Source organism: Seriola dumerili, unplaced genomic scaffold (assembly GCF_002260705.1).
Source record: "Seriola dumerili isolate Sdu_G_001 unplaced genomic scaffold, Sdu_1.0 BDQW01000425.1, whole genome shotgun sequence".
Lineage (NCBI taxonomy): Eukaryota > Metazoa > Chordata > Actinopteri > Carangiformes > Carangidae > Seriola > Seriola dumerili.
Window position 1 is genome coordinate 196,497 of NW_019174680.1, and position 140,162 is coordinate 336,658.

Sequence of the window (140,162 nt, forward strand, 5' to 3'; positions counted from 1 at the left end):
GTGACATGCGTTGTGGATAAATAGGGTCCAGTGTCACCATCAGGCTGAACATTTTATTTTTTGGCGTCATCACTGGAAAGTCTTGGGAACAGCCGAATTTCACAGTGTTATTTTTCATCAGTTTCCCATTATTGGGTGTTCATGATCATGTTCATGATGAGGAATGCTAATGCGTAAAACTGTTTTTGGTTTCATCAAAAAGTATTAAAAGAAACACAGCTGCAGCCGCAAACAGTAATCTGTTAGCTAGTCTCTGAGTTAAACAAAAAATGTGTAAATTTAACCCTTTAGTCAGAATTCAATATCATCAAATAAATGGTAAATTAGGTCACTGTCTTATCTAATTTTTCCACTGCCAGATGTCTCAAATGTTACCGTAAGAAAATGTTGAACGTTACACAAACTCGTCCGTCTCGCAGCTTTTCTATAAATGTGTTGTGTCAGGCCAGCGAGGGTCTGGATTTTGCAGACACGTTTGTCGGTGTTCATCATCACGGCCTTCCCTTCCCTCCAAGACTGGATTCTGCACCAAAACAAAGAACAGAGAAACTCAGATAACAACACACACTTGGGGGGGGTGTGACTTTGTTCTCTGCTCAGGACGCCATTACTCCACTATATATTTGTTTGCTGCTGTTGTTTAAAATCTCATTCACAGAGCCGTTAAAAGTCTCGTGGTATTTCATGAGCTGCACATGGTGTGAGTTGGTGACATTTTCTCTAAAGACTTGTCAGTGTGAAAGCAACAACTGATCTTTTCTCCTTGTTTTAGGTTATTGACGGATATTACAACAAAGTCAATGATCCAGCATCTAAAGGGGGAACCTTCTTTGCAGTGTGTCGAGGGAAGGTGAGGTGACCGTGTGTCCATGTAGTCTAGAGAAACTGTTTGTGCTTTGTTTACGTTGACAGCTCAGTCTGATGAAACAGAGGAATGGAGCATATCGCTGTGACATGCGTTGTGGATAAATAGAGTCCAGTGTCACCATCAGGCTGAACATTTATTTTTTGGCGTCATCACTGGAAAGTCTTGGAACAGCCGAATTTCACAGTGTTATTTTTCATCAGTTTCCCATTATTGGGTGTCATGATCATGTCATGATGAGGAATGCTAATGCGTAAAACTGTTTTTGGTTTCATCAAAAAGTATTAAAAGAAACACAGCTGCAGCCGCAAACAGTAATCTGTTAGCTAGTCTCTGAGTTAAACAAAAAATGTGTAAATTTAACCCTTTAGTCAGAATTCAATATCATCAAATAAATGGTAAATTAGGTCACTGTCTTATCTAATTTTTCCACTGCCAGATGTCTCAAATGTTACCGTAAGAAAATGTTGAACGTTACACAAACTCGTCCGTCTCGCAGCTTTTCTATAAATGTGTTTCTGTGTCAGGCCAGCGAGGGTCTGGATTTTGCAGACACGTTTGGTCGGGGTGTCATCATCACCGGCCTTCCCTTCCCTCCAAGGATGGACCCTCGAGTCATCCTGAAGATGCAGTTCTTGGATGAGATGAGCCGGAGGAAAGCTCCAGGGGTGAAGGTGAGGAGACCTGCTCACTGAGTTTTACTGAAAAGGCATGATGATGTTTTAGTGGTTCAGTCTTTTCATGTGTGTGTGTGTGTGTGTGTGTGTGTGTGTGTGGACAGTACCTGTCTGGGCAGGAGTGGTACAGACAGCAGGCGTTCAGAGCTGTGAACCAGGCCATCGGTAGAGTCATTCGCCATAAGGAGGACTACGGAGCCATCTTCCTGTGTGATCAAAGGTCAGACATGGAGCTGTTACTGATTCTGAGCCGCTTGTAGAAATATATTTGTCCTTAAGTAGAACATACAGGTGATTTTAAGAGAAGTAGAGCTGAACAGTCTTTTTGGACTGTTGGTCAGACAGTTCTGTTCCTTACATTATCTAATCTAATTTAGAATAGAGTTAGAGCTTTTGTACAAATCCTGTACAGATGGTTTGTCGTTCTCAGAATAGAATAAAAAACATATATTTAATTTAATAACTTAATCTGAATGAGTTTAAATAGCTTGTGTTACAGAAACCAGCTAAAATAAACAGCTTTATTGGGAATTCAGCTGTATTCAGATACTGTTTATGTGAGCATGTGTAAAATTTGTTAAGTGCCCCGTTAATAATTAAACTCTTAGCCTCCCTAACATCATTCAGAAAGAATGGATCTGTTTAACAATGACGAAGGCGACTGAAATAAAATGACGTGTTTCCCGGCAGGTTTAAGAACGCTAATGCCCAGGCTCAGCTTCCATCGTGGGTCAGGCCGTATGTTCGGCGGTATGATGGCTTCGGGAACGTGGTCCGTGACGTCTCTCAGTTCTTCAGGGTGGCACAGAAGATGGTGGGTCCTCTCACACACACTTCATAAAGATATATATATATATATCACAGCACTGGGGAAAGTATTAACTGAATTAACTGACATAACTTTGACAGTTCCCAGCCCTAGAGGAACTGCATGATGTTTACGGTGCATTTATTGTTTGGCTTTGTTGCAGGTGTTAATGTAAAATAAACGGTTTGTGCAAGAAGCCTCCATGGTTTGTACATATTGATCTATTGTTATAATAAACGTGAGCACAAAGCCTCAGTACATCTGAGCTGATGGCGTGTTGGCGCTGGTTAATTTGTCGGCTAGTACTGACTGTTTGTGGTTGTTTGACTGAACCAGAGGCCTGTGGTAGAGAAGAAGACTGCTGCAGAGAGCAGTGGGGCGACGACTTTACCAGACTCTCAGTCCTCAAGCTTCACTTCCTGCTCAACCTCCCAAAGATCCTCCACCCAGAAGGCCAAGGTGTTGGACGCCCACCTTCCCAGCCTGAAGAGGAGGAGGCTCAGTGAGTATGAATACAAAGGGAGGGTTTTCCACGACTCCTTAAAATCCTGATGTTTTTTTTTTTTTACCTGTTGTCTGGTCTGTGTTGTCAGATGAGCACACTGGAGCCGGCGGGATGGCCAGGATCTGTATCGAGTATGAGTGCGAGGTGCAGGAGAGTCAGAGGAGGCCGGCCAACCTGTTGGATGCTCTGGAACGAGACGACCATCACGGAGGAGAGGACGGTGATGCTGTTGTGGGAGAGGAGAAGGTAGTGTGTTTTCTGTGAGACGCCTGGGTGTGTCCTACAAGTCCAGAGCAGGTCTCTGTTTGACAAGACATTTACTGTCACATGTGCTGTGGTAGTTTGGTCAGTACATCTGATGTATGTCACATCGTGAAACAACACTGGTAAAGTCAAATTATTAGTGATTTTATTCCCAAGAGGACTTAATTTTTATTTGTTCAATTGTCTATTTTCTTTTGAAGGCAAACCGTTTGTCCACGCTGTCTCTTCAGTATGACAAGAGGATGGATAATGAACTGCGAGGAGGAAAGCGTAAAATCAAGTTGGTCCAAGAGCAGGTACGTGTCACTCTGAACAACACCAGGTTTGTTTGGTTAGATTCTCTTTATTTTAGATGCTGTACATCACCAGAAGCTGCAGCTGCTGCAGTCACTGTGAGCCCCAAGTCCAACACACAGCCATATGTTAATTTGACGTGACAGATGTTTGAGTTGATTTGTAAATATAATAATTTGACATCATAAATTGTAAGTTGGTTTCAGTGTATTTAGTTTTACAGATGATTGTATTCAGGATGTTTCAGTGGCTGTTAGTTTAAAAGACGAGACTATAACTACTGTTACCGTTCAGATGCATGTTAGCTGTTGAAATCATGATGGTGCTGATCAAGTCACTTTCACCAAATATTCTGTGGTTAATTCATATTCATGGCTGCTGTATATGTTTTGATTGATTTCTGTATCTGCGTATTTTTCTCCCTCGTGGCTGAAGAAAACCAGCGTGTCAGACGATGTGTCTGAGGAGGGTAAAGCCAGCAGGGCGAAGACGTTCCTGGCAGAGATGAAGAAGTCACTGAGCCAGGTCAACTTTCAGAGCATCATCCAGGCTCTGCAGACCTACAAGAGGACTGACGACCTGGACCTCCTGCTGACTGAGACAGCTGTCTTAGTTGAGGACACTAACAATCACAGTCTGCTCCGCGGTGAGTCCTCCGCTCTAAAGAAACCCACACATTTACTCTGTGATTTAAAAACACCTTGTTTCTGTCGGCTCAGTCAGCACAACCACAAACACTGTCAGTGTGAAGTGAATTCAAGTCTGAAAACCATTTTGTTTCTCACAAATAATGAAGATATAAAATTGAGCCAAATAAGTGATATGTAAAGTATTCTTGTTTTTGCCTGAGACGACACAGTGTGCGTGTTTTGTTTTTTCATGTTGAGTTTCTCGCTGTGTTGAAGGCTTCTACCAGTTTGTTCGTCCACATCACAAGAAGAGGTTTGACGAGAGATGCCAGGAGCTGACCGGGCAGGGCTGTGGATACAAACCTGATCACTCTCTGTCAAAGGACGAGAAGAAAACGCTGATGCTGCAGACTGGTATGACACACTCATCCTAACCCAACACTGCACTCTTCTTTGATTATTGGACATGTGACTGACGGGACCGGGGAGAATGTGGAAGGTCTTTTTTTTAATTATGCGATTATTTTTTCAATGGAAAGACAGAATCTGTAACTGTTGAGTTTTGTTTTCTTAAAGCTACAGAAGGACGGCCCGCTACGGGTCTGACCTCCTCCAGTCGGACGTCTACCTGCAGTCAGCTGAATACACAGCAGCTCAACAAAGGAGGACACCATCTAAACCAGCAGGGACTGAGAAAACCTCAGACTGGTAGGACATAACTTCATTTTACCTTTACTGCATACGCTGAAATGATTCTTATAGTTTAGATTCAGCTCTTACCTCTTCCACAAAAGTCTTTCCTCTTACAAAGTTAGTAACAGTTTATAAGAGCACGAGTAGAAACACAAGCCTGTACAAGGTGGACTGGTGAGGAGATTAGTTTCTGTGTTCGGCGTGATGTCGTTTAACGTCCCCGACAACCTCTGTAGTCTCACTCAGCCATTTGTTAGCAAGCTTAAAGAAGTCACGACTGGGACATTGACTGTGATTATGACTACAGATACAGACTGCCGTCTGGATGAAGGGGTCATTCAGTATGAAGTAAACTCCAGTACTCTCTTCCCGTGTGAATCAGGTTCTGCTCCAAAAACCGAGGTCCACGCCGCTTTCCTGTGTGACGTGAAAAAAGCTCTTGGAGCAGAAAAGTCAGCTCAGCTCTTTCAGACCGTTCACAGCTACAAGAAGACAGACAACTATGAAAACCTGGTGACCACAGTGGTGAGCTTGTTTACTGAGAGAGATGAGGACTTCAACCTTCTAGTCAGTAAGTTCTTTCAAATCACTGCACAAATGTTCATTCTTGTACTTTTTTGTTTCTGTGGTTTTCTCACTGTTCACTCCGTCTTTTTCTTTTCTTCAGGATTTGGCATGTTTATTCGCCCTCAGCATAAGAAGCAGTACAAAGAGATGTTGGATTCACTGATAGGTCAGTCGGTGTCTTCTGCTGCTGATGATGATGATGCTGCTGCTGCTGCTGCTGATGATGATGATGCTGCTGATGATGATGATGCTGCTGATGTTGATGTTGCTCCTGTAAGTGAAGACCAGCAAAGCAAAGGTGAAGGACAACCCAGTGGATCATAATATAACAGAGCCACGTGTTTTTTAATTTCTTATGTCTGACTTATATTTTTTCCCTGTAGTATTGAAGAAGATTTTAGAGGACAAAATCATTAGAAATCATGGAGACCATTAATCTGTAACGTACGCTCTGGCAGTGTAGCTAGGAGATGTAAGTGGTTGATAGTTATTGGTGGTTGCATTGCACTGCAAAGCTGTTTGAGCCGCTCAGTCTGAAGTGACCACTAATCAAATTTTAGAAATACAAATACTATAACTACTGTTACCGGACATTTTCAGCATGTGGAAAAAAAAACAAACATTGCAGATATTTCTGTTTTCAGAAACAACACAACAGTGTAACAGTCTATCATATGAAGCCTTACAACTTCCTTTTATATGTTTTTTTTTTTTTTTCAGATTCATTGTCACCTCCTCTGAGGACACAAAGCAAGATTTCCAGTTTTTTCTCAAGCAGCCAAAGAAAGTAGAGCCTGAGAAGACGGATCAAGCCACTTCGAACAGCTCATGACTGTTACTGCTGATAAAGCCATGAAGAGGCGGGAGTCTGCCTGTGTAGGTGTCTGAACCTAGAAGATGGATTTGTTGTGGTTGCAGACTGGATTGATGAAGCAGAATTACTGTTGGACTCAAAGCTAATGAAACTGACATCTGTCACTACTGACAATAATTAACACTACAACAGTATCCACAACATGTCCTGTGTTTTTCTCCTTTGACTCAGTGAAGCAGAGTAGATCACAGATTTAACCTGATGTGCTTCAGGACAAGGGCTGTCAGGGATTCATAATGTTACTGTAAGTAAAGCACGGTGCCTGGTCTGTCTCACATCGATGTCATGACAAGTTAAATGTAATATTGAGAAATAAAACATTTTTATTCATTTTTTAAAAATATTTTGTATTTAATTAAATTCCTGAACCCTACTCTACTGGCTCAAGTTTCTTCTGTAAGATCCAGCAGCTGCTATGCCTCCATAATGTGTCTAAGGTCATACTCTATCTTCTTCACCTTTTCACCTGACAAACTGCTGTTTGTACATCTCACCTTCAGACAAGGTGACACTATATTTTTCATGCGTTTAGGTTCGATCACTAAAATTCCTGTTTCACCCACTCAGGAATGGATTAACCCACAAGGCCCGGTCTCAAAAGCAATATATGTGGATGTATTGAATTTACTTAACATTTACTTATGTTTATTTATGTATGCATGCTTATATTGTAGACATATATTACAAAAGTATATATCCATCCCAAGGCCTGCCATGTAAGTATATGTTAATATTGTATACAGCAAGGTCTAAAAGTCTGAGACCACTTTCCCAGAATGGGAAGATAGACATATTTGAAATTAATGAGAAAAACATATATAAGGGCACAGAATGTTTGTATGTATGTTCTTTTAATAAACTTGTATATATAAATTAATATCGTGAACATATATGGTCATATATGGTATATATGGTTATGGTATGTTGAACCACATAAAAAGTCATAGATATTAACATGTACATTTCATTATGGTTATTTCATATATGTAATAAACGTATATCTTCATACATCCAGAGGATTTATGTATGTAATAATATATCCTCTTATAAATGTGGGCTATTCCAAAATCGTCCATACAAACCCAATGCATCATTTCACCCTGTTACTGGTAAGATGTGACAGCTAGAAATGAACATCACGCGGTTGCCATTTGGGTCTCGCGATAGTTCCTTCAGCACAGGACTTCCAACATGGCAGGCAGTAAGTTGGTGCTAGAAGGACGAGTAAGTGTAAAAGGCTTTATTTTAGGGCTCAGCGTGGTTGTAATCCCATTGATCAGAACCTGGTTTGGACACCTTGACTGGGTATTCGATTATCTAACGGAAACATCCGGGAAAATAGCGATTTGCATCCACATTGCTGTTGTCAACGGCCTCTTGCTAATCATATACAGGGGACCTCTGTACAAGGTAAGCACTGGCGTTAGGTAGCCAACTTCCTGTGTTCATTCTGACTTTATCTCGTTTTGAGTAAAGCTCACATGTGTTTTAATGCTGTCCAGCAGTGAAGTATTTAACCTATTCCTCTGACATAACTTACTTAATTTAATTTGAATGTTGCACTGTTCAGTTGGCTAGGTTAACTAAATCATATAGCAAGCTAACATTAGCTACCTATGTAGTTAATCTGATTAGCTAAAGAGGAACGAGACAGCTGGAGCTGATGAGATAAAGATAGAAGCCTAAGCCAGACAAAGCTGCGAAGCCTTACTCACTACTAACCTCTTGCTACGTTTCATTTCATTTGAAAAGAAGAAAACAGCCCTAACATGTTGTTTATGTGCCGCGGAAACAAAGTGACACAGAACTCAGTTCAGAAATCTTCCAGTATACTGTTCTGTTGGTTTGGGTCGAGTTTAATTTGCTTCTGTAAGATGACCTTATGTGTTTCATGAATAACCAGGCTCCTGGTCCTAATTCGGCGTGATCCATTCAACAGTAATTGGTGTATATTATATATGTACCTATCATGCGTAATAGGATGCCAGATGCTGGGAGTCCGCAGTGTTGCCCACTGAAACCTGCTGATAATCTGCCCAACTGCTTGTGTAACATTGTTGTTGTTGTTGACCTGAGGCTTTGACTTATTCCAGGTTGCTGTGAGAGCCTGCTTTCTGGGAGTTACTTTTGGCTGTGGCTTAATTATAAGCTTCTCTGAAACCACCTGGACACATTTTGGCTGGTATGTACATATGTTGAAATGTCACTGGTCACTCAGGTCAGTCACAAAGCTGCTGTGCACAACTTCATAGTTCATTGAGTACCCACCCCACAGTGTCCCCCAGACAGATTTTCTATTGTCTTACACTATTGAATCACAATGAATTAAATTTGACTGAAAACCGCAATTGTTATAATTCCCGGATTAATAACATGGTGAACCAGGACATGTAGCATGTCTAGACAGCAGGATGTTTATTTTGTAATGCATGCATGTAGTAGTTGAACATGTGTAGTAATGGTGCCTCTCTGCAGGTACATGTGCTCGCTGTCATTCTTCCATTACTCTGAGTACCTGGTGACGGCCATCATCAACCCTCGCAGCCTGTCTCTGGACTCCTTCCTGCTCAACCACAGTGTGGAGTACACCCTGGCTGCTATCTCATCCTGGGTGGAGTTCACTGTGGAGAAGATGACAGTTCCAGGTTGGTCCGTCATCAGTCTCATTGTCCCTGCACTCGGTCCACTCAGAACTATCATGTATTTTGTTTATTGCACACAAAAGATGTGTCTGTCAGTATATCAGTAAATCGGTGTAACCTCTGCTGAAGTAATGTTTAGCTCATGGCTTGTACAGATTGGACATACAGATGAGTTAATAGTTTAAAGGTTAAGTCACATGGTGAGTCTTTGTGAAGTTCCTGAACATGCCCCAGTGGCTAACAAAGCCAGTAGGTTCTTGAAAACCTGCTGTTCCCCACGTTGAGCAGATCCTGTCATCTTGCACATTGTGTCCTCCAGTGTTTTATCAGTGTTTCCTCTCTATCAGAACTGAAGCAGCTGAGCTGGTTAAGCTTTGTGGGTCTGCTCATGGTGCTGTGTGGTGAGGGCCTGCGTAAGGCGGCCATGTTGACTGCGGGCTCCAACTTCAACCATATCGTCCAGAATGAGAAGGCCCAGAGCCACGTGCTGGTCACAGGTGGGGTCTACTCCTACTTCAGACACCCCTCCTACGTGGGCTGGTTCTACTGGAGCATAGGAACACAGGTGAGCGACAGCAGCACTGCTCAGCCTCACGCTCGCTTCATCCTCTGTCATCATAATGATATTAATCAATCCTTCAAATACAACCTCATCATTCAGTACAAGCTTTACTGCTTTATTTTCTTTTTTTCAGTCAAATTTGAGTTTAGTTCACTTTGTAAAGTTTACTGTCATTTTTTCCATAATCTGCTGTCACTGTTCCAGCTGTTGGTGCTTGGGCCTCAATAACTGACAGATGAAATGATAAAATGACTGATCCTGTGGCTGTGAGAGATGTTTCCAACATGTTCTGTTTTGCTGCTCGTTGCAGGTCATGCTGTGTAACCCGGTGTGTATACTGGGCTACACGATAGCCAGCTGGCGGTTCTTCCGAGAGCGGATTGAGGAGGAGGAGCTCTCTCTCATCCATTTCTTTGCTGAGGACTATGTGGAGTACAAGAAGAAGGTTCCCACCGGGCTGCCCTTCATCTCAGGCATCCGTGTCAACTAGTCTCGGAGCTGGATGCTGGACATAACAGACTTACAGTACTAAAGCAGGTCAGACCTGGTGGGTGTGTGGCGTCAGCCATGACGGCTGCCCTCCAGAGGGAAACCCTGCAGCTGGCTGAGAGCCTGTAGCTCACAGACAGAGACTGTGACAGCTGGGATGGCGACGGGCAGCTGGGCTGCTGTTTTTCTACCAACCTCCAAAATCCAGTTAAAGACCAGACAACCTCCACTCTGCTACATGTATTCCAGTAACACCCACCCCATCTGTTTCTGTTTTGTTTCTGTTTGCATGCTTTGACCATGCCGAGTTTCAGTGATGACCTGCTGTGTTGGCGAGTGATGTGAGCACTGGGCCCGTTGGTATCACGTAGTCCATCAGTGAGATGACTTTGCTCAAGGTTAAATGGCAAATGTTTGGAGATGTTTGACTTTCACAGGAAATGTGATGCACTGTCTCTAATTTAGTCTAAATTCACTGTCCCTAAATTTAACCATTTTTAAACCAAACAAATACTTAAAGGAATACTCCACAGCCCCACTGTGTAGAGCTCCTCACTGGTCTTAGTCTCAGTATCCTGATATCCAAGACTTCTCCCTGGATATGACGTGAGTCAGGTCAAAATGGTGTTCAGCCTGATCAGGTGTGGTAGGGTGCCGTTGCATTGCTGCAGATTTGTGTGTCTCAACATCATGAAGCTTAAGGAAACTGAACTAAGTAGGATAAACATTGTGTTTTGCTTTTTCAAACAAGTGTTTTCCTTCTGGTCTCTTTCTGTATTTGCTTGTTAATGCAGACCTCTACGCTCGCTTGAAAGGCGTATATACAGAAAGTTTGCTTCTTTACAGGTGGTAGCTGTAGTCTAAATCAAATCAAAATATCCACAGACACTTCTCAAACCGCTTCTACACCATGACCTCCCCTCTGCACTGCTGATTATATTTGTTCCACACTACATTCATATTCAAGCAAAACTGGTTGACTGAACCCATATTGAATCTGAATCAGGACCTTGTGAACTGGAATTCAGTTGATTCTGGAAATCAGTGGCGACAAACAGCCCTATATTTACAGCGATTAAAGCAACAGCCGAACATACTAACCCAAATATATTCAGTGGGGTATTCCTTTAAGTGTCCACAATAATTCGTACTTTTTCAAGGTGGAAAAGCTTCTCTACCAGAACAGACCGTGGACCGCTAAAACCAAGGGTTTTGGTTCTTCTAGAGTTAGTAGCTCTTTAACACAGGGTGACCAAGTGGCTTCAAACACCAGTAGAGGGAACAATAGGTAACATTACATTTTTTATTTGAGAATTTATCCTCAAAGTCATTGAACTATATAATAGAATGATAAAAATGTTTCTATCAGGTTTTTGATACTGTTTTAAATGTGTTTAGTGATGAAGCTCCATCTGTTACAGGTGTCTTGAGTAGAAGGCCAGCAGTGTCCTGGTTTATGTCCAACCCTGATATCCACCCCTTAATGTGCACTCAGGCTAAAACACTTCAGTCACAGCATCAGTGTGAATGAAACATTGTCAAGTGGTTTTTGAAAGATGTTTATGAAGTGGCCGTTCCTCGTCATGACACTGACATGTTTCTGAACACAGGGGCATGTTGCATGATAGATATAAAGTTTATGATTTATAAAATATATAAGTCACTAGGTTTTTGTTTATTCGTTTTGTTTTGTTTGGTGGTAAATCACCATTTTGAACAGTATTGTGTCCTGTCATCGTCAGCATCAGTTCATCACTGTGTCTCCTGTTGACTTGTCAAACTCGCTTTGTGTTAGAAACCAACCAAATGACTTAGTTGTGTATTAGTGAAGGGGTTGAAAGAGCAGACTCTGTAGCTCTCTCTCTCTCTCTCTCTCTCTTTTTGATCTGACAGAGTGGCCTCACAGTGCTGCTCTCCACTCCCCAGGCGCTTGTGAGACAGTACTGGCGACTGGTGAAGGTAGCTAAGGTTTGCCCAAAAATTTGCTCCATTTGTCGGTAGGTGCTTTTTTGTGGAAAAAGTTGTTTAAGCGAAATCTAGCAACAAAGACAACACAGCTGTTTGGCGCCAAATCATTTTGAAAGAGCAACAACCAATGAGGAAACGCCAACACTGAGTCGGCAGACCAATGTTGTAACTTCATCACTCAGTCACTCAGCGACATTTGCAGCCAAAAATGAAATGTTGCCTGTGGAGTTTTTGACCTCCTGTGGCACTGTGGTGCCATGTTTGGATGAGCACGTCAGAGGGTGGTAATGATGAAGAATTTAACAGGGTAACGTTCAAGAGGTGGAATCTATTTATTCTGAATGTTTAGGAATACACGTTTTTGGAAGATTGTCCCATTGGTCAACTCATGTACAAACAGATGAAAAACATGAACATAATTATTTCCCAGAATAGACCTGTATATTCACAGGTCTGAGCTAACACATGAGGACAAAGTCAAATATAACTGTTCTAAAGCAGTGAGATGATATTCTGTGATAGTTACACAACCAAGCAGGTGCCATGGAGGAAAGAGAAACTAATTTGTGCACACAGTCTTTTGTGTTGTCAAAATAAATCCTGAACAATTTCTACTACTGAAAATTGATCATTCATACACATAGATTAATTAAACAATGCATTAAACGAAGCAAAACATTTGAACATATGTTGAAGCGATTTCCAAGGTAACAGAGTTGGGAGTCCTGGTGGTCGGGGACACTGACCATGTCCCAGCTTTGATTCCTGTTGGAAACCTTTGTTGCATGTCATGTAACAAACATGCTCATTTCTTTGCTTTCTGTCCACACTTGGATTTAATGCAGGATTCGCCTGGTACACAACAATGCACTATCTCTGGTAACCCTCAAATATATAACTATAAATGGAGGAATCTCTGTCTGTCTTTCTGTCTGTATTTATTTCAATTTTCTTGACACTTGCTCATCTTTTCGACTTCAGACTTGGTGGGTGTGTTGCTGAGGACTTGGGGAAGTGCAGTGTTGACTCTGAAGTTGTTTGGATGAGGGGTTCTTGAGAAAATTTAAAATTCAGACATGAAACAACCCATATATAAACCCTACTCAACCATCCAACTGACAGAGGGTTCTATGACATCATAATTGTGCCTGATGTCACAGTTTGACATCCTCGCATAAATTGTGATATCATTAATGTCATGGCAAACCAAGCCATCAGCCCCTTCCAGCAGGCACTAAACTAACTAAATAACTATAAATGGAGGAATCTGTGTATTTCAATTTCAAATAATGATGTCACACAAGCTGAGATGTCACCGGTGATGTTACAGAATGTTTCTTTGTGAGTTTGTAAATAGAAACCATTATTCCCATCAGGCTACCAACAGAGATATTTTGAACTGGCACTGCACTAGTATCTTAAGATATCAATAATAATGTTTAATGCTATGTGTTGTTACTTTGTGCATACTATTGATTCAAGAGCACAAATTATTAACACACGCAGGATTTGCTAATTTTTTTAAACAAATTAGTTTGTGTGCACAAACTAGCCAGATAATGTGTGTTGTATTGAATCAAGTACAGTGTGTGTTCATGGTGATGAAGGAACATGTCACCCAGTGCTACAGCGATTCAGCGAGGTGTTTTAATAGTTTTTAAACAACAAAGGAGCTCTATATATCTTCAATATACACGCAATATATGTTAATGGGAGACATTTATTGTTGGTTTGGCTCTGCACGTGGCAGTTGTTGACAATAAATTAGCGCTCATCCTCTTCAGGATATCACGCTGATTTCAAGTTACTGCCCATAACTGCAGTGTGATGTGTAAAAGCACCTCATCATCTAAACACAAGCACTGTACCTACTACTGTATGCCAAAGTTTTAGCTTGTTACCTTCACTCAAAATGGTGTTTGATCATTTTAGCTTTGTGTCCATGAAGATGCCACTTAAAGATCTGTATGCTGCAGTTGTAGCATGATAACTAACTACTATCACTTCACACTGTGCTGAGGTATAGAGCCTGCTAATTGCTACTAATCCCAACACTCAGGGCTAGCTTGGAAGACACAAGAAATATTCCACTGATTCATTAATTTAGTTTTAATTTTGACCAGTGGCACAATTTACTAAATACTGGATTTTCTTTAATGCAGTCAGAGAATGCATGTGTGTATGAACCTGGTTTTGGGGTGAAGAGTGTTAAAAGTGACTCACTTGTAGCATATCTGTGAAGTGCACTGTATAGGGTTAGATAATGAAACAACTGTATGCAAGGTGTTGAGATAATGAGTTGACTGTTGCAGCATGGCACTTGAGTTGAGTTTTGGATATATTGCACTTTTACTGTATGAGTACCATTTATCGTAGGCCTGTATTAGACAGTTTGTCACTCTGACTGACACTGTTCGCTGATTACAAAGCAGATTTTCTCAACACCACTTGCGTGAAATAAAATCAAGGCAATTATTATTAAGGCTCTGTCTTTATTACTCTCATCATGCACAACATGTTTCATGTTCATGTTCTTGGTGCTATGATCACTGCTCAAGGATCTCCTCCTGTTGCAGGGGTTTGATACATTGAAGGTCATGCTCCTGGCGATACGCTTGCATCTGCAGCGTTACTCAAACACACTACTGTCCACTTACTGAAAACATCACAAAAATGTCATTGTATAGAAAGGCATAAAAACGTCATAGTATAATAAGGCAAAAAAATGTCATACCATAGTAAAGCATAAAAATGTAAAAAAAAAAAAAAAAAAGGCATTAAAATGTGATAGTATAGTAAGGAAAAAAATGTCAAAAAATATCAGTATAGTACGGAATAAAACTAGCTAAAAAAAAGTCATAGCATAGTAAAGCATAAAAAGGTCATAGTATAGTAAGGCATTGAAATATGATAGTATAGTAAGTATAAAAATGTCAAAAATGTCATTGTAAGGAATCAAAGAATGTCATATTATAGTAAGGCATTAGAGTTGCCAACAGACTTAATGTGCATGTTTTTGGACTGTGGGAAGATGCCAGAGTTCCCTGAGAGAACCAATGTATGCACAGGGAGAACATGCAAACTCCAAGCAGAAAGGCCCCACACCGGGCTTGAACCTACAACCCTCTCACTGTGAGGTGACAAAACCAATGTGGTTTGGTTTCCATAGTTTTCGAAACTATAAACTATTTTACTATTTGCCAAATATCTTGTTAATCAATCTCAGATGCATTCAATCGATTGTTCGGCGTTCGATTTGTTCATGTAGCGCATGCGTACGACTGGTTCTTCCTTTCTGTTAGCTTCTCCGCCATGGCGCCTATTGTAAGTAAAATCGCGTGCTAATAAATCCACCAAAATGACCATTTTTCCTGTGTGAAACCCAGAGAAAATGGGCGGGATGAAAAGACAGTTCTCTTATGACAGTCGTGTTGACAGAGCAGGGCTCGGGTTCGGCTTTGAAGTGTTTTAATCAGCTCTTAGGTAGCAGGATTTTTCTGTGGCCTGTAGCTGCCTCTCCGCCTTCGTCAGCTAAGTAGCGTCGTTCCGGACTGAAGCTCACCACGTTGTTAACGCAGCCAGCCTGGATGGCTGCACGATAGCGGTTTGTGTAAAGAGGTGCACCAATGATACAGATGGAGAAGCGATAATCATTTAATGAGATAGACCAGTTATTTTCCCTGTTTGTTAGTCTGTAGCTGTTGCCGTGTAAATCTCTGGGATGTAATAAATGGATCTGATGTTTCCTTTGCTAATTAGCAAAGTCAGCGCCAACCTCAACATGTTTTCATCATCTTTTACTCACTGTCACAAACCAGCTCCAGTTTAAAACACTGCTGAATAAAACGACAGATGTTCAGTGTATTTTTCAAGAGGCAGTCCAACCTAAATGTGTATGTAAATGGCTGGTGTGAACTTTGTGAAGAGTACAGTCCTGTTTTAGCTGAGCCTTTTGGTTTTGTGTTGTGTTAGCAGAAGAAGCAGAACACCGGTAAAGGTGGTAAGAAGAAGAAGCAGGTCCTGAAGTTCACCCTGGACTGCACCCATCCCGTTGAAGATGGCATCATGGACGCTGCTAACTTTGTAAGTCCACCACCAATCAGATGTGTTGGAGTCTATTTGCCACAGATTCAACACAGACAGAAGTTAATGTCACAAAAATGTCCAAATCAATAGATACTTGTGCTTACGTCCCATCACGGTAAACACGGGACATATGTAGATCTCAAAATTGTTGACTTCAGAGTAGTAGTGACATTTCCTCAAACGTGCTGTTTCCAGGAGCAGTTTCTTCAGGAGCGCATTAAGGTGAACGGGAAAGCCGGTAACCTGGGTGGTGGTGTGGTCTCCATCGAGAGGAGCAAGAGCAAGATTACAGTGTCCTCTGAGGTGCCCTTCTCCAAAAGGTAAGAAACAGTCTTATCTGGTACACTGCCTTATGGACTCAGGCTGACAACACTACTCCAGACTGAACTGACGATCCTACAGAGCCCCATTCCCACCTGGTATTAACATGCAGTCCAGGATCTGGATCACACAACGTTAATGCAAGTGGAAATTGAACAAAGACAGTCAGATCAGCATTGTGATCTGATCTGATGTCTGCACAGTCGGGACACATTCTTAAGAAAAGAAATCACCCAACACGTTGAAAGGTGACCTAACTGTTCGTGCTTGTTTAAGCTGCCCAGTATGAAACAGTTTGACATCTTGGGATGAACCGTCATGTGATACCATTCATTTCTGTACTGTAAATGTGAAGCTGTGGAAGTGAAGGCCAGGCTGTTGGGTGTCTCATACATAACCCTGCAGAAGACCACAAAGTGTTGTTTTCACAATGCAGTTGTACTGATTTAAACGAACGATGTTTCACATGTTGATTACTGAGCTTCAGAGATGCTGCAAGCTGATTCTGTTTCGTGTGCACAGATCGGGGTTAGCTGTTTGCCCGTTTCCAATCTTTATGCTAAACTAAGCTAACTGGCTTTATATTTACCATATCATCATGAGAATGGTGTCCTCTTGTGCTGTATTTCCACTACACTGTCACAGTTCTTCTGTGTTACGTGGCCATGTAATATATGAAATAATACACTGATTTATATTAAGTTTAGAGACACATTCAGTTGGTCAGGTGAAGACTGGAATAGAGTTGAAAACAAATATTCAATTAGTCAAAAACCATAAAACTCATCCATCAATCAGAAACTGTTTTCTGTCACAGTGAACTGAATCTGTTGTTCAGATAAATCCAGACAGGACGACGTCTTGTGGGACTCTGGGAAATTGTCATTCTCATTACCTTCAGGCAAAAAACTAAAAAATTTAAATATTCACTTGCCATATGTTGGTGTAAACTGTGCTGCCATGAACCTCCAGTAATTACAGAGCAGCTGACATCGGACATGAAATGGTAAAGACTTTGTTCAACTGTTGAGTAACATGGGATATCAGTATCCCTGTCCCCAGTGTCAGCTCCTCTTACCTGCTCTGACAGCGAGTCAACTCAAAGTGAGGCCACATCCGCACTACTAGGTTTAATTTTAAAACGCATCACTTCTGCTACATTTACTCCTGGTGTCCAGTTTTCAAGTGTCAATGACGTAAACACCCATGGCTGCTCCCTGATTGGGTCTTATCAGCCCCCTAACAGGGGTGAATGCAACATGGATAACAAATGACTGACCTTGTTGAGTAGACAATCTGCTTCCTGTTTACACTGGCACATGCATGCTCAGTGTATGTGAATAGTCATGTGATACGTGTTTTCAGGCATGTTAGTATGAACGGAAATGATTTCTAATACAGAGATAAAACAGTAGTCTGGACAGAGATCGTTTGTTTTAAAATGAAAATGTAGCCCGAATCTGACACGCTGTTCTTGTCGTTTTGCAGATACCTGAAGTATCTGACCAAGAAGTACCTGAAGAAGAACAATCTACGTGACTGGCTGCGCGTTGTGGCCAACACCAAGGAGAGCTACGAGCTCCGCTACTTCCAGATCAACCAGGACGAAGAGGAGGAAGAGGATGAGGATTAAAATGACAATTCATCTGATTTTGTACATTTAAATAAATGTTGTTTACATTACAGAAACTTTTCTCAGGTGTTTTTCTTGTAGACTTTCTGTGAGTGTCACCATGACTCAGATCAGTTGTCGACCCTGATGACAGGCGGAGAACATAAACCTTACAGTGGGTTCAACATGTTGGTGTTACAGTAACGTGGAGAACAAAGCTGTCACGGTTCTCTTCAGATGACAGTACACCTGTGGTAGTCCGTAGAGCCCGAAATATCAAGCACATGGTGTATTAGGTCAGTGTTCACAGTACAAAGCAGCACATGTTGAACAGTGTAAAAATAAAAACAAAACCCAAAAGAGCTTTTGGCAGCAGGTTGTGGGTCAGCTCTGAGCTCAGACTAACATGAGTACAGGTGAAGTGAGTCCCACTAATCTCCTGTTGGCTCACCTTTAATGTAGGTTCCTCTGTGCTCATGTTAAGACTTGACTTTTGTCTCTGTATTACTGTACAAGATGTACACCGTTTTCTAGAAACTACAGGTCTATTATTAAGTTACCTGGTTTGTCCAAGTGACAGAACAACCTCCATGTTGTGAAAGTGTGTAAATAACTTCAGATTGTCTTGTACATTTCACGGATGGATTTTCTGTTTGTTTATTTGATATATACTTTAACGGGTTTATTTGAAGTTTTGATCTGTAAGTAGTTGTGGCTAGTGGTTGGTCTCCTAGCTAAACTACAGACGGGTACATATTGAGCGGGCACTGCACTATGACGAGTATGTTCAAAAATGACCGTGGCTTATTGCGTTTTAAGACTGAGAAAACTAGTACACAGTGGAGAGGAACTCAATTTACATGAATCTTTATTTAACCATTTCAATGAAAAAACAATATAGTCCAGAGAAATTTCACTATAAAAAAGAATGCAGTACAGATAGGAGAAAACACCTCTGCTGTTATTAAAACTAGGACATTTGCCAGCACACCGTGATACACTGAACCATGTCCAGACAGCGTGTTATTGGTTGTAAAGGTTCTGACCTGCTTGTGAAACCTCTTTTAGCACTGGAATAGTTATTACTCAAATTATTAAAGAAAGAGCTAGCAGACACTGTGGTCTTGGAAGGACTGAGGTGTGCATCCTTGATGCAAACACTGAAGACTGAAGAAGACAAAAGGAATGTAACATCGAGTGGAGTGCACCAACTCAGAACATCATGTTCCAAATCCTGATTGTAACCTGTGGCAGCTGCGCACACACCAGCTCATACTGCCATATACATTAAATCAGACTGATCAGCTGATCCTCTGAACAACACAAACAAGACTTCCATATCCTGAACATACATGTAGAAAAAGGCACAGGTATGGAGTGTTGGTCTTTGAAAACCCCTTAGTAGGAAAAGACTGAGGGTTCTGCTGTAGCACCCGTAAATGTGACAAACAACTCTATCATTTCAAATACTGCAACAAAGAAAACAACAACAGAACGAGAAACATGAAGACATCAACGTTTGGCTGTATTACAAAATGGAAAAAAGGGTTTTGGGAAGCACAACTCTGCAAGGTGTGAAGTGCTTGGAGCAAACCGTTGCAGGTTCACTTGAGGTGGGAAGTGAAGGTATCTTGACCGTTCATTGTGAGAGCTGGACCGTCTGGAGGATCGGTCCGCCTCCAGTCCCATTTTCTTATTTCATTATCCAAATTGGTGCAGAACCAGTTTGCTGGTAGTTGAGATGTGTGGATTTCTTTCAGACTTTTGAATGCCTCCCCCCTGAACTCAACCATCCCACTAGCACACCACCATGACCAGCAGTGACTAGACAGGCCAGGTGTTCCTGCTGATCATCGCTGGTCTCTGCTCCAGTGAAAAAGGTTGAGGTGTTGCTGTTGCTGGCCCATCAGATTGTTCGGGGGTTGTACTCAGGCAGCTTCTTCAGTCTCTCCTGTTCCTGCTGAGTTTCCTGTCTGGCAATGACCAGAGAGTGACAGTAGCCCATCACCACCTGCAAGAACAACACATGACAATCAGCCATCTCCTCCACAGCACAAGCACATGTTACCGCTTCAAACCTCGGCTCGGACACAGCAAAGTTTCACACTTTATGTTTTAGATATTCCTTTGTATATATCCTGGTACATCACTGTATGTTTGTGTACAAACTGAACTCAAAGTGAATCTTTGATTTGACAGAAGAGAAAGTTAAAGCAAAGATGTGAGTGGATGTGTACTGTCCTGAGCAAGTGAACTGAGATAAATTCCAGTTGTTAATGTTTCAGTCTGTGTGTTTACATGTGTAATGCCACTATCAGGTCAAAAATGGAACTTGTCCAATTCTCTGGTTTGTGACCAAATACCTGCAAAACTAATGCCATCCCCATCAGCCTGAGCTGTGCGCCATGTTTAGTGCTAAACACTAAAATGTATGCTAACATGCTAATCTAATATGGTGAACATGGTAAACATCACACCTGCTAAACATCAGCATGTTAGCATTGCCACTGTGGGCATGTCAGTAAATCTATGTTAACATTTAGCTCCAGGCATCACTATGTCTACGTACAGCGTCACAGAGCCGCAGCACGGCTGTGGACTCCTCTGGTCTGGATTAGACTAGATTCCAATAAGGAGCTCCACTTCCAGCCCGTGGTGTGGACAGAACACCAAAACAGAGAGAAAACAACTGCCTCTACAAACTTAGACGGCTCAGTGTGGAAATTCTCTAGGTGATCTATGATGCATCAGTAGTTTCTCCATTAGGAGCTGATCAGGTAAATCACTATTTACCTGCTCGATGTAGATGCCATCCAAGGTCTTGACCTCCTGGGCGGTGGTGGAGGATTTAGGTTTGTTGTCTCCATATCCCTGAAGGATAAATGACAAGATACAATCGGTGCTGAGCTCCTGACGATAACAACAGCCAATACTCGCATCAATATTCAGTATCTGCAAACAGTATTCTACCACACCAGTCTGGTCATTGTCACTTATTTTCTTGTCAAGATCAAAAAAGCTTGTGAAACAAATATGGACTGAAGATGATGACCCCGGTATGACTGAGGCCTCAGGTCTTACCAGCTCTCCAAAAGTGGGAGAGGGGCCCCAGCTGATCGTACTCTCATCTGCAGCAATAATGATGCTGCTCTTCCTGTTGGAGACAAACACACAGTCAGACACAGAGAAAAACAACTGCACATCAGTGTAGAGCCGTCATGATACGATATGCTTTGTACTGATCCGGGTACAATCGCATGGTGAATATAATGTATTACAATCATTCCCTTAGAGGGTGTGTGTGTGTGTGTGTGTGTGTGTGTGTGTGTGTCAAACTTAAGCCCGCATTATGCTTCAAACAAACTGCTTGCTGGACTGTCTGATAGTCGAGTACACTGAGGGTCAGAGATTTGACCCTTGGTAAAAAATTTTTTTTTTTTTTTTTAAAAACACTCGGAAAGAGCAAAGAACTCACCCGCATGCCAGACTGCGGATCTTCCATCCACACAGGTCCTGCACACTTTTGGGATACATGGTTGACTCTCTGGAAGTGTTTGTCACCCCCCAGAAAAACAGCCCCCCTGCAAATACAACAGTGATCAGACATCTACAGCCACAACAGCTTCATTTATTATATACATCACTTTAACTTGTCTTTAAATTTGGTATTCACTAAGCCTTTGCTTAAGCATCAGCACAAGTTAATGGTCCCATATTTTACACTTGTTTCATTTGAGGTGTTGATATTCATAAGAAGATATATTTGTGGTTTTAATGTAATATCTGACTGTTTTCTGAGTGACTGAATAGAAATATAGCAAGTCAACACTCAGAGAAACCAAATCCTGCAAAGTTGGATGGTGGGTCTAGGTGGGCGGGGCTTAATGCATGGCTGAGAGTGGTGACTGCTTTGTTGTGACATCACAGTTACAGAAGTCTTGATGCTGGTTGTAAGGCTCAGTTTCTGAATACAGGCTATGTGCATTTCTCTGTGAACTGAGCTCTTCGATAGTTTCACAGTATTAATATAGAACCTAGACCTGCTTTATAATCAAGAAAGACATGGAAATATCACTTTATTTATTATGGGACCTTTAAAGAATCTGTAAATTTGACAATTTTTAAAGTTAGACCAAAAAAAGACTTTTAGAGTGAGACTCCAGAGATCTTCTTGCACCATGATGTTTTCTTACCCATCTCACTGACAGCGAAGGAGCACTGGTAGCCTGTATAGATCTGACTGGCACCACGTCCAGGAAAGTCAAACAGTTTGACCAGGCGGGGAACCATCTCGTCCTTCTGCTCTGTGTGGCCCAGACGCCCGTAACCACCGAAACCCCAGCTGAACACACGCTTCTGAGAGTCCAGCACCAGCTACACACACACACACACACACACACACACACACACACACACACACACACACACACACACACAGGATAATGGCTTTACTTTGTAAGCTTTGTTAGAACCACCACTGGTTAAACTGCTGTTTAATTTGATTCTGTTGTAATAAGACTGATGAGTGTGTTTTTCTTACTGTGTGGTTTCCCCCGCAGGCCACATCTCGGACCACCACGTTAGGCACAGGCATGACCTGACCATCCTTGGATTTCTCAATGAAAATGGCCACACGGCGAGGAATGAGCTCACAGTCAAACTCAATGCGCTGAGCACGAGCGATGAACTTCCCATCACTGTTGTGACCTGCAGTGACATAGATGATGGGTCAGTATTATACAAACATAAAAAAAAGACTGAGTAACTGAGGTCAATACCAATGTTGGTGCTGAGAGTTTAAAGTTCTGATTTATCAGCTGATACTTTTACATAAAATATTCACATTTAAATAGATTTGACAGTGCCCTCTGGTGGACAAACTATAATGGAGACAATTTTTCTAAATGACCTCACACATCCTTGATATATCCTTTGTGACATGCAGGTGCTGAGACCAATATATCTGTGATCAGTTGTCTTTGAAAAACTGGTGTCAACTTCCAACATGGCCTCTATTAGCTGTCAGCAGTACTGCTGACAAATCAGCACCAACATCTCCCTATTGTCTAATTGATTACTAAGTCACTCAAACACACTGAGCAACACACAAACAAAGATGACAGTACATGTGGTTGCATGTTGTGAGCATACCTAGCTGTCCATACTCTGGGCAGCCAAAGGAGTACAGGTTTCCTTTGCAGTCCACCACCATGCTGAATTCAGCACCACAGGCCACCTTCACCAGGGGCTGGCCGTTGTACGAAATCTAGAGGGAGAGAGACGAGGTTCACGATACAGAAGGCACAATAACAAGCTCAGTATGAAACTTCAATTATATTTCAAGTGTAATGTGGTTGTGATATGTAGATCAGCCACTGTGATATTTTAGGTACGTTAAAATAACTGCAGGCTAGTTTGGTTCTCTACAAACTTAGAACTGGATCCTGCTGGGGTTGTGAGTGGAACAGGCTGAGGCCTGGCATGGATGTAGTTTTGGGTGTAGCTATTGTTGTGATTGTGACTACTGTTGTAGGTGTGGTCATGGCTGCTACTGTAGAGGCTGTGACAAGTTAGCGCTACACCTGTAGAAAAGCTAACTACATGCAGGGACTGTGATTGGCTGCGATGGTGTAAGCTAACACGTGTCGTATCTAATTCAAGCATCGTAGGTTCAGTTTCTGGGTTCACTATGCTATCTCGGCCAGTGATACCATGGTAGGTACTATAGGGAGAGGCCATAGTTGTAGCCAAAGAAAAACCATAACTTCCTCAAGGCCCTACAGCCAGACACAACAAAAGCAGCCCCTGCTGATTTGTTGTTGTTAACATTAAGTCTCCAGTGATGAACAGTCTCTCTGCAGCAGTGTTCGTACTGGAGACAGAAAAACACTGTACAGGTGTAGGGCTGTGATTCGAGTTGGTTGAAGCTGTGTAAAGTGCTGCAGTGTGTGTTGGTGGGCTTGGTGCTTCACTAACATAAGTGAGGCTTTGGATGATGAAGTACTGGTAGTACTGGTTTTTCTTGTGAAAGCTAATTATTAAATCATTAAACCCAAACTCCGCCTCTTTTGTAAATGACCTGTTAGAGTAAACCAGTAGCTGCAAGTTTACACCAACCAGGTGCGTCCACGTGGTGGAGTGCCATCTTTTTTGTTCTGTTAATAAGTTTCATTTTCTAGCATTATTACTAGGGCCGAACGACACAATGTTTCACTTATGGTCTGTTGTGACGCAGTTTACCTTTATCAAAAAAACTGCAATTTCAACAATATTTTGATTTATTTTGCATCTATTTTATAGATTTATTTGTATATTTATTTGTGAAATCGATTCAAAAGATAATCACAGTTTTTATATATTGTTTTTTCATCTAGCCCTATGAAATATGGATCTGATGTGTTACAGTGTGAACTTGTAAAAGCATGCGAGCTCCCTGGTTCTACAGTGTGACAGTGATGCTTACCGGTGCTGGGCTGAGGACTGCATCAGTCTGGTTGCCTTGGCCCAGCTGGCCCAGCTTGTTCTCGCCAAAAGAGTACGCAGTGCCGTCCTCTGAGGAGAAACAATGACAACATTTATGCTGCATTTATTCTGTGTACTGTTGTTTACAATGTTGTATACAATTGAACTATTAGGACCCAGGGGTATACTGGTTTTCATTGCAAGTGACCACAACAGATCAACACCGACTAAAGGAAGTAAATCACTGCAGTCAGCTGCTGGAATGAAAACACAGATGCCCCTGATGATAAGCCCACAGATGTGGCTCTACCTGTGAGTGCCAGGGTGTGATTGCGTCCACAGGCTGCGGCAACAATCACATGATCTGCCAGGGCCTCGATTAACTTGGGAGCCTCCAGGCGCTTGGTGTCACCGTGACCCAGCTGACCTTTGTCGTTACGACCTGAGGAAGCCAGAAACCAAAATCAGCGATGGATAACTCCTTCCATTCTGGACCTGCTTACAAATCCACTGACTCAAAGTCAGTAATCAGAGCTGTATTAACTGGGCATAAATCCGTAACCTTTGAGGGTGTGGTTGATACAAAATTTTTTCGAGCATGTTACTTACCCCAGCTCCACAGCTTGCCCTCAGTGGTCAAAAGGAGACTGTGTGCAGCGCAGGGCCCAGACACCACACAGCTAACCTGTATATCATTCAAACACCCGTAGCGGTGAGGACCCCACAGGTTCTGGCCGAGGTTGCGGAAAGCAGCTGGAAACACAGAGGCGACATGATCATAACGTGATGATGTCCATTTCATACACACAACATCTGTCAACACCCTTCACGTTACTCTCTCCCTCCTGTTTTGTTGCCTTAACACTGTACATAGAGAGAAAAGAACATGAACACCTTCAAATGTAATACATCCTGATAAAATCAAACCACAGCCACATCTCCGAATCTCATATTATTTTATTTAAAGATCCCATATTTTACACTCTGTTACTTTCACAGTAGAACCTTGACCTACTTTATAATCAAAGAAACCATGGAAATCTCACTTTATGCAAGATAGGATCTTTAAAGGATGCGTCTGGAGAAATCTTCTCAACAAATCCCTCGAAAAGACTCAAATTAACAATTTATTGACTTACTGAAAAATGAAACCGTATACTGTAATTGTGAGGTATTTTTTGAAGATTTACATCTTCAGTAGGAACCATTGGGCCGAGAGCCACAGACAGGGCAGGGAAGTCGGATGGTAACGTGGGAATTGTTGATGAGATAAATGTAGATGAGCACCAGCCTTATGCTTCTAAAAAAGTGTTTATAGAAAATCATGTTTTTGTTTCTCAAAGGTATTTAAAAAGGACGCACTGTCTAAGATCTACTAAAAACAAACTGCCACACTTCCACAAGAGGTGCTAAAAATACCCAACAGAACCTTTATATATTTAAGAGCACAACAAAAGAATGATCTGAATGTGTTTGTGGTGCTCTGACAGGCACAGCATCTTGCCCATCTAGAGATGGTCTTTGTCTATGCAGCTGCTCCTGCTGACACCCCAACCCCCATTCAGCCTCAACAAAGCTGATTTATCAGTGTGTACCAGAGTAGTGAGACAAGGATGGAACAAGGCAATGCACAGCCTGCCCCAGGCATCAGTGGGCCTGCTGCAGGGGGGGCAGCACACAACATGCATACATATGAATAGATATTACTGTCACAATCAATTAATGGGATTTCACTGGTTTTAACACATATGTTGCCCATGCATCCCAAACAAAGACACACATGTGTACCTAATGTGGACATCCTGAGTCATTTCATTCTCCCCTGCAGACACGATGGACAACCTCATCAATCCTTTATTGATTCTGTTTGGCTCTACAGTTTCCTACATCACATCTACACCACAGTGAGCGGTCATAAAACACAGGTAGAGAATCAGATTTGGTTTATTTACATGCTGGAACCATTTCTTGACAAACAACAGTTAATCCATCTGCCCAGTACCTCTGCACAGCATCACGGCGCAGGTTTACAGATAACAGTCTGGCATACAGGTTTCTGTTTAGGTCCGGACAATGATACCAAACGTGACAACAGTGCTTCAGGAAGTACGCACTCTGCACCGGCTGTTTGTCAAGAAGTTGTTGCAGCATGAAACTCCCCCTAAAAGTTGTTCAAAGACAACAGCTGCAGTCCCTTGAGTCTAGTTTCTAGTCACTAAATTAGGCTGTTTTTTCCCACTGAATAGGCTACAAATGGTTACACCATGCAGTGTCTGCCGACTTCTTCTCTTACGTGACAATGGCAATAAGTTTAAATGACTTATATATGATTGGTATAAATCACAAGTTTATACAGTAATGAAGTAACAAAATCAAAAACTGAGTTTCATCATCAGCAGCATAGAAAAAGGGGAAGTTATCAGCCATAGTCATCCGTCTTCCTCTGGACACACCCTAGTTATTAGACATAAAAATATTCTACCTTGTTGTTTGGGCACCTCCTTTCTTCCAATCAAATCCCAGTTGGTTGCTCCAAAGATGAGCAGCTGACCTTTCACTTTTGGGCAATCAAGTTTCTGCAGAAACAGAACAATGAGGTTAATAACATAAAAAAAAGATGATATGTTGTAACTTGAACACAAACATCTCATTTCAACAGCAGCTGGGTTGCATCATAAAACACAAATACATGTGTAGATAAAAAGAAATCGCTGACTCGCTGGCTGGAGGTAATTGTTATGAGGCACTAGTTCAATATATATATATAATATCTTGACTTCTTATTCACTCAGAATCATGAGATACTTAATGTTTGTCTTTTCTTTTTTTCTCTCATCAACTTCCTGGTGGGAATGGCCACAGTTTAGCAGCTTATGAAAACCAGTTGGTAAGTTTTCAGACAGTGTATCAAACCCACTATTTTCTCTTTGACATCGTCGGCCACAGTGACAGGCTGGAGACCAGACTTTGCGGCAGGCTTGCCAGGTTTCTTGTTGTTCTCCTGCTCGTAGTCAAACTCGTCATCGCTGCTGAAGTCCCTCTCTTTCCTTTTACCACTGGTCCTCTTCTTTTTCACACCACCATTCCCTGAGATGTCTGTCACCTTCTTACGTGGCATTTTTCAATCTGAAGCTGTTTTTGTGAGAAAGAAGCAGTGATCTATTTATACAGAGTGTGACAATAATGTCTAACAATATAGTGATCCAGAGGGATATTATGACATTAACATGTTAAGTTGGAGATATTGTACATAATGTGAACCAAACATAATTCAAGAATAGCTTCAGTAGAAATACATGTATATAGGCATGAAATACTGAATCATTCGTGTATGAATTACAGCACGGTGACACAATGAAGAAAGTCAAAAACACATATATTCCTGAGTAACAGCTACTTAATCCACCAAATTATACAGACACCAGCCAGTACAAGTAATGAGCATCATTAAAACAATAGCTTTCACACGTTCCTTCCAACACACACACACACACACACACACACACACACACACACACACACACACACACACACACACACACACAGCAACCAAGAAGAGTACTGTCTGCATGTGTCTTTAAGAAGTTTACTATACATAAACCCGGTCACCACTGTTGTCAAGTACCGGCCATTAAAACAGAAAACGTGTCTCAGTTTTCTCAAATTGGCTTCGTGAATGGTTGTTTGATCAATAATCAGTGGAAACCGGCGCAAGAAACTAAAAACTAACTGAAAACTAAAACACTTACCGGTGCCAGACTAGAGGCTAACCGCTAGCCTCATTAAGCTAACGAGCTAACCACTGTCGCTCTTTGTTCACATAATGCCGGGGTACCAAGCTAGCTGACGTGCTAACGCACAACACGCGAAGTTAACGTTACACACTTACGCACCCGCTACACAAACGAACTGTGTAAAGTTTGTAAGTTCTTTAAAAAGAGAAACTTCTCCTGACCGCAGACTGAAATTAACATGATTTAGATGTATAAAACAGCGGACCGATGGGTTCATTGTGCTAACGGTGCCTTGCTACTGTAAGCTAACCAGGCACTCTAAATAAAGACATGGGTACTAACGTTACATGAAACGATGCTACAACAAAAACTTTTTCATTATTTTCTCGACGGGACAAGTTTTTTGTTTACCGTACGTACAAATTCTGTGATTTCGAAAAAAAATGTTGTTTGTAATTTCATAAAGGTAAGAATAAATGTTGTACCGGTGATTTCCTGATTCAGCAGCTCTCTGTCCGTCTCCGGTTTGATTGATTTGAACAAAAGAAGCTGCAGTCTGCTTTCACACCACGTGGTTTGCATTTACTATTCATACAGGAAACCAAACACTCACCATCAGAGCACAGGACGGAGGAAACTCGGGGGTTATAATTGCAGCAGCAGGAAGGTTTTAGTCTGAAACCACTAGATAATGCAGAAGACAAACCTCGACTCAAGTGGCTGATAAACGTGGATTACAAGAAGTTGTGCTGCAAATAAGTGAGGTCCTGCTGACAAATACACTGGAATAAAATAGAATCAAAACCTGTAACAACAAATAGTGCAGTTCACGTTTTGGCCACTCACTCATCTTCTATTAACGTTTCTATCAAAACTACTACTAGTAGTAGCATAGTAGCATTGCATTCAAATTTTTATATGAGAAGTCCATGTTTATACAGAATTAATCATCATGCAGATTGTATGAAAGTCATGCTGCTGTTCCCCTCTTCCCTTCAGGACCACAATAGATAAACAACAAAAAATCCATTAATGGGATTGTAGAGTAAGAACACTGTAAGAGCCATTTATTTCTTTATTTATTAGAAATTGAAGTTGCTGAAATATATTGTAAATATTGTAACCTATTTTTTTTACACCACTACATTATCTAACAGCTGTAGTAACTAATTACTACCTAAAAATTAACCTAAAAAACAAACAAACATGACAAACCTAATAAAAAAACAGATGCATTGTTAAAGATTGAACCAGTGGTTCCTTATCTTTTTTGTCTTGTGAGCTTTTGCCTCTAGATTTCTCAGACGGTGGTAAAATGATCTAATATTTCACAAAAGAGAGAAAGAAAGATTCAATCTGACCTGTGTCTTCAAACATAACTACTAGCAGTCTAAACTAGGAGGCATTACGTTTATGCAAACACAGCTAATATGCTTAGGCCCACCTCATATATACAAATATTTATACAGTAATATGTTTCCCTCTTTGGTTTTAAATCTGCTGAAACTAAGATTTTCTCAGGGATTCCACACAAATAAACTCTTTAATCTTTGCTTTTCAAAATTTCTCTGTTTTCTTTAAGAAAAGCCCAGAGGAACCTGTCTCAATGTAAAACCCTGTCTGTCATGGCTGCCATCAGCTTGTGTCAGAGATGATACGCTCTGTCTATTGTTCTGCCCCCAAGCTGTGAGACAGACAGTTGATTTTCGTATTTTTGTGTGGATGCTACTTTTGGCTTTATTTTTTTATACCACAACGAAGACCCGCCCCTACCCTGCCTCTGATTGGCTTATACCCGTTGCCTTTGTTGGTTGGATTGATTACGTTTAGATATTAAGAGTGATGATTGTTTAGGGTCAGGGTAAGAGTATCAGGGTAAGCCAATCAGTGGCATCGTAGGGGCGGGTCTTCGCCTACGTCAGGTAGGAAAAAATAACCTTGCTTTTCTATTTGCCGGAACAGAACACGCTCAGTGTTTCCTCATGAAACAGATAATGACAGTGGTTTGTGTTTAGTGGTAGACCTATGCTTCCCTCTGCTGGACAATACTGAAATACAGTTATTAAAGACAAAAAGTTAAAAAGAAAACTCTTCCCAAATGTTTTCATTTAAATATGACAGTAAATGCATACATACAAAGAACATATATAGGCTATAAAAATGTCCAGCGTATTTCACTGTATTTCTTTGTTTAATTTTGTTTTAGTTTAGGCATTTTAAATCTTTGATAATTCATCAGGGTGCAGGCAAGTGAGCTGATAACATCTGGAGAAAAAATATGTGAGGGAGACGGTTGCAATACGTGAAATAATTTGAATAATAAACTGTCCATAACATAGATAGACACCTGTAATATTATAGCACAGTATATGTAGTGAATAATGGACACTTAAAGAAGTCAATTCACTCTTCCTTACCAAAGGCCTTTATTTATCTAACGAAACAGTTTTAATTCATTTTGCCGCATTAACTGCAATAAGCATTTTCTGGTGTATGTATGTGTTTGGTGGGGGGTCATTTCGGGACAGCAGAAATAAGTGATGGATACAACACTGACATATCACCACCTTTAAAGATGATATGGTGAGCTCATCAGTAAAAAGTTCCTTATTTCCACATCCAGCATTTATGAAGTAGGCTACCATTATCATGAGTGGTGTTTGTGTAAATTCAGTATTCAGTGTCTTTTAACTCTGTTTTTGGTCCTCACCAACTCCTGGGAAAAATATCTATTGCTATTAAAAATATCAGTTAGTCAAAAGTCACAATCTTATAAAGTAAATAAGAGAAGAAAGAAAGTAAGTAAACTTTATTTAAACTTCACATTTCAGACACAGTGCTTCACAAAGACAAAAAGGAAACTGAATACATACATACAAACATATTATATAAACAGCGGGCTCCACAAGTTTGAGACCACTTTTGAAAAGTGGTACAGTACATCAAAATATAGAAACATACATACTGCAGAAAAAAACACTACTACTATCGTAAACATTAAGCTATTATATCAGCTTTAAAACTACAGTATGCAAGTTCTGGATCTCAAATCAGCACTGACCCTCCACCTACATCCTTGTTGTGTGCAGGAACCAGCAGCTGGCTAACCTGTGAGTCTGACAGAGTGATGTCTTCCAGCAGCTAATGCTAGCTTGAAGCCTCGGTGCAAAACAAGTAGTAGACCAGAAGGGCGTTCACGTATTGATTGATAGCTGTGAGATCCCACCCCTGACTTTGGCCTTCTCTGATTGGTTAGCAGGCCAAGGCTCATCAGAAACGTCTCTGCACTGCAGGCTGTTCACAGAAGTCTTTGACAGCACCTCTCCACATTAAGATGTTTTGGAGAATATTTCAACTAAAACATTTTACATAAAAAAAATTCCATACTGTTGCTTTAAGATCAGGTGACTCTTTTAGTTTAAAACAAATATTTCGCAATTACAATTAATACATTTCTTTGGACTATTTCTTAAGGGTGACCAGTTATTGTATTATTCAGCAGTTATTATACTACAGATTACAAACTAAATATCTCTGTCACTCTCCAAGGTTGACTGATGTTTTCATGGTCACTGAAGTCCTGAGCTGGTTACATGGGGTTGGAGCCAGGCAGCAGGTGAGGTTTGTGCCCACTGCTGCTCCTGTGCTGGCTGAGGAGAGGACTCTCATCTCCCTGCAGCCCCCCGATCATGGAGCCCAGGGTACCGTAGCTGCCGCTGTAGGGCTCCCTCTGAGCTGCCACGCTCAGGCCAGGAATGTCTGTCCGAGACCGTGGTGGAGTTTGGTTCAACACTGAGGAGGGAAGGGAGACTGGGGTGGTGGCGTTCTCACTGTGGCTCTGCACTGTCACTGATGACTGGCACAGACGTACAAATGTGAGGCAAATTCATGACATATACATAGATATAGATAACGTTTAATTAAATCTTCCTTCAATTTCATATGACTATCAAAAACACAAAGATTGAAGGCTGTTGGCAAACGTCTTTAGAGGCAGACCAGAAACCTGCTTGGTGTCACGGCAAAGTGGAGTCTTTAGACACTTTAGAAACTAACTTCAGCTTTTGCACAATTTTCTGCTTCATACTTGTAAACAGTGCTGGCTTAGATTGATTGTAGTGATGGGATAGACTTCAGTGTTCATGACGTGGAAACACTCACCTCAGTGGACAAATTAAGACAGTTGTATGATTGCACAGTTTGTATTGTGAAGTTTAGAAATACTTTGCATTAATGATCCATTGTATTTAATTACCTTGAGTGATTGATTTAGCCTGATAGACGCCATATTTCATCATAACATGATCAACAAGTCAACAACAAGCCAGAAACTGGTAATTACAATAACACCCATCAGACAGCAACATGGCATAAAGACTAACTGAGCGTACTGAACAACTCATACAAGTCCAGAACACAAAAATATATATGAAAATGTAAAAAATATTGAATTTACAGAATACATGGACATGGAAATTAACATACGTATACGGTTGAAATAAAACAGAGAAAGGAAACTGGACTAAAGTATTCACAGTAGGAAAAAAAAATAAAATGCAAACCAAAACAAAAATCAATGCATTTATTGCCTTTGTACAAGAAGGGTAAACCCACAACAGGCGGACAGTGTTTGAAGCACAGAAAGCAAATAAAAAGAGGAATTTAAGCCGGACCTGTAAGATATGGAGCACAACAGCTACAGGACAGGGACACACGTTCTGACGGGAAATATGGCTCCTCTAATGGAAAACATTTGGAAAACTGAACCAGTTCAACTCACAGTGCCCACAGAGACCTCGCTGCCTGCCACTGTCTTCTTCTTTCTGGCCATATTGGGATTCCAGTGGCAAACCAGACTGTCATTCTGCACACTGTAGTTCTTATGGCCAATCAGCCAGTATGTGTTCAGTCGTCCTTTACCCTGGCAGGAGAAGGAAAGACACACAGATAGTGAGTGGACAGTATTTGGACTGAGTCAGAAGATATATTTATTGTTGAGATTTGGTTTTGTAAATATAAAGTGACTGCGCTAGGACATGAAGTCACACATGAAAATCGTGACTGAACTTGGTGATTTTACATTTATAATAAATAAATAAATTTTATATTAACCTCATAAAATTACATTAAAAATAATTTGGCTTCCTTGAAGTAACAACAAACCTAAGAAACACAAAAACTTAACTTCACAGCAAAGCTGGGATCTTTTACCTTAACTTCAATCTCTCCACGAAGCTGCAGCTCGTAGGCGTTGTCTTTGATCAGAGCCAAGTAGGTTTCTGAGCTGGTGTGGATTTTCTGAGCTGACATACAATGAGGATGGATGTTAACACTATTCCTGTTTTCCACATTCAAACTGATTTTGTATGAAACAACGGACCAATATCTAGTTAAAGCCCTCATGTGTGACACTTAATTTTCTTTGGATTCTACCACATGGGAGCTGCTGGGAGTCAGATATGTTCAACTCCTATACGAATGCAGACGTAAATACTTAGTTTCCACTATAATTGTGTTCGTGTGAGGTGTGTGGCAATGCAAGCACACAAATGTACATATTTGTGTATTGTGTATCTATGTGCACATACGCAGGCTGGTGGACTCCATTCTAGAGGCTGTGTTGACAGTATCTCCAAACAAACAGTATCTTGGCATCTTGTGGCCCACTATTCCCGCCACACATGGACCTAGAGTGAGGAAACAGAGAGCTGTGCTTCACTTCATGCCTCGACCTGGTGGGCTTGGCTTGGGACATGTCTGCTTTGTTGTGACATCACAAATTTACAGCAGGCCTGACGACCACGGTATCACTGGGCCACTCGCCCTATCAATCCCTGCACATATGATCAAGTTGTGTTGACAGTACAGACCTCACCTGCTTCATCTCACTGTGAGCTCCTCTCACCTGTGTGGATGCCGGCTCGGAGCTGAAGTCTCTGGTTGGGCATGTGAGGGATGGAGACCTGTCTAACGGCTGCTACCAGATCCAGCGCCATCTTGGCAATCTCATCAGCATGTCTGTCCCCGTTTCTCTCAGGTAGACCACTCACTACCATGTATGCATCCCCAATCGTCTCCACCTGGTTTGATAGTTTGGTCAAATTTTGCTCATAGATTAGATAGATGGATAGATAGATTTTGTACTTTTTACTCCACTGCATTTATTTAACAACTTAGCTTTCAAATTAAGATTTAACATTAAAAAAGTTAGCAGAAAATTAAAAAAAAAACTGAAAATATATTGTCATACTTTACTTTACAGTTCACTGATAAGATGAAACAAGCCTACTTAACTAGAAACAAAACTAGAAATAATGTTCTTTATTAGACAGTAAACAAACACAGTTATACCCTAATTAGTCCCAATACACTTAAATTATACTGTAATTACAAACTGCATATCATTTTGTATTAGATCACTGATGCATCAGTATGAAAAATCAAATAACGTCATAGAGAATAATATAATACACAGGGGCTGACTTTTATTTCAGCAAAGCTTTTGAGTGCTTCCTTCACCACTGTTAATGTGTGCTGCAGTTCATCACTGTGGTGGAGAGATGTGCGGTCAGTGCTGGCTGCAGGTGGAGAACGAGGCAGCCTCAGCTGCAGCCTATCAGACTAATTAGCAGTCTGAGAAACAACCATCTGCTCGTTCTCGGCCGCAGGTTTGGAACAAAGTTTAACTGAGGACTGAGCTGCACTTCGTTGATTGCTTGAATAGAGGATGTGTGTGTACTACCCGTCTACTGCCTCTTTATTTGTCCACATGAATCAAAGTGTGTTACATTCAGACAAAACAGAACACAAATAGAACAGAATAGTTCAGCAATTTGGGATATATTCTTGTGTTTCTGAGATGTTCACATGGCTCAGGGAACAGAAAGAAAGGAACTGAGGGCATCTGTAAAATGTTAAAGAAAAGAAGAGCTGAGTGTGAGAGTAAGTGAACAGTGTGTGAACATTTCATTACCTTGTACACATCATAGGATTCGATGCGTGTGTCAAAACACATGTAGAGGTTGTTGAGCATCTCCACCACTTGCAGAGGAGTGCAGGACGCAGAGATGGAGGTGAAGCCCACGATGTCTGAGAAAAAAATGGTCACCTGGAACAACAAGGAGAGAAGTGACTCCATCAGTGTGCGAAGGTACTGGGCAATAACACACTCAGTTTATTTTACTTTCCACCATTGTACAAATATCAACTAATTATCTGGCTTCATTATAGTTCAGTCATATCGTGGTGATTGGTCAGAATGTGTCCAAAAATTGATCTCTTTATCTTTATCAATGATAAGGTAGTTTTAATGATCGTTTGAGGGAAAATATTTTCATATATTCAAATGTCTGTATGAGATTCAATAAATCACATAGAAACAAGTCAAGTTTTCTTTACATGGACTTTTATGTAACATATTAATTATTACAAATTAAATAATGTAATATAATTAATCATTTATCATCATAGCCGTAATATAATATTTATAAGTTGGTTATAAATTATATACATTTATATTTTCATAAATCAGCTTAAATATGACAAAAAATATTTTTTATCCTCTTTCAGTGAAAAGGTTTTGTTTAAACAGTCAGATCAACCACACTGTTCATTCATAAGAACAAAAGACCCTTTTGTTTTTCTTCCACAAACAACAGTTTTAGAGAGTATTATTATTAATACAGGTCAAAGAGTAACACATGCAATAATGCAGTCCAGGTTCATCAGAGCTCTAGGGTTTTTTATGACAGAATCACTGGCGCACCTTCTCATAAATGTGAACATCTGTTCCACCTTTGAGGAATTTAGAGTCGGATATATAATATATGACTGGTTCAGACCAAACACTGAAAAATTGAATTGAAGAATTGATATTTTCACCTTAAATGTAATTTTAAATGATATAATCAGATAGAAATAAATGAGAGTTATCCCGACATAAAGCGGCAGGGTACCCTGGACCTGGCGTCTTTGATAAGGAGGATTTTTACTGATGTGAGTGCTATGTGCCTGTGTCTGTTCAGTAAAGCTCAAAGTCTATGAACACCTCTGACTTCCATGATTGTCAGTCCTAGACGCCAGTATCAGGGAGGCTGTTGGGAGGTCTTAGATTTTCTTTCCAGAATACTCTGCAGCTCCGAATCAGTTTAAAAATGAGCCCACAGTCCTATTCACCAGCAGCCCCCCTCTGTGCAGAGTGCTTTTGGTACAGCTGCTTCAACCCTCTTCAATAAGCCAGACGCAATTTTCACCCGCATAACTTGTTTTATCTTGTGATGAATATGGAACAGGGCAATTATAGGTAATTACGCCAACAATAGCAACAAAGGCAGCAAACACACACATTCATTCAGCATGTTTGCGGATCTTGCAGAGGTAGCCTCTTCGCAGCAGCACCCCACAACCCCATGCAACATTATAAGCTGTGAATTTGTTTGGGTTAATGTTAAAAGTGAATGAGGAGGAGTGTGAAGGGAAAGGCTGTTGTTTTATCTGTCTTCATTACGACCATTTGTCTTTAAGGTTTGAAAGTTTTAACACTGACCAGAAAAAGCAGACCTCTGACTAAAGGTAATAAACTGGTAATATGTATTCTGACTAAAGGTAATAAAAGTCCGCTTCTCACTTTTTACATGTGCACGTCCCTTCAGATGGACATGTGTCAATATCAATGAATATCAGTTTTGAAGACCAATCAGTCCCAAGTCAAGTCCTGAGCCAAGAGCAACAAATCCCAAAGTTATTGTTGAGCTGCTGTAGAAGGAACTTTCCCCTCATGATGAATGATGCCTGGTAACAGACGTTTACTAATCAGCAAACTAGCTTTACTGTCTTTTAAATAACTATTGAATCTAGCAATTAAAGATGCAAGAAATTTGATGTTTCCAAAATAACTTGTACCAACCATTTCATAACTCTCAGCCTCAACATGTTTACGTTGGCGGAGCTGCTTGGCGACTGACTTCGGCAGCATTTGGTGCAGCAGATCTTCCGCCAGCTGCCTCTGGCGCTTCAGGTCCTCAGTCTTCTCCTTCAAGCTCTGAGCGTAGTTCTGTATCCACTCGGTCATCTGCTTGAAAGAGAACATGACCACCGGGTAGATGAGGCAGGCAATGAACAGCAGGCAGATCCTCATACTGAGGCCCGAAGACACAGATCGAGACGCCAACCTGAGAGCTGGCACTGCACTATCAAACAAGCACTTCTGAGTGTTTGTCAGAGCTTGAATTCCAATGTGAGACCCGGACAGAAGCGCTGATCCTGCTCCGGAGATGTACCACAAACTTGTGTCAAGAATATAAGAATGTCTTAAATCCTGGCTGAAGTTCAACTTGAGGTCTATGTTCTCTAACCAGCAGTCGTTCAGTTGATCTGTCATAATCTTGACAAAGCCAAGGTAGCTTAGTATGTAAGTCCACTTGCACTGGAAGTCCGTATGAGTTGCTATGTGGGGGAAGTCCATCAACTGGTGGTTGAGCTCTATGAATGTTACCAGAAGTCTTGCGGACAGAACATCTCTCCAATTAGCATTCTGTTTGACTTTGACAACAGTATCTTCTACCGTACCCCAGATGTCAAGAAGTCTTCCAATGACCAAGGAGAGAGCTGAAGCACTTGTGCTGTTTGTATCCAGGGAAGCATTTAGAAATCCTTGAACGCTTCTCCTCACCTCCTGGCAAAATCCAGTCAACTCAACACTGCAAGGGAGCCCATAGCTGTTACTCTGAGCTGCCATTTCACCACAGAGATGACCAAACACAGGAAACACAACCTCTGAGAAACTAGCTTCCAGTGTCTCGTTGCCTGTGTGTTTGGCAAATAAATGTCTCATCTTCTGAAGCTTACTGACGAGTTGCAGGATAGCGATCGTCCTGCATGAAGTCAGCTCATCATAGGCGGCCTCCGTAGTGTGCAGCAATTCAAAGTTGGAACTGAGGTCAATGGACACAGAGCCGAGCAGGGCCAGGAAAGAGAGGAGGCAGGCGGTCAGGATTCGACGAACAGAGCGACTGCTACCGGTCAGAGAAAATATGGAGCACCTGGAACACAGGAACACAGCTGTGAGTTACTGAAGGGGGGCTACGGGTTCAGTAGGCTCCATACCAACCAATTCATACAAATGTGTCGTCCAAACATGTCTGAAGGCAAAACTGTATCCTTTCTCACCTCCACACCTGGCCTGGTAAACTGCTGTATGAAGTGGACATGTGTGCTGAATTGTTGGTTGTGGAAAGTTACAAAAAAAAATGTCAGATGCAGATCAGAGCCTCTCCTCTGACTGACTGACTGTTTTCTGAGTTATCAAATAAAAATATAGCAGATTTCAGGTAAACACTTAGAGAAACCATATTGTGCAACGTTGGACGGTGGGTGGGGCTTGGGGCATGGTTGAGAGCAGTGACTGCTACCTTGTGACATCACAAAGTTACAGAAGTCCTGACGGCTCATTTTAAGGCTCAGTTTCTGAATACAGGCTGTGAGCATTTCTCTGTGGACTAAGCGCTTTGATACTTTCACAGTATCAATATAGAATCTAGACCTGCTTTATAATAAAAAAAGACATGGAAATCTCACGTTATGGGTCTGAACTGCAATTATTAATTGTTATGCATTTAAAGAAGAATATTTTTTCAGAATCAGTGCATTAGCCTTTTGGAAATAACAAAATAAAAAACGACAAAATAAACACAGTTAACAATTACAATAAATGTGCATTTGACATCAGTGATCATTTGTCAGCCAAATTAAAACACTGGTGTCAGTGGTGGCGGTGTGAAAAGGAGGATGTGATCCTGACATGAGGAGGGTGTCTGTGTCTGTCTAAACCATCCTGGTCTCACTACTGAGACAAATCAAAGCTCAACCAACAGCTGAACCAGTTTCTGAGGTTTAACCCCTTTAATTCAAACTTTGTGGGAGAGTTGTGTGTGTGTTTCACCTGCACAGCTGACAATCGCTGTCCGCATCCTGCTGCCCCCCCGGAGCGACCCTCCTCTTCTTTATGAACCTTCTTTTGAAAGAAGCCGAGGACCGGGTCCCAGATGCGAAACACTCTTTTTTCATCAAGTCCAGCGATGACATGAGACTCGTGCTGCAGTTAGTGGATTACCTCAGACGGTGGCCCCACAGGACAGAGTCACTGCAGCGGCAGGACCGCACTGAACAGATGTCCCGTTTGTGGAAGTAACAAGTCAGCGGCAACGTCCTCTCAACTTCCGGTTAGAAACTTCAAAATAAAACTTTTTTAGTGTCGATTAATTATAATAGGCCAGGAAATCGGCCAATTTGGTGCCTGAAAACACTGATAACACAAATCAGTAACTTTTTATAACTGACTTTCACTTCAACACTGTACACTGTATGGAATAAATCAAATGCAGTTTAAAACCACTGAACAGCATGACATTTGACTCACCTGTAAAGACAGGGCTCCCCAAAATATTTTATACAGTTTTTATTTGGATAAGCAACGTCTATCCTAAAAAGGGCGCATGGTTGGGGGGTGGGGGGCTAACTTGCCTCCAGTGGGACATGCGCCCAGCCAGCAAGCTGGCTGCTGGGACTGAATAAATATATGTTTTTCTTCATGGAAAAATGTAAGAGAGAAAGATATGCATTCGATATTTTGAAATCTTCGGTTTATGATCAGAAATATTAAAACTCTTTTTGTTTTATATTTTTCTTTGAGTGAAGGACATTTTCAGGGATAGGTGATTGGAGCTGAGAGAGTGAAAGAAGAAGAAGAGGGGAAAATGAGAACAGAGTGATCAGGAATAGATCAAATAAAATACTGTTCGATAATATTACAGTACATGTGCATATTGTTTATCCTATGATGCTATTCCTTAAAGAATTTTTTTCGCTCTTGCCACTTTCAACCTGAATGTATGTTAATTTGCGAAATATTCCCCCGAACCACAGATCGTTCAAGTAACATTCCGCCAACCGTATAATTTACCGGAAATAAACGTTCTGGGAATGTTAAGAAAATTATGAACTGAAAATTGTTTGCCCGTGCCCTCAGTTTGGACTTTGTATTTCGCTCCAAAAAACTTCGTCTCCTTATCCCGGGGTACCCAGACATGGAAGTGTGTCCTGTTGTGACTGCTGCGATGTCATCATCTACTATAACTGCTGCTGTTGCTACTAGCCTGGTACAAATGCACTAGTGTAAAGTTAACCAACAGAACTAAGACACTGGCCTTCAGAATAAATACGTGACTTGACGAGAAGGAGCTGGCTGCATGGGTCAGTTTAAGAAGGAAATAAAATTCTCTACACTTCATCTACAGCGAATGGAATTAAAGTGAGAGTTAATTTCTGACATCGAAACAGTAGATTAATTAAAAAGAAGAAAAGCAAAATCTTATTTTCAGCCTTTTCCAAGCTTTCAATCGGATCTCACGGTCGTCATGACAACTGAGCAAATTCCATGCACTATAAGAGCTGCAGTTTAACGCTCCGGAAAAAGTCAAGCAATGGTCTAGCAATGAGTCCGAGGTTAAGAATAACCTGTAATGCTTAACAACCCCAAACTGAAACGTCAACAATATTAACTGTTTCACTATAAAATGCTTTTGCAAACACGTTGCAACAAAGAAACAAACAGTTATAAAGGCTTTAATTTTGAAGGTTCTTTCCGGAAGTACTTCGCATAAATGTCTCTAGCTTGGGCATCAAGTACACACGAACACACACACACACGCACGCAAGCACACACACGCACACGCACACACTAAGGGGACTGTAGGTTATGTAGTTCGAATAAGGAGAAAGCCGAAACATAGTGAGGATATGAATCAGTCTCTAACTTTGCGTGTCCTCGTGTAACGGGGTGGGCCCGCGCCTCGTTTAGCTGCTTAAATATTTGTCTGTGTTACAAGTGGCGGACTGGCTCCTTGCCGTTTTGGCGGAGGGAGTGGAAGCAAATGAAAGCGTTGTTTGGAGCCGTTGAACAAAGAGCTTTTCTTCCCTCTACCATTGTTACCGAGCGGAGCGCCTGTTTTCTAACTGATTCAGAGGTGGTTTCACACTGTAAAAGTAAGCTAACTGCTCTGAAGTTGATCTGTTTTTAAAAAAAGGGGTCGTGAAAACGTTGGTTTTAATGCTGTGTAGTTTAATTCATTCACACAAGCAACTAACAATTCCCTTTAACCACTGGCTAGATTTGATACAAGGCTAACTGTAACTTTACGCAACGTTGATATTGGCAGATGACTATGGTACTGAATGGTGTTGGTGTCCATAACTTCCACTTAAATGTTATTTCAGTTTAATCGGAAACAGGAAAACTGGGAAATTTTATCTAGTTATTAGCGAGTCAGGATTGAACTGGTTTATTAACGCCGTGTAAGTTAGCTAGCTTGTTATAAGTCTGTAAAGCAAGTCAGCTAGTTTGCTAAAAGTCACTACTGCGTGTAGCAAACATTGATTCAACCGTTTCTGCTTCAATAATCATAGCTCAATATGAAGCTGATGGGTCTCCATAACAACAACGTTCGCTCCACTCCACGTTAGCCTCACGCGCTGCTTGTGTGTGTGTAGTGATTGTCATTCTGAATGTGTTGCTTATTGCAACAAAAATACATCACGACATACGAGGGAAAACGGGTTGTGACACATTGGGACCTACTCTTTACATAGGCACTCATTAAAACTCCTTGTCGAACTGACTCTATCTGTATGCAACTCATTGCTAGAAGATTGTCGAAGAAATAAAGTTTAGGAATGACAAAAGTGGACATTTAATCAGTAAAGGGCTGCTTTAATGGATGCCAAATCCAACAGTGAAACCTAAGAAATAAAAATAAAAATTTTCATATGACAAACAAAATGATAGTAACACTGTGCATGTGTACTTTTGCCAAAACACTGAGCAACATTAAGGTGCCATATTTGAATCATTTGACATTGATCAGCAGTTATTAGGGGGCAGGTCCCAGCTCCAGACTTGATGAGTTTGCCATGCTGCTTGTGTTGACAGGTGAGGGGCGGCCTGTGCTCCAGTCATGACCTCTGGGAATGGGAACACTAACAGCAGCCAACACAATGGAGAGAGCAAACCAGCCCAGGCCCTAGTCAAGACCCATATCCTCACCCATCTGATAGAAGGCTTTGTCATTCAGGAAGGTGCTGAGCCTTTTCCTGTGAGTACCACTGTCACACACACACACACACACACACACACACACACACACACACACACACACACAGAATAAAGTCATTGTATGATAGTCAGTAGTCAAAGATCTGGGACTTGACTGTCCAACTCAAAAACAGACGTATTTATTTTACTTATTAACTAACAGAGTGTACCTGTGGATCTTCATATTTACTGTTGTTCAACTCTGATGTAATTGATCTGCAGTATCCCTAAACATTAACTGGCATCATGGGTTGAAAGGACAGAAATAATCTCTGCACTCCTGTTTGATGTTTCGTCTCTGAGCAATTACAAGTCTAACACTGTATATCCACTAGCATCAGCCTGCAGCTCGAAGCGTTGATCACAGAGTGATCTTCAGACCTTCAGACAAGGTTATGTTAGAACTATCCTCCATCTTCCAGTACTTTACATCATATAACATCAAGAGCTCCGACCAGATTCTGGAGCTTCTTGCCAATTCTGCTCTCTGACCTTACCAGGGAGTTTCCTTCTTGGGATAGTGGACATTTCCACCCATGACTTTTGTGATTTGTGCAGTTTAAGACATGAAACAAATTTTCATGTTAACCTACTCTTAAGCTCTCAGTCTTTTTGGTTTGTTCTCTCCCTTCATGTTGCTTGGAAACCTGTCAATAGTTTTTTTTGTATCCGAATAGTTTCAGAAACTATCAAACTAAAGGAACAAAACTTGAGATCTAAATAAGGAATTTAGGCTTTGTGCACACTGATAGGTTTTCATTTTAAAACAAAAACGGTCTCCGCACTCATTTAAACAGGAAGCAGATTCTCCACTCTACAGTTGGTTAGTTGCAGAAAATACTACGAACAGTAAAGACATTTGTGGCATTAAAATTCAGAATTTAATTGCACAACAGCTGCTAGCAAAGACAACAAGGTCAGTAACACTTGTAATTCGTCATCTATGTTGCAATCACCACTGGTAGTCATAACCAGTAAGACCCAATCAGGAGGCAGTCGTGTGTGTCTGCATCATTGTTTCCAAAAGTCTCCATTGCAGGGGCTCAAAAACTCCAGAGTAATGTGGACGCTAGGTGTGAACGTAGCAAAAGAAATGTGTGTTAACACTGAAATGTTGTAGTGTGGATGGAGCCTTAATGTCCCTGTGACACGTTGTTGTCTGTGTTTCCACCTAATGTGAAGAACCATGAAGATCAGGCAAACTGTTTTCCGTCCATTTTCCACATTCGACTGTTCAGTTCAAGCAAGGAGCCGGAGCATACTGGTACACTGTGTTGTAATATCTGCTGTAGTAATGTCTGTATTTTCTGTCTGCAGGTAGAACGTCCATCTTTCTCAATCGAGAGCCTTAGGAGACACACAGTAGACTCAAAGATGGACGGCCTCTCACCAAAGGGTATAGTTCTCAGACCAGTAGCACAGCTTCATGGTTTCTTTCTCAGATTATGGTGCACATGGGGGATCCCAACACGTTCCAAGGCCAGAGAGAATATATCATTCCTGCAGTGTGTTCTGGGTCAAATGACAAATTAAATGTTACTGCTTTTGGTCTTTTAACAATGAGAATCTTTCTTTCTGTCTTTTTGCCCACAGTTTCTCAAACTACGCCTACATTAAAATTTCTTCACTCTGAAACGTCTTGGTCATGATCCAGATAACAGGGTTGGGCAGTAGTACAGTATCCTGGGGTGTTTGAAAATAGCAACGTTGTTTGTTTCATTACCGTCATGAAGAAATTCTGCTGCACAGTGTGTGCATATACAGGCTATAATAAACACATGAAAGGTCCCATATTTTACACTTTTCCTGTGTTTTATTTGAAGTTTTGATCCATAAGAATATATATCACAACCATCCCAATGTAGTTCTACATCTCTTCTCTCAGGCTTCTCTCAGGACAGTTTAGATTGTGGGGGACCACCGTCGAGGTAATTAATGGGAAACACTGAATGAACACAATAACATGTTAAAAACATCAATGTAATGAAAGCTGGAACATCCCAGTTGAAGTGCACTGCAACCATCCTGTGGACGGAAACATTATAGCAGCGATTGGCGGATTTTTAATCAGCTGGTAATACAAATGTAGGGAATTTGGTTTAACGTTATCAAAGGTTTAAGTGTGTCATAAACTGGATACTGGTCTTGGATACAGCCCAAACCCACCACAGAACTGCACTTGTTGCTCAGACGACGGAACCAGATTCATTTTAAGCAGCTTCGATGAAACAGAAAACCCAGACTGTCATGTCTGACTGTCAGTATAATCATTATATTAATTAGAATTATAATCTGGATATCTTGCACAACATATGTTTTCTGTGGATATTGTTGGTGACCTTCACTGTGTCCAGCTGACTGTGTGTTGACTGTGTCCCCTCAGAGTTAAAGGCCCAGCAGGAGCCCATGCTGACCTGTGAGCTGTGTGGCAGGGTGGATTTTGCCTACATCTTCAAAAGGTCTAAGAGGTTCTGTTCTACAGTGTGTGCCAAACGGTAAGGAAAGGCTTCATTAGATTAATTTCCACATTTCACCCTATGGTGGTAATTAGGGCTGTTCCTGGTTCAAAACTATTCAGCTGATCAACTTCTATTATCAATATATTATGAATAAAAGTATGACCACCATCTAATTATTTACAATAATCCAATTATTAATGTTATAAATGTACTAATTCATTGTCAACAACACACCTACATGTATAAAAAACAAAAACAAGAAAACATTTTACACACAAACTAAAATTTTATTGAGCATGAAAATAATGAACATATAAGACATTATCTGTAAGTCTGGATTATTAGCCTGCTCACTACAGAAGTGCACCAAAGTAGACTAAACACAAATGACTCAGTAAACCTCCTTGGTGCGGGTCTCCATTTTCTATTTAGTCAATTTAGATGACAATTAATCAGAACAGGCTCGTGGGATCATTTCAGTATCGGTATTGAGATATTTAGATAGGTATTGCACGAACACTGGCTCCTACACATGTTTCTTCCACATCTGGATAACACAATTTTCACATTCTATGACTTTTCCAGGTTTTTCATGACTGTGCAGACCTGGCCCTTCTGATATAATATAAGAATATGAAAAAATAAATACTAGATCGATAGATAGATAAAACTAGATCTGAATGCAGGCATTAACAGCGCCCAAGCCCCTGTGCAATTCGCCCCAATCATGGCTATGCAAGTCTCAGTTTGAGCGCAGCACAGACAAGCGTTACCCTTTCTAAAGGGGTCCTCCAGAAAGCGTGGTTAACCTAGCCTGGAATTAACTCTGGACTTGGGGTTGAGTGAACCTGTTGCTACCAGACAGAGACCTTTCAGAGGCACAAACCCGTGCAATAATGTGTAAACATGGAGATCGCACTGTTCTGGAGCTGGATGTGAAAATAAACAATAATAAGATTCATTCATCAAGCCAATCTCTTTTAGCTTCACCTCACTCAGTTGACTTGATTTACAGCTACAACGTGGGATGCACCAAGAGAATGGGTCTCTTCCCAAACCGCAAAACCACCCTGGAGAACATGAAGAAACAGAGAGCACTGAACGGAAACCTCAAAAACTCCAGTTTAGAGTCTAAAAAGAAGGTGAGACAATTCATTTATACTGGTTATTTGTGCAAGAATTCCTTATCTTCCTTATCTAGTGAAGAATAACTGGCTTCTTTATGTAACAGACAAACCTGCAGCCTTTTGAAATCAAGTCAATATGTATCTAGTGTGTATTCTCTATCTGACTTATAGCTTTTGCATCATGTCAGAGGCAGATATTGTTAATATCAAGTGTTGTATTTTAACCTCTCTTTGCAGAAGCCTGCTGCTGCTGCTCTGTCCACTGGTCACTCTGTCCACCCTGCACAGGGAGAGTCCAGCCAATGTTCAGACTTGTCCGGCTACAAAAACCCCCCTTCCCCCCTGTCAGCCACCCAGCGGGTCCCTGCGGTGCAAGGCTCTGAGCTGCCCCTGCTGCCCCACAGCTTCCTGCCCAGTGACCCGGGCCAGTGGAACATAGAGGACGTCTACGAGTTCATCTCCTCTCTGCCAGGTGGCCGCCAGCTCAGTCACAGTGTTGTTTGTCCACGTGTTGTGTATATTTTTACTGGCACCTGAGCCTTTCATAGTGACGGTGAAGAGGTGACAGGGAATGGAGGGATGCAACAAAGATCCCTGACTGGACTCAAAGCTGCTGTTACATGATCAGTGTCTGTAAATACCCAGATGACCTGCTGCCCCAGAGTTTCTTACTATAACAAATATGAACTGTTTTGTTTCACATGAGAGATTTCTGGTTCAGTGTTTTTCTCTGCGCTCTTCCCCTTGGTTTGAAGTGGGTGGGATTCACATGGGAAATGGTGATGTCACGTAGTACCACACACCAATCAGGATTCAGCAAAGTTTGAATCAAAATCTTTACAGTGACCATTCACAGTCCAGACATATGCTAGGTTTTGACCTGGAAAGAAAATTCTGTTGAAAAATAATTGTAATTAGCCATGATGGTGATTATCTTGAGGTTTCTCTGCAGAGCTGAATGTTGTCGTGTTGTGACTGCAGGTTGTCTGGAGATCGCTGAGGAGTTCCGCTCTCAGGAGATCGATGGACAGGCCCTGCTGCTGCTGAAGGAGGACCACCTGATGGGAACCATGAACATCAAACTGGGCCCTGCACTCAAGATCTTTGCCCAGATTAGCATGCTCAAAGACTCATAGCCCATCTTAGTCCTCACTCTCACACACACACACACACGCGCGCGCGCACACACACACACACTCACATACACACACACTGCTCTCAAAGGCAGCTCTGGACAAACAGGATGTGCTCAGGATCCCACATGCCGACTGACTCTGAGTTTAGTTCTGGTCCAGTACTTGACACTGGACCAGAGTTGTTTGATGGGTGTTTTTCCTGCTGAACACAAGGACATCAGCCCGGACTGTTTGACTCCCCTGATACTCTGATAACTTCACCCCAGCACCACCTCAACAAAACTTCACCCCATAGTTTGACAGGAGTGGTGTGTTAGGTAGTCTATGATGGAAAAGTGTTTCACTGACAACATGCTTTTGTTTTCATCATGTATAAATGTTCCTTTGGTTCCTGCAGGTTCCCGGTTAGCAGAAGTGTGACTGTTGTCTCTGTGAACTCTGGACATTTCAGTCACTGGTGCTCATCAAGTTAATTACAGGGAAAATACAGAAACTACAAGCTCACTGGATGGTAGGAAACTTTAGCTCCATAAAGGTGGAAAAATGACATCAGGCAGGTTTTTCTTTTTTCAATTTTTACAGGGAATAAGAAAAGTCTCTTTCATTAGACTCAGCACAAACCATGTAAAATCAAACATTTTATATTATTACATTTGATTCATTTTATTAGTGTGTCTTCCAGCCACCAGTGGCAGCTCTGAGGTCACTGCTGCTGAGCTTCAGTTCATGAGTGAAGCACAAACTATCTTTGATCATGATGCGTTTCCGCTTCAGTGGAGGAGACTTTTCTCTGTCATGTATTTATTGTGCATAAAAGTTCATCTTGGCCATGGACGTAGTAGCTCCCACTTAGTAGCCTTTTCCTGAGCTTTTTCCACCAGATCCCAGGGTCTTCATCAGTGGATTTCTGTGACTTTGTGTTTTGTTTGTTTTGATGTGCTCAGTGGCTGAACTGGTAGAGGTCCAGGAGATGGCGATGCAGGACAGGGATGTGTAGTATGACAGTCCTGGGTCATTCAGAGTGTGTTTAGCACAGAGACTGGAAGTAATGAGACTGTCGGCCTGACTCCCATCAGCAGGTAGAAGAATCCAACACCTTAAAAGTCATGTATGTAATGACTCTGACATCTTAGTTTGGAGTCATTATTAACCAACAAGACAGTTTTGTTGAAATTAATGGAACTTTTTCATTTACAGACCAGTTTTTCTCTGCTTCCAGTCTTTGTCCTCAGCTGGACTGAAGACGTCTCTACTGAGACACAGAGACCAGGCCCAGGAGGAAGGTGGTTCCCTTCTGACTCTGACACGGCTCACAACCCTCGATTGACTGGTCAGATACTCTAGTTGTAATCAAGAAATAGCTAAAGGACCATTGGTCTGAAGACAGATGTTGATTATTTTCATTTAGTTTAATTCAGTACAATCACACTGACTCAAAAAACCTCATCAGAAAAATATTTGTTTCCTGGTTGAGGATGGTTTTTACTTCTGTGTCACGGTGTTTCTGTTCAGGGCTAGACACAGGAAACGTAATGTGATCCACTGCAGCTGCTGAGTCATTTCACTCATGTTTGTGTAGTCTGTGTGGACACTGTGCTATAGTTTACTAGAAGCTGATTCGGTGCAGTGACTATGTCCACCCAATATCTTTTTAGGTCTCTTGTATTTTCTCCTCCATGTTTCATTGATTAGCTTGTTTTCATCTCACAAAGCCATGTTGATGCAGACTCTCTGTTCACAGGTGCAGCTCTGTATCAGAAAACAATGGATGCAAACATGACCTGTCGTATGTTCCACAGTGATCAGGTAGCGTCTATGCACACAGGAAACCACTGCCATAAGTGCCTCTGGTGACATGTTGACGCCCAAGTATAATTCAGACATGAAAAACTGACGAAAGAGAAAGCTGTGGATGCTTTACGTCATTTCATAACTTTACCAAAGTCAAGTGAATGTTACTGCTTAAGTGCTGTCACATGCTGAAGCTGAGGTGAGCCACAGTGATGATGGACTAGGTTCTTACTGCAGATGTTTGAGAAGTTGTTTTCCAAAGTATCTTTTTCTGTTTTTGAGAAAAAAAGCTGCAACTCATGAATCAAGATCATAAACACAGAGGCGCCCGTTTCACTACAAATCCCTTCAGAGCTTTGAGTAGTTGTACTGTAAAATTTCCATGATCTGTTTGTGGCAGAGTCGACTGTGATTCACTAGTCAACACTCGGTTCATAATCTGCTCCACAGTCGCACTGTGAGCACAGGTGGTGTTTGTTAAAAGAAATAAAACTGGTTTCTTTAGTGGGAGCTGCAATGCAGTTGTGATTGGCTCATGACTGTGACATCACAAATCTGTACACAAGACACAATCTTAAAACATCTGTGTCCTGGTACTGACAGATGTTTAGTATAGTTAGTGGTAGACACTGTTTTTGTCCTTCAAACTTTTCTTTTTTTCTTTTTACAGAAATTCACATTTTCTAGCTCAAAAATAAACCATTAGATAAATTGAACTGACTTTCAAACTTTGTTCATCCTTGTCTGAATAGTCGCTTTAAATTGATCCATTTTTTAAATGATAAGAATTAAACATTGTAGTCTAGTTTAATTATTCCAGACTTCATACATTTAAATTACATTTCCTCTGACAAAATGTTGCATAAACCCAGACATATATCAGACAACATAATTATGCAGTTTCTCACAATTATTGTGATTTATTTAACATAAGAATTCCACATGATCACCAATCATTCAAGTACAATCCCATCAGATAATGAGCTCAATAAATTAACTTCTTCCATTAATGTCTTCATTAAGGCACCGTCAGTAGTTCACATGAAAAACAGTGACTGAATAAACCCACAGCCAGAACAATCCTCAAATATTCTGAATCTGAGACAACACATAAATCATAAATAGACATGAAAAAGAAAACGTCTCGAACACATAATGTGTACCTTATTAATATTTACTTCTTGTACTATAAAATTAACTTGGTGTGTCAGAATAAGAATATGTTGAACAGCCAGTATGAATTAATAACTGTCATTTACATTATATATACATTTAGATGTAAACGCATTTTATGAAGACAGTTGTGTTTTGAAGGTCACGCAACATTTGCCCCAAATCAAAAAGTGTAACTTTGATCATAACATATGGTGACTTCTGGATTAAAACTTTGAAGTGGGTATTCAGCCCTTGATAGCCTATTGAAAAGACCTGCTGTGACATCCCTGACTGGGGTGTGACCATAAGTGCAACATGCTTGAATCATTATAAGAAAAACGGCCCTTCGTCTCATTATCTACAAACAAAACCTGAACCATCACAACAATCTGAAAAATGTGAAAATCACTTCAAACAATCAGAACAAATCTAAGTTTAGCCAAAACTTAACTAAGCTCAAAAACAATTTGTTCCATTTCACCTGCTGGAAATCTGCAACAGTTCCCACTGCACCGCCCTGCAGGTGACAGTGTGCACAGCTGTGGTGTCTGTTGGCTGTGAGATTAAAACCTCAGGCTGAGAAGCTTTCTGCACACATCTGGGTTATGTTGTAGGTGTTATATCAACAGTGTTTTCACACAGCCATTAACATGGTGGTTTTCAGCCACATTTCCATGGATACCGCTGTCACTCCGTCAGTAAGGCCTCCACTTTGATCCAGACTGAAACTACTACTACAGGGATCATTATATAATGTTATATAGACATTAATAGTGCTAATTATCACACGTTCGCATGCTCAGAGGGTCGGTGTAATAAACATAATTGTGAGCATGTGCTGCTCTACCTGCCTCTGCCTCACAGAGCTGCTGCGCCTGGTCGTATACAACAAAACCCATCGTCATTATTTCAACTTCTTCCATCTTGTCTTTCATTCAATCTGGGGGGTGTTGGGGTTACATCGAGTTAGAGGAGTGCCATGCTGAATAGGTGGAGTACCCTAAAATCTTAGGTAAAGTGACTGTGGTTCCCTCTGTTTATATTTTGTACATGTACAAACTTCAAGATGCAGCCGGTTTAACAGGAAATTCTGCTATGTTGCTTTTGCTTTATTAATTATGTAATTTTTAAACGTTAACTGGTTCCAATTTTTGAAATGTGAATATTTGCTGTTTTTAACCCTATGTGATATTAAACTCAGTATCTCCTGGTTTTAAAGTAACGTAGAGTCCAGACGCAGGTATTTCAACAGTTACACATTGTTCGTCAGCTTCGCTTCAGCACATTCAATGTGAAATGAAATAATGGAGATTACATTAAAGTGCAATGTCACAGCTTTAATTTGAGCAGGATTACATTATAGAAAGAAATGTGTGAGAGAGAACTTTTTAACACATAGTGACCAAAGTTCAGTGGTTTAAAAGTAATTGGACAGATACACAATCAAAACCATCAAATTTAATATTTTGTGATTGCCTGAAGTCTCTTTGGTTTCTTCTGCTGTTTGTTTGAGATCATTGTCCTGCTGAATGGTGAAGTGTGGTCTGATACATTTCTCTGATTGGATCCACAGACTGCTCCTGTAGACCTCTGTCTGCATCCTGCTGCGTCTGTCATCAGTGAAATCATCAGTAAATGACTGGAGTCGTAACAGAACCGCCATGTTTGACAGAAGAGGTGGAGGTGAGCTGTTCTTTTTCCTCCACACTTTCCTCTTTCCTTAATTTTGAATTTGTTTCATCAGTCTATAGACCTTGGTTGCACATCTCTACTGTTCCCGTTTGTGTGGTTTCTATGTTTGTAAATGATTTTCTTTGACCGGCTCATTTCACATTTTCTAGTTCTCCTGAACATTTTCAGGAAGTACGCAAACCTTTGATATCTCTGATAGTTTTGCTTTTGGCTTTACGCCTCATACCGTCAGATCACTGCATCACAATCAGCTCTGAGCCAACAACCAACATGTATTAACCAAGTGTCCTTTACTTTTCAACCCCTACAATTTGGGCACTACGTGTTATTTCAAATTGAACGTGCTGTAGCGCACCTACACAAAATGTAACTGTTGAAATACTTACAGATTAGACTGTGTAGACACACGTGCTTCTCTGTCTTCTCATCAACACATCTTTGAGCTGTGTCGCTCCACAGCAGACGTCATTCCCTCTGAAATCAGTAAGTTATTAAAGCTGAAACGCGTCGAGAGCACAGCACTGCAGTGTTCAAGCAGCAGTCCTGGTGTCGCAGCAGCAATCCTCAGCTTTGCTGGCGACCTGGTGAAGTCAGAGGGGGGGTCAAAACGGACGATTAGCTGGTAAACTGACTAACACTGACCCACAGTGCTTCCCAGGAGAAAACTATAGACGTGATCAGCATGAGAAATGTGTGACAGGTCAGTACTGAAGAGCCAAAGCCAAACCCACAGATTTCTTGTTAATTTAATTGAGTGATTCAATATAAAACATCATCAAAAGGCAGGAAGAAAAAGGAACAGCAGAAAAAGACTCGTGGCAGAGTGAGCACACAGTCCACGCTGATCAGAGACAAACACTTAGCCTGAAGCACAACCTCTGCTAACTGTCCAGCAGGTCAACTTCTGTAAGGAAGTCTGTAAACAAGCGGTCATTTCACGTGACAACGGATGTTATGGACTTTTAGCACCACCAGACTATACTCACTTCTACTTCATGCTTCTGTCATTAGCAGGATAATTTTGCTTTGGATCGATCCATGACAATCATCACTTAAAGGAACAGAAAGATTTATTCCGACTTTTTGGAGCTCTGGACAGATCAGAAAACAGACAGGTTGGAAACAAACCCACAGTTTCTCTGACAGATTATATCAGACTGATAACTGCTAATAAACCCTCATTGCACAGGGAAACTCTCTGTGGGTAATAAACTTAACAATCACCTTTGTTTTTTTCCCCCCCAAATAGCTTTGGCTCACGTGGAGGTTTGTTTAGACTCTGCCTGTTTTTCACAGCATCACTGTGTTCCCAGTCTTCAGCAGTCAACTTAGTGCAGTGTTATCATTATCATATGTACTGATGACCAGCCCTACAGAAACTCAATGCTAGCTGGAGTAAAGTCTTCCTGTAAAATAATCATTTAAATAGGACCATACCAGTGTTACAGCTCATTTACTACAAATCCTGTTCATGTAGTGTAATCATGCTTCTCTAGGTGCTGGAGCATTTGAGATTTAAGGTTACTGACTTGTTGTGTTCTCCTGTCCCTCAGGGAGTCAGTGGTTTCCATTATGTCAGTTCCAGTATAAAAAAGTCAGCTCAGTAGAAACGTCTTTTAGTTCAATTATCCATCACAGTAAAATTTAAAGCTCCCTCTTTTTCTGTCAAAGTTAAAGGCGCTCTTTGTAAGTTTTCTCTGTCAACTAACATGGTTTCTTGCCGGGAGCAGGTGGTGGTGATTGTTGCTTCACAAGAGCTTCAGCCATTGTTGCGTTTACAAGACAAGAGGTTATAATACGTCCCCTGAGCAGCTACGTCTTCTGGGCAGATTGGAGGCTACAATGAGTTGCTATTGGAAAGTGACAAGACTAGCTGGTTAGCATGCTAACTTCAGTAGAACAGAGATCGTGAAAGGGACGAGAGTGAACATCGCTGTTGTTTTCCACCTCTGGAAAAAAGGTCTGTTTACATTTATTTTGTGTGTGTGTGTGTGTGTGTGTGTGTGTGTGTGTGTGTGTGTGTGTGTGTGTGTGTGTGTCCTTGAGGTCCTGCAAACATGCTGAATCCATTTCAAAGCTGTTTTCCTTTAATATATTCAGATTTACATTGTTAACGTCCATGTTTACACTGGCCTGCAGTCTTCCTTTTCACTGTCGGCTCATTAACACCAACAAGCTGTTGCATCACCTGTGTCCTTGTGTGCGCACAAGATGCAAACACCACTGCTAGTGGTCAGAAGCTCCACAGGGTACTGTCTAAGAAGTCCAACAACTTACAAACGTAACTTTAACAAATAAAAGCAGACTTGATGTAATGGATTACATTACTGAAACAAGTCTCTGTGAACTGACTTTTATTCTCTGATTAACATTCCTGGTAAAACAACAAAATTATTACATTTTGGAAAAATTTCCTTCACTAAAGTAAAGAATATGTGATTTGCTGTAAATGCGAAAATACTGGTATGGTCCTTTAAAAAGTCAGAACAATGTGAATGATGTCACACAGTGGCCTTTACCTCAAGGTGAGCAAACAGGAGAAACACAGTAAAACCACAACCTCCTAATTTGAAAGAAAACTCTAAGTCTTGTGCTTGTTTTCTTCCACTGCGATCAACAAATGCTTTACATTCCACAATGGACATGAAGTGCCGCCGAACAGGTGGTGTGCTATAATGACGCCATAGACCAAATGCTTAACTGTAGCTTCTTGAATGAGGGCTACTATTCTACTGGTGCTTTCAGCTAAGATGGAATTCTTCATTGCTCTCAGTCTTTCAGAGGAAACAGCTGCAGTGAAAAATTTTATCAACTCCTTCAACACAGAACAAAAACTGTGGAATCATCTTTTGTGAGAGGGGGAAGGCGAGGTGTGTAAGGCTATTGTATCAACCCACTCCAAACATGTACAACCATGAGACGGGAAAATAAAATTCACTCAGAGAGGGTGAAAGTCAAAACTGAGAAACCAACCCATAGAGAGAGCGCCGATAGAGAGAGAAATCTTTGCCATCACACACAAGTCAAACAAAAAAAAAACCCAGCAGAGCAGATCAGTTTGTAGTTCTGTTTCCAGTTACCACGGTTTATACCTTGCTCCTGAAGAGAGGCTTAGCGCCGGGGCCACAGTACTCGTTGTATATGAGCTTGAAGAGGAAAAGGTGGAATAGAGTTATGAGCGAGGCCACGCTAAACCAGAACAGGAACGGCAGGCCCGGGTACCTGTTGGCCATGTGCTCCTCATGGGCCAGGATAGCCTTAAGGTGCAGGGTGTGTCGGAGGTCCTGCAGGTGGCGCAGGTCTGTGGAGATGTAAAGCAGCGGCGTGATGGGCTGAGTTACCATCACAGGGAAGGTGTGACCTTTGATCTCTGACGTCAGCTCCACAGGCTCGTTGAGGCAGCCGGCCTCGCAGGCGTACAGCTTCACCGGCTTCTCCTGAGGCTTCACCGACACATGGAGGAAAGGCTTCCCCTCCGTGTCCAGCAGAACCGCCAGGTTAATGAGATCCTGGTTGTAGTGGATCCCTCTCAGGGCGTAGCTGTTGTGCAGCACGTCTGGATCGGCCTGAAACTGAAGGTGGTTCTCTGTGAACTGAAGGCCGCCGAAGCTGAGCACCATACCCTGCATGGCTCCGTGGGCTCCTGCCGCCACCAGCACCTTGCAGCCCCTCTTCTGCAGAGTCAGAGTCCACAGTGTGACCAGCTGCAGGATCTGTGCCGCGCTGCTCACACGCTCGGGCCACAGGTTCTCTGCGTGCATGGTGGCGTGGCCGCTGAAGCAGTGGTCTGCGTAGTTCAGGCTGGACTCGAGACGAGCGCGCTCCTCGCCGCTCAGCCTCCGGTCCAGCAGAGGAGCCGTGGAGGAAGAGAGGATATAGTAGAGGGTGGTGTTCACTGTGCGGCTGGACGGTGTGTGGGAGTCAGTGATCTTCCTCATTTCAACACCTGAATAAACAGAACAGAAGCAGGGATTGATTACTCTGAATGACAAAGTTTGGAAACAGTAGTTCAACAAAACCACCCCAGCTTTTCCAGAACTTTTGATCATGATCACTTTACTGCTGTTTTATGTTATATCACAAACTGTTGTTTAGTGAGACTACCACAGTAAGACTCTCTATGTTGTACAAGTAGAGATATATCTACTTTTGCCCTGTTTAGCTCCTAGCTGAGGATATGTGCATTTCCAGACAGCAGGGCATTGAACTGACACACAGACAATGGCATAAAAACCAAACACAGACATCTTTACAGGCTGTGCAATGATTAAAAACAAACTTAACCTCCTGACAGAACACATGAGCAAGCGTGATCCATCATAAAATCCCTTCACTATCTCTCTTTATCACAGCAGTCAGCTGCATTTCACAGAATTGATTCACCACTGCTTTAAGAATCAATTAATCCGTCAGAATCAAAGTGTTTTACAGACCCTTTTTACAGGCATGTTTGCATTATTTTTCTTTGTATGACAATCAGCATGTAGAGACTTACATAGTTGCATGGTAATGCAGTGCAGTACTGTACAGTGTGTGGGGTCTGTAGTATAAGGACTAAAATCTATAAAACTTAACTGTTGCAGCCCGTTGCTGCTTCCACCTGAACTCACCTGAAATGAAGAGGTCCATCCAGGCTTGCTGGTGGTCTACAACCAGCTCATCGACACTGGCCCTAAGCAGCTCCCCCAATTCTTTTTTGGCTCCTTCTCTGAGGGTGCTGAAGGTCTCCTCCAGCTTGGACGGCTCAATGGGCTCTGAGGTCCACACCACTGACAGAATGTGTTCTGTGTGCTCTGATTTAGCAGAGACCTGAATCCTGCTGCTCAGCTTCTTGGTGACCACCACCACCAGAACCATCCGGTTGTTCTCCACAGGCACTCTGCCGGAGGAGAGCACTATCTCTCTGTCCTCCAGTTTCTCCACACTGGTGGAGAACTTGCTACCGAAGGAGGGATTGTCAGAGGAAACGTCCAGGGAGGCGGTCCTGTCAGATGGGTTGTTGATGTGGATTCTCTGGAGATACACGTTAGGTCTGCTCCTGTGCGCGATAAACTCCTCTCTGATGGTGACACAGTCCCGGGCTGACTGCAGAGCAGCTGGTGAAGCACAGCGCACCAACAGCACGGCTCCTTTCCGGAACCACAGCATGCTGGCCTGAGCCTCGGCCCGCTTCCCCTCCAGGTGGACGCCGACTCTCGGCGAATATTCAGTCTGGTGGACCGGAGCCGAGCCGGGCTGTGAAGACGACGCTACCCACAGTTTGTTAGAGTCAATGTCAATCAGAATATGGCCGTTACCTGATACAAAAGGTGTGTCTAGTTGTTCCTGAGGTGTGCTGTATATCCCCTCTCCTCGGTCTACGATAGACTTCCACCTATGGATCTCAGCCAGTAGGCACTGTCCAGCCGCCCCACCGGGCATGGCCGAGCCGCTGAAGAGCCTCCACCTGCGCTCCGCTCCCAGGTACCAGTAGAAGATGAGCAGGAGCAGCAGTCCGATGAGGAGTCTTCTTGCCCAGCTGCTTGATAACAAGCCCGGTAGCCCCTTCAGTCTCTGCTGTAGCCACATCGTGCGTTAAAGTTATGGAAGCCCAGCTACAAGTAAGTGTCTGCAGACTGCACCCAGGTGCGTAGGGTGAAAATTTGAAGATGTCACATGGAATTCAGGTCGCGCTCAAAACATGGTCCCACGATGAAAGCTGACAAACTGGCTTCGCAAGCTTCCGGCTAAGTTAGCTTAGCTAGGTAGCTAGGGCCGTGAACGAAAGCTGTCCAAAATGTGCTGTTGTTTCTCGCATCGTGGTTGTTGTCATATCCTTCGTCGGGTGTGTGTGGCAGTTATCAATGCGTCGTATCTCAGCTTCGTTGTTTTGTTTGTCCTCAGGTTAAATCGATTCACCTGTCTCCCCAAATAACTCTGCAACCAGCGGTTGACACTTCTGGTTTGTCACAACTGTCGTAAAGTAAAACGGCACAGCAGTGACCGGAAATGTCGCAAAACCAGTAACCTTATATACGTATAATTTATTTATTCAAATTGAAACAAATGCCATGTAGGAAAATTTGAAAACATATGTATAAAGGGATAATGTGTTAAAGTACTTTAATTAATTGATTAAATTTATTAATATAAATTATATTGTTGGAAGGGGAAAAATAACAATATCATTTCAAAGACTGACTTTCCCAAAACGGGCTTAAATACATTCAAAGACATTGCTTGGTATCAAAAAATAGTTTCTTACTGTAGGCTACTGAAAAACAGCCTTCTCTGACAAGTGTTTCCCTGCTGAGCTGCAGAGGAGGATCAGTAGCAAAAGGCAAATTTGGTACTAAAAAGGCTGTAACTTTGGCTGAAGCCTCATATTAGCTTCAGATAAACTTTGGAAAGCATTGCATGGTGCACACGTTTGTGCATAACCTCAAACCAACTAAACGCACAAGACAGTGGATGGTAAAGCAGAGGAGATGGGGTACATATACAAAGCAGAAAATTATGTGTGATTGAAATACTTAAAAAAGATATATAATATATGATAATATAAAATGTAAAACCACATATTCAAAAAATAGCAATAAACAAATAAATATAGCATTTGTGGATTTTAGTGAATGTTAATAGAATATGTTTGGACTGAAACTGTTTTGTAACTGTAACACTTTAGAAAATAACGGGACTTAATGCCTACACTGCTCTAGTGTTATAGTTGATGAAGTTTTGGTGCTCTGGTGGAGGGACCACGGGCTACGTGCAAGTGCTCATGTCCACAGAGCAGCTGGCTCATCGCTTTAAAACTGCTTTTTTTCTTCACATTTTGGAGGTGGGCGTTGTTTTAGCACTGGAACTCACTGCAACAGGCAAATGTGAATGATAAAAACCAAAACATAGAAAACTAAAAACTGTTTTACTACTTATTCTTCTATTGCAACTCTGATATTTGGTGGAACAATTCGTTTTACGAGAAAGTGAGAGAGAGAGAGAGTAAGAGAGAGAGAGAGAGGGGGAGAGACATAGACAAATAGTGGGTGAGGTGGGGGGCGGCGCAGCAGAGTTAACACAGTCCTGCAAACTTCTCTTTCTCAGACGGAACCAGCTGGAACATTTTACTCTTAGGCTCACGTCGGGACCTGTGAGAGGACTTCAGCTGTAACTGGAACTAAAAAGATGAGGTTTTCGTCCTTGCTGTTGTTTCCAGGGATTTTTCTCTGTGCACTTTCCCCACTGACAAAGTGTGAAGAGCAGCGACTCCCCGAAGGTAAGACAAGCATGCTAACGACAAGTCTGCACCCAGCCCACACTTTCCAGCCATTAATTCAACACAACACAAGTACAACATGTCTCAGTGCAGTTTTAAGGCTGAGGGTGAGTCCCCGGCTCATGTGGTCCCCACTCTGACTCTGTTATGGCCGAGCCCCTCGACTAAAATGTCCGGGACAACATTCCTCCACAATTCGGTTGAAAAATGATCAATTATCATCATTATTAGTCATTTAGCAGATAGAGCAGTGTGCTCCTGCAGGCCCTCCACTGAGGATTCAGTCATAGCCTCACCACAACACCGGGCAGTTAAAAAAAGCTGAGATTTAGTTGACAGCCGGATACACGCCGAATGGTAATATACCGTTCACAAAAGCTATTAGCTACGTTATCTTGTAAGTTATTTGTTTAATTTTTTTTTCCGACGTAAAAAAATGTTAAGAAAACTGAATGCAGTTTAACATTATGTTCCCTCTTTACGTGGGATAGAAAACTGCACGGAGGAGCTGTGGAGGACCTCCATGCCGCTGACGTGGACGGGCTGTCAGCGCTGCTAACACTATATTAACGTTAACGTTAGCTACATGCTAGGAGGCTACAGTAAAGTGTACTACCATGTTGAATTACGTCCAATATAGTCTGATAAAGAATAAAAATTAGACTTTTGAGACTTTCTTTATGTCTAATTATATATTTCTCCTCACTGCAAAACCCCGGGTATAGTCCGCAGGAAGTGTCCAACCTGATATGGTGAAATAACAGCAGTTATTTCCAGTTCAGTCTCGGTCAGCTTTTTTTAATATAAGGGAATGTCAGTGATATGAAACAGAGAAGAATAAAGAGGAAACAAAACAAGCAGATGATGATGAAAACTTGAGGTAAGAAAATAGTCAAAGTGTCAGATTCATTTCATTGAGATCAGATTTCAGAGCTGAATGAACTGAATTGAATGAATGAAGATACTTTTTCACCTTTCTGTACAAATAATCCTTGAGACAATCTGACCAAAGTGTTATCAGGAGCACATTATATGTGGTTTATGTTGTAAATTTACTGTTTGCCTCAGGAGCAGACCTTCCTGCAACAGACTGGACTGTGGAGAGACACTTAACTGAATCTGATTTTGTCATTTATTGAATTGAAAAATTAGTGAAGAAAATCAGCAGAAATATATATTTTCAACCTCCATCTAAAACCATATCAGAACCAGTGTTTCTTCTCAGATTATATAGTAGGTGACATGTGTCACATGTTATTATCACATTGACCAAATATACTGTACATTATAATCCCCCCTGTTAATAACTGATTATAACCCAGAGAAGACAGAAAATGTGAGAGAGATGGAACAAAGGTTTCTAGGCTGGACTCAAATGCCCACAGCCGGACCCTCAAGTGGAAATGTATGATCTCAACAAACAATTTGAACACATCTGTCATCAGCAAGGTTAAATAAGCATTCAGCAGCTTGCCAATTTACTTTTAGTAGTAGTAGTGTAAATTGTATTAATTGACATGTACAGGTGAACCCTCCATTGTAATTTAAAGGTCCCATATTTTACACTTTTTCTGTGTTTTATTTGAAGTGTTGATCCATAAGAAGATATATTTGTGGTTTTAAGCACCAAAGACCAACTCAGTGTAGTTTTACATCTCCTCTCTGAGGCTTCTCTCTGGAGCTCCAGCAACAACAGGTCGGTGAGCCAATCAGAAGAGAGGCCCTGCTTTATAATAAAAAAAAAGACATGGAAATCTCCCTTTATACAATATGGGACCTTTAATCTTAATGGTGATTAAAGCACCTGTGTTAAAATTTAGTTTTCTGATCATGGCTGATTATACGTGGTAACAGATACAGGGACTTTTCTGATGCTTATGATTTCAAGTTACAACTCATACTTTTTGGTTTGATTTCTGCTTAGTGACTGTATGTCAAGACTCCTGTCATGCACAATCAAGACACATCTCACAGAAACTGTCAGTTGTGGCTGTTCAAGTTTCTTGCTTCAGGCTGAAGACAAGATTTAAAAAAAAAAAAAAAAAGAAGTGTGTGGTGTCATCTTTCTGAATTCCTCTACAATGTTGTGTCTTCCAGAGAAACTTCTGGTCGTTACAGTTGCAACCAAAGAGACAGATGGCTTCAAGCGTTTCTTGAGCTCGGCTAAACACTTTAACTACACTGTCAAGGTAGGAATCCCAACGGGAAGATCTCGGTCAAAGTTCCTTTTCCTGCTGTCTTGCCATGAAAGCCTCTCTATCTGTTCTGTAAAAGAAAACAAATCCCTGCTTTAGCTCGACATAGTTTTTGCCTCAAAGTTTGTTATGTTTGAACCTTTTTTACTGCATCTGAGTCATAAAAATAAGACAGTGTTTTTTTTCCAAAAATAAAGTAAAACTTGGCAAGTAATGTAAGGTATTTTATTTTACTACCAGAAAAGGAGATTATTTGAGGATATTTACATTTTCTTCAAATTTCAGTAAATGCATGTTTGTATGTATATTCTAAGGTTCTTGGTCGGGGTCAGAAATGGAGAGGCGGCGACTACATGTCAGCTCCAGGAGGAGGCCAGAAAGTGCGACTCCTCAAAGGGGCTCTGGAGGAGATGAAGGATAACGACAAAATCATCCTTTTTATTGACAGGTAGAGTTTCAGATTTTACTGTCCCTGTCAGATATGATGTAACACCCTGGTACTTAAAGGTGCTATATGTAAGTTTTCTCTGCTGATAATATGGTTTCTTGAAAAGACCTTCAGCCATCGTTGTGTTTACAGGACAAGAGGTTAGAATATGTCCTCTGAGCAGCTGCTTCAGACTTGACACTACAGTGACTCACTATCAGTATTACAAGACAGGACGTACCAGGGCTACCTGGTTACCATGCTAACTTCAGTAGAACAAAATAATTAATAGAAATAAAAGGATCAGCCTCTGGTGAGGAAGTTAGGTAGCTGTGGCTTCATCCTGGTTGGTGGTGTAGGTGGTGACGGCGTAGAAGGGCGGCGATAATATCTATTCCCCTTGTTGGCTAGCTATCGGCCATGCTGAAAACAAGCCGGTTAATGTTAGCAGTAGTCCACTTGCAGCAGGTTGTCCTGACTGAGAGACAAAGCTTGAGATCCGAGTCTCTGATTATTAAAATCTTTGAAAATATGGGTCAAACAAGCAGGATAAAAAAGTGTTGCTTAAAACTGAATAAAAATGTCAAAACTGTCAATTTTTAGCAGAGCTTTTAGCATAAGTTATGTAGCAATAGCAAAAACCAACATATAGCCCCTTCAAAAGAGTTCTTACAAAACACTGTCCAGATCAGATCAGACGGGTGTAGATTTGTCAGTGTGTTTTTCCTGTCTTTCAGGCATTTTGCATGAACTTGTCAGCTTTTACCGCCGTCAGTGTTGAGGTTGTGTGGTTACACACTTGTATGTACAGGTTGAGTTTTTTTGCATTACCACACAACAATACAGTGACACTCGTGAGGGCAAGAATACTTAAGCAAGTGTTAACTGTATGAATGTGAAATATTTCGTTCTAAATGCAGTTGTTTGCATCACTATGTTGATCAGCTGTTCGTTCTGTAAATCAGACTGTGTGTGTTTGATGGCTGGTTTTGTAAAAATCATCTAAAGGAAAAGTTCAGTGTTTTGTATAATAAGTTTTGAGACTGAGGTCCATCATCTTGTCAGAGGTGGATGTTATAAATCCCCTTACTTCAATCGTTTTTTTTCAGTTCACTTAAAGATTTGTTTTCAATAAATACTTATGTACTTCTTTAAGCTAAACAATTGCACTACCTTCCAAATGCACCTTTGTCCACATATAAGTAAGAAATCTTGTCACAGTGCTGAATGATGTCTGGACTGTTTTCATTTCACTTCTGAGTCCAGTCCTGTTCAGACTGTTAGCTCAGCACAATATAAGCCTTGTTTATCGGAGTGTAACAGCTGTTAGTTAGTGATTGTTGCTGCCTTCAGTCTTTCAGTAAATGTATTACCAGTAAGCAACATACTTAACTGTATGCTGCTCATAGTCACCAGTGTCCACTGCTAAAAGCTGCTGATTCACTGATCAGTGACGATATGATTCAGTTCAGTCAGTTCAGTTTGAAGGTTTTTTGGTTTATGGACTAAACAACTCGACTTCTCATTTCACTCCTCCAAAGAAAACAAAACAAAAAAACAACACTGTTGGGAGAAGTGTTTTTTTCAATGTGCTTTGCTTTCACTTTCCGTCCAGTTCATCTCTAACCAGCTCCATGGGGTTCAGGTCTGGACACTCTGCTGGTCTTCATCATGTTCTGTTCTTCTAATGTTGTAGCTCATTATCTTGCTGTAGGATGAAGCTCTGACCAACCAGTCTGTCTTCCTCTATTACTGATCTGTTTCCCTCTACTCTGACAGCAGTATACAGCCCTGCTTCCTGCAGTACAGTGTCATCCAAATGATGCATTAAAGGATGTTGTAATACAGTTTGTACAGACAAATGGTTTGTCTCTAGGAATTGCTTGCTTTAACTTTCAAGGCTTCATTTACTTCCACTGCTGCAGGAATAATGTCAATAAAAACTGGAAAGCTGCGGGTAATCTAAAACTTTTGACGAGTGTTGCATACACACTGATGTCAGGAGAGAGCGTGATGGCTCCTTTCATGGCAGTAAACACAAACCACTGGCAGCTTAACTCTCCAAATAAAGACTGCTGTCTTCTTATAAAAGAAACCTCTAATTTATTTTAACCATGTCATTGGCTTCACACACAGCTGAGCCACACAGTAAAGTTTTCTATTCTTACTCCCTGTTGTACACAGCTATGACGTGGTCTTCGCCTCGGGTCCCAAAGAACTTCTCAAAAAGTTCAAGCAGGCCAGACACAAGGTGGTCTTCTCCTCCGAGAGCCTGATCTGGCCTGACAGACACCTGGAGGACAAACACCCACACGTCAGGGAGGGCAACCGGTTCCTGGGCTCAGGGGGTAGGTCCATCTGTCCAGTCTGTCACACAGCTGGGCCAGGCCACATGTCTTTGACAATGAAATTCATCATTTTGTACAGTGTTAATTTTTTGAATTGGTCCTGTCAGGAAATTCTTACTCCTAGTTTATTTGAGGTTTCGAGTTTGAGATGACACCAGACACATACATGCACAGACCAAACCTCAGTCCTGGTCCACAGTTTTCTTTAAGAAGTTGAAAAGCTGTTTATTTTTAGACTGAACCTTAAAGTGTAATTATGAGCAGTAGAGTAAGTGTTCACATCAGTTTCCCAGTTGTAATTCTAGGTCTGGGATGTCTGTCATTTCTTTGCATTTACAAAAACACTGATGAAGTTTGAATTAAGTATAAATGACAGACAGTATCATTCATATTTCACTAGTTCATGCCTAAAGTTTAGTGTCTCTGTACCTTATTTTTCACATCTTCACTGACAAGTTACTTCAAAAGGTGACCTTCCAGCTTACACTGTCCTGACGTGTGTCATACACGTCTCTTAAAGGTCCCATATTGTATTAAGTGAGATTTCCATGTCTTTTTTGATTATAGATCAGGTCTATGTTCTTTATTAATACTGTGAAAGTATCAAAGTGCTCAGTCCACAGAGAAATGCACACAGCCTGTATTCAGAAACTGAGCCTTACAACAAGCCATCGGGACTTCTGTAACTTTGTGATGTCACAAGAAAGTAGTCACCGCTCTCAGCCAGGCCCGCCCACCGGCACCCAGCATCCAACCTTGCAGGATTTGGCTTTCTCTTAGTGTTTACCTGAAATCTGTATTTGTATTTGATTACTCAGAAAACAGTCAGCCAATCAGAAGAGAGGATCACATCCTTTCTTCTGATTGGCCACTGACCTGTTGTTGCTAGAGCTCCAGAGAGAAGCCTGAGAGAGGAGATGTAAATCTACACTGACATGATTTTTGGTTCTTAAAAACACAAATATATCTTCTAATGGATATAGATACTTCAAATAAAACACTGGAAAAATGTAAATTTTGGGACCTTTAATACTTTAATGCTCACAAGCCCCAGGTGTGGCTTTTTTCGTTGGAAGGAGTTTGGCAATTTCTTTTTATAGCAGAGAAACAGCAGGTGTGTAGTCAGCAGTCAGTCAGCAGTCTGTCTTTGATGTGGCCATAAAAACAGAACCTTGCTGTAGTTATTAGTCCTCTGAACCACACTTCATTTTTCTCGATGTGTTTGAATGTGGGGACAATATGACAGAGTTCATACATGGTAAATGAAAAGATGTTAGATAGACTTGTGCCATATTCTTTCACCGTCTGTTTGTTTCCTCAGGTTTCATTGGCTACCTTCCCAACATTAAAGAAATGGTTTCTGATTGGTCGGGTGAAGACGATGACAGTGATCAGCTCTTCTTCACCAAGATTTACATTGATCCAGCGAGAAAAGTGAGATCTGTAACACTGCACTGTTCATTTCATGGATCTATACTATATAAAGGCACAATGAATACTAGAACTACTAATATTAACATATCATTTTTAACGTTGTTAGATAACATGTGGTATTTTATTTTGTTCTCAAATCCTTCCAGAGAAAACCAGATCTTTATTTCCCCTGTTTGAGAAACATGTTTGATCATATTTTACTGATTCTAACAAGAATATTGTTTTTATTTTAATTATTTCCTGTCACTTCATGTTGCTGTTTTTTAACCTGCTGTTTTATGTCAGTGAGACTCAGCACTTTGTGCCCAGATGTTCCACATTAAAAACCTTCCAGTAGCTCAGTGGTAATAATCTCTCCTGTTCCTTGTGCTTTTAATTTGTAACACCTGCAGAAAGTGCAGGAGCGTTTTATTGATGGTGATTTAACAGGTAAACAACAAAACAGCAGAGTAGGAGAAACTGTTGAAATAAAGCAGTGTTAGTGTCTTTCAGCGGAGTGTTGAATGTGAGTCTGTTGTACTGATGGAGTTAGTGAATGCACCATCTGATCTAAACATAGGTAAAGTCATCCCTCTGTGCTAGACATTATTATAGTATTATTATTTTAGTTCTGGCCTTCATTGGAGAATTTATGCTGTTTAGATATGACTGTAATATAAAGAGTGAAAACTATGTATTTCCCTGTTTCAGAAATCCATAAATATCACAGTGGACAGCAAATGCAGATTGTTCCAGAACCTCCATGGAGCCCTCGGTGAGTCCAGCCACTCAAGTTTGTTAAGCAGACATGAAGCGTCCTGTAACACAGTGTCTGATGTACTGGAATCAGAGGTCTCTGCTGCTCTGTTAGAAATGTCAACTCATTATTCAGCCATGTTGAAAAGATGAACTGACCGTGAGCTCCGATCAGATCAGAATCACTTTGCTTCACTTGAGGTAACAGCATCTCACAGGGAAGCAGAGGAGCTGATACTAACGACAGAATCCACTCAGTCACAGTATAACCTGATGTACATCACTGATATCAACTACACTACTGTGTTGTTACAGTGACAGTACAGAGCTGATTCTTCCTCAGAAGAATTAAGATGCACATTGTGTTTCTGCTCAGACAACATGAACCACTCCCACGGTCTGTGAACCTGCTACACTGAGACATGAACACCTTGGAGCCCTGATATTGATGTTATCGGTATTAATATTATATTGTAGACAGCCAGTAGCTACACAGTCCTGTACTGAACATTTTCCCTCAACAATGGGAACACTGTGTGCAGCTGCTTATGTAACATTGCTGTGGAAAATGACAATGGGGCATCATCACAGCTGATGTAGTGAAGTGAAGCTCAGGAATTCACAGTTGTACTGATTCAGGCTGAACCCTCAGCAGTGTCTCTGAAGCTGAGGAATCTGTGAGGACTCTGTGAGGTGAACATGCCAAAGCTCACACAGACGCCCTCATGAGTCCAGGGGCATGAATGGAGCGGCCTGCTCCCATAGACCCTCACACTGTGAGCTCTTCTGTTAACGGCTGTTTGCTCTGTCTCTGTTTAAAGTGTAAGAGATGAGACAGCAGCAGTCAGACATTTACATATGCATCAATGTTGACACTTAAAAATCCACAACATGATGTAAAGTAGAAACATCAGGAAATCTAACTCAAACAAGTACTTTTTTAAATTTTTAAATGACCAGTTTTTGTAATACACTGGACTAAATACACAATCATCCACTGCCTCCTTCCCCCCACCCCTGGCAATCCCCTGTTCGGGGGCCCCTTGGGAAAAATGTAGAGGAAAATCCACCAGTGAGTTTGTGTGTCAGGTGTGTATTGTGTGCTTTCTGTAGTGTTGTGTTTCTGTGACACCATTTCCTTTGACTTGCCTCAGGCTCCTGATCACTGCCTCTCTACTCTCCTTGGAACTGGCTCATTCTCTCTAAGCTCCTGGTAGTACTGTGTTTCTGTCCGTTGGGTTCCTGAATATAGATGTAAGCAACAAACCAAATGGACAAAAGGTGGATTTAGGTGTGAGATGTGGTGAGGTGAAGGGAGGCGTCTGATCTGAGTCAATGGAGCTTGTCGATGCCGTGGGGTTTTGCTTGTGCCCTGCCGCAGGATGTAAATTCCTGTGGAAGAGAAACAGGGCGATCTTTTTATCAAATTCCTTCACAGAGCAGATAGGGGCCACAGATAATCCTGTGGAGAGTACTGAGAGCTCTCCTCAGACAGATGTTATCTGCTCTCTGTGTATCATAGTTTCTTTCCTCTCCTTCACATACTCCTCTGCCTCATCCTGGTCCACGTCCCCTGTCCTCTCTCTCATCGTCCTCCGTCTGTACTCTGTCTCTGATTGTGACTAAATACACAATTATCTACCGATGTGTGTGCGTTTGTTTTTCCAGATGAGGTGGTCCTCAAATTTGAAGATGGTCGGGTACGAGCCAGAAACGTGCTGTATGACACCCTGCCTGTCATCATCCATGGGAATGGCCCAACAAAGGTATTGACCTATCAGACCACGCTGACCCATCACATGCTGCAGCAGCCTGAACCGGCCTGAAACAGCTGACCACCAGAGTAACTGCAGGTCAGCAGCTGGCGCAGGCGTCTAAAGAAGTCCAGCTCTTCAATCAGCAAATCTAATTACAACTAATTTGAACCATGCATCTTGTGCTGCACCGCTAAACTAGCCAAAGTGGATTTGGACACGTCCTAAATGCTCCATATGCCTAGATCGTTAAACTAGATCCAAGAACTCTGAGCATGTATAAGTAGTTTTTCTTCATTCTGCTTAGAGATGCATTACCTAGAGTCAACTGATGTGGTTCAGACGGCCACATCAGGCTTCTAGCTCGTGTCTCCTCATTATCTTGAACACGTGCATTAATCTTAGTTTGCTGGATGAACCACTGAACAGGCTTTTACGCCACAGGACTGTCATGTTGTGTCTTGATACTCCTGTCAGCTCAGCTCTAAGTCAAACATGTACTCCTGTTCCCACCCAGAGGGCGTTCCCGATGAATCTTTTTGTCATTCATCATCAGATTTCTTTTTTGTACTGCGAAACCAGAATGAGCTTTGTGATTTCAGACTTTAATGTAGTTTTATTTTAATGTTCCATATTGTATACAGTGAGGTTTCCCTGTGTTTTTTGCTTATAAGGCAGAAACTGAAAAAGAGAGGCTCAGAGTCTCTCTTCTGATTGGCTCACTGACATGTTGTTGCTAGGGCTCCAGAGAGAAGCCTGAGAGAGGAGATGTAAAACCACACTGAGATGGTTTTAGTTTCTTAAAAGCACAAATATGTCTTGAAAGGATCAACACTTCAAAATAAAACACACGAAAAGTGTAAAATATGGGACCTTTAAGTGGCTTAGTAACAAGTTTCCAGTCAGTCAGCCTTGCCAAAGTATTTGCAAATGTTGTTTAAGATATTGAAAATCATTTGATCAGTCATTCTCTTGGTGAAGGACTGGACATTAGATTGAGATGTGATAACCTAGAGGAGCGCGTGTTTGTTTTCCAGCTCCAGATCAACTACCTGGGTAACTACATCCCCAACACATGGACGTTCGAGAGTGGATGCACAGTGTGTCAGGAGGATCTCCGCCCTCTCACAGCTCTTAAGGTCTGTTCACACGCTCTTGGTGATCATGTCCGAACTGGCAAACAGTCTTTGCACAAGATCTCCCACAACATTTAATCAGTAATGAGAATATTTCATCTGCTCAGTGTTTTGTAATAAGACATTTCTCCTGAGACTTGTATGATGCTGGTGTTTTTTCCAACAGGAGAGTGAATACCCACTGGTGGTGATTGGCATCTTCATTCAGCAGCCTACCCCCTTTGTCACAGTGTTTTTTGAACGCCTACTGAAGCTGCAGTACCCCAAGAACAGACTCAAACTCTTCATCTACAACCAGGTAACAGGAGGGCATTTACTGCATTAGCTTTATCATGACAAAAAGAGTTTTTGTTGGAACTGTTGCAGCAAAATAACTGAATAAAGTAATAGGCACCAGTGAATTTAATGAGTCACTGAAATAAAAATGTAGTGATAAGGAAATAAAAACACTGGCCATGAATCAACAGGACACCAAAATACTTTCAGGCTGCAAATGAGCAAAGAAAAAAAAAAGATTTTTAGTTTAATTTTGCTTCACAAATCTCCAAAGAAATGAAAAAAAACATTCACAACCAGTTGAAAGTGACAAGAAAAATAAATTGACCTCTTTGAACCCAGTTGGTGCAACTTTCTTCAAAACTTCAAACTCAGATAATCTGAACACACACATCACACACTCTGCTGGAATCAGTGCAGAAGACCTGTGATTTTATTTCAGTACAAAGAAGACATGCTAAGCTGCTGACAGCTGTCGCACCCATGACATAGAAAAAGCTTGTGGTTGCACAAACATGCACCATGATAATGTGTTATGGTCGTGAAGCCGCCTCAGCAAAAGCCTTGCTAACTGTCATATATGCAGATTTGGTGCTGCTTTCTGTGCGTGTAGGAATTCAGACTCTCTTTCTGTCTGTTTGTTTCTCCTCTTCCTCCAGGAGGCTCATCACGAGCGTCAGGTCAGCTCCTTCCTGCAGGATCATGGAAGCCTATATCAGGATGTAAGGTTCATCGGGCCTGAGGAAGACATAGAGGAAGCTTCCTCCCGCAACCTGGGCTTGTGAGTTCCATGTAACCAGTGGTCGGCTTTGAATCTTCTTGAGTTTCAAATGTATTTAAAGAATTTTATGTCCCACGTTGTATTAAGTGAGATTTCCGTGTCTATTTTGATTATAAAGCAGGTCTAGGTTCTATATTAATACTGTGAAAGTATCAAAGCTGTCAGTCCACAGAGAAATGTGCGCACCCTGAATTCAGAAACTGAGCCTTAAAAAGAGCCGTCGGGACTTCTGTAACTTTGTGATGTCACAACAAATTTGCATGATGTTGACCAGTCGGTGCGTCTCCCTCCCTTTAGTGAAATGTGTCGGAAAGACGAGGACTGTGAGTACTTCTTCAGCGTGGACATTGAAGTGGTCTTAAAGAACGAGAACACACTCAAAATCCTCATTGAACAGAACCTGTGAGTAGATTCATCAATACTGAAATATTCATAATAACCTCGTGTTAGCTGATATCTTGACTGCTGTAGTCACGACCACATGAACTAGATCTTTTCATTACACTCATTTATTTACTCAGTCAATGTGTCCAGATGAAGAAACATGAAAACGCTCCTGTTGTTTAGTCCCATTGTAGCACCGATGATAACTCGGACTGGGCGACTGTGGAGTAACTTCTGGGGAGCCCTGAGTGCAGACAGCTACTACGCCCGGTCTGAGGACTACGTGGACATAGTGCAAGGACGCAGAGTGTAAGTTGCCGAAAGTTCGTTGTTCCTGAAGTCTTATTATTGACGGAGTAGACTGAAAAGCCACTGATACCACAGTCCAGACACTTTATAGTCCCCTGTAGATGTGCACTAAATGTTCCATCAAATCACCAGCTGTGCATCTGACCACAGTGATTGTTTAACCAGTGGCAGGAAATATCCTTCACATTATTGTTTTCAGACTAGGGTTATTACATTTTCACTGGGCGTCAGTGAAAATAAAGAGTAAAAAGACTAAAGTGCATGGCCCAAATGCAATTATCCATATCACTGTTGCTATTTTAACAGTGTAAAAAACGGTCTCTGCTCCAGGCGCATGGTTCAAAAGGGTTGTACTTAGTCTCTTAATTATACTTTGGGGCGATCAGAGTGCCATATCCCATTCCCTTTAAAAGCCAGACGCACTTGCACCTTGGTGGATTGATAATGACACAGTGTTTCACACAGAAATAGATTCTGTTTGAGGTGAGTTGATTACATATTGCAACTGACCAAAGAAGGGCTGAGTGAATCAATGCGCAAAGGCTTATAATATACAGGATCCTGTACCTGTTGTCTTGTTTGACAACAGGAGGCTTCTTATTGAATCATAAGACGATAAGATTCTATATATTAAACTGAGCTGCTTCTCTCTCACTATGTGGGAATTTACAGTGTTTTGTGTCTGTTGATGATATCAGATCCTGGTGTTGGTGTTTAAGTGGTCTAAGACTGTCCTGGTTTTCAGGGGTGTGTGGAACGTCCCGTATGTGTCCAGTGTGTACCTGGTGAAGGCCAGCCTCCTCCGCTCCGAGCTCACCGACCACGACCTGTTTGACTCGCACAACTTAGACCCGGACATGGCGTTCTGCCACCAAGCACGCATCAAGGTGGGTGAGAGGAGGAGGAGCGTCTCCACAGTGACTTAATGGATTTACATTAGTATTAGTGCATGTATGTTCTGTGTAGAAACAATGAACAACATAACTACAGCATGTAAAGGATAGTTTCAGTTTGTTTAATTCCTTCTTTACTTCTCCTGGTATTTTTTGTCATAATTAATGTGTTTGTCTAAGATCTGATTGAAATGAGTGTTTGTAACAGTAAAGATGTTTTTTATATATATATATATATATAATACAATATTTGACCTGTTGTGAATGTTTCTCTCAGGGAATCTTCATGTATGTGACCAACCTGCACAATTTTGGTCGTATCCTGTCAACAGAAAACTACCAGACCGGCCATCTTCACAATGATCTGTGGCAGATCTTTGAAAACCCAGTGGTGAGAAACAATCAGCTGTTCATGATCCCAGCTGTTGTAGTGGTGGTGGGATCAGTGTGGGGTGCCCTCTTGTGTTGGGTGTGGGTTATTGCAGTGGCAGTAATTAGAATCAGGTTTATTGCCAAGTAGGTTTTCAAGGAATTTGCTTTGGTATTTTGGTGCATAACAATAAACATAGTGAGAAGAAACAATATAAAGAAAGATAAAACAAATCAAGTACTGAAAGTTAGATAGCTTAAATATAGATAGATTTTTTTCCAATAATGGATGGATGATAATAAGAATGTGAAAAAGTATATATATATAATACACAATATATAACTAGCCCATGATGGGATGGTTTGTATAAAACCTTTTGAAAACAAGTCATGTGTATGAACAGTGCCCTCTCACCTGCACTGAATCAGCCAATAGCCATTAGAGCTTGTCATGAGATGTCAAGATTACCCATCATGCATTCTGTCCACCATTAAATATACTGACACATAGAAGAAGAAAGCTTGAGTAGAGTTAAGATTATCATCATTAGCAGGTTTAATGTATAATAATTATAATAATTGATTTTGGTAAAAGTGGTTGTACTGGTAGAAGCAGGATAACAAGTGACATCAGACACACTGTAAACCTGCTCTGTGTTTCTTTCAGGACTGGCAGGAGCTCTACATTCATGAGAACTACACTCGCATGATGAAGGACAAGCTGGTTGAAACTGTGAGTTCAACACACAAGTTGTCCTACACACATTACATCATTACAGTGAAACAGAGTAAACAGCAGACTGATGTTCTTCAGTAGCGAGACCAGAACATCTGACCTCCTGTGTCCTTCTGTGACGCAGAGTGAAGACCAGAAACTCACTTGTTGAAACTTCTTTTAAAAAAGAGAGAATGATGCTGAGACTATCAGTGCAGTTGTATGAAATATCTGATGTCCCTCAGTGATGCTGTTGTACTGTGTCCTCTGTCCACCAGCCTTGTCCCGATGTGTACTGGTTCCCAATTTTCTCTGATGTTGCTTGTAACCACCTTATTGAAGAAATGGAGAACTTCGGGAAGTGGTCTGGAGGAGGCTCCGTGGTATGTTATCACATGGGTGTGTTATTGTGTGGGTGGTATTTTTTTCATCTTCTTGCATCAGCGCAGTGACTCTGAAGGTAAACTGTTGGATATGTGACCAGAATGATCTGCCCTGTACAGCTGCTGTAATTTGATTCCTTTGCTTTCAGGACACCAGAATCCAGGGCGGCTACGAGAACGTCCCCACCATCGACATCCACATGAATCAAATTAACTTTGAGAAGGAATGGCATAAGTTCTTACTGGAGTTCATAGCACCGATAACAGAGAAAATGTATCCTGGTTACTACACCAAGGTAAGACTCATCATCGTCATCCTCACACTATTGTCTTCTGAGATGAGAATCAGTGTGAGCGAATTCAAATAATCACCTGAACGTGATCTCGCCTCTGTTGAACAGGGTTAAGAAGAGATGTTGCTTCCTGAAATGATGATGTCTGCGTTAAACTGACTGTCCTCATTAATCCTTCTTTGTTGCAGATTGGACACTGCTGTAGTGCTCGTACTGCATTTCCCAGAGTTCACCTGTCAATCCATTAGAGTAGTAAAGTGGGTGGAGTTATTTCTGGCAATAGTCAATCCTGTTTAATTTCTGCACAGTGTCAGGTATCCTGCAGGTGCTGGCTGGTCATTAAACTCTCAGTTATCAACTCAAACTGAGCCATGTGGTAAATAAAACTCCCAGAAGACCCCAGTCTGCTCTTTTGAGAAATTGAATGAATTTTTTACTCTAAAGATGATTAACTTTGATTAAGTTAACTCCCACTTGATTTGTCTAATTCACCGTATAAGTCCATAAGCCTAAAAGCCATATTAGTAAAACCTTTTTCTGTAACCTGTGGCCGCACCCACTTTGCTGCTCTATAAGGTCAAACTGTGATACGTGCTTTTGTCCTCTCAGCCAGGGTGGCCATCATTATTTAGTGAAACAGCTAGATATTGTAGTTTTTTATCAGACAAACAGGATATAGAGCATTTATTGGGTACTATTTCACATGTAGTGAGTATTTGTAGCAGCAGGGCGGACCACCACCACAATAACATCATATATTGTTTTTAGATTGGATATCGCCCCCCAAGCCTGATCATTGTCATTACCTTTGAATAATGCAGAAGATGATTTGCAGACTAATTGAAAATGAGAGTTTCCGCCCTGTTGTTGGCTCCTGTGCTGCTGCCTGTGTGTTGTGCTGACCAACATGTCTTTTCTCATCAGTGTGCCACTCCCTTGAACTTTGTGGTGAGGTACAAACCTGACGAGCAGCCACTGCTCGTCCCTCACCATGACGCCTCCACATTCACTATTAACATAGCTCTCAACAGCAAAGGCGTTGACTACCAGGTAAATGAGGAGGAGCTGGCAGGTAATAGAAGCTACAGGACATGATGATGCGGGTGATCTGCGGCTCTCTCTCTGCTTCTCTGCTCCATCTCTGGAAGTGAATGCTGGAATAGGAACCAAGCTGACGCTTGAGCAGGAACCAGACGAGTGGCGTACATGTGTACACACACTATGTGTCTCTGGCCAAATGAGCAGTTTCTATGTGAATGCTTGCATGACTCCTCTCTGTCTGTGTGTTTGCAGGCTCAGTTTGACTTGGCCTTTGTAGTTAGATATAAACCAGATGAGCAGCCCTCTTTGAGGCCACACCATGACGCCTCCACATTCACTATAAACATTGCACTCAATCAAGTGGGCCTTGATTACCAGGTGAGTGTGTTTAGAGGTTGGTAGAAATCTGACATTTCCAGCAGTTGTGGTTACTGCATCCTAAAAAAAAGTTGTATCAGTTGGTAGAAACTGGAAATAAGGTACCAGTACTTGTAGTGTAGCTGTGAGCAGGTGACAGTTGGTCATATTGGTGTTAGTGGCTGACAAAACAACTCGAGCCGTTCCAGTCAGAATAGTTGTATCTGAACACAGAGACAGTTATGAATCGTGACTGTGTCCCAGTGAAACTGCAGTGAGAGATTATTCATTTTAATCCACTGTGTAGGTTTTGGACATGTCACTGTGTGGTGGTAGAATAACAAAGGGCCTGTCCGGTCATATGAAGGAGAGACTGGTTCACACCTGCTAATTAAAACTCAAAAATAGTAAAGTAAGTAAATGATACACAAAATTGTGTAGTTAAGTTTATTTTAAGGTGGAATTTTCCCTCGAGCAGACAACATTTCTAACTGTAAATCAGATAACAGGGTGGAGAAATTGTTCTTTTATGGCTCATTAGTTTCCTGATAATTTCCTAGAAAGAACAAAGTCATTTGATTTTGTAGAAGAAAAAAAAACAAGTAGATATTCATTCAGTATTTATTTATTATTCATTTATTAAAGAGTATTTCAACAAACATTTTTAGAGCTGAGGCTAGAACTGATTGTGTGTAGCCAAGTCAACAGCGTTCTGGATACTTTTGTAAAGAAACACAGGTCAGTTAAATTGTATTGATTATCTTAACAACATCTTAGTAACACATACACAATGTAGAGGGAGAAACAGAGGCACTAGGATTATTAATCTGTCCTGTTCAAGTTCGAAAATATCAGCTTTCACATGAACATAGAAGAACTCAAACAACACAAAGGTTTGATAAAGCATGATGCTGAATCAGAATCATATCATTAATTGAATGCCATCATATTTCTGGCATGTAAATCTACATCCCTGGTGTTTCAAACTTTCCATTTGTATCATCTCTGTTTGTGAGTCTGTCTTCTTTGCATGACACATGAAGCTGAAGCGAGGGGCCTTGTTTTTATTGTTGCATCCATGTTGTTTCCCTGCATCTTCAAAAACTTAGTTCACGGTGTTATCGGTTCATACCACATGGATTTGAACTGAGAAGAAACAACTGCTAAATACAGTCACTGTCGTGTGTGAAGCTGTTGTCATGATATATTATGTAGTGTGTCGGAAGACCTACAAGGCTTTCAGGATATCATTTTTGAATATTTACATTTTGAAGTACTATATATGTATGTATGTATATATATATATAAATATAATATTTGATCAGTGATTATTCTAATGACAAAACCAGTGGTTTTGCTTGTTAAAGGTCATTAACTAGAAATCACATGTAACCTGAGCTCTCAAATAAAAGCTGGTATTACTGTCAGGACATGAACTAGAGAGAACATAGATCACACCTGTCAACATGTTGAGGTCCCAACACAGTCCTCAGTTGTTATAAATACATTATTACATGAGTACTCAGTCATCATTCTTATATTGCTACATTATTACAAGTACTCAGTTGTCATTACTATATTATTACTACATTACTACATGAGTACTCAGGAGTCATTACTACATTATTACACAAGTACTCAGGAGTCATTACTATGTTATTAAATGAGTATTAAGTCAGTGTGAGGTTGTAAATGTTCAGCAATGTGAATCACATAATAGATTCTTCCACAGCATTTTTAGTAGTACCAGTGTAAACTGGACAAAACTGAAAAGCAGACAAAACAGAAAATGTAACCACAATATTCACTTTCAACAATATCCACATTTATATAACGATATCATATTGAATAACATTTCATTTAAAATCAGTTGAAATGAACTCATGTAAAAATGGGGAATGATTCAAACATGGCTAAAACAAGCAAGACCACCATATGGACTTTTAGGTGTCTGATCTTAATATGTGTTGTGCTGTGACTGCAGGGTGGTGGATGCAGGTTCCTGCGCTACAACTGCTCCATTCAAGCTCCTCGTAAAGGCTGGGCCCTCATGCATCCCGGCCGCCTCACCCACTACCACGAAGGACTGCCAACCACCGGCGGGGTCCGGTACATTGCAGTGTCCTTTGTGGATCCCTGAACTCCCAAAGATGGCACACCTCACCAGCTAGTCCAGACCAAACAGGACACACGCTGTCCACATCCCTCAGCATCACAGCTGCTCTTTATCCTCTGATCCGGAGTGGTGACCGCTTCTTTTTTCATTATATCACTTCCTGATATTGTTTCTGTGTCACTTACAGAATTATATGCAATTTGTGACTCTGATCAACTGCTATCAGCAGCAGAACTTCAGTGCTCTATGATGTAATGAGACATAAAATCACAGATGCACAGTGGAAGAAGAACATACAAAATGTTATCACCGAGTATCATGTCATTCAAACCTTCACAGATAGAAACACAAGCTCCTGTGACCAGCAGCCTGCATGTGTCTTCTGTCAGATACAGTTGTGTTTTCAGACCCAATAGGCATTAAGGGTTGTAATCTGAATGAGAGCAGAACTAGAGCTCATTGAGCCTTTTTTCTTTTTGAAGAAGTGTTAAATCTCCCTGATGTAATGTAAATATATTGCAACACAAGTATTTCACTTGGATCAATGTCCTTTATGACATTCATTCAGAACATTTTACAGGTCAGAGATTATAGGGCAGTTACTTCCAGTGATGAAAGACAGGCAAGTAACAAAAGAGACTGTGCAGTTGCATTATATGAAGTGTAGGTGTACATGTGTAGGAGCATATAACTCATCGATGGCTAAATATCTCCGTGTTTGTATTATTGGCTCCTCCAGGGCCCCATGAAATCCCCGGTCAGACTGTGTGTGAGCTGGTTCATTCATGCTCCATTAAAGCATATAGACATGACATGATCCTGCTCTGTTGCCTAATCCTAAAGACACTCCTTAAAAAAAAAACAGAGCTTCACTGTCTATGTTCAGTTTTTATTCTTCTTCGTTTCTTAATGTTTTAACTTGAATTGGTACAAATCAGACCTGCACAGAAAACAATGCAGGATTGAACATTTTCTTCAGCAAAATCATGTGACAGTTTCAGTTATCGCCGTCATCACACATGGAGCCGCTCTGGTGCAGCTGTTTGGTTTAAATCTAAAGCTCCTGTTTGGTCTGGAGGGTCTGGTGCGGATCAGAAATGATCCTGTTGTGCCTTTAGCTCTCTCAGGAATAAACAAGCTTCAACGTTTTTTAGATGCTTTTGTAAAAACTTTTACTTCATTAAGTTACACAAACTGTGCCTTTTTTCGGTAACCAAAGCAGTTTTTCTTTTATTCTGTCTTGAACTGAGACACTCCAAAGCCTGTTACAGCTCTTATTTATTTTGTATTGGAATCAGATAATTTTTCATCTATTCACTGCTGTCAGTCAGCTGAGAAACACTCACACACCTTCTTGCTGTTACAAGCCATCTCGCTGTTCTTTGAGCCCCACTCGAATAAAACAGTGAAACCCAACTGAAGTGAGTCTGAACTGTGATTAAACTGTGTGGAGGATTAACAGTAGGGATAAACAAAACTAAAATCAACACAGATTAGGTTATTTTCTGCTCTGTGCACATGATATAAGTAAAGCTCAGTACAGAAACAACAACACTTTTTGGGCGAAAGTATGAGTTAAATTTCTGTCGAAAAATCCAATGAAAATGTCACCATGAATACTATGACGTTTTTATACCTAATACTATGACGTTTTGAAACCTTAATATACAACAGCTAGTTCTGACTAAGTAATTTGATTGGAAGACAGAGTACAGCAGCACCGGGACTTTTAATTACGTGTATCACTCCGCCTTACAGGTGTTCTATTAATCGATACTGAGCGTTACATTAACGGTCGTTATATATCTTAGATTGTAACAAACTTTGCAAAGATTAATATATTTCCAGAAATAACATTTGAATTAAATGATGTGCAGTCGACAGAAGAGGATGATACTTCAGTGCAGACCTGAGGTAACGAATGGACAAAGTTGCAAGCTAGTGTGCACTGTGCAGGTCAGGACAACGTTTATGTGTCGCTGGCAACGGTCCAGTACCAGTCCAGCTGCGGAACTATTTGTGTCGGCGTAGCGTATGATGAAAGAGACAAACATAATTTGTTGTTGCTTATGTAACTAATGTGGCGCTCGTATAACTTTATAACAACAGTTATACTCGAGGTCGAGTGTGCAGGTTGTGATTGAGTCATAGCTATGAGGCCGTGCTGATATTCAGTACATCGCTCCCTCTCGTGTGATATTGCTCGACTATACGATTATTTATTTATTTATGGGGCGGCACGGTGGTGTAGTGGTTATAACTGTCGCCTCACAGTGAGAAGGTTGTGGCTTCGAACCCCTTCTGTGTGGAGTATTCATGTTCTTCCGGTGCCCGTGGGGGTGATCTCCGAGTACTCCGGTTTCCTCCCACAGTATGAAGACATGGTAATTGGTTACAGAGGGTTGGGGTTAAGTGTCCCAGAACAAACATCACATTTCATATCAATAGTGATAGCTTTAAGACTCCATTTCTCCCACTCTGTGCTTAATGTTATGAAGTGTATCAAATGTGGTTAGTAAAGTTCACCATGTGAATGTAATGTGGAGTACATACTAAAGTATTTGGAGCCCCATGGGCAGTTGTCTTTCCCTAAACAAGTTTACAGAATTTCACATTAAAAAAAAAAAAAGGTCCATAATGAACTGATACTTCATAACCTTTATTAAAAGTTAATATAGCAGGAAGAGAAAGATTATTCAGCACAGTTAAAATCTAAAGCTCAACATGAAATAGTAAAAACAGAACTTCAGTCATTTGAAATACACAAGTCTATTTACAACATTAAAGCCAGTGTTCTACTGACAAACACCTCATGATGTCAAAACTCAACCAAACATCTGAAGTAGTAAAAGATGCAGGTATATACACAGGAGCACGAGAGGTTGATCACAGGCGGAATCGATCAGAGAAATTTGGTGAGTGGGGGACGGTGAGGGGAACCTCACTCTTCTTCACTGCTACAGGTTTGTAGTGTCTGATGGGCTGAGCCTTGTGGACCTGCAGAGGAGGCAAAGAAAAGCTGTCAGACTGGCGTACATCAGGCCGTAGCTGCACACACAGGTTAAACTCTGACCATTTACCAGGTGACAATCTATCAGACTTCATTATATACAAGCCTGTGTTTTATGTACGTTTCCTTGTTACAGTGTGACGTTATAAACAAAACGATTAAAGACTATACACAAACATGTTTAAACTGTCAACAGTTACTCGCATGTTGAGTTAATGCACGTTAATTTGTTCATCAATCAGTCCTATTAAGAAGAAAACCCAAGCAGACGAGCTGTGGATTGTCAGCGGGACCAGCAGCTCTTTAACCGAATCTAATTGTTATTATAGATGAAAAGCAGCTACATGACCACATCAACAGTACTGTCACTCAGTGATACGTCATCAACCTCCCCTCCATGTAAACATTGTGTAGCAGTGACCTGTTCTTGCCGCAGCCTTGCGATCTCATCCCTCTGTCTCTGCTCCTCCTCTCGTCTCTGATCCTCCTCCATGAGCGCCCTGAGAGCCTCCTTCTCGCTAGCCACTCGCTCATACTCCTGCCGCTCCCGGGCCCTTCGCTCTGTTGACAGCTCGAAGGCCTCGACAACTGTGGAGGAATTGATGCCTTCTCAAAGTGCAGTGGCAGATGATAGTAAAGGCAACAGGAAAAGTGAGTTACACGACGCTGGAGAATGCCACAGCAGAGAACTGAAGCACTCTTCAGGTTTCAATAAAGTCACTTATTCAATCCTGGTCACTTTAACACGGCACAGGTGAATCATTAACCTCTGAGTTCATTTTTATGTGGCAACAATTCTGCTGTGTTGGTATGGAGATCTGTTACTTCAAAACAAACACTTCCATCTCCCTCAGATGCATCAACAAATGATAAGTGTGTGTTATTGACCTTTTCCTGTGCAGTTGTGTCTGAGGATAAAACAGGATCATTAGCCAATGATCCAATTGTTTTTACTGTCTGCATGAAGACATTTGTGATGGTTAAAGTAAGAGGCCAGGGAATGCATCATATCAATGAGACAAGATGTGTATGTTTATCAAAGCCTGATGCAGCTTGTTCCTCTGAGCCATAGAGCGCCATTGTTTCCAGAAACTTGTGTTCGAGGTATCAGACAGTCAGAATTATGCATTTGTCTCACAGACACTACAGGTCTAGGTCTGGGTGAGGGTCAGTGTTGTGATGCAGCTCTGCATGTTGACAGTCTTACCTATTGCAGACCGGCTCTCCTTCTTGGGTTGGAAAGGCTCTTTGTGAGTGACTGTGTTGGGTCTGGCTTTGAATATTGCTGCTTCCTCCTGTTGTTTCTGCTCTTCTTTCACCTACAAAGCACAGAGCTCAGGTTTGAATTGCATCATTGTAGAGAATAAAAACAGCTTCTATGCGTTCAGTGGCAGATCCCATCATACCATCTGTTCCCAGCGACTGTTCTTCACAGCACCACGTTCATCCAGGAGCATCCTGAAGGGCTCAGGCTTTGTGGGCTCCAGCTTCTTCTTCTCAGGAAGGACCACAGCGTCAAAGTCTGGCAGTGGCTGAGCCTTGAACTGTGGAACCTGGAGAAAGTCAGAGGAAAGTGATTTTAACGGTTGTGTCTTTATTCTGGATGTCTGAGAACACCAGCTGAGGAAGTGTGACTGCACCTCTTCATTTCGCTTGTCCTCCAGCCTCTTCTCTTTCAGTGCCCTCCTCTCTCGCTCCCTCTCTTCAAAGGAGAAGGGACAGACCTCCACGTGGCGGTTCTCTGGGAGCCGGGGCTGGAAGGGGAGGCCGAAGTGAGGCACTGGCGGGGGCTTCACTGGTGATGGCTGTTTTTCCTGACAAGAGACACCAGGTTTTGTCATTTACATGGGAATGGCTGGGGTGTAGGGGTTTGGTTACCATTGGTAGTGCGATTAATGATCACTATTACTGATTAATCTTTGTCTATGAAACATCAAACTTCGTTCAAAATATCTGAGCACAAGGTGAAATTTTATCAGAACATGAAAAAACAGACAAAAAAAACAAAAAACCCCAGAAAAAACAACAACAACAAAAAAAAAACAACTCAATTTTCTGATTTGAGAAGCTGGAGAGAGACTTGACTTGACTTGACTTGAAAAATGACTTAAACTGACAAACTATGAATGAATTCATGACAACCAAACGTGTTCTTACTTCCTCGACCTTGCGATCCACACGAACTCTCTTCTTCAGCGCAAAAGCTGGAGACTCTGGAACAGTTGGATGCAGCACTTTCTTCTCTGGTAATCCCTGTTGACAGGAGCAAATCCTGTTTACTACATTCAGGTATGGGAATAACCTCAGAAGCTTCATGTTTTCTCAGAAGAATTAAAGTGAGTTTATTGTAAACTCCTGTATTTGGCACTGAACTGTTGGCAGCCAGGTTTTAACTCACCACTACTCCTTCCAGGATCTTTTTGGGCAGAGGCTGTGGTTTAAAGATGTGTGGCTTCTCTTCATCCTCCTGAGGCTTCTTGGTAGCCTGCCTTCCCTGGAGCCTCTTTTCAATCTGCAGCTCGAAGCCTTCAGGTACAGTGGGCTCCTTCACTGCTGGCTTCTTCAAGTCCTGGACATTCTCCAGTATTTTCCTGTTCAGCTCCAGGGCCTTGAATTTAAACCTGTGATCAGAATACAACATTAATGGGAAATGAACATGATGCTTGTATTTTTTTTTTTGTGCACATGGTTGATGGCTGCAGAAAGCAGGCTTGTCTGTAGGGGGTTAAGTAAAGGCTCTTACTTGTTCAGTTTGTCCACCTCTTCAGCCTCCAGGTCCGCACTGCTCTTCACAGTGGGTGGCCGGCTCCTCTGGCGGGTCATGAGGTGTGGGGTATGAGGCTGGGTGAGCTTCAGGTGGTCACCCTTCACTGGGGATGGCCCTAACAAAGTCATTTTAAAACATGTTAATCATTTAAATGCTTATATCCCCAGATCACAGAAAAAGACTTTAATTGGCACTGAACACTGACGAAGCAAAGCCAACCTCTCTCCTGGCTCTGGCGGCTTCGCAGATGGTATCGGTCGGGGGTTCGTTTCTGAAACTGCGCTATCTGCTGAGCCATGGGCACGTAGGCGCCCGGCCCCTCCATCTTCCTCTTGTTGCCTGTGGACAGGTTGAAGGGTTTGGGAACTGTGGCACCTTTCTTGGTCTTTGCCTGGAAAAACAAAAACAAGCCAAGTGTAAAAATTAGGTGAACATCATCATCATGTGCATCCATTCAGGTGTATGTACTTTTTCCATGTAGAAGGGTTTACAAATGTGCCACAGTTTTGTTCTGTTTTCTCCATTCTCCAAGTCAATGAAATAAAAGGAACAGAGCATTAAGGTTTCTAGGAAATGACAGTAACAGTCTTGCCTTAACGGGTCCACTGACATGTCTATAGGCTCTAGGTGTATCATTGGTGGTCTGGGTTTCAGGTCTGTCCAAAGCCCTTGGGATGCAGTATAGCTTTAAGGACCTTTAAGGTGTTAGCATATGAAGTACTTACTGGGGAGGAAGGTTTGCGAAGCTGACTAATGAAGTCCACTTCCTTTTGGGATGTACTGGATGAAGTGGTTGCCTTAACACGGGTGTCTGTGTTGAAATGGAACTCTTTAGGCACAGTTGTGGACATGGCCGTCTTCTTCAGTGGTGCATCTGAAATAACAGTGACACAGAAGTAAAGTGAGCCTTCAGATCTTTTGAAAACAGAAACAGACTAATGGCTTCTTATCCTGCACACAAAACAGTACATTCACTAATGGTTGTTGCAGACCCACACAAAGTAAGACAGTTTCATCTACTCACTTCCAGCCAGGGCAGCTTTGTAGCTGGCCTCGTTCTTCTTGCGATGCAGAGCCACTTCCTTCTGGAGGTTCCTGATGCGCTCCAGCTCCTGCTCCTCAGAGCTAACATGCCTGTCATCAGGAAACGGACAGCTTTAACTTGTTTTTTCATCTCAGTCTCATTTAAAGTGTTAAAGTAATCTATTCGAACCATTTAGAGCTTCACTTTAAGTTTATGCCATTAAGATACTTGGGTTCAAAAGCTCTGACTTTTCTACAGACTACTGTTTAAGAAAGAAGAACAATCCTGGTGGGTTTTATATGTAGATGAAGGCAGCTGATGGCGATTGGTCTTGTCAGTGTTACTTTCATATTCTTAGTGAAACAGAAAAGTTCTAAGTTTAGAGTAAAAATACAGTATATGTATATGAACCTACTTCAAACCACAACTTGCATCCAAAGCACCATCTCCAGTGGGCTCTACACTCACTGAAGGTGGCCTGTTTTACCTTCTCACCTGCACACACACTGCACCTTACAGCTGGCTTTTCACTCCACCTTTCAATGTGGCTATTTAGAACGGTTAAACACTTGTTTTCCCGATGTGCTCGGATGCCAAATCATATGAAGTTCTTTTCTAGCATAACCTGACCCTTAGTCAGCAACCAAGGAGCTGCCTGCACTTCAGCAGTTCCATCAGTCCCTTCAGGAAGTTTTATGGAAACAAAACAAATTAATCTGATCAAATAATATAAAGCAAGAACTGGTCATTGTTTTTTGCTCCATCCCCTGCAGGATGAGGCTGAGAAACATGGTTTCACCAGTAGTACTGGCAGTAGTCTTACTCTCTGTTTGCAGTGTTGGAAGCTGCCGCCCGGGCCTTGGGTGTCTTCCTGGAATTCAGCAGCCCACTCCTGCGGAGGACCATCGTGGATTTTCGAGTTGGTCGGGCAACAGGACTCCTAGAACAAACAGCTGCAGTTGAAGTGGCTGCTGCGAAGGCAGGAGAGCATCTTGATGATATGGCTGGACAGTCATGACACTTACATTTTGTGTTTCTTTGATGGTGGTTGAGCTGATGGTTGTTGAATTGAGGTGCTGGGCATCCCTTTACGTTTTGAAACCCTACAATGAAATAAAATCACAATCACACTGGCCATTAGGAGCAGCAGGAGAAGTCCCACACACCGACCCGATCCGGTGAGGGTTAGTATTTGTTTGACAACGTGAGGCAATGGAGCTATGTATAATGTTCAAGTTAATCATTTGTCATGTTTTGGATAACCTTATAATTAGTTTAAATATAGCCATCACTGGAACTGTACCTGCGTGGTTGGACAGGGGGTTGATTCGCAGTCCTCCTCCTTGGTTGGGCATCAGTCTGAGTTTCAGCACCCCAGGATGTGACAATGTTTGGAGGTGGAGATGTGGCTGTACCAGGACCTGGAACATTGATCAGTCCACATGAGTTCACATTATCCAAGTCATGAGGACTTTTTAACTCAAATTACAGAAGACTAGGGGACCACATAGTGGGAACAAGCTGCATTTTCAGAACCACCTTAACGACTACATTAGCATGTTAACAGAAAATAATTATCAGTGCATATGAGTAATTGGCTATAATGCAAAGAAAACTAACCAGCATCCACATCTGTCTTGACTTGAGGAGTTACAATGGCTTTGGGCAGGCTGGGCATGTCGCTTCTCATAAAGGGCTTTCTCAAAGGTGTAGCAAGGTCAGCATCAGCTCCCCCAGCCTGATGTTCTGCATGTGAGACAGTCAACGATAAAGTCAAGAAAGATTCTGAAATGGGCATTTTAAAAAGGCCACTGTGGTACAGGCCATTTTCACAATCAGTTTCAAATTGAAGAGCATTAAGTCTGTAGCAACATGAGAGCAACTGTATTAAGTTTAGCATGTACAGAAACCTTAATCATATTCATATGAGATGCACGACACACCAAAACACAGTATTTCAAACAAAGCCTTATAAAAGTTTGTCACTACCTTGACAGAACTACACTTGTAGAGTGTATTGAAATTGGACCTAGTGCTGGAATTTAAATGCCTTTATCCTAATTGCATGTAACAACTTCAAGATCCAGGGTTACCCAACGAAAAAACATGCGTCAAAACTCACACCCTTCATATAACTCAGAAAAAAAGCAAAGAGCGTCAAAACCTCAAAAAAACAGATCACTTCAAACAATGCGTGTACAACTTCACATTTTTCCAAAGATACAAAGGCTTCACCAAAGCAACAACAACACTAACAAAACATCACTGCTGCAGGGCTCGGTTTGTATAACGTGCTTCTGCTAATGTTTACTCCACCTGCACCAACTTATTTCCAGTGTAACCAGAGATGAGCGGCCGTAATAGCTGCATGAGGAGACATCCCAAACTCATCCTAAACTTTTCAGAGCAGTTTTGCTGCGAGGCAGGATAAACGCACACAGCGAGAAAATGACGTTAACATTAAATTGTAAGAGGATGCTGCGGCTGAAACAAATAATTATCAAGTCTCAAACCCTCAACTTAATACCACTCAGGTTAAAATGTTGAAAAAAACTCACCAAACCACCTATCGTCGCTGTCTGCATTCTCCAATTCTTGGAGGTCGATGACGTGGGAAGGGGCGTCAAACTCGTAGAGTTCAGGGAGACCCTCCGAATCGCTTTGGGCCATAATCTCAGGCTGTGTTATTCCACAACTCGCCTAAACAAGAAACCAGTAGACAGGGCACATCTTGCATTAAAGCTCCCCTTGTTGAATCCGCATTTAGTTATCCAACCTGGCTAGCAATTTATTTGGTCTTAACTAAGGCTAGTTTACATCTGATAACTGTACTTTGATGGAAAGTGATCGCCTGTACTAAGTCGACAAAGGAACTGAACCGGAAAAGTTACACAAAAGAACATGTTTTTGTTGTTTTTTTCTTACCATTAAGCTGTACATTGCTGTGTTAATGTAACATTAAAATATTGATTTGCGTCACGAAGTCTCATTCTAATCGTTTAACTGTAGTTTATGTTAAGGCAACGCCATCAAGGTAGAACAACTGGTTAACGCTACCTAACGTTAAACATTAGCCGTTTAACTGGTAAAACTATCAGGTAATTCTTATTATTAACACATTAAATATCGCAACATCCACGCGGCTGTCCCGTTTAGTAGAGTTGATCTCTAAAATATGAAACTATTTTGCTAAATAAGATTTATTGAAAACCTTACCGACACCGTCTGTTCTCGGGGCGACGCAGATGAATCTGCAAACGCCGCGCGGATGTAACGTTAGCGTTTAAATTGCCTCCGTTTTGAAACAGCCAATGGCTAACGTCATGTCCATTAGCTCGCCGCTTATTGGTTCATACGCGTCAACTTCCTGTGACCTGACCACGTGATCATCACATATTGCAAAATAATGTGGAAATATGTGTGTTTGCAGCCAAAAGAAGAAATATGCCAACAACACATTTTGGGGAGGGAAGGGCACAGACTAAATTGGACAGATAGTAGACGAGTTAATGGAATTAAAATGATTACTTTGTTTAAAAAACTGGCCTGGTTTGTTTTTAGCAGAGGAAGAGAATCAGCTGTAGATCTAATGTTGGTTTCTAGTGACCCATACGCAAATGTTATATGTACATATATTGAATTTCCATGTATGAAATGTATGTACATATGAAATAAAAACATGTCTGTAAAAAATTATATATGAAACCTATTAGAAATTGGAACAATTTCATATATTGACAGATATGTCTATCCCATACAAATATGTGTGTTTATGTTTGTATTCTGTGGACATGTTACATAAACATATATCCATCCCAAAGCCTGTTAATATATGTTGATATTATATACAGTGACAAAAGTCTAAGACCACATTCCCAGAATGGAAAGATAGACATGTTTAAAATGAATGAGAAATTGATAAGAAAAGCAGATATAAATTAAATATATATTCTAAACATATATGCTCACAACATGCTATACCACAGAAAAAACCTAATACATCCGATAATATCCCAATTGAGCTGAACATTTTACAGTTTGAATGGAACTTTTGTTGGAGTTTTATTATGGATTATGGAGTTATTATGGTTTTTAAATGCTATTTTAATGTAATCCGAATGATATATTTTTTAATGCCTTGAACTATGTTGTGTCTGAATGGTGTTATTATAGAAATAAACTTGTCTTGCCTTTATGTTGAAACGTCTAGAAGGAGATACGAATCAAAAAATGGAATAATAAAGAATTTGTGTACCCGAGATGAACATACAGTAGGATTGCGTTTGCAGCAATTGTACCAAACTACTTACATATAAACAAGGAAGAAGATGGAATGCACCTTTGGCGACCTTGTTTTATACATCTTGTAGCAAACAGAGATAAACATCACTGGGAGGCTGGGCTCAGGGGAAACAGTACTTTACTTCTCCCAGGGGTAAAACAAACCTGGGAGACTTTTATTTTATTTTATGTGTTATAATGGTTGGCTCAGTTATGCTTCATCATGATTTCGCCGTGTTCCATTGGCTGGAAGTGCGTCATGTGGGCGGGTGCAATCTTCGTGGCACTGTCGGGGGCGGGGCTCTTACGTCCGACAGGAAAACGAAAGAAAGGCGAGTATCTCTAACAAAACGGTAAAATTACGCTTATGTGACTAGCCAGAATCGGTATCTGCTTCATAGCTTTGTGTGTAAGAGTAGCTGGTAGATTCAGGCGATGTATTGCGGTCTAAAAATGTTCTGTGTCCAGCCTGACCACAGGCCAGCTGTCCCGAAAAACTAAGCAAAGTTAGCAAGCTAACATCTTAGCTTCCTCAGAGGGAATATGACCTGCTGCTAGCTAGAAGTTAGCTGCCACTCCACTGATTCACACAGGCCAAAAGATAATGATGGTTAAAAATAAGGTAACATCGGGACAGCAAGCTACCTGTAACGTGAAGCAGCTCACCAGAAGTAAAGCTGACAGATACAGTAGCTCGTTACATTGGAGGTAAACAGCAGTGAGGAAGTGAATTGATAATGCAACGTAAACTTGCCAAATAGTCTTGATCCGCCTGGCAGCTGTAGCTAACCATTGCAAATTGTGTTACAGTGTGTCATGTTAACTCAGTTCACTCTTTGAAGCGGTCAGTAGACCATATAGATGACTACAGACAGACTGGCTGTATATGATGTAATCTGTGACCCATTCACTATAAATCTATGCCTGGGTTGACGGAGTTTTATTCAGGCACTGTTTTGAATCTTCTTCAAATGGCGACAGCAATATCTTAATTTCATTGGTCCATTTCATTGGTAGATCTTATTTTAGCAACATACGTAAACACCAAATCCAGATCTTATCCAGGATCTCCATGTTGAATTATTATGTCTGAAACAAGGAATAAGAGTCCTGCTGTTGATTGTCATGTTATACTGTAATTTATATTCATGCGTTTTGTTCAGTGAATTGACTAATGGCAACAACCTAAACTAAACAGGATGAAACCCCATCCAACATTTTTGCTTTCAGGCCCACATAGAAGTTGATTTGTTTCGTTGAATGTTTGTTGTTTATAGTGGAACTTTAGTGAGCTCTACAGGAGGGATAATCTTCCAAAAGATAGTAAAATATGACTCATCTGATTAGATCACATTTATCCACGTCTCTGCAGATCAGTGCCTCTGGTTTTGGCACCACTGAACTCTCAAATATGCATTTGTCTCTCAAAGTTTTGTACATCATTTCCTCTTGATACAAAATCAGAATCAGAATTTTTGTACTTGCCACAGAGCATGATGGGAGGTTATTTCCTTAATTGTACCATGCAGTGCACCTGTGTTGAAGCAGCAGCATGTTTTTAAGCTTCTCCACTCATTTATTCAGTTTTTTCCTTTAATCTGTCACCTGTTTGCATGTTGTTTTATGCCAGAATCAAAATTTAAAAAATCTGTGTTGGTTGGTCCACTGCTGTGGCCTAGGGTTAAATATATTGACACATATCTGATGGATTACCCTGAAAGTTTTCTAGGTGGATGACTGCTGATGACTTTGGTGATTGACTGAATTGTCATCTAGTGGCACAAGTGGGTTTCATCAACCTGCAATGACAAATGTGACATTATTATGTGGACTTACAGAGAAAACAATGGATGCAGGTGTTATGTGCACCAGGCTCCAGTGATGTTTCCTGATGTGAGAGCTCTGCTTTTAATTCTAGTCAGCTTCAGCTTCACTTTGAAATTGAGGCGATGTGAAGACTGACAATAGTACAGCATGAAATATGCAGCCTCCTCACTCATGTAAATGAGGCCACTATGTTGACACAGGGAGGGTTACAACACAGAAAAAAACTGCAAGGTTGTTCTGCAAAAAAGTTTAAATTTGCTCAGTTTTAGCTGCAAAGCAATTTGCCATCATCTGACAAAGCATATTTTTACCAGTCAAATACATGCAAGTGAACCTTCCTGACAGACAACAGAGGATAAAGTGATTGGCCACGACAACTTTTATTAAACCTATCCTCATAGTGTTAAAAACCGCTGTTTGTAAAACCAGTGTTTTGGTGTCTGATAAACCTACAAACTCAAACCAGCATGGATCATCTCTTTCATCATCTTGCGGGACTTTTTGGCACCAGTGAAGCTTGTTACTTCACAGGGCTGTTTTTGGTCTGAATGCCCAGAATAAATAACAGAATAAATGTCTTTCTTCATTCTTTCAGATGGCTGCAATCAGGAAGAAACTGGTGATAGTTGGTGATGGAGCCTGTGGTAAAACCTGCCTCCTCATTGTGTTCAGCAAAGATCAGTTCCCCGAGGTTTATGTGCCCACTGTGTTTGAAAACTACGTGGCCGATATTGAGGTGGATGGTAAACAGGTAAGATCTCAATATAATGACTAATGTCACATTTCTATGTTCTTTTCATATTTTCAGTTGTCCATTTATAAAACATGCACTGTGTGGTCTGGGGCTCCGAACCTTATGGGTTGGTTCAAAGTTTAACCTGATACTGATATTGATATTGGAGAGTTAATAAAAATTAATTAAAAATGTTGAGATTTTATATCAGCTGATCTTAATGTTTTCTCTCTCGACATAAACACTAATATCGGCTCATATATTGTCTTGGCCGATTTATGGGTCTAGCCCTGTTTCAAAGCTTCTCTCTCACCTCACATCCACCTATGATCTGTTACCTGGACAACAACCGCTGATTATGAGCCTCAGCATTTAAACCTGGTATTAGAGGAATAAATTTGATATTGTGTTGAACTATGAACACATTTAACAAAGCTCACTAATGATCATGTTTTATCTTGTTTGTTTAATCTGGACAGAAACGCAAATGTAAAATTGAGCGTGAATGGTTACAGGGGGAGTTATGTGCTCTATTTTTTGTTGAACAACAGTCGACCCAGCTTCTTTGCTGGTTGCCTGGCAACCAGATAGTGACGACATTTTGAGAAGCCACTGAGCCACTTTGGAAAGTCTCAGATATTGTAGAACAGTGTCTGCTGTGACATTTGCCATCTCAAACAGTCAAAATCTAGTAAATAAACTTTAAATCTAGTAAATCTAGTAAATAAACCAAAAAATGTAAAAACTGTACAGTCTGTTTCCTCTGAGCCCCGTGTCATTTAATGGTAACAAAGACACAGTGATGTACTGATGTTTCATCTTTGGCTCTTGTAGGTGGAGCTGGCTCTTTGGGATACAGCAGGTCAAGAGGACTACGACCGACTGAGGCCTCTCTCCTACCCAGACACAGACGTCATCCTCATGTGTTTCTCCATCGACAGCCCAGACAGTTTAGGTGAGATTTCTTCTTCTGTTGGTGTTTTTGACAAACATTCTGTTTCCATCTGCTCCATATTCAACATGTACACCTTGTGCCCGATGCAGAGAATATTCCAGAGAAGTGGACTCCTGAGGTCAAGCACTTCTGTCCCAACGTGCCCATTATTCTGGTGGGAAACAAGAAAGACCTGCGAAACGACGAGCACACACGTCGAGAGCTGGCCAAGATGAAACAGGTCAGTGAGGCTGTTAGATGTTCAAACCTGTGGAGTTCTGTTCAGACAGATCCAACCACAGGAGGATTGACTACTCACTGATGTGTCAGACTAAACAATTATAAACAGTCATGATGTCGTTTTTTTAGGTTTCAGGTATCAGAGTCTGATTCCCAGCATTACGCTCTTGTTACAATCATCAGCATTTTATTTTATTGTCAATTTATCTGTTTATAATTGAAAATGTATTATTTATTCATTTAAAAAAAAGAAAAAATCATTTACATTTACTCATTTGACGATTCGGCTTCATCCAAACAGGAACCAGTGAAGTCAGACGAGGCGAGGGACATGGCGAACCGAATCAACGCCTTTGGTTACTTAGAGTGCTCGGCCAAGACGAAGGATGGCGTGAGGGAGGTATTCGAGATGGCCACCAGGGCGGCGCTGCAGGCCAAGAGACGAGGCAAGAAGAGCGGCTGCCTTCTTCTATAGAGTGTGAGGTAACACATGAGCGGGAGGGATGGGGGAAATAAACAAGGCCAAGAAAAACACCCCCACTGTGTCTGCTTCATCACCACGGTGGGCACGGTTGAACGTGGAGTTACAGGGATGAGGGAGAAGAAGTGTAACCGGGCCAAAGGAAAAAAAAAAAACAGGAAGCTCAAATGTAATGGAAAATGGGAAAATATATACATTTAAGTTCAAGGTTATAGCTTTTAGCTTTCAGATAAAAATACTGTAATCTTGTGTTTAGAAACCTTAAATTAAGAGAACATGAAGAGAAGGGAGTATCTCTCTCACTCATACTTTTAAAGGTGAGGTAGGGTTTGTCCTGTAAGGAGGTTTCAGGTCTCTGAATGGAGTACAGTGGTCTCCTCAGTCCCTGAGACCAGCTCCAGATGAGACCAGGGGTCAGACAGACGTATGCCGGTGGCCTGCAGTGTGACTGTGTCTCTCAGTGTTGTCCTCTCATTCTATAGGTTTTCATTCTCCTTTATTTCTAAAGTTTGACCAAATTAACTTTCTATGGAGCGAGCGCTTCTCTTTTTTATCAACCTGTAATATTTGATACCGTTTTCATTCATTTAAAAAGCTGTGTTTTATTATTTACAGTTGAGCATGAATACATGATGTAATGAGACCAACTTATGTGTGTTTTATACAAACTTCATCATTAATACAACACTTAAAAAATGAAGTTGATTGAGATTAACCTTCAAGTCAGAAAACTGTGATTGAATTAAATCAATGTGGACTGTCAAACACACTGTACACAGCTGGGTATGAAAGGGTTAACAAAACTTACTATAAATCAGTAGTGGAGCCTTAATTTAATTAAGCTACAGCTGATTATCCCTGTTTTATACAAATATTTCATCATATATCGGGAAGAATCCTCTGATCAGTTTTAATTTGCTGTTGATGCAAACTGAACACCTCCTCCATGTCCACCTGACTAATTCAGTACAGTGTACATGTCTACAGCACAGTCACGTTTCTCTTTTTAACATAAATACTGTTTTCACTCACTCATTTGTTTCAGCAACTTAAAATCAGTAGTTTTTTTTTTTAAAGATACACTTCCTTGTTAGCAGCAGGCTTTTAATTTGAAACATTTGCAGGAATGTTGGTAACACTTCAGGCTGTGAACGCCCCCTAACAGAAACTGTTTGCACCAAATCATTTTGAAAAAGCAGTGGCCAACTAGGAAACTCCAACTCAGTCATGTGGCATTCAGCTGACTAATGGTGGAACTATGATCAGTCAGTCAGTCAGTAATTATTGGCTGGCCCTGCTGTTCCTGTCCAGCCTAAATAAATGCAGCGTGGAAGTGACTGAAAACAGTATTTCTACTCGGAGGAACAATGTAGTGATTCTGTGTTAATGACATCATAATACAAGTGACTCCTCCCCCTCTCAGTTGTGATTTATTCTGCAAATGTTAAACACTCTCCCATTATTTAAGTAACAGACTTAGTTTGAGAATTCATGATAGACCAGGATATACCTGTATACACCTATATACACCTGCATACCTGCCAGGATGTTACTGTCGAGTTTTGTTTCCTCTCAGTTCACTCATGTCTACAACTGTTCTTCTTTTGCTTTGTACTCTATTCTATGTTATGTTAACTTTGTGATATTCTACTGGCTTACCTTGTATTATTTGCACACAACTAAAAACAAAAGGTCAGTGTGGTAAACACTTATAAAAATTATGATGTCAGATTATGAAATACAAGATGCAAGCGACTCCTTGATGATTGGTTCTTTGTAAGAGGAAGATTCTTTTGTACACAAATGTATCCTCACATTTCTCCACTTGTCTTTTTTAATGTATTCTAAAGGAAATAAACTGTAACAGAACGACCATGTCCTGCCACTGGTGCCTTATTATTTTAATTGGTGAAATAACATGACAAACAAGGAGTGACATGGAAAACACAGTGACTTAGAAAACAAAACATAATAGACAGTTGAAATAACATGGGAGGTTCTGCCATTCTGCCAGTGGTGTCAACGCTCAAAGGCTTTCTTTCTTAAGTCTCTGTATGTTTTAACTCAGCAACTAAACAAAGCACAAAATTAATTCAAATAGTAAAATTCTTAGACTTGAACACTGATTAATTGTGTTCAGGTACTCCTGCAATCCAAACTTGCCTTGAGGGATCTGACTGAATGTCTAAATGTTCAGCAGAGGAGTTTCATTCAGCAGCAAGAGTTTATATGTTCATTTGAGCTGATACTTTATAATTTAAACCATATCTTGTCTTACAGTTACAGGAGTTATTATGACTGACTCTGCACCTGTACACAGGACTAATTCTGTTCATAGTTTAAAATATTTTGACACATCTTCAGAGAGTCGACAACTGGACAGTGTAGACAGTCCAGTGTCTAAACTGTCCAAGCAGAATTTTGCACGACAGCATCCATCACTCAGATCAGCCATCATCATGTGAACCGCTCCCCTCAGGTCCCTGTCTTGTCTTCCAGTTACCAGGTTCAGTCAGCAGCACTAAGGTTGGCTCCTGTGAGGTGATGTGCTGGGAAAAATGTAAACAATATAAAGCAGCACAGGGTGTCAACAGGCTCAGTCCTCAGCTTCACTCTAATGTCTGATGGAGTCCGGCCACAAATTCCTGATAGCATGGCTCTGAAATGAAAAGCACACGATCAACACGAAGAAGAGATCGGAAGTTGTCGCCAGATTTTATAATTGATATAACAGTCTCAAACCTGTGTCAGGCTCAATAAACGAATGTCTAATGAGGAAGTCCAGGACCACCATGGCAGAGTTGGGTTTGAAGTCATCGGTGGACAGCAACTCCTTCACCTGAAACCAGGACAGGAATCAGAAAATACTCCTCGTATCTCTGTGGCATCACAATCTTTGTTCAGTCCAGTTCACTTCAATCAGCTCACAGTGAAGACAACTCCTTCAGAGCCACAACATGAATAGATAACGTTCACACACCACAACAAATCCATGCAGATTAACGGGGGAGTGACATCTGATCCAGCAGGGACAGAACAGCGGTTTGTCGTGGACCATGTGTGTGATGTGATGTGATGTGATATGTGACTGCTGGAGCAGGAAGTGAATGTAGTTTCCTTACAGTTCATCAGGACCTGATGATGTTGGATGACTTATTAACAATGTTATAGAGTTTTCACTGTCGGACCTGCTGCACCAGACTGTTCTGGATGTTCTAAGGATGCTTTCGGTCACTGCTGTGTAGAAGTGGAGCAGGTGGTGATATCTAATCTAAAACTGACCTTATCAATAGGCAGCAGGTAGAAATCCTGCACCTCTCCATCCCCCACTTTGGGCTTGAACTCGAGAGGAAGCTCCAAGTCAAAGACAAACTGACTTTCAGCGAACACCCCCTCCTCATCCTCGTAGGTGTAGCTAGAAAATACATTGAAGTGGTTAGTTATGGAATTTAAAGAGGTTTGCTTTTTACATGTCGGAGGCACTGCACAGACAGAGGTGGTAGTAGATGAAAACTGCTGAGTAATAAGAGTGAGAACAGTGAAGGCGGGTATTTTGACGAGTGTCCTTAACAAGCTGTACCAAGATTCTGGTGTGGCGTGCCATTAAAACAACAGACCTCTCTTAATAGTAACTCACATTTGTCTGACAAAATTTCCAATTTGGAATTTAAACCATTGTCATGTTATTCTGTTTTTTTATTTTCACCAAATCATTTGAATAGACCCAAACCAACAAGGTGTCAGTTCACTTTCTCAGCCTGTTCCTCTGTCTGTGGCTCTGAGCTCATTGGTTCCTACTTTATCTTTAAAAACACCTCACAAATATATATTCTCAGTAACTTCCTTAAACCGTTTCTCAATCAGGAGGAAATAGAGCATTTGTTGGGGACTATTTTCTGCAGCAGATTAATGCACATTTAGTTCCGCAGTGAATATTTTGGGGCAGCAGGACGGCGTGTGTGTGGGAACGAGTCAAAATAAACTACAATGTGTGTGTTCATGGTGATGAAGGAACATGTCAGCCAATGGAGCTCTATGGCTCAGAGGAATAAAACAATAATATGACAATAAAGATCATTCTATTCTATTGTTGGTTTGGGTGTTTTCATCTGATTTATTGACCAAACTTCTGCTCCTCCTCTTTTTTTTTTAGAGGTGTGGTGGCACCAAACTCACCTTACTGTGGTTACAGGATGAGCCTTCTCAGCAATGGCTGCTGGGATACATGCTTCCTCCTGACATTCTTTTACTAGAGTGTGTTTGATGCCAACGCCAGCAGCCAGACCACCTGCTGCCTTCAGAGACACAACACTTTAGCCTCCTTCATTCACTCTTGGAGCTCTGAATTCACATTGATTATCACTGTTCCCTGTCAGGTGTGATTCGTACTCACCACATTGTCCAGTAGTCCGGGGTATGTCTGCTTGTGTGGGGAGCGTCGTGCCAGCCACATGCTGACTTCCCCACTGTCACTGACAGTGTATCCATTGATATGGACTCCGTACCGCTTCACCCCAAACAGACCTGTAGTGCAGCATGACAGTCGGCTCATACAACACTGACACTGAGAGAACATCACATCGCACTGCTATGGTGTGTCAGGACTTACAGGTAGCTGCTCTTTCCATCCACATCAGAGGAGGGTCGGAGAATTTAGGCATCACACTGTACTTCTGAAAGAGGAGAGGCCTTCACATTTACTCTGATAAATGTGACGTTATTGACATGTACATGGACTGTTTTTTTAATTTTGCTTTTCTAATTTTTACGAACCAAGGTCTGATCCAGTGTATCAGATGGGAGAGAGTATCATCACAATCACCAGTGTCAAAAGTCAGTAGTTAAGAAAGAGCACAAGCGTTCATTCTCTTGGGAGCATGAATGTTCACAATGACTCTTAATGGAAATGGAATTTATAGCAACCTCCCATCAGACTGAGTATTTCTCCTGGACAGATGAACGTGTGGCTTTATGAATGAAATGAACAATGTTGGGGAAGCTACTTTAAAAATGTAGCTTTGCAAGCTACCAATTACTTCTCACTGGAAGAAGTTGAACTGCAGCAAAGGTACCCGAGAGAGAAATCTGGTTTAGTTAACTAAAGCTACTTAGAGTTAGTAGTTCAAGCTACTACAATGATCAAATTGACAATGCACATGTGATATGAATTTTTACAGTTCACAGTTTATTGCAAACCTGTCTACTTGTTCACAGGTTATACATAAACCGTAAAAATGTAGTTCACTACTCCCCAACACTGGTAATAAAATCATTAAGTCAAGTCATCCACTGAGGACCCTGAATGTCCCTTTAACTTGATACAGAAATTTGAATTGGCTGGACACAAATCAAATTGAAATTGGCTTTAAATCAAAAGATCAATAACATATGAGCTGGACTGTGAAATGGGCATAGTACCCCTGGGCCCAAAGAGTTCACTGATTTTTTTTAGTAATTTAATGAATTGCACATATGTTAGACATTTTCCACCGCTTTAATAATCAACCACAGTGGGTTCTGCATTATTATTTAATCTTGTGATATAATAATACCTGCATCAGCCGAGCTACCACAGGTGTGTGTCTCACCTCATCTCTCCACCCCCTCAGGCAGGTCAGAGAGCTGTCCTGTCTGAGAGTTTGCAGGACAGCGTCCACAGCCTCAGACCTCTTCCCGTACGAGTCCAGACTGCGACACAGAGACACAGCGCCACCTTGCGGAGGACTGAACACCTCCGGATACCGAGTCAACAGCGAAGCTACGTCAGGAGGAATCCAGCCAACCTGCGCCCCGTCTATCTCGAACCTGTAGCAGGCAGCACGACCGGAGCCTGCGGGGACAAGGTGGAGGTGGTCAGTGGAAACCGTCTACTGACTACATGTTGTACTTTCACACAGTGTCACTGCTCTACCTGGTAAATAAAAGTTGTTCATTCGGCGGAGCAGAGCGAGTATTTTCTCTGACCAGGCAGAGTTCGCCATTTTAAATTACAGTCCGTCAGTAAACCGCCTCCCAAGCACCTGAAGTCAATGTGTTGGAGTCCAGCTAAAATTACTAATATCACACAGTTGAGTATCTTTACTATTATTCAGACTGACTGAACGCCATGAATTCCTGTGTTGATGCGCATGTCCTCCACTTCTTCTTCGTGGCTGCTCAAGCTGCTCCTCAGGGATATTTCTCCCTGAGATTAGTTTGACAGGCAGTGCTGTCGCTAAACTCTTGATTCCTTTTGATGATACAGGAGAAATTGGAGTATTATCAGTAGGGACTCTGGCAACATCATGCTAAAGCTTATTTATGATTAAATATTAATGAGGTAATATTCTTCGGTGTAAATGTTCAATAAAGTCAATCCATTGTACAACTGATAAAGCAATACATTGAAAAAGAAATGAATTAAACATAAACATATTTTCCCTATTTAAGAATCAGTAGATTTGAAGGGTTCAAATTGTACCTCTAACTCTTCATGCCTTAAAAGACAACCATGGTAACTGAGCACTGAACCATTTAGAATAATATTATTATCAAACCAAATGGAAAATCCCAAACACTTTTGTTCCTTGAAATTATGTCTTCCCATATAGAAATGTAGTATATGACATATATGACCCTATATCGATAGTGATGTTGCCATGTATATGTCACCAACAAGGACATATATTATTATCACATATCTACGTCCTGTGGATGCGAGACATTCTCACACTCCAGACCAGTTGGTGGCGATAATGCACTAATTCGTATTTTGCAAACCACAAATAAACCACGAAGAAGAAGAAAGGAGACGACGGAGAAGAAGAAGAAGAGGAGGAGGAGGAAGAAGCAACGATAAAGTACTCCAGTGTTGTGAAGATGAGATTAGATGTTTTCCGTGAACTGTCTCCAAAGTCTTTAAGAGTCACAACTTGGCAGAGATACTGTAATAAAGTTAAGTTATAAAGGAGACACCTGCCAGCTCAATGGATCTACTGCAGCCCCCTGCTTTTAGCTAGCTGGCTGAATAGGTGTAAACAAAGCTAGCTAGCCACCATCCGGTCAGGCTAACGGTCACACAGCCTCACTGTTTCACCACAAGACGAAGCGACATTTATTAAATAACGCCTGGTTTAACGAAGAAGAATTGATAAGGTAAGACTCATTCAACATCTCTATTGCCTCCTGCCTGCTCCTCATCACCACGTCCTGTTCAGTGTTAGCTCAATGAGAGGATAAACCAAACTTCACTCAAAACTCTCACAAGTTTAAATTGCTCTTCATGTAGAACAACATATTTGAAGCTACCGCGATTTTAGTGCTAATGATATATATTAATATAGTACATATAACTAGCGTGGGTATGTTTTAAGTTTAAAATCCATCTCTTTACCAACAGCTGTTATTACTCGTTACTCAAGTATGAATAGGGCGTTTTTTAGACCCCCAGTAGTTTCCATTTGCCTTTTGATTTGTCAATGTTTGCCTGTTTCTGGAAACTTAATGCTGCCATGAAAACCCCTTTCTTGTAGATACGCAACTTTTTTCAGTATAACATAAATATTAATATCTACTGTATATTCTCTGCTGTCAGACTCTAGGTTGTGAAGCTCCACCTGTCCTCCATGGCGTCATCAGAGGTCAGCATGCAGGAGATGAGTGAGGTTGTCATCGTCACCATACCAGAGAGTGTGGGCGAGGACCTGCCCTCTGTGGAGGAGGAGGACAAAACAGTGCTGATGACTGCAGAGCTGACCCCTCAGCCAGGGTAAGGTGTACACACTGCGCACACACACACACAGCTGAGTGGTCATCGGCACACACTCACTGAATTTCTGAGGAGACTGTCCTGTCGTTCAGTTTGCTAAATTGAAACTTAAACACTTTGTGTTATTTTTCCAGGGAGGATGTCCTCACAGTAGCACCAATGGAAGCACAAGCTGAGGCCAGCAGCTCAGATTCACTGTCAAAGGAAGAGGCAGTCATTGGTAATGTGACCTGCAAGACTTTATTAGACGTTGTAAAATGTGGCAGTTAAATAGATTGCATCATCCCCCACCCTCCCCCAGCTCCTCTAGCTCCTCCTGTCCACATGTCAAAGTGTCCTCAGCAAGACACTGAACCTCGAAATCGATGGTAGCTTGCTGCCATCAGTGTGAGTGAGAAGCTGTAAAAGCTGTATGCTTCAGGCAGTGTAGTAAGTGAAGCATTTCTCACAGACATGAGTCACAAAGTGCAAAAACATAGAAAACAAATAACAAAGGAATACAATACAGTATCCAGTACAGCACATAGAACAGACACAGTATGCACAGATTACCCAAAAGCCAGTTTAAACAGATGAGTCTTAAGCTGCTTTATAAATGACTTCTATCTCTGTAGTGAAGTTAACAGAGGAGGTGGACGTGGAGGCTGATGTCCTCTACCCGATCACGTGTGGAGACGCCAAAGCTACACTCGTCTGGAAGAAGTTTGTCTGCCCTGGGATTAATGTGAAGTGTGTCCAGGTATTGACGCAGCACAGCCTGTATAATATCTGATTTCTGAGCACATGAAATGGGATGTAGGTGAAGCTTAGGATGAAGTGGATCATTAATGGCTAACAACTGTTTCTGTTCCTCTCTGATAAGTTCAAAGAGCAGCTGATCAGCCCAAAGGAGTTTGTGTGCTTAGCAGGGAAATCCACTCTGAAGGACTGGAAGAGAGCCATCCGCCTCAACGGCACCATGCTCAGGTCTGGATTAATACACCAACAGTGAATTTTATGTGCGCCGTAAATGTTAAAGATATACACTGACATATATTGTTGTAATTAATTGTAGTAGTATAGTAATAATGTCAGTTACAAATAAACATCTGTCTAAATTTTCAAACATGAGGCTCAAAAAGCAAAAAGTATCTGAGGTTAATGGTTACGATCCACAGGCAATGTGTAACAAAATAGAAATGACTAGTGTGGGCTGTTTAACTGTCTTTTTTTCATTTTTGTCATAGAAATAAAACCCATTTGGTTCATTTAGTGTGTCAGCTGTAACATCCACGTTCATAAAATAAAAACCTCTACTTTGTAAAATACTAGTATATTAGTAATACTAAATATTTAGCCGGATGCTACAGTTATATTTATTCAAAGTGTCTCCGTGCAGCAGCAGAGGAGAGTTGACCAACGATGATGATGGCGGAGGATTTGGTGTCAAAGACAGACAAACATCAACATGGTTGTGTAGATGACTTGTGTGTCAGTAGCTTTCAGTGGCTTTCAGTCTCCTTTCAGTGGCTGATGTGCAGTTGACAGATACACCTCAGGGTGGCACTGTTCTATCACACATGGTTGTCAGTAAAGAGAGGTTGTGTATCCAGATGTTGTGTATCCAGATGTTGTGTATCACGTCTCGTCATATTTCACTTCACAGGAAGATCATGGACTCAGGTGAACTGGACTTCTACCAGCACACAAAGGTCTGCTCCAACACCTGCCGCAGCACTAAGATAGACCTGGTGGGAACTAAAGTGTCCATCAGCAGTGACCAGTCATCTGACCTGGTCCCCGCCACGCCTTCATCAGCTGACTGTAAGTCACGCAGCCTCAGCCATCGCACCAGTTCAGTTGCTTGAATGAGGGTCACACTGGTGCGATTGGTGATATACAGGTGTAGTATTAGAGCCGTCCCCTGAACATTAATGACTCACATCATTAGTTGAGGAGAGGAAACTTAGATTCTCACATTTAAAGGACAAAGCCAAAACATTTAACATTAAATTTGTCATTTAAGAACTAAAGTTTGAATAATTCAACGATTCAATGCAGAACTCAGTTTGCTGAAAGCTTTAACAATGTGGGAGAAAATATCACTACAGCATTACAAATAATACAATATATTGCCCCAGTGCATGCTGGGTGGCATCCTGATACACCTGCATCATGTAACTTAAATCACGTGATCGGCCCTGAGCCAGTCATATGAATGCCCATCTTGGTTTCAACTCTCTACCCATTTAACCTGATAACAACATGTGACTCAGGATTAGTTAAGAACAGGACCAGGCAGAGTGAACCAAGTCTCAGTGTGACCCAGGACAAATACAGGAACTCCTTTGAGTGATGTGGTTCAGTGAGAGTTGCTGTGTTGTTTTCTGTTCGTGTTGCAGTGAACGGAGCCGCAACCTCGTTCCCTGAGGCGATTGAGGAAACTTCAGAGTGGGTCACAGCCATCGGAGGTGATCACCAACCTACACACACACACACACACACACACACACACACACACACACAATGTCATGTGAAATGAACTGAGTAAATGGAAGGTTTTACTCTTTATGATGTGTGTGTGTGTGTGTGTGTGTGTGTGTGTGTGTGTGTGTGTGTGTGTGCGCTCAGAGGACTCGGTGGTGTTCTGGCGTGCAGTGAAGGAGGCGGGGCTGCTGGAGGAGGTGGTGGAGGACTTCCAGAACCAGCTGCAGGAGGTGCTGAAGGGGCTGCAGGAGAGAGTGTGTGACCCTCCTCTACAGGTCAAAGGTTAGAGCCGCACACAGTCGGGCTTGGTGAAGTACAAAAAACACAGACATCATGAACTGCCTTAAAATGCAAGAACACTCTTTGTGGGTTTCTCACCTGCTGCTGCACTGATGAGTTAATAAGATATTCTCCTGTTGAAGTCTTAATTAACGACCAGGAAGGTAGAGGTGTAAATAATAAGATTAACGAGTCCCAGTAGCTGTGTCTTTGAGTGAGCATTAAAATAGCGGAGCCCTTGAACTGGCTGAACTAAATGGAACGCAGCCATCATTGATTAGTAATTGCACCTGTCAACATGTCTGCTGTGAACAGCCTCTGTTTGAAAGTTCCTGTTAGGTCACATGCTGAATGTAATGAGCAGTAGAACTCCCTACACCTGGACACAGGGTTGATGTATAAAACCAGTAGATTTGTTTAACATGTGTGTGTCTGTGTCCCATTGAACATGAAGTGTGGTTTGTTTTTGCAGATGCAGTTTTGCTCAACAATATCGTGCAGAACTTTGGGATGTTGGACCTGGTGAAGAAGGTTCTGGCCAGTCACAAGAGTCAGATGGACCGTTACAGAGAGCAGTACACCCGCAGCCTCGCTGGTCAGTACGACAGTCTTCATCAGAGTTCCCACACTCAGGATAGAATCACATTGAGGCCTGACACCTCTCTGTGTGTGTGTGTGTGTGTGTGTGTGTGTGTGTGTGTTTGTGTGTGTGTGTGTGTGTGCGTGTGTGTGTGTGTGTGTGTGTGTGTGTGTGTGTGTGTGTGTGTGTGTATATATATAAACATCATGGTGTGTGACTGCACTTACTGATGATCTGTTCTTCTGCAGCTCTGGAGCAGCAGTGTGATGAGCACAGGAAGCGAGCCAAAGAGTTGAAGAGCAAATCCCAGCACCTCAACAACGTCCTGATGACCCTGACCCCGGTCCCTGCGCCCCCTGCACCCAAACGGCCCCGGCTGACCCGCACCGTCTCCGGCCCGGCCACGGTCAGCGCTGCTCCCACCCAGATCACTCTGCCTCTCAACCAGCTGACTGGCCTGCCGCTGGGCAAGGTGCTGACCGTGGCAGGAGCCCCGGCCGGCACCAACCTGGGGAGCTACACCCTCCTGACCTCTGCGCTCTCCGGGTCAGAGCTGGTGGCTGACTCCTCTAACCTGACTGTGCTGTCCACAGCAGCAGGTCAGGAGGGCGCGGCCGGTGCTGGCGGCTCCGCGGCCTCCACGGCCTTCGTTAAGGTGGTCGGTTCTCAGTTCCAGCTGGTGACGCTACCTGCAGGGCTGCAGGGCTTGGCTACCACACAGAGCGCCGCCGTCCAACATCAGGTAGGCAGCATCAGCGTGGTGGACGCCACGGCAACCATTGATGATTCACAAGAAAAACACCAGGCTGATGGTGATGATGAAGGTCAGCCAGAGGAGGTTAAAGAGGAAGACGGGGAGCAGTCAGCTGAGCAGCAGTGAGACAAAGGACAGCTGGTCCCTCCCCGTCTCCTGAACGTTTCCTGTGATGGCCGAGGCCTCGTCCACGTTTTGACTCTGCTCATCATTTCATCACGTTTATTTGTCATGTAACACAAGAGCCTTCCTCTTAGATGTCCTCACACTTCGCAGATAGCCACATTTCTATTAGAGTGGTGTCTGGTGTCGGAGTGTGTCTCACTAGTGGTTTTATTGTAAATACGTATTTGTACCTAATATATTTGATACAGTGGTGAAGGTTTGTTCCATGTGGAGCTTTGCTCAGTCTGCAAATAAAAGCTCAGTTTTTGAGAACAAAGAGTGAATGGTTACATGTTGGAGAAAAAGAAAAATCTTAACTCAAGGTCCACTTACTGGAACCTTCAGTTGCACCTCACTATCTTCATCAGATGGAGTTTGCTCAGTTGTCATGGAAGCATGTCGGCTGTCGTCACATGACCGTTAGCAGAATAATGAAGCACTGATTTACACTAAATGTTTTCCCTTCAGAGAGTTGACATTGACCATCAAACAAATGTCGGTGTCAACGTTTCCATGAACAAAGTTTATCAGATAAATCAGTGGAGACGTACTGACGTGTAATTTCAGTTAACACATTGCTTCAGTCCTGTGTATCTTCAAATACCACACAAATTAGCAGTTAATCAAATTAACATTTTCTAATTGCCACACAGTGAAGCTGCGGCCTTCCCCGCCTCTGAGTGTTTGGTCAGTCAAGTGAGTTTTGGACGGAGTAAGAGCAAACGTGACTTTTTTTTTTGGCCACAAGATGGCGCAGTGAGATTAATGTTGAGTGACTCTCATTGGTCAGACTTCATCTGGCCTGTTAGATACTTCAGGTTTGTGTGTCTGTTGTGTTGAACAGGATCTGTCCTTGTGAAAAAGTGTCATTCTTATGAGGACAATGTCAACAACCAAAGATAATATTCCTTTAAATGATTCCGACAGTGAAGGATTAGACTTGTGTTATTTGGTTGATTATTTGCCGGTCCGACCTTTTTGTCATTTTAATATTCTACCTCAAACTCACTTAAGATAAAAAAACAACAACAAATATTTGACAGTTATAGAATAAGAAAAATTCTGGATGAATGTGTCACAGATATAAACCTACGGTGCATCTCATTCTGTCTGAGCTCGCTGCACAGAACCGCTCTGGTCTCAATCTCAGGCTACAATCAGAATCTGAACCAAATAGAATAAAAGAGTAAAATGTATGTGAAGAGCCGTTCAGTGATCACGATGTTTAAATAAATTCAGCACTGTCATGTCAGTCGATGGGAAAGAAAATGTAAGATTGAGTTTGACACGCTGACACTAAAATCAGTCATTTTTCCTCTCAACTTTCGGACAAACAGGAAGTGATTTTATTCATGTTTTTATTAAACAAGCATCCTTTATTGAAAGACAGACGGTGACGCCATCAACACACAGATGAGTCGTTACACAGAAGGCAACTGAGTAGGCTACAAGCAGATCGGCAGGCATATGATACTTTCTGGATAAATGTTGGCATTTCAAGTGAACCAGTTCCCTCTAGTTCCTCTGCCTCGGCAGGGTTCGTCTATAGGCTCAGGTCGTCGTAGGAGTAATACGGCTCCTCCACTGAGCGCACAGAGATTTTGAAGTGGCGGCGCAGAAAGCCTCCGTACCGCTTGTCCCACTTCAGGTTGTTCAACTTTGGTCGGATCCTCCTCATGAAGCCCCCGTAGCGCTTCTGCAGCTCCTCGGGCTCCTGGCTCTCCTGCTCCGCCGAGCTACTCCTCTTTGACTTGGGGCCGAATTTGCGTAAAAAGCCGCCGTAACGTTTAACATAACTGTGGAGCGCCTGATCCTCCGGAGCCTCGTCTGCGTCCTCCGGCGCGTCTGCGTCTCTCTCCTCCAGCCTCTTCAGCAAGTCCTCGTATTTCTTGGGCAGCGCTCCGGCTTTTAGGATGTAATTTTCGCGCCAAGGCGAGGTGAAGATTTTGTTCTTGTTCTTGTCGATCCTCTTGATGAAGCCGCCGTAGCGTTTCACCAGGTCTGCGTGCTGGCTCTCCTCCTCCTCCGAAGCTTCATCCTGGCTGAAGTCCGCCAGCCCCGGAGCCTGGCCGCAGCTCTGCAGTTGCGCCTCACACTCCGCACCGCAGGACTGCAGGACACAGAGAGAGAGAGAGGAGAGTGAGACCAACCGACACCTCAACACAGAGAGGTGGTGCATCAGTCAGCGGTACACTTGCGTTTGTTTAAATTAATTTCTAATGGTTTGACGTCAGTTTGAGCCAATTACACCACTTTTCATTCCGCTTCTCCTTCAGTGGCTTTGAAGTGTCACCATCACACCAGCTGCGTCTCTTCAGCTTTATCGGTCTGTGAGTGAAAGATTCAAACCTATATGTCATGTTTTTACTCATCACATATTCTACATGTAGCCTCTTATACATTTACTCAATATTCAATATGTAGGGGATCAAAGTTTTAATAAAATAAATGAAAAGAAAATGAAAGTTCTTTTGGATTATTGTGATCACCATGTAGGCAGACGTGAGAGGTCATGCCAGGAGTGGACTTGAGCTCCGTGTGAACTTGGTCTTACCAGGCTGCTGAACGCGCCGTCGGAGCTGAGGATTTGCTGCGCACATTTCTGGCACTGTGAAGAGCAATCTGTGTGGATGGAGGGCGGCAAGCTCAGCATCAGCACCAGGACATACCACTCCATTCTTCACCAGATCCCTGACACATACAAAAAACACACACATACGCACATAAACAAAAACAACGCAGACAGAGTCGGTGAGTCTGGATTAGATGAGGGTCAGAGTTGGACCGCTCTGTTTTAAGGATTCACGCTCTAGAGATTCATGGAACAACTCGACCTGCACTAATGTAAATGATTTTAAATGATCATTTAAATCAGACTGCTTTAAAAACAACACACATCTGTTTCCTCGCGTGGACCTGTGCACTGTGCGTAATGACGCATTGGCACCAAGTCTTTCTGTCATCACTTCGTTATTTAAACGGAGCAGAGAAACATCACATGTGGAGTAAGTCAGACTTTCACAAAGACAATGAAGAGACAAGTGTAGAGTCGGTACCTCAGGAGTTTGACAGATACTTCCAGCCGTGTAAAGACTCGCAGAGGCGCATCTACCATCAAATGGAAACTCGCAGTCCGCTCTCCAACACTTTCCCCCTGCGCGGTTCGTCGCTCTTCTTTTATCGCCGCAGACTCGTCTGTGTCACCGCGGCGCATCAGAGCGGCTTCTGTTCACGGACCAATGGGAGGGAAACGTGCTGCGTAAATAACCCTCCCGCTTCAGGGGCTTTAACAACGCCCACACACAGAGGGTGTAGAAGAGGCAGCGCAGCTCATCACCATCACCATCACCATCATCATCACCATCATCACCATCATCACCATCATCATCATCAAAGAAAAATCACTTTGACCGCCTGGATCAAACCCTGCAAATCACACAATGAACAAAGTGTTTTCTTCTACAAGAGAGAAAGAAAAATCACTTTGACCCAAACAAACATGATGCATCACACTTCATCTAAACGTCCAGTCGGTGTGGTGTCTGCAGGGGTGGCCAAAGTATTTTTAGGACCCTCACCTCTCACCTGGAGCAGCCACCCCAGACCAAAACCAGACGCTGCTAAACTGATCCAAATATCAATCTGTCTGTACCATCATTTCTCCCAACACCAGCTTTAGTGTCAGAGTTTTGCTGATTGGATATTTCTTGAGGTTTAGTTGTTTTTGTTTTTGTTTTTTTACCACTTGAGTAGAACAAGCTAATTATCACCTCATCAGTGTTCATGGCTAACGAGTTAGAAAGAATTCAGAGTGAAGCAGAACGGTAAAGTTACGGGCTGCGAAACCAAAATAATGAATCTGCAGGTTGTGGAGCAACATTTGAATCAATTGATTTGATTTTTCAAGAGAAAATAAATGTGAAAACTACAAAAAACAAATGTTTTCAATCAGTCACTGAGAATTTCTTTATATGTCCGCCCCTCCCCCGCCTCGCAGCAGACCTACACCCACCGTCTGTCATCCTTACATTCATGTGGTCCCTGCAGTCGGTGGGCCTACATGCTTCCAGGTTGCTTTATGAGCTAAGACTTGTACAGTGGAAGGACCCGAAGAAATGATCGACACACGATGATTCAGCCTCAGCACATTTCAAGGTTGAAGCCTTAAGAGTCTCATGTTTGGACCAAGGTTGTACTCTGGGTCTTCTTCCGCTTGTTTAGGGGAGGAATGACGAGAAACCTTGGGCGGACTGAAGCAATAACATAGAACACACAGTCTTTACACTCCGGTATGAGTCTTTCACCTGGATGGAATCTGAATTTCTTTTTCCTAAATAACTGACTGAAGTGGACTCTGGGTTTGCTGATGTGGTTTATTATGGGTATCTGATTCTATTTGCACATTTGGTTTCATTTCAGATACGTGTTTTCAGATACGTGTTCACATTCATCACTTAAAGATAAAAACGAATCTATGTAACTACCATGACAACTGTGTCATCACTTACTGTGTCTGTGCTAAGTTCCTCTGTTTGTAGAAGGTGCTGCTCCGCTGTACCCAGAGGGCTGACACCTTCTAAAATTAAAATATATCTTTTCAACACAAACAACTCTCGCTCAGCCCAAATGTGATTTTCACACACTAGTGATGGAGCTTAAACACGAGGGTTTAGTCACAGTCTGTCATTCTGTCCAGCTCCACGGTTACTAGCCAGAAATCAGCTGTGGATGTTCTTGGTCACCAGTAGATCAATCCTAAGGTTTTTCTGATCTTTCCCTCTCCCACCACCACAAGACACATTTCCATTTTTATTAAAGACAAACAAAATATAATAATTGATATATCAAAATATAATAGAAAGATTGTCACCAAAGTTACTGAACTCACACTACACAGAGGATGAACCCTTTCCATTTTACTTCTTCTCTTTCTCTGTTTAGTATGATACTGTTATTGTACCGTGCTGGTGCTGTGTGGTGCTTTCTATCTACAGACGGGAAAATTATGGTTTGTGAAATTTGTTTTACAGGTTTACAGTAGTTGAACTCAGTTTTTAAAACTCCACGCAAATATGTTTTTAAAACTCTTTATTTCTACAGTCTGCAGGTCACTAACAGGCGAACCACGGTCCGGATCCAAACCCAGACACTGTCCTATCTGGACCTGGACCTATAACCCATAGACGCCGTGGGTACTTCCGGGCCCGAGCACCAACGGAAAATGCCGAGCAACCACGTGCGAAAGCGTAAAATAGCGGCCAGATTTATTTGATAACAAACTCCAGGTTGGTGTTAGGTTGCATCGGCAGCAGGGACTAAGCTGCTGTGAGTCGCTGTCAGGCCTCTGCCCCTACCTGTTACCACCAATCACAGAGCCGATTGATCCGATCGATCCAATCTAGCATCGCGTGCACGGCCTAGCGCGGTCAAACGAAGCGCCAACGTAGGACAAAGCTGGCTAAAAAACTTGCTTTGACCAGAGACTTTGCTTCAACAAGATGAACAAACTTGTGATCAGAAATCCAAAAACACCAAGAGAAACTCAGTAACGACAGTAACGAAGATAACGACAACCGCAGCAAAAGAAGGGACGGACTTTTTAAGCTAGCTGGAAGATAACATTTCCTTGGATGGCCTATGACACCACAAAAAACAAGGCATTTCACAGGCAGCACAGCTAAAGAAAATGAATGCCACGCTTCCATCAACACACACAGGGATGTATCAGGAAATAGGAAACCTGGATGTAATCGCAGATTAATACATGAAGCGCGCGGCGGCAAGGAGCAAAACTTTCCTCATGAGAACATAAAATCATTGGTGAGTAAAAACAAATCAAATTTTCATATTTAGTAACCACGTGGGACTGTGTGTTGACGGTGAACTACCTGTACTTTACTGTGTGGGAAGATGTGAGATTGAGTTAACAAAAAAGAAGAAAAAGGGGAAACTCATGCAACAGTTTTTATTCCTGAGGCACATTGGTCCTTCTGGACCAAAGTTTCGTACCGTAGCTTGAGGAGATTTTGTCAGACTTTACACAGCTCCCTCTTATTTTACATATGCAAGAGTACTACTCCAAGACCAGACCCTGAACACACCGAGACCAGACCCTGATCACACCGAGACCAGACCCTGAACACACCGAGACCAGACCCTGATCACACCGAGACCAGACCCTGAACACATTGACAGCAGAGCTCTGTGCAGAACCAGATAACATCTGAGCCCACAGACTAATTCCCATTGATCTGTAATGGAATTATATCATAGACCATAATAGTTACTATGGTTACCATGGCTTACTTTTTCACCTGCATTTGCCCAGCTGTACTTTTTGGGAGTTTTTTCTGGATTTTCTTTCTTTGCCTTTTTTAAACCTGATACAAAGATGTAGCTGTTCTTTTTTTTTTCTACCATCATGTCATCCTGACTGAGAAGTTGTAGCTGAACAGACTGGACTGTAGATTCCTTGTAAATAGTTGTGGTTCGCCCGTGAGGAATAATGGTCATATAGAGCAAAAATGGGAGGTAGAAGAACCCATAGTTAGAAGTACACCAAATTTAAAATGCTGTCTCCACTAGGAGCCACAGCAGGATTAATATGATTAAACAGCAGTGGTCCCTGTTGATCCCATGTTTGTGATCAACTGGTTACACAAAGTTTTATTTAGAAATAAACACCATGTACATTTTGTTATATGCATGAAACCTGAAGCAGGTTCAAGTACAAGAGGTCTGAGCGCTGCCAAAACACAGGTGACCTGTACTCAGTGCTGTGCTGCTACCTCGCTGCTCATGCTGCACCTCCTGTGTTGACATGGAGTCAGCGCTCGCAGCATTTCCAGCAGCAGCAGACAACGCTCTGATAAACCCACTGTCCACCGCCTGCTCAGCACCAAGGGGGCGTTTTATGGCTTGATTATCAAGTCAACAGTAGAGAACTGACAGTAAATGAGGGGAACGAGATGAGGGACGCTATAAAGACAACGGTCCCCAGCCAGACTCGAACCTCTGATGTTACAGTGCAGCAAAAATACAAAGTTAACAAAAGGATAATGCACACAACACAAAACTGTCCTTTAAATATGTATATATATATATATATATATATCAGTCAGACCATCAGTGACATGGGGAAATATTTAAATCACTCCACTTTTTGCAGACTTTATTATTTTGTAGATGTAACTGTAACTTGCTGAAAACACTCTACACTCAATAATCTTTTTAGAAATATTTTGCAAATGTATTAACAACTGAAAACAAATCTCTCATTTGTTCAAGTAATCAGATCCTTAACTCAGGACATTGTAGAAGCCTCTTTAGCAGCAGTTACAGCTTCCAGTCTACAAACTCTGAACAGCTGGATTTGAGCAGTTCATCCCATTCGTCCTGTCAGATCCTCTCAAGCTCCGTCACATTGGATGTGAAGCATCTGTGAACTGCCGTCTCTCCACGAGATGTTCTATTGGGTTTAAGTCTGGGCTTTGGCGGGTCCACAAGGTCAGTTAGAGACTTGCCCTTAAGTGGCCCAGTGTTGCTGTTTGCTTCAGCTCAGTGTCGAGCTTGAAGGGCGAATCGTCACCAAAGTCTCAGGTCACATGAACTCTGGATCCAGTGTTTGGATCAGAGAGTCTTGTTCCTCCTGCTCTCAGAGTCTTTAAATGCTGTTAGTCAAACTCCAGCAGTCTCTTCCTCAGTGTCTTCTGTCTAGTCTCTCTACCAGAAAGACCTGATTGATGGAGAGCAGCTGAGATCGTCCAGCAGGTTCTCATATCTCTGCAGAGGACTTCTGAACCTCTAGAGGAGTTCACGGTCTCCTCCCTGACCGAGGCCCTTCTTGCCTGGTTACTCAGTTTTACTGGACGGCCAACTCTAGGAAGAGTCCTGGTCTGAACCGTCTGTGCTTCCTAACTCTCAAAGCTTTTGGAATGGTTGATTATGATGAAGAGGCTCCGTTGGATGTTATTCATATTTTCTGAGTTCCTCTCTGAGGGTTCAAGTGTCAAGTGTTTGAGTGTCACATTATTCTAACCTTCAAATGATTGATGTATTAGTCAAACTAGACTTCATGCATCGTCTGTCATCTTCACTGCTACTGTTAGCAACACACCCACATGAGTTGTTTTTAAAGGCAGTGCTATTTTTGGCCTAAACATGGCCTAAAACACTGACCTTGATTCACAGTGTGAATCAGGTTCAGGACAAAAGCTGACATTTGTTAACTTTATTGTCTTGTGTGCTGTGAGCTGCCGGAAGATGGGGTGTGAATGTGTCACCTGGAGTGCACTGACAGCTGAAAAAAGCAATGAAAGTATGAAGCCTGGTTGGACTTGTACATTCTGTAGATTCAGGTTTAGCTAGATCCAATCTGAACTGATGCCTTTCAGATTGTGAGTGAGTGTGAAAAATGTATTTTATAGATTTAAAGCTGCACGAATTAATATTTTACTATGAACAACGGATGAACTAACTATGTGTAATGTGAAAAGGGGCTGCTCATAGTGACGAACCCACGGAGAATAATCACCAACTCTGCAGCTGGTTCTGTCGAGCTTTTTCTCTTGAGAACCACTTTAGTTTTCTCTTTACAAATAAAAAAAAAAGAAAATACTACAGCAACCCTAAAGTAATATGTGTAAATAAAAAAAAAAAAAGATTAGTAGGCTATTACATGCAGAATATAAAAATTTTAAATGAAAAAAAATTAAAATTCAGTGGCAGTCAAAAGAAATATTATATGATACTATAATACTATATATAAATATATATATATATGAAATCAAATAAAAAGATATCAAATAAAGAATATGAATTAAAAATTAGATTCAAATTTTATTAAATAATGAATAAAATAAAATCAAGAATGAAATCAAATTCAATTTAAAATTACATTGAATTAATTGTGAAGATTGACAAATAATTCTGCTCTGAAAACATTTTCCAGAGTCACAGAAATGGAAAGTTTTGCAAACCGTCCGCTGTGCTGTTACTACATTGTTCCCATTTGTTGGTGAGCTGACTGGATTTGTAATTACATCATCAAAATATGTCTTTAAACGTTCATTATTGTTGGATTTTTCCAAAACACTCACATGATGAAGTACATTACCTGCAGCAGCTGAACTCGTAGTGCTAAAATGATTTGTGAATTATTCTTAGACCAAACACTTAGGCCACTCAGCCAATTAGGAGCTACTTTTTGGGACTACAAGCTCTGATTCATCACAACACATTCAAATGATTTTTTTAAATGTTTTTATGGTCTGGCTATAATTGATTTTTCAAATTGATTTATGAGTTTTCACTTGTATTTTTAACAGGTTAGAAAAGCCTCTGAAACAGCACGACAGTAACTTGGATTGTATTTTCTTTTTCATCCGATCAATAGTCATAATGGGTTAAGGTTTACTGATAAATTAATGATTATTTTTTTTCCTCTTTACACGCAGTGTAATCAGCCACAGCCAACATTTCCTGTCAGACATCAACATGTGTGGCGAAACAGATTGTCCTTGTAAAAACAGAAATAACTGCACAAACTACTTTACTGTTTCCCTTCTACAAATAACATTCAGCAGAGAAAAATACTTTCCTGTCATCAATCAAAAAAAATCTGCAGGGATGGAGGACGTTTTTCTTAAAGACTACAGTCCTTTAATCACTGAATCAGTCTGTATAAATCTCATTTAAATCACATGCATGCAAACGGCGTCCTCCTCAGAGATACCATTAGAAACACGTGTTTAATGGTATGGTAAGGTACCCGACTGTAATGATGAACGTGGGGATCAGTGACTGTCAGATGAAAACATATGGCTACAGTGGCCTATATACTCTGTTATTAGTCTAAAACAGTGTGTTTTTCTTTGTCTTTTAAATTGTTTCTTAGTTTTTCTTGTTGTAGGGAGGAGATATGACACATGCAGTGACATATGATGAAGATTTCACAGATCATAACTGCGGAAGAGTTGTGGAGTTAACTTGTCAGATTAAAAAATCTTGTTTGAAGAAACTGAAGTGTAAAAAACACAATTTGAGGTTTTAGGAAAAGTTACTTGATTTTAAAAGACCACATGACATTCTGACTGGACATCTGCTGATATTCTACATTTTTCTCATTGTCAACAAATCCCATGTGCATATCCGAACCAACACTGTGTACAGTGTGTGTATCAAAGCCTGATATAACTCGGTCCTCTGCGCCGTAGTTTATGACACAGTGAAGAGGAAGACCTCTGAGCACCAGCCACCTGAAACAGCAGCTTCCGCTCCAGCAAACCAAATAAGACACTGATGTTTCTGCTCACCTCCTGAAGGACAAGGCTGCGTTTGTTTCTGCTGTTTTTTCAATAAATGATTAATCCACTCCTTAGGCTTTTCACATACACTCACACATACACTCTCTCTCACACACACACACACACACACACACACACATACACACACACACACACACACACACACACATACACACACACACACACACACACACACACATACACACACACACACACACACACACACACATACACACACACACACACACACACACACACAGGCTTGACCGATACAGTATTTAAGGCAATGCCAATATTTTTTTATTGACTCTGCCAACTTTTACATATCATTTAAACAGAACTTCCTCTATATCAACAATATGTCATATACCCCACCGAACATTTCAAAAGCCTATTTCTGTCCCCCTCACTAGTTTCCCGTTAATTCTGTCTAAACCATGTCCTCTTACTGTCCAGCCATCATAGTTCAAATGAGAGGTGGATAAAAATGTTGATATTTTCATCTGAGTCCTCGTAAATTATTACAGAGCGATGAGCTTAACGAGCAGCACGAGCGGTGCAGTAAGTTCATTCATTGCAGTTCACTGCAGAACCAGCTCGTGGTGTTTATACCATTGTCCCAAACGGCCACACCCCAAAACACACTCCACGTCTCTCCTGCAGGGAATTTATAGTGGTGAAACCATGAAAAGTGACAAACACAGAGACGGGTACAGAAATGGTAAGAAAAGTCATGGAGGGATGAAACAACAAATCATCCGACTCTTAACACAGGAGACTGCTGTTCACTTCCTGCTCCCTACCAACAGTTGACCGCGACTGCGACCATGTGTCGTTCTCGAGGACGTGGACATTTTGTTATTTAATCTGGAGGACTTGTTGGTAAAGAGATGACAATAAGTGGCTGCAACAAAGATCCTCACCTGGATTCAAACCAGGGGTGTTTTTTCATTTATGGTTGTCACCTGACTCGCAAAGGACGTCTCAGCTTCCTGCTTTTTAAACGTGATTAAAAAGACATGTTTAAGTGTTTCAGTTTAGTACATCTGAGATCGTGTTGTCATAGGTGAGAAACACAAACTGTTAGACTGATTGTAAACAAGAAAACACAACGGAGATGAGGGTTGGCAAACAAAACAACAAACTGTTTCTTGCTTTGACTGCTGTGTTCGTAGTCGTAGTTGTGCGGTGAGGGATTAAGAGCGACATTTTGGTCGATGTTGTTGTCAGCAGTTACTCTGGTGAGTATAATGCTATCATATGGACGAAACTGTGAAAATAAACTGGAATCAGATGGCAGCTTTTCTACTGATGTTACCTTAATGTCTAAACTGCTTGTAGACGAGGCGATGCTTCACTTGTGTTGTCACTTCTGCTCTGAACATTAATAATGCACAGATTTAGAGGTTGGGGTGAGGTTCCTCCACAGAGCAGCCTTCATGTGAGGCTGCAGTGTCGGATCAACAAGGCTACAGAGGTTTCTCTACTTCTCATCTCATTATTTCGGATCATAAGAGGAAGTGTATTTCATGATAATACATCCATGGTGAGAAATAAGCATCTCTCTTTCCTTACCATCTCAGAGAGCAAATCACATTAATTATGTTATGTGTCATCTCCCTATGGGCTCTAATGGCTCCATTAACAAAGACCGCCTGGTAACACTGGCAGGCTCACAGTCGTTAATAAACTAGCTTGGCAAATGTTTAAGCTTCTGTGAAAACCTGGGCGCAGTCCTCTTGCCACAGGAGGAACTCCATCAGAGCGGCTCAAACTAAAGGAATGAGACATATAACATAGTCTACAAGGTTGCACTTTAGCACAGCTCAGAATTTGGACAAATTAAATTTTTGACCTGATGAAAAGTCAGAGGATCACCACAGTCCGTAGTCCCCGTCCTCTGGGGACCTCGAGAGTGAACACAAAATTTCATGGACATCCTCAGCTCTCTCAGCAGCAGCTGTTGATATATTCCAGTCTGGAGACAAGTGGTGATCAGCTCACTGAGAAACACTGACATTCCTCGAGCCGCGCCGCTAATGTGGAAAAATATTTGAGCAGAAAAAAATACGTTTTGGAGTGAGTCTACATAAGTTCGCAACAGGGACAGTCCACTTTAGGAAAATCAATTTTCATGCTCCACCATAAAGTACATGTTTCTGTAGCACTAGTGGGCAAACGTCGCTGTGCATGAATTTTTTGTGATATTAAAATGGGCTATTTGTAAATTTTCTCTGTCACTGAATGTGCTTTGTTGTGGGTGGGTGGTAGTGGTAATAATAGTTCAGCCATTGTTGCGTTCACAAGTCAAGAGGTTAGTGCTGATCAGCGCTACTTCTCCATCCTCTCATGCTGAACTGAGGTCGGACTGGACGCTACCGTGACTCACTAACACAAAGTGGTGTTACGAGACAAAAAAACAAGTGATGGAAATAGAACCAAAACAGGAGTCAACATTGGTTTTGCTTTCTTCCACTGGAGACAGCTCCTGGTGAGCGAAGGAAGGAAGTTTGATGCTGAACTCACAATGTTTCTTCTAGACTGATAAGTAAACAGCTGCTAATGCTAATGTTAGCAATAGCCAAACTTACATACATTTCTGTAGTTTGTGTTTATGCACACACACACACACACACACACACACACACACACACACACACACACACACACACACGGTAATACTAATCAGTAAAGATGCCACCTCCTCTTCCTCTTCCTCCTCTCCTTCCCTCCTTCCCAACAGCCTCCCACCTTTATCCTCCTCCTCTTCCTCCATCTTTGGGACGGCTCAGTGGACAGTTGCCTCAATGACGGGTCCTCTCAGACATCTCTGGATGACCTCTGACCTCCAAAGGCGAGAAGGCAGACCTCAACGTCACCTGTTTCCTGACCTCGGGAATATGTATGTATGTCTCTCTCTCTATACATACATGTATATATTTCTGTTTAGCATCATCTAATGCTCCCCTAGTCCCCAGTATCTGGTTCACACACACACACACACACACACACACACACACACACACACACACACATCCATCAGCATGCACAGTTTTTTGCTGGAACACAGACTCACCAGTTTGAATTCATATCATATTGTTTGTTTTTGTTCCTTTTGTTTTTGTGTTAATTCTCTTCTGGCTGTTTCTGTGTCCCTGTAGCTGCTTTGTAATCACTCTACTGCACAATTAAAAATAAATTAATCAAAATATGTTTCACACTGAGGTCCCTGTCACACCTGTAGTTCAGGTCATTTGGTTTGGATCAAGGTAAAGGATTTTTTTAACACCTTCTGACACATCAGGGAAAACCCTTTTCTCACATGCTGATGTGTTACCATAGTTACCAAATGAAAAATCGTCAAATTATATACATAACTTTTGAAGACTGAGAGGTCTATCATCAGATAGGTTAACAATCAGCAGCTGGATTTAATAATCATTTATAAAATTACACACGTTATATCTGTAACAAAATCCTGTGGTTGGTCTGTTTTACTTTGACGCCACAAACAAACCTCACTTGAAGCGGGACTGAGAATCACCGTTTCAGTCATAGTCCTGTTGTTTGGTCCGAACCTGAATCCAACTGAACCAAACTAACTGGGCAGACGCAGTTTGGTTCAGTATGAAAACACCCTGAGGTGTCCCACAACAGCTTCCGGGCCCCTGCGCTGTCATTCTTCATCCGCCCACTAGATGTCTCTGGACTTTCTTCCCATCCCCGTGTCCGTCTGCTCACCTGTTTTTCATTTGTAATCACCTGAGCTTCCCCGCCCACTGACACACCTGTTCCCAGTTTCCTCATCAGCCCAGTCACTATTTAAACCTGCCGTTGTCACCATCTCCTTTTCATTTCCTCTGTTTTCGTTACCTGTGCCTGCTCGTTTAGCTGCCTGTTGATTCACCTGTAGGCTGGTTTTATTTGATCAAAAGTTAATATAATTTAAAAAATGAATATAACAATATTCTTTAATGCTCCCTCGCTGCATCTTCCTGTCTTGTGAGTCTGTGTTTGGCTCCTCCCTGCCTGTGCTGCTCCCAGCAGCCTTGTCAGTAACGGCTTCTATGAAAAACAAATGGTCTTAACGTGAATAAATCTCAGCACATGGTATTCGTTTCAATGATCAACAGCCCAATAACCCCACAAGGAAGTAAAAATGTACTTCAAAAACATTCCAGCACTGGCCATGTATCGGCAAATGAGATATCGTTCTAACCCTCACACACACACACACCCACACACACACACACACACACTCATACACTCACACACAATACTCAATGATGTGTGTAGCCCCGGGTTTCATAAACGCTCCCCCTTCCTCTGTTTGAGCAGCCTTGTTTGCATTTGCATTCCCCAGTAACCTGGAGACACCTGCATCTCACACAGAACACCAGCTTACTACTCCCACATGCTGTGACACACACACACACACACACACACACACACACACACACTACACACTACACTATACAGCCTGGTGTTATCTTATGTGTCATGATTTACAGCACAATTACACAGATAGTAACCTTGTATTGTTTGTCTTGAGTTCAATGACCATGAAATAATGAACGTCCTCCTTGTTTGTCCATTTCCCCGCTCTCATTCAGACATGCTCCTGTATGCCTGTAAACACACAATCACATCATGACACACTGCTTGATAGGGAAACTGTGACCCCTCCTCAGGCTTTTCCAGGCATCATCATCTTCATAATCATCACAGCTCCCCTCCGTCCCTCCACCCACCGACTCCTCGGTGACGCCTCACACCTCCACCAATGAAAAAGATCTGTCATGAGACAAAAGTGAGCTGAGTGCACAAGCGACAACAACACCGCCAACCTGAGCTCTACACCGTATCTGGTGTGAAGGTAACCATAGCAGCCGTTAAGAAAAGCTGCCATCACCACCATAAATAAACCTTCTTGATCAATTTATACATTTTCACCTCTTTCAATGGAGAGACAAAGTGAATCAGAGGGCGGCGGTGATGCTGTTAGGCCAGGGAAATCTCTAAAATGTTTTAATAAAAGAGCGAGTAACTTTCTCACAGACGTCATCCTCCACTTATACGGCACTAACGACATTATGAAAGCAGAGTTTTTTTAGAGTTGCAGAGGAACAGAACGTTGAAATATCAGAGTTGAATACAATTACAAAATCTTCTGGATTCAGCCTCATCTGCTCCCTTTCCTCACCTGGCACAAGTCTCTCACAGAGGTCATGAAAAGAGGTGCTGCATAGCTATGTAGCGATAGCATGACTTACAGAGAGCTCCTTTAAACTCAGATGGTGAAAACATAGTAAACACACCTGCTCAAAATCAGCATGTCACCTGTCAACATCTCCATGTCAAAAATGTGTTTTTCTTCTGTATTTGTTTTGTTATACTTGAGGACACTAAAACTCTCCACTGAAACACAGGTGAACAGTAATGAAACCCAAACACATAATAAATCCTTATGTTTGATTGGTATCAGTTCAGATTAAGGGCGTTTTGGAGATATAGCAGGCTATCCATTTTACAACATATATGTAATTAATCCCACTGTGGCATGTGTTTTATACATCTTTTATATAATATACATGTGTGATTTTATCGTTGAAGAACACAATCAGCTTCATTTACCCATCAAACTTTTTTTATTGGCTTAAAATGAATTGAAAGAGCTATGTCGTGGAAAAATACTCAAGGACAAATAAAAAGAAGGAATAAAAGTGATATGTCCTTTGTAGAGTGGAGTTAAATGCTCATATAGCATATGAATTATGTCCTGAATATTTAATTTGACTTGATGTAAAAAATCTTGAGATCTGAAGGAGATTTTCTTCATTAAGCACAGGCACACATACATTCAAATCCTTAGTTACCAGGAGACCTCATTCTTTTCAGCTTCTTTGAAACCCAAGGTCATTTTACAGCAGGGTAAACTGTATCATGTGAATGTGAGCCTCCTGAGTCAGACGCTGGAGACAGGAACACAGGATAGAGACATTTCTTTACGATGCTGCAGTAGTACAGTTTCTGTGTTTAGGACTAAATGTTCAGGTAACCTGATGGTCCAGTCCTTTCTCCTCGAAATTCCATTCAAAGTCTTTTCCCAAATATGTTGTGGTGGTTAATTGCTGGCTGGATTGCGTTTTTTTTTTTCTTCTTTTTTTTTTTAATGAATGAATGAATGAATGAATGAAGAGCCACATTTATTAAAGGCAGCAGAGTCATCGGGAGGTGGTTGGTGTATGACGTCACCAGAGACCAGAGTATCCACAGTCCGGTCTGAGGTTTAGGCAACAAAAGCACATTAGTTGTACATAATGCCAAGCAGACAGGGTTCCTCAGAGTGAGCTGTATTAATCCTCCATATATTCTGCTGTACAGTTTATTTCTTTGCTAAATTATAACCCGTTCCCGGCGACGTGTCAGACTGACTTCAGCTTAGTTGGTGAGCTCAGATGTAGTTTTTCTCTCTGTGTCAGCTGTTTGTCAGAACCTCTCCATCACTCACTCACTTCTTTCTGACTTCTGAGCTCCTGAAAAACTCCAGAGCCAGGAAGTGTGTTGTGTTACTATGACAACTGTGAGTTGTCATGTCATCGGGTGCGACATATTAAACAACTACAACGATATATTAAACAGAGTTTAAAGCAGTTTTTAATAAAGTGATGTTGATATTTTTTGCTTTTTTCTTCTGTAACTCAAATGTAGTTAAGTTAAGCGTCGCCATGGTGTTATTCAAAACATCGTCCTTGGCTCTTCCTGAAGGCGCCCCGAGATGACCACTGATTAAAACTGAATGACAAAATAAAGCAGCAGAGGAGGGAAGGTGCTTTTTTGGACGTAGTGATCGTGAGTACAGTGACAGATTTATGATTCAGTGATTATTGATTAAAAGCTAAATTAACAACTTTATAGACTGCTGTTGTTAGCCTGCATGCTAGCTCCCATCTGGGACCATCTATGCTTTTCATGATTTTCCTATAAATAAATGAATAAGATGATATAGTTGCTCGCACATGTTAAACATCATCAAACATCCAAAACCTGAGGAACGAGTCAAAAGCCCAGATCCAAAGTGTTCCTGAAAGACCTGTTCTACATTTCACTTCACTTTTGTTGGTCAGAGCGAAGTAGTCCACTAACATGCCCCTCAGGTACAGGGCTAGCTTAGACAGTGTTGGAAAACAGTCTTAGAGCTAGGCTTAGAGTTAACCTTAAACCTACCCTCCTGCTTGTCTGACCCTAACTGCAGTTTATTTACCATAACTTCAGTCTATACCTAACTTCAACCATACTGTTTACGATCTACACGAATTCTAGAAAATGAGAATTTTTTTAAACGTCAGAAATGGATGTAGAAAAATGAATGCAGTCTTCAATATTTTTCAATATCAGCCTTTATCCTTAATACCAGTTCACATCTTCTTTTATGAAACTCGGACAAACTGCAACGGGACCTCAGTGACATGTTACATCACGGTGTGAAGGATGGTTGATGTGTAAATGCGTTCTTGTTCCTGAGTTTAACAGTCTGGACTGGAGAGTCACCTGAACAGTTGACACCCACAGATTTCTCCCTGTCGCTGCACAGGTTGAACTGATAAGATGATTTGTTGTTAGGGTGACGGGGTTTAACAACCATGAAGCATTGTGGCTGTACCAGCTTGTGTCATGGTCACTAGTGACTTCAGTTTGTCTTTTGTGTCTCCTTCCTCCCCTGTCTGTCTCTCTCTCTCTCTGTGTGTGAATGTGCGTCTGTTCAGTGGGTGTGACGCTCCTCACTCCCTGCTTGCATCAACTCATCAGTCCAGCAGTATATCGTTCCCAGATCTTCATCCACTCTTCTCCAGATCATTGCCTCAGCCTGTTTGGTATCCAGCGCTCTCACTGCTTTTATCCTGTGTGTTTGTTCAGTAATAACCTTTGTTTCCCCGTGATTGTTCCCTCCTCACCTGCTCAACTCTCTGCCTGCCTCACTCGCCGCTCTGCTCACCTCCACTGACCTCCAGCTTCCCCAGGCAACCTGCTTTGCCTCCGGCCATGCTCACCGACAAGCTCACCTTCCCAAGACCTGCTCACCTCCACCACCTTCCTGCTTCTCCCAGTCCCCTGCATCGCCTGCCAGCTCCTCTGCCTTCATTCCCCACTCTGCTCAGCCATGCCATTCGCCCTCTCCCTTTACCCTCTCCCTTTGCCCTCTCCCTTTGCCCTCTCCCTTTGCCCTCTCCCTTTGCCCTCTCCCTTTGCCCTTTCCCTTGCCTGCTGGAACCCTCACTTTCCCATTCACCATCCGTACCTTATCCCTTTGCAATAAATCTTTATATGTTTTATCTTTACTCTGAGTCTGTGTTCTATATTTGCGTTCAGCAGGGTTATGCAACAAGTAGTAAAAGGCCACAACATAACAAGAAAACCAATGGGTGAGGGCGACAAACCAAAATACCTCATCATTCACTTTCCACTATGATCTCAAAACTCTCCTCTTCCTCTTCTCCTCTCCTCAGTGTGACTGACATCACACAGGACACAGGACCCACCTTGCTGTCGCCATCTTGGCAGTGCATGACTCCACCTAACACCTAACTCCAAAATGGGCAAGGAGGTAAGGAAGATAAGTTAAGATAAAATAACGAAAAGATATCCTGGCTATGTTGAACTTGCTTTGGAGTACAGGTGTCAGGACTTAATTTTCAAAACAGTGCACAAGGCTGGAAAAAAAATATCTCCTGGTTAAGTTCAGCGGCTACATTCGTTCTATGTAAGGCTGAGTTGTGTCTTTCAATCCACAAAAAGTAAATACTGGTGACTTAATAATGTGACCACAGAAGCTTTTATGTACAATATTAAAAAACGCTTGATCATGTCAGAGGGCCGATGTATTAGTGATGCCAATCTGTACTATACAGACAATTCACTTTCTAATTCTTCTCCAGCACAATGGCTGACACAAGGTGAAAATCCCCTTTTGGCATCCTCCCCCCCTGTTTGTCCTGCTGTATGTTTGAGAGAGATAACAGTGACTTTCCATTGTTGTGAGAGTCACTAATAAATGATGCATCAGACAGTCACCTGCTTGACTTCCCACGTTTCCTTTGTGTGGCTTTGACACAGCGTGTTGTTCAGACTTCCTGCAAGGCACCTAAAAGCATTTTGCCATTTCCTCTCCTGCTACATGAACCAGTTTCCCCCGCTCCCTCAATCCCAACAAGATCACACAAAATCCCTGCCGGATGCTGAGCAGCAGGACTTCACTTCTGCCGCATGCTATGATGGCTATTTCAGTGTGTGACCCCACCTGACAAAGGCCGCTGTCGAACACATCCTACCATGTTTAAGTGGAAGAAGCAGTCACTGCTTTGGTACTTGCTCTGTTATCTTGAGTTAATGGGATAAAAAAATATTTGCAAGTATGGCCTCTCTTGTTTTCCACAGACATTTCACAGGTTGTAAACAAGCCGACAGTTTAATGATCAATGAGAAAAGGTTCTTTACCTCTGAGAATCTGGTCCTAGCAGGTGTATTGGTCCAGTACTGGACCTTTCTCAAGTGCACGGCTATGGACGGTTTCTATTGTGATCCAAGGAGGAAAAACTATAATAAAGTAATTTAGTAATATAGAATATAGATGTAGGTGGATCAAACACTGCTAATCTTGAACCAGGCTGTGGTTATCTCCTCTGGCGGCCGCCCTTCAGTGAAACCCTTGGTGGGATGGTCCAGAAGAATCTCTACTGAGAGCATCTGATCTCCTGACAACTCTCACACCTCTTCTTTACCTGGAGTCCTTGTACTTTTTAAATAGATGTAGTTCTCAGTACTTACACCAAGATTAAACTTAAACTGCACCGACGCTTTAGTGATGTTCCTTACTTGTAAGGCGCATTGGATTAAAAGCATCTGACAAATGAGTAAATGTAATCTTTAATGTTTAATGAGGCACCCAGTAATTATTAAGTCTTTTCATTAAGAATAAAGTGTATGGGCTGTAATATAATGTGTGGCTGTTCTCTCCTCTTTCCTCTTTAATTATTCAGTAACAAAACAAACAGATACAGATAGTGGCTTTGAGTTACGGCCCAAGTGCACAGAGCTGTAACTAAACCCTTAGTACAGACACACTGCTGTTAATACGTATTATTATTATTACACAGTTCACACACTGCAGTGTGCGGCTGGAGCGCAGCTGTGCAGATTCTTTCAGATAAAGCTTCTTTAACAGTATTTTGGATCAGCTGCTGTTGTTTTAGGCTGTTTGCTAGTTGCTTTATTTCTTAATAGTCTGCATGTCTTGGTTGTTCTGTCCTTCCCCCTCTGCAGTGGCTCGTTCTGTCTGGAGCTCAATGCCACTATGTGTGATCATCATTACCTTCTCAGTGTAAAGAGTCTGTGTTTTGTGTCGCTTCTATGTGGCTTAAAATTTGATATTTAAACCAGCTGCCTGTGGCTTCTCCTCTCTTTTCTTTGTTGAAGACAGTAGCTGATCTACAGTCTGTGTCTGAGTTCTTCCTCACAAACAGCAGGGGGCAGCGGTTGATGACAGGTTGTCTTGCCGGCTGTGCTCAGGGGAAACTCGCTCCTATTACTGGCCTGGTGTCAGTCACCTTTTCTTTATCAGCAGTTGTCATCCTGTTATCCATCATCTCCCTGTCTTGGTGCAGATGTGCTGGTTTCTCACCAGCTGTTGCTGTCTGTTGGTTTGTTGGAGTGAAACCTGTGAAGTCCTGTGTCAGGATTCAACACCTCTGATTTCCTCCTGTATGATTCATGTGGTGTCAGTCACAGAGGAGAGCAGAGTTCCTGCAGCAGGTCCAGACCGAAGCGCACCGGGAGCGGTGGCTGCAGAAAAATACACTTCTTACAATTTCGGCCTTTTAACGATAAATTTATAAATGTATAAATGTATAAATGTATAAATGTACAAAGACCAATTTATGTTGTCATAAGAAGAGAGCACATGATAAAAACAAGATGTCTTATTGAACCATAAGGGACAAATGTTGTTAAAACTGAGATCTAAAAGATTAAAAAATACATATATTTGAAAAGAAATACAACTGAGAGTTTTAATCTCAGTGAGACTCTCTCCTGTTTTCTTTCTGGTCCCTCTCCTGGTTTTCTCAGTACAGCCTCACTAGAATTAAATACCAACAATAAATTAAAGAGGATGTAGCACAGACTTTATAAAGTTCAGATTTATTACTGCACAAATAGCATCTTAAGTTATTTATTTATTTAGATAAATCATATCCTTTGCAGCCTGATAGTAAATATTCTGAGACCCAGTATCAGTTAGTGACCTGGGGGTTGGGAACCTCTGCAGTAAAGAATAAAGACTAAAACTGAAAACTGTGTGTGGTCCCCTTGCAGCCACTCACACGGTGCCAGTGTCACATATTTTGCTGGATTCAGGGCTTTTTTAGCTACAGCTGTATCTCCAGTGTTCATCAAAAAAATAATCTGTCAAATGTTTTTTTCGTGACAACAGAACAATCAATATTTCAAAGAGTTAATTGTTTTAAAAATCAACGAAAAAAAATCCTTAATCATAATTGATTTGTTGCCTGGATGATAGATATACTTGCAGCAGGTAAGAAACTCCTCCTTGGATTAATCAGTAGGACTGTGAGTGTTGTAGTGTTTTTCTCCCTGTGGAGAAATTAAGTGCTATGCATAAGTCGTGAGAATGACTTCATGGAGGTAGGCGCCAACTCTCACTTCATTGCCTCCACCCACTGTCAGCACCCGAGGGTTACATCACATACATGTGATATAAACAACAAAGAGAAGCAGAAGGTCGCATCGCATGTGCCTTATATCTTATTGCAGACAAATTGAGCGCCAGGTCAGGGTGAGGGCGCATGAAGACAAAGAAAAGGAGAACCCTGCAATGATAGAGGAAAACTGTGTTTGCAAGAGCGTCATTCCTGTTGTCAATAGACAGTGTTCACTTATATTTTCTCAGATCATGTAACAGACAGGAGCTTTCATGTCTTGCTGGCAGAGACACACACTTCTTGGAAAAAGTCTGAACAAAATCTGAGGCTTAGCAAGAATTGAGCTCAATGTTATAGAAGTGCATTGCTAAATTGGTGGAATATTTTGGTTTTGTCTCCACGGACGAAAATCCATAAAACAATATATATAAAAATATTATGAAACCTTTTAGAAATTAGAGCAATTTCATATATTGACATGTATATGTCTAGCCCTAACATGTAAGTTTATGTATCTATGCTTATATTATGCATATGTAGACATATGGATAGACATGTTTAAAATTAATGAGAAATTAAAAGAAAAGGAAAAAAAAAAAAATATATATATATAATATATTATATTTACTTATACATATAATTTTGTATGTAGCTTTAATAAACTTACACTTATATCTTCATATGTCCAGAGGATGTATATATGTGTTAATAATATATCCCCTCATAGGTGATATATATAGCAACACTACTCTTGATATACGGACATGTATGTCATACATTACATTACTCAGCCTTGTAGCAGCAGGGAGCTGTTTTAAGTGAAAAAGACACCCACTGCTGGCCTAAATTCATCAGGTGGGCAGGAGCACATATGCATGCTAATGTTTCTTTGTGTCTGATGGATATGTAAATAAGCAGTTTTCTAACACATTTGTCATAAAAACAAGAAGGTGATAATACCTCAATGTTGTGTTTATAGCTTGTTTCGCTGCTGCCAATTGATCCTGCTTTAAATGCACATCGGATACGACCTTTGAGGCCTAAAGGTGCTAAATGAAAGTTTTTCCTGTTGCCACGTGTTAGCACTAACAGCAGTTTACTCACCAGTCTAGCAGAAAGGTTGCAAGTTCAGCATCGAAATTCCTTCCCCTCTGCACCTGCCAGGGCCAGAGGCATTATGATTTCAGGTTGTCTGTCTGTCCGTACATACGTATGTCCGTCCATCCCATTCTTGTAAACGTGATATCTCAGCAAGGGAATTTCTTTAAATTTGGCAGAAACATTTACTTGGACTCAAGGATGAACTGATTAGAGCTTGGTTTTCAAAGGTCAAAGGTCAAGGTCACTGTGAGTGGTCAAATCACTTTTTAGCCATTACTCTGTATGCAGCAATTATGACAAAATTTCACATGAATGGTTAATGTTTTATATGTTTCTGGAAAAACAAGCATGTAACTTGAAACTAGTCTGAGTGGCAGAGGCATAGAACCGCAAGGTGGTATTTCTAGTTCATTTGGTGAAGAACTTTTCTCTCCGTGAAAGGTGCTACACAAATAAGATAATAAGAGTGAGAATGAAACAAAACAGTGACATTGTGTCTCGTAAAACTCAAATAATGAGCTGAAAGATGCTGAAAGTTCATATAAAGCTGAGTGGAACTGCAGCGTGGTGATAATTCTCTGTGGATTATGAGTGACACCATTTGTTCCACTGTTCACTGGAAAACTTTATTCAGTAGCAGCTTTAATAGTTGGAGTGTTGTATATTGTTGCTGGAACAGTTTCCTCCAGAAAAGCTAATACTGTACTATTTGTCTAATATTTGATGTGTTTCTGTCATCTTGTAAAAATCAAATGAGCATAGAGTCGAAAACACGTAACCATATACATGAAAATATAAAGACATACAAAAGATGGAGAGAATCATCTCAACTCAAGTGGACTTCAGTTACTGTCTGTGCTGCTTTCAGGGAACCATATCACCTCCACTTAAAAGGAAACTGAAGACAAAATACACCAACAAACAAGCATCTCCATATCTCCATGTAGTCTCAGCAGTGTCGGCCTTCAGGTTACCGTGGTAACGCCAGGCATTGAGATGTGGTTGTGAGCACGTCTGAGTCAGAAGCTAAAGTGAGTGTCCCTGAAACTTGTGAAAGATAGCCTTTTTATCCAGGAGCAGAGCAGGCAAAATAATAAAGCCAGAACATGGCTCCGAAACAAAACCTCTGCAGGCAAACAGAGGAGCAGAGGGACGGCAAGGTCAGAGCCACACACACACACACACACACACACACACACACACACACGCACACACACACACACACGCATACACGCATACGCACACACACAGCTGTACCACGAGTGTGAATGGAAGATGAATATCCACCTCCACTTGATCACGATGTCTCTCTCTGCACAAACACACACACACACACACACACACACACCTCTTCCTGTGTAAAATCATCGTGTGATTTCACATGGATGTTTGACGTTATAGCAGTGCAGTAAACTGATCTAATCAAAATGTTAAAGTTGAATCATTTTCATGTTTGAAGCATTTTAGAACTTTATCATCAATAGGCCTCACTTTGTTTTGTACATCATCATTCACCTTGCACTTCTTCTTCTTCTGATGCTTTTATCTCAGTGTATCGACTTCATCGAGCAGGTGACACAAATCTCTGACGAGTATATGTGACAGGAGCAGTTTACATCATGTTATTCCAGCTCAGCCACTAGAGGTCAGGAGTGGATGCTTTTCAATAACCCACAGTCACTGTCAGTCTAAGCTCATTACTGTATGATGCATTACATTATGTGTTGTGGTCCAAAAGAGGATTACTGCATCTAAATAGGCTTATTCTATCTTTTTCTATTCTTTCCTTTGTTGTTTCATATTGTTCCATTTCTTTTTTTGTATTTATCTATTTTCGCATTGTCACAAAGTACAATCACTGAAGTGATGCATTTAAGTACAAGTTTAACTTAAGTTGAATATTTCCATTTCATGCTATAACACACTTCAGAGGGAAATATTTCCTTTAATACTTATTCAGCTGTGTTTATTTTACAGTTGTAGTTACTGGTTTATCAGGTTTTATATCTTAAAAAATAGCTCATGGTATCTGATGAACTGTCATTAAATAAGCCAACAGTATATGAAATAGTTAACATTAGCTTCACCTCAACCAGCTTCAGCAGTAAAATGTTACTTACATATTAATGCATCAGTAATAATTATCTAAGAATATGTAGTAACATGTCAAACATAGGGGATATTTTTCTGCTTTGACTATTATTAATTTCCACTTGAAGTATATTCTCCTGATGATATTTCCATATTTTATATTTCTATATTACACATAGCATTTTATCTTTAAAAGACAGAACGTTACCAGACAACAGGAAGAACAAATCACTGAATAGAGGACAAGTACAACAGTTTTGTCTGCGAACAAGGGGGATAGAGGTTGTCTAATGTTGTGTGTTTGTGTATACAAGTGTATAATGTGTGTGTGTGTGTGTGTGTGTGTGTGTGTGTGTGTGTGTGTGTGTGTGTGTGTATCAGGGAAAGAGAAAAAGAGGTCACAAGCTATGGGAAATTATAAAGCACTAAGTTCAGTAACATTTAGTGCATTACTTTAACTAGTCTTCCTCCCACACTGTCTATTATTAATATATTCATTGTTGTTAATTTCACCTTTTAATTGCTACTGGAGATATCAAAGATCTCAGAATATAACGACCTTCAAACACAGAGTCACACAGGCTTCTACAGAATAACAAACTTTATCACTGAGTGTTGCAGCTGTGGGTAGAGTCACTGATTGTCTCTCCCTGCCCTTTAGAAATAACAAAAATCAATGGAAACAACAGCTGAATGTCTCACAGAGAATGTACAAACCACTTCTTGTCTTTTAAAAACATTTTTTCTGAATTATTACACCAACATTATGTGACAACACAGATCTCAAATCACTGTTTCCTATAACGGAACCAGTGATTTCTCATTTCCTCCCTGTAGCCTCTAACCAGCTCATATCAGATAAACCCTGCCATCTTGACAGTCAGTAACCAATCAACAGGACAAATGACAGTTCTGAACCTTGTACAAACCTAATTTGTCAGTATTGGACTTTAGTTTTAGTTTTACCACATAAGTAAATTAAAGTGAGCTAGAGAGGAAACTGCAAGCTGCCTATACAGTAGATGATACAGTATATTAGTCTGCCTCCAGAGGTTTGCATATCATTACTGAATATGTCAGAGCAGAGTGAGGAGGTCAAGGCTGAACTGGTCCTCAGGTCCAACTCTGTTCATCCTGTGGATGATCTGTACCCTGACATGGTTGCATTCTTCACATCATACATCACTGTCCTTCACTGTCTTATTTTAAACAGATTTTTCTTAGATATGAAAAATATAGTTGACAGTCGCCTTTTTCATTCTGGAGCAATGTCTGTAGGTATTCCTTTCAGGCTTCATACAGCCCCAACGATCTCCACCAGTAAGGTATGAAGCCTGTGTGTAGCCTGGGTGTCGAAACTCAGGGAAAAAATGTTGTCAGTTCTCATCACTACTGATCACTGCTTGTTAAGTTTATTGCTCTGAGCACACAGAGGCAACTAGAGGCACCTCAGATGAACTTATTAACATGTTTATCAACTCTCTCCTCACCTGAAATTTGGCATAAGAGAACAACCTTTGGAGAGACTTTTTAAGTTTTCCACCATGTTTTAAATGCTGTAAAATTTCTCTGCTATGATTAATATTTTGTTTAACATGGTTTTCCCACATAAAAAGTGAAGAAATTGGAAAACTGAGGCTGGACGCACATCTATGCTTACTTTCTCATTGAGAAATCTGGATCAGGCGTTGTGCCCCACCCACCCTGCTGCCTGCTCTAGGTTGGCTTGTGAAAGAGCAGAGACTATCAAGATGGTCAGAGGAGGAAACTTCAGAGAGACTCAGGCACATGTTTGAGCCTCAGTAAAACCAGACTCAGATTAGGAGTCTGTTGTGACCAGAATCAGAGACTAGCAGACGTATCAGAATGCTTAGCATTGTTAACATTTTTTTATTTGTTTATGTTGTTTGTTCGCTTGTGGCTGGCAGTGTTGCTCTGTGTACCTACAAGGTTTGAGGTTTATTTTGCCCACCCCCATCCCCTCAAATTGACGAAATTGTTACTCTCACTTTTTGTCACTTTTGCTTCTCACTCCTGCTTCTATCTCTTGTGGTGTACCCCAAGGCTCCAGTTTAGGCCCATTTTTATTTGCATTATATAAACTTCCACTGGGCTCTGTTTTCAACAACATTATATCCCTTACCATTTTTACACTGATGTCATGCAGCTGTATTTCCCCCTAGAACTAGGTGACAAATCTTGAGTCTCTTGTTGGATGGCCTTAAAGTTTCTGCACCACATCTTCAGTCTCACATATTTGCCTGGTTGTTTAACCAATTTTCTCAGGCCTCCGCCCTCAAATGTCTGCACATATGCAAGAACACTTTTATCACATTTGATCCTGCTTTAAATATCATAAACAAATCATTGCTATATGTTTTGTTGGCTCAACATCCAATGCTGTGCGAATCATTTAAAAAAAAAAATATTGACATGACTATGACATGACAAACTGATTATAAGGTGTGAAAGAGGAAAACAATCTCTCCTCAGCCTCTCCTCTCCCCTTTTCTGCCTCCTCTTATAGTTTTTGGCTCATTAGCTGAAACAGTTCATTAATTGACTTCCTCCATCTTTTCAAAGGCGGACTTACATGTCCTTGACTCTCTTTCGGTCTCCTCTCGATATTTCCTCTTTCACTATTGTGTGTGGCCCTGATTTGTCGTCTCAAATAAAGGCCATAGTGTAGGGAGCTGTGGAGTGTTCCAGCACCTCCTCATGAAAGAAAACCAAGGCTAAGCAGCAGTGGGATCCCCATTATTAAACCCTTCTCCTACAAGGCTACAAGTACAAAACTACAAAAATTTTATTCAAAAATTTTTATATAAAAGCTTATCTTTTGTTTGTAATATACAATACATGGTAAAAGATTACCAATGGTTGAGGGCCCTTGTCACATTTCAGATGTGTCCTTGAGTTGTTAGCAGAGACCTTTCTCCTCTAAATTTCTCAGTTGGTTTCATTCCAATAAATGTATGAGGCCAAAAGACAAAAGAATTATCCAATATTTCACAAAAAGGGAAGATAACAAAAATTAATACAAATGTGTGTAGAAGATTTTTTTTCTTCTTTCCTCTTGCATTAATCATCTGATGATCCATCAGATTTATCTAGCCTGACCCCTATCTTTGGAATCACTGAACCAAACTACCAAACTGTATATAAGCTAACTGACGAACCAATAATGTTACATCAGTCACAGAGACATTAAACTAGCAGTGTGGGACGATTAACCTTAAACTTAAAAAAACAACTAATAGATGTATTTTGAAAAAAACTCTAGGCAAAGTAATATTTCAAAAAAGTGAAATGGAAACATTTTTTTCACATTCAAGTTGTGGCGCCTCCCGTATCATGCCACGCATCGACAGTGTTTGTGTTATTACTCTCACTGCCAGAAGAAGGAGACAAAAGTTTTGTACTTCAGGTTTTAAAACATTTTGCTGATAATACTCATATACATTTGAAATTAGTTAGTAAGATGAATGTGTAGCAGGATTGAAGGTAGTCTATCCATTGAATTTTGCATATGTATATTTTATAGCTACAAGAAGTCGAAGTTCTGGTTTGATAGGACGGTGGCAATGTTGGATTACTAAACAATTGAAGTCAGGGACTGCCCTGTGATGCCACAGATCTTCGGAGGGTCCCAACAGGTTCATGTTTGTTATGTGGTGTTTGTGGTACCTTGGTTAACTGTAAATTTCTTTGGTAATACTTTGTGCAGTACATTAATGAAAAGCACTAAGTTGACACCTGCGCATAATCTTTAAAATCCTGTCTTAGAGGGACCCTGGATAGTTTTAAAGTCTTCATTATTTTGTCTTGTGTGTAGTCTAGGTCCTGAGACATAAACACGTGAAGAGTGTATGGTGCTGTGTCCTCAGTTAGATTCCCGCTGATTGCAGTGCAGTGGCCTAAGCTTCAGTAAATTCCCCTTTTGATTAGAGCCACCAATAAAGCTTTACTGGCCACTGAGCTGTGACAATAGACAGTCTGCTCTCTAAATTCAGCCAGTCTGGTATGCAGGGTAATGAATGCTACAATGGTATGGCATAATACAAAAGCAGGACTTGTTTTTATCTGACAGTACTGGGTTTTTAGCTGTGTTACCAAAACCAAACGGCTGTCAGGATGACAGATCACTCTGATGGTCAGTTCTAACAATGTCAGGCCCAGATGGTTGTAATGAATAGTTTAACAAACAACTGGCAGTGTCTTTTCCAGATTTATGCATATAAGCTCTTCAGAAAACCACCAATATTATTACATTAGCACACTGACCAGTGCACCTTCAATACGTTTTCTTTTTGTGTGACATGTCCTACAGGTGACTCAATGCTCTGCAATGCAGCTGATGTGAACTTGAAATCTGGTGTGTTTACATCAACTTGTCCTCCAACCTCAGCTACCATATAAGTTTTTTGTCCCTGTACAATCCATAGAAATGTCTCCTGAAGTAGTTCCCTGTGGCAGCTTATTCATGGTTACAATAAAAGAAAAACATGGTTGCGCTTATGGAACGGTGGCAGTTTGTTTAGGTTTAGGTGCAATGGTCATGATTAAAAGAAACAATAATGACTACCTGTTTTCATCCACCCCAACCTCCTCCTATTATGGACTTTGTTGCTCTTTATACAGTGTCACCTTCTTTTGATCCAGTCACAGTTGCTAAGGTTACTATATAATGACTTAATAAATCCATAATCAATGATGTAATGTCATAGATTAATATTGCTCTACTATTACAGAATTTTGTTATTACTTTGCTTAACCTTTATTTGTTAAAAAAATGTTTTGCTGAGAACAGTGTACCCTGTTCACATTCACATAGGGACAAACATTCAAACCTGGGTACCAAGGTACCAGCAGGTACCTGCACATCTTCTTCCACTGCAGGCAGTAGTTGCTCGGGTCAAAAATCTTGGTGTAATTCTAGACTCCACCTTCTGTTTTGACATTTATATATATATATATATATATATATATATATATATAAAAAATCACCAAAATAAATCAATTCAACTTTATTTGTATAGCGCCAAAAATTTTAAATTAGAATTAATTTTTTTTTTTAACAAAGTTAAAATCGAAATACAATTCAACATTTAACGTAATAACGAAATTTAAAAAATAAAAAGGCAATTAAATCATTTTTGCAAACTTAATTCTTATTGTCAACATTTCCTGGAGTCAATTAGAATGACCAGTATTCGTAAAATCCCGGGTGAGTCTTTCCATGTTGGTTACTGGTGCATGATGCAGTGGGGAACTGGTGGCTCTGCCCATGCCTGTGTACATGTGACCCCGCCTCTCCCGTTAGTCCATGCTGCCACGGAACGGCTCAGCACGGACCGAGGAAAGATCCGGTACCGGATTACTCTCTGTTAGTTCAGTAAACTCTTTAAAATCGGTAAAGGTATAACCATATCACGGCTAGTTTACTATTTCAAAATAAAAACAAACGTAGCGTGCTCGCTACATTCTCCACCTCTTTCACCATCGCGGGATGTTCGCGAGATGTTTTGTCTCTCCGCCAATCACAGCGAGCTTCAGGGTAAACCACGCCCACTGTTCCCTGCCTGTACTAGCGAGCTGGAACATTTTGTTTATGAAGCCAAATTAGTTCGTGCAGCTGAACGGCCCGTGGCACTTCACCGGTTCTCTCTTCACTAACAGCACAAAGATATAAACTACTGACAGACTGGCGTTTAACCTCTCCGAACAACAAGCAGGTAGACGTCAGGACGTCAAACTTTATTAGTTTAGAGCTAAAGTAATGAAAGAGAAACACGTCCTCCCTTCATGCTTACTTTCAACAAAAAAGAAGTTATGGATATTTGCAACGGGAAGAAGAGGAGAAAGGTAAGCGGCGGTGTGCGAGGCTGCAGGCGGAGTGCGGCCGGGAAGATGAAGCGGGAGGCTTGCAAAGTCCTCCGCTCCCTCACGGTGGAGGACAACAATCACACTGAGCCAATGGAGGAGGAAGAGGACGACGACTGCTTTTCCATTAGCTTCCTCCGAAATGACCGCCTGGAGCCCGCCATGGTGGTGTCGCCCCGCTACAGTCTGCTCCGGGAGGTCGGCCGGGGAAGCTACGGGGTGGTGTACGAGGCTATTGCCAGGAAAACGGGGGCCAGGGTGGCAGTGAAGAGGCTCCAGTGCGACGCCCCGGAAAACGTGGAGCTGGCTCTGGCCGAGTTCTGGGCCCTGACGAGCCTGGAGAACCGACACCAGAACGTGGTCCAGCTGGAGGAGTGTGTTCTGCAGAGGAACGGCCTGGCCCAGAAGATGAGTCACGGAAACAAGAGGTCCAAACAGTACCTGCGGCTGGTGGAGACGTCACTCAAAGGTACACAGCCTACTCTCGTGTTTTGCTAAGTGGTTAGCTGCACAATAAGGCCAATACTTGTAATAATTGAACAATACATGCACAAAAGGGAGCTGCACAAACTCCTGTGAGTCCTCAGTCCTGGAGCACGTCTATAAAAATCAGTCTTAATAGGTAGTTTACAGGGTGATAGGGATTTTTCCAGCTTAAGCCTCAAATCCAAACTCTAGGAGCCTTTTTTATTTTTATTTTTTTTTAAATTAAAAGCTCAGTTGGCTCATGTTTTAATAAAATCACATTAAATTCAACTACAAATTGGTTAAAGATCTATTCAACGCATGCAAACTTGCACTTTGAGTCTGTACCTGATGGTGGCAAATGTAAACATAATTGTGGCTCAGGGTTACTAATTAAATTAATAAAAAATAAATAAAACTTTTCTTATTACAGTCATTTACATTTACATAATGTAAAGATTATTTACATCAAGATTTGACTGAGTTGCGGTTACTGTATCTGTACTTAACTTGCTAAATAATATCGAGAATATATATATGTTATAATGTTTATGTAATAACATAAACACACTATAAAGTGTATGCATAATTTAGGGCTCATTCTCTCAAATAGGATTTTGTGAATTAAAAGTAACAGTTATGTTTTCTCTGTCAGTCAGTGACATCCCTATAGGTTACCTATAGTAGGCACAGAGAGTACACTGTGTTGCCCTGAGCTCATGAGAGAACACAGTGTACTACTTGGAAACATGTTAACCCATTGCTTGTTGACTGTAATCTCACAACCTAAACAATGATGTAATGGTGTAATATTTAATATTCTAATGAAAAACGGCAGCTTTTACATCTTATGACAGCTCCATTTTAATTCACTTCTGTATGTATCATTGTTGTCATGAATCCAGTTTGACCTACTTATCACCTCCTTTGTTATTGCTCTGTAGTCCTCAGAGAAATAGACAGAAACTGTTAAATATATCTTCATCCAAGTGAAATTTAGAATTAAAATAGCAATATTAACCTATTCTGTTAAAAATGCAACCAGTCCAAACAAATCCATTGTTACAACTGAATCAGTGTTCAGTGTTAGCTTCTTTTCTTTTAATAGCCTGGCTGTTACGTAAGTGTAACCATTCAGGCTTTTGAAATGAAATATTAATCTTGAGCTGACATCTTCTGCAGCCACCAAGTGCTAATGTTTGTAGGATTTGGAAAACAGTGGAAATGACTTGTTTTTCTTTAGGCCCACTTAGCTTTTGTCTTAGTTTTTAAAGTTTAAAGACAACCATGAGATCAGGTAGTGGACTTCATTAAATGATCATCAGGCAAAACAAGTTTATTTATACAGTGCCATTCACACAAAGTGCTTTACTGAGGCATGGAAATACATTAATGACATTAAAATACCATTCAAAAACAAACAAATTTGAATAAATACAAATATTTAGATAACTCATATCAAGATTGCAGTGATAAAAGACATTTAAAAACAAGCAAATGCAAACGGAGCACTGACAAGCTCATAACACATCTTGGTCACAATTGTTTGGATCCTTAAGAAAACGTTTGTTTACTTAAAACAAACATGAGCCTTGAGCTGTCTCGACCAGCTGAGAGCGACGAAGCCCCTCTGCTGCTGATGAAACGTAGAAAGAAAGTTTGAGGTCTGAAGCCTCACACGAGAGGCTCTTTGAAGTGGCAGTGACACAGCAGAGTGTTTCTCCGTGATACTGTCTGTCACGTGCAGCTACGAACCGCAGAGAATGGTGTCACTTCCTCTGAAGAACAGACAGAGTACCTGTGCAAACCCTGTGGAGGACTTCTGTCTCTGACAAGTCATCAACTTATAAAGAGCACGTGGTCATGAGCCACAGCATCTCATCGCTCAGACCGAGAGTGATTAACATGTCAAATACTGTGCTGAAGTGGCTGTGAAAGCAGTGCTGTATTTATGCATACTTCACTTGTGTATGAGTCAGTGTAATGGTTTTGAAGAATGGAGTGAGTCCTGTTCAGACCTGTTCTGACGTGCATTAACATCCGTCTGCAGTGATCCGATCACAAGTGGCAGCTTACACCTGGCATTAGAATACGTCTCCACATGCGACAGGTACAATGTTGGTGCCCAGCAATCCACTTGTGATGAGATCTCACCTCTTCGCTCTATATGGAGATGAACACTTGTTTCTAGCCAGTTCGACTGTGACAAACGGGTCTGTTGTTGTTTGTTTGTTTGTTTGTTTGTTTGTGTGAGAGAGAGAGAGACTGGGGTACGGAGGAGTTGAGCAAGTCATTGCTCTGCTCACAGCTCTACAGTGAAATAAGGTTTTAGTTAGGGGTGAACAATTGATAAAAATATTATCAAAATCACAATATGGCCAAGGTCAATATCCAAATCACAGGCTAATGATAAAATGTGTCACAACAGACCGTAAACGAAGCTTTGTGGTGTGACAGAGACGCCGTGCCAAATCATATTCTCTTGACGTAAAAAGGAACAAACATGTTTGGTACAGGCACCAACAAATATCACATCATCATCATTTTTATATTTTTTCAGTCTAAATGAAATGCAAATATTACTGTTCCAACTGAAATTGTGATTCATATCATAATTGCAATATCTGCCAAAATAATCGCAATATGATTTTTTTTGCATGTCGTTCAGCCGTAGTTTTAGTTGTTTGAAACTGTGGCGGGACTAATCAGACTGTGGCAGAGGACGTCAGTAGAGTAGGCGGTCCTTCAGTGTGGTCCAGGACGCATTTGTGTTCACTGCTAAAACGATGTGGTCACATTTGGCCCAGACCACCTCATCCGGTGGGGTTGAGGGGAGAAAGAGGGGGTGGGGGTGTACTTAGAAATCTGCACTTGTGATCGGAGCACATCTCATATGGATGTTGATACCAGCTCTGAACTGGCCTTAAATGCCAAAGATTGAATTCAGTTATGTCACTAATCAGGTCATATCTTTCCCTCTCCAATCTGCTGCAGGGGAGCGTATCCTGGGTTACCCAGAGGAGCCGTGCTACCTCTGGTTCGTCATGGAGTTTTGCGAGGGTGGGGACCTCAACCAGTACATCCTGTCTCGCCGGCCCGACCCCCAGACCAACAAGAGCTTTATGCGGCAGTTGACGAGTGCGGTGGCTTTCCTGCACAAGAACAACATTGTTCATCGTGATCTGAAGCCAGACAACATCCTCATCTCTCAGAAATCTGGTTCTCCTGTTCTCAAAGTTGCTGACTTTGGCCTCAGTAAAGTTTGTGCAGGCCTGAACTCCAAGAACAGTGAAGAACACCCTGCAGCGGGGGCGGGCGGCAGAGGCAGCAATCAGAACAACATCGTTAACATCAACAAGTTCTGGTTGTCGTCAGCTTGTGGCTCAGACTTCTACATGGCCCCCGAGGTGTGGGAGGGTCACTACACGGCCAAGGCTGACATCTTCGCCCTGGGCATCATCATCTGGGCGATGATCGAACGGATCACTTTCATCGACGCAGAGTCCAAGCGTGAATTGCTGGGCACCTACATACGGCAGGGCACAGAGATCGTACCTGTTGGGGAGGCTCTGCTGGAGAACCCCAAGATGGTTCTCCACATCCCTCAGAAGGCCAGGAGCTCCATGTCTGAGGGGGTGAAGAAACTCCTCCAGGACATGCTCGCAGTCAACCCTCAGGACCGACCGGATGCCCTCCAGCTGGAGGTGCGGATGGACCAAGTCACGTGTGCAGCGTGACGACCCCCCTTTCCAAAACCTCTCCTTTTTACCCTAACGAGTCAAAGAAGGGACCTCTTCCTTCCCAGGTAAGCTCAGCTTCCTTGATAGCTTATTAGTGTCAGGACCCTCCTACCTTGTTCTCTCAGCTTTTTCAGTAAAACAGAAGAAGGTGCAGGTTTTTAACCCAGTCACACCATATGACAGCTAATTTCACTGATTCATCCACCTTTAACCTGAGAGGAGGAGCAGTCAGTGAAGCTGCTGCAGTGATTAGAGGGAATTAAAACCTGCAGGCTCCTCTGTGCCACACGACTCACCGTCACTGGCTTAAAGGGGACACTGGCCTTTGGTAACATGGGGCTGAACGCCAGTAATCTTCCTTTCAGCTGACAACATTAGCCTTTCCTGTCCTGGTCACCGGCCGGGACGTCCCTCATTTAACAGCTTCCCACAGTGTGAAGTCGCTGGTTGTTGTGGTTTACCACTTTTTAATGTGTGTTTCAGAAATATCTTTCCCCTGCTCTGCTTTACAATCGATAGAGAAGCCGTTTTTATTAGTGCCGGTAGACACACTGACAGTAGTACCGGTCAGCTGAGAGATTCAAGGAATGAGACACAGAAAAAACACTTAATCAGGAGGTGAAGCTGAACGTCAGCCCACCTGAGATGTTGCTAATGATCCTCAACTGTGTGCACCACAAAGTTGAATCGGGTACTGGGTTTATGAACGGTGAAGGATGTTGCAACTGGAGTCAAAGTTAATGTTATATTTATGTTGCCAAATCAAAACAGTAGTTATCTCGGGGCACTTTTCAAACAGGGCCGGTCTACACCG

General features: G+C 41.5%; 13 protein-coding genes across 20 annotated transcripts in view; 8 read left to right on the plus strand and 5 right to left on the minus strand.

Annotated features, from left to right (window-relative positions):
• The first annotated feature begins 681 nt into the window (after positions 1-681).
• Positions 682-6,481, plus strand: LOC111233775 (regulator of telomere elongation helicase 1-like). Of its 2 annotated transcripts, XM_022761667.1 has the most exons (14): positions 682-700; positions 773-850; positions 1,393-1,539; positions 1,647-1,762; positions 2,233-2,356; positions 2,687-2,852; positions 2,944-3,101; positions 3,320-3,415; positions 3,849-4,059; positions 4,319-4,456; positions 4,619-4,750; positions 5,118-5,306; positions 5,403-5,600; positions 6,023-6,481. In XM_022761667.1, exons 3-14 carry the CDS (start codon positions 1,468-1,470, stop codon positions 6,091-6,093), a joined length of 1,671 nt encoding a protein of 556 aa, XP_022617388.1. In that variant the 5' UTR covers positions 682-700; positions 773-850; positions 1,393-1,467; the 3' UTR covers positions 6,094-6,481. The 2 variants fall into 2 exon arrangements, with proteins under 2 accessions (XP_022617388.1, XP_022617387.1); XM_022761666.1 differs by lacking the exon at positions 682-700 and having other exon boundaries at positions 750-850.
• An 880-nt stretch (positions 6,482-7,361) lies between these two features.
• On the plus strand, positions 7,362-14,315 carry icmt (isoprenylcysteine carboxyl methyltransferase). Its single transcript, XM_022761686.1, has 5 exons — positions 7,362-7,586; positions 8,270-8,358; positions 8,652-8,821; positions 9,166-9,383; positions 9,691-14,315. Exons 1-5 carry the CDS (start codon positions 7,368-7,370, stop codon positions 9,868-9,870), a joined length of 876 nt encoding a protein of 291 aa, XP_022617407.1. The 5' UTR covers positions 7,362-7,367; the 3' UTR covers positions 9,871-14,315.
• A 777-nt stretch (positions 14,316-15,092) lies between these two features.
• LOC111233766 (60S ribosomal protein L22) lies at positions 15,093-17,910 on the plus strand. Of its 2 annotated transcripts, none has more exons than XM_022761652.1 (4): positions 15,093-15,161; positions 15,813-15,920; positions 16,119-16,243; positions 17,733-17,910. In XM_022761652.1, exons 1-4 carry the CDS (start codon positions 15,150-15,152, stop codon positions 17,875-17,877), a joined length of 390 nt encoding a protein of 129 aa, XP_022617373.1. In that variant the 5' UTR covers positions 15,093-15,149; the 3' UTR covers positions 17,878-17,910. The 2 variants fall into 2 exon arrangements, with proteins under 2 accessions (XP_022617373.1, XP_022617372.1); XM_022761651.1 differs by having other exon boundaries at positions 15,102-15,161; positions 15,810-15,920.
• A 797-nt stretch (positions 17,911-18,707) lies between these two features.
• On the minus strand, positions 18,708-28,642 carry rcc2 (regulator of chromosome condensation 2). Its single transcript, XM_022761714.1, has 13 exons — positions 28,538-28,642; positions 27,236-27,450; positions 26,801-26,894; positions 24,928-25,071; positions 24,629-24,760; positions 24,320-24,408; positions 23,008-23,122; positions 22,397-22,563; positions 22,050-22,230; positions 21,332-21,437; positions 20,938-21,010; positions 20,650-20,727; positions 18,708-19,867 (listed from the first exon to the last, which is right to left on the minus strand). The coding sequence occupies exons 2-13, from the start codon at positions 27,434-27,436 to the stop codon at positions 19,763-19,765; spliced, it is 1,485 nt and encodes a 494-aa protein (XP_022617435.1). The 5' UTR covers positions 27,437-27,450; positions 28,538-28,642; the 3' UTR covers positions 18,708-19,762.
• A 12,221-nt stretch (positions 28,643-40,863) lies between these two features.
• Positions 40,864-47,037, plus strand: LOC111233776 (polyhomeotic-like protein 2). Its single transcript, XM_022761668.1, has 7 exons — positions 40,864-41,093; positions 42,037-42,199; positions 43,516-43,594; positions 44,582-44,693; positions 45,673-45,799; positions 46,007-46,256; positions 46,766-47,037. Exons 2-7 carry the CDS (start codon positions 42,062-42,064, stop codon positions 46,918-46,920), a joined length of 861 nt encoding a protein of 286 aa, XP_022617389.1. The 5' UTR covers positions 40,864-41,093; positions 42,037-42,061; the 3' UTR covers positions 46,921-47,037.
• Positions 47,038-49,561: 2,524 nt separating this feature from the next.
• Positions 49,562-57,493, minus strand: kiaa2013 (KIAA2013 ortholog). Of its 3 annotated transcripts, XM_022761673.1 has the most exons (4): positions 56,169-57,493; positions 54,781-55,504; positions 51,945-52,139; positions 49,562-51,476 (listed from the first exon to the last, which is right to left on the minus strand). In XM_022761673.1, the coding sequence occupies exons 1-3, from the start codon at positions 57,124-57,126 to the stop codon at positions 51,986-51,988; spliced, it is 1,836 nt and encodes a 611-aa protein (XP_022617394.1). In that variant the 5' UTR covers positions 57,127-57,493; the 3' UTR covers positions 49,562-51,476; positions 51,945-51,985. The 3 variants fall into 3 exon arrangements, with proteins under 3 accessions (XP_022617394.1, XP_022617393.1, XP_022617392.1); XM_022761672.1 differs by having other exon boundaries at positions 49,562-52,139; XM_022761671.1 differs by lacking the exon at positions 49,562-51,476 and having other exon boundaries at positions 51,997-52,139; positions 54,651-55,504.
• A 1,116-nt stretch (positions 57,494-58,609) lies between these two features.
• On the plus strand, positions 58,610-78,168 carry plod1 (procollagen-lysine,2-oxoglutarate 5-dioxygenase 1). Of its 2 annotated transcripts, none has more exons than XM_022761670.1 (19): positions 58,610-58,813; positions 60,911-61,002; positions 61,323-61,456; positions 63,620-63,783; positions 65,105-65,217; positions 65,908-65,971; positions 67,621-67,718; positions 68,744-68,845; positions 69,009-69,140; positions 69,778-69,899; positions 70,197-70,301; positions 70,467-70,592; positions 71,338-71,479; positions 71,763-71,876; positions 72,522-72,587; positions 72,848-72,952; positions 73,102-73,248; positions 74,170-74,295; positions 76,628-78,168. In XM_022761670.1, exons 1-19 carry the CDS (start codon positions 58,723-58,725, stop codon positions 76,781-76,783), a joined length of 2,199 nt encoding a protein of 732 aa, XP_022617391.1. In that variant the 5' UTR covers positions 58,610-58,722; the 3' UTR covers positions 76,784-78,168. The 2 variants fall into 2 exon arrangements, with proteins under 2 accessions (XP_022617391.1, XP_022617390.1); XM_022761669.1 differs by lacking the exon at positions 74,170-74,295 and adding an exon at positions 74,539-74,664.
• Positions 78,169-79,408: 1,240 nt separating this feature from the next.
• Positions 79,409-86,817, minus strand: tpx2 (TPX2, microtubule nucleation factor). 2 transcript variants are annotated; one of them, XM_022761661.1, is made up of 17 exons: positions 86,777-86,817; positions 86,119-86,260; positions 85,181-85,306; positions 84,864-84,981; positions 84,586-84,663; positions 84,384-84,500; positions 83,561-83,670; positions 83,262-83,410; positions 82,756-82,927; positions 82,513-82,651; positions 82,168-82,390; positions 81,927-82,022; positions 81,410-81,583; positions 81,176-81,322; positions 80,977-81,088; positions 80,191-80,357; positions 79,409-79,756 (listed from the first exon to the last, which is right to left on the minus strand). In XM_022761661.1, the coding sequence occupies exons 2-17, from the start codon at positions 86,228-86,230 to the stop codon at positions 79,646-79,648; spliced, it is 2,151 nt and encodes a 716-aa protein (XP_022617382.1). In that variant the 5' UTR covers positions 86,231-86,260; positions 86,777-86,817; the 3' UTR covers positions 79,409-79,645. The 2 variants fall into 2 exon arrangements, with proteins under 2 accessions (XP_022617382.1, XP_022617381.1); XM_022761660.1 differs by having other exon boundaries at positions 80,191-80,375.
• A 1,318-nt stretch (positions 86,818-88,135) lies between these two features.
• On the plus strand, positions 88,136-93,928 carry LOC111233774 (rho-related GTP-binding protein RhoA-C). 2 transcript variants are annotated; one of them, XM_022761664.1, is made up of 5 exons: positions 88,136-88,173; positions 90,264-90,419; positions 91,236-91,356; positions 91,446-91,576; positions 91,877-93,928. In XM_022761664.1, the coding sequence occupies exons 2-5, from the start codon at positions 90,264-90,266 to the stop codon at positions 92,048-92,050; spliced, it is 582 nt and encodes a 193-aa protein (XP_022617385.1). In that variant the 5' UTR covers positions 88,136-88,173; the 3' UTR covers positions 92,051-93,928. The 2 variants fall into 2 exon arrangements, with proteins under 2 accessions (XP_022617385.1, XP_022617386.1); XM_022761665.1 differs by having other exon boundaries at positions 88,140-88,194.
• On the minus strand, positions 93,132-98,226 carry LOC111233773 (nudix hydrolase 20, chloroplastic-like). Its single transcript, XM_022761662.1, has 8 exons — positions 97,968-98,226; positions 97,645-97,886; positions 96,666-96,729; positions 96,450-96,580; positions 96,233-96,351; positions 95,339-95,471; positions 94,799-94,895; positions 93,132-94,715 (listed from the first exon to the last, which is right to left on the minus strand). Exons 1-8 carry the CDS (start codon positions 98,035-98,037, stop codon positions 94,666-94,668), a joined length of 906 nt encoding a protein of 301 aa, XP_022617383.1. The 5' UTR covers positions 98,038-98,226; the 3' UTR covers positions 93,132-94,665.
• Positions 98,227-98,867: 641 nt separating this feature from the next.
• On the plus strand, positions 98,868-104,296 carry gmeb2 (glucocorticoid modulatory element binding protein 2). Its single transcript, XM_022761688.1, has 10 exons — positions 98,868-99,190; positions 99,630-99,803; positions 99,938-100,023; positions 100,418-100,542; positions 100,666-100,769; positions 101,449-101,606; positions 102,185-102,253; positions 102,414-102,551; positions 103,021-103,143; positions 103,377-104,296. Exons 2-10 carry the CDS (start codon positions 99,661-99,663, stop codon positions 104,006-104,008), a joined length of 1,578 nt encoding a protein of 525 aa, XP_022617409.1. The 5' UTR covers positions 98,868-99,190; positions 99,630-99,660; the 3' UTR covers positions 104,009-104,296.
• Positions 104,297-105,479: 1,183 nt separating this feature from the next.
• pdyn (prodynorphin) lies at positions 105,480-107,205 on the minus strand. The gene is made up of 3 exons (XM_022761701.1): positions 107,104-107,205; positions 106,602-106,738; positions 105,480-106,157 (listed from the first exon to the last, which is right to left on the minus strand). Exons 2-3 carry the CDS (start codon positions 106,722-106,724, stop codon positions 105,591-105,593), a joined length of 690 nt encoding a protein of 229 aa, XP_022617422.1. The 5' UTR covers positions 106,725-106,738; positions 107,104-107,205; the 3' UTR covers positions 105,480-105,590.
• A 27,696-nt stretch (positions 107,206-134,901) lies between these two features.
• LOC111233801 (serine/threonine-protein kinase 35-like) overlaps positions 134,902-140,162 on the plus strand; it is a 16,620-nt gene continuing 11,359 nt past the window's right edge. Inside the window, exons 1-2 of the mRNA XM_022761700.1 lie at positions 134,902-135,612; positions 138,603-139,413. Of these exons, the coding sequence (XP_022617421.1) occupies positions 135,066-135,612; positions 138,603-139,345 (1,290 nt within the window). The 5' untranslated portion in view covers positions 134,902-135,065 and the 3' untranslated portion in view covers positions 139,346-139,413. The remainder of the gene's footprint in view (positions 135,613-138,602; positions 139,414-140,162) is intronic.

Excerpts from the sequence above, each read along its gene's own strand:
- kiaa2013 (XM_022761671.1), bottom strand. The coding sequence starts at position 57,126 with ATGTGGCTACAGCAGAGACTGAAGGGGCTACCGGGCTTGTTATCAAGC. Across the intron at positions 55,505-56,168 it reads GATGGACCTCTTCATTTCAG|GTGTTGAAATGAGGAAGATC; the intron begins GTGAGTTCAGGT and ends CTGTTTATTCAG. Across the intron at positions 52,140-54,650 it reads AGCCTCTCTTCAGGAGCAAG|GTCGCCAGCAAAGCTGAGGA; the intron begins GTATAAACCGTG and ends TGACTTCACCAG.
- LOC111233773 (XM_022761662.1), bottom strand. The coding sequence starts at position 98,037 with ATGGCGAACTCTGCCTGGTCAGAGAAAATACTCGCTCTGCTCCGCCGA. Across the intron at positions 97,887-97,967 it reads GAACAACTTTTATTTACCAG|GCTCCGGTCGTGCTGCCTGC; the intron begins GTAGAGCAGTGA and ends TTGTCCCCGCAG. Across the intron at positions 95,472-96,232 it reads CATCCTGTAACCACAGTAAG|CTACACCTACGAGGATGAGG; the intron begins GTGAGTTTGGTG and ends TGTATTTTCTAG.
- LOC111233776 (XM_022761668.1), top strand. The coding sequence starts at position 42,062 with ATGACCTCTGGGAATGGGAACACTAACAGCAGCCAACACAATGGAGAG. Across the intron at positions 44,694-45,672 it reads TCTACAGTGTGTGCCAAACG|CTACAACGTGGGATGCACCA; the intron begins GTAAGGAAAGGC and ends CTTGATTTACAG. Across the intron at positions 46,257-46,765 it reads GTTCATCTCCTCTCTGCCAG|GTTGTCTGGAGATCGCTGAG; the intron begins GTGGCCGCCAGC and ends TTGTGACTGCAG.
- rcc2 (XM_022761714.1), bottom strand. The coding sequence starts at position 27,436 with ATGCCACGTAAGAAGGTGACAGACATCTCAGGGAATGGTGGTGTGAAA. Across the intron at positions 25,072-26,800 it reads GGAGGTGCCCAAACAACAAG|CTGCTTTCCGCAACCTCGGC; the intron begins GTAGAATATTTT and ends CTGTGTTTCCAG. Across the intron at positions 22,564-23,007 it reads CCCAGAGTATGGACAGCTAG|GTCACAACAGTGATGGGAAG; the intron begins GTATGCTCACAA and ends ATGTCACTGCAG.
- gmeb2 (XM_022761688.1), top strand. The coding sequence starts at position 99,661 with ATGGCGTCATCAGAGGTCAGCATGCAGGAGATGAGTGAGGTTGTCATC. Across the intron at positions 100,024-100,417 it reads AAAGGAAGAGGCAGTCATTG|TGAAGTTAACAGAGGAGGTG; the intron begins GTAATGTGACCT and ends CTATCTCTGTAG. Across the intron at positions 100,770-101,448 it reads CTCAACGGCACCATGCTCAG|GAAGATCATGGACTCAGGTG; the intron begins GTCTGGATTAAT and ends TTCACTTCACAG.
- LOC111233775 (XM_022761667.1), top strand. The coding sequence starts at position 1,468 with ATGGACCCTCGAGTCATCCTGAAGATGCAGTTCTTGGATGAGATGAGC. Across the intron at positions 2,357-2,686 it reads TCAGGGTGGCACAGAAGATG|AGGCCTGTGGTAGAGAAGAA; the intron begins GTGGGTCCTCTC and ends TGACTGAACCAG. Across the intron at positions 2,853-2,943 it reads CCTGAAGAGGAGGAGGCTCA|ATGAGCACACTGGAGCCGGC; the intron begins GTGAGTATGAAT and ends CTGTGTTGTCAG.
- pdyn (XM_022761701.1), bottom strand. The coding sequence starts at position 106,724 with ATGGAGTGGTATGTCCTGGTGCTGATGCTGAGCTTGCCGCCCTCCATC. Across the intron at positions 106,158-106,601 it reads ACGGCGCGTTCAGCAGCCTG|TCCTGCGGTGCGGAGTGTGA; the intron begins GTAAGACCAAGT and ends TGTGTCCTGCAG.
- LOC111233766 (XM_022761651.1), top strand. Across the intron at positions 15,921-16,118 it reads TCATGGACGCTGCTAACTTT|GAGCAGTTTCTTCAGGAGCG; the intron begins GTAAGTCCACCA and ends TGCTGTTTCCAG. Across the intron at positions 16,244-17,732 it reads GAGGTGCCCTTCTCCAAAAG|ATACCTGAAGTATCTGACCA; the intron begins GTAAGAAACAGT and ends GTCGTTTTGCAG.
- icmt (XM_022761686.1), top strand. The coding sequence starts at position 7,368 with ATGGCAGGCAGTAAGTTGGTGCTAGAAGGACGAGTAAGTGTAAAAGGC. Across the intron at positions 7,587-8,269 it reads ACAGGGGACCTCTGTACAAG|GTTGCTGTGAGAGCCTGCTT; the intron begins GTAAGCACTGGC and ends GACTTATTCCAG. Across the intron at positions 9,384-9,690 it reads ACTGGAGCATAGGAACACAG|GTCATGCTGTGTAACCCGGT; the intron begins GTGAGCGACAGC and ends TGCTCGTTGCAG.
- plod1 (XM_022761670.1), top strand. The coding sequence starts at position 58,723 with ATGAGGTTTTCGTCCTTGCTGTTGTTTCCAGGGATTTTTCTCTGTGCA. Across the intron at positions 67,719-68,743 it reads ATGGGAATGGCCCAACAAAG|CTCCAGATCAACTACCTGGG; the intron begins GTATTGACCTAT and ends TTTGTTTTCCAG. Across the intron at positions 72,588-72,847 it reads AGGACAAGCTGGTTGAAACT|CCTTGTCCCGATGTGTACTG; the intron begins GTGAGTTCAACA and ends TCTGTCCACCAG.
- tpx2 (XM_022761660.1), bottom strand. The coding sequence starts at position 86,230 with ATGGCCCAAAGCGATTCGGAGGGTCTCCCTGAACTCTACGAGTTTGAC. Across the intron at positions 82,391-82,512 it reads GAGGTGGACAAACTGAACAA|GTTTAAATTCAAGGCCCTGG; the intron begins GTAAGAGCCTTT and ends TTCTGATCACAG. Across the intron at positions 81,323-81,409 it reads AGGACAAGCGAAATGAAGAG|GTTCCACAGTTCAAGGCTCA; the intron begins GTGCAGTCACAC and ends GACTTTCTCCAG.
- LOC111233774 (XM_022761664.1), top strand. The coding sequence starts at position 90,264 with ATGGCTGCAATCAGGAAGAAACTGGTGATAGTTGGTGATGGAGCCTGT. Across the intron at positions 90,420-91,235 it reads TTGAGGTGGATGGTAAACAG|GTGGAGCTGGCTCTTTGGGA; the intron begins GTAAGATCTCAA and ends TGGCTCTTGTAG. Across the intron at positions 91,357-91,445 it reads CGACAGCCCAGACAGTTTAG|AGAATATTCCAGAGAAGTGG; the intron begins GTGAGATTTCTT and ends TGCCCGATGCAG.